The sequence below is a fragment of the Erpetoichthys calabaricus genome, chromosome 1 (assembly GCF_900747795.2).
Source record: "Erpetoichthys calabaricus chromosome 1, fErpCal1.3, whole genome shotgun sequence".
Lineage (NCBI taxonomy): Eukaryota > Metazoa > Chordata > Cladistia > Polypteriformes > Polypteridae > Erpetoichthys > Erpetoichthys calabaricus.
The window spans coordinates 41853110-41997288 of NC_041394.2; the positions used below are offsets into that span (position 1 = coordinate 41853110).

Sequence of the window (144179 nt, forward strand, 5' to 3'; positions counted from 1 at the left end):
AAAGGCTTTATTTTTTCTCTTATTTCTTATTATCCCAAGGTATCCTGTATTTACCCAACCCGAGGAGTTTCTACTACAGTATATACCCATGAGTAACAGGAAAGGGGGTCCAAAAGAAACAGAAAAGAAACCTAAAGCTACATCCAAGTCTAGACAGGCATCAAGTCCAAGTGCAAGGTATGGCCTTTCAGAGACTGACCTGGAACAGGCAGGCAAAAGCACAGACTTCCCAGGACCCCGCTCCACTGCATTATCTCCAGTCGAGAGCGAAAATGGGAGCGAAGGTTCAAGTGATCACGATAGCTCGCCGATTCCAGAAGATCACTTGAAACTGGAGATGGCCTTGCAGTCCGCACTTTCATCTACTCCTTGCGAGCTGGAAGCACCGGCAGTAGCAGGAATTGCCACTTCACCTGCGGAGCACAAAAGCCGAAACGATCTGTCTGAACTAAAGGTAATGATCGCTACGGCCATAAATGAGCTCAAGAAAGACATTCAGAAAAATATAAAGAAAGAAAGCGAGAAGATAAATGAGAAGCTGCAACTGGAGCTGCAAGAGCAACGGCAGGATAATAAAGACTTGGAAAAACGTATATATAATCGCTTTGGTGCAGCCGTTAAAGGTATGCTGGGAAAAATTGAGGAACACATTCAGCAAAATGCACCCAAACTGAGAGCACTTGCTGATCAGCTGGAAGACGTTAAGCAGACATTCAATCTCAATAGCAGGAAGACACACCATTAAGGAAAAGTGTGCGCCAGTAGGAGACTGCAGACCAAATCTGTTCATCCTGTTCCTTGAAAGGAGATTTAAAGAAGTCTGTCTGAAGAGATGCATGGCTGCAGCAGGATGACTGGGGTTCTGTCTCCAGAATAAAAGACACGTGGTGGATTGTCTTTAAAGGGGTTGTAGCGGCGCTACTGGGGAGTGAAAAATCCCAGCATTCCCTGTAGTGGCTCTGATTGGTCGTCTGCTGAGGGCTCAGGGACTGCTGGGGACAATGAGACCAGTGTGAGATTTAAAAGGAGGCCCATTATACAGAGAAGAGTAGTTTTTTTTTTGTTTGAGTTACCTGTCTGTTTGCCTTCCCGTTAACAGCTTTCTGATTATTGTTTTTGTCCTGGATCATCTCCTGTTCGGTGTATGGACTGTCTGGTGTCATCCTGCTGGACGAAGACTGTATTAGGATTGGCTGTCAACCTTCAAAGAAAGAAGCGCTCCTGATCCCATCACATGTCATCATCTGGAAATACCGATAGGACTGATCTTTACATTGACATACAGCGAGCTGATCTCTGGACTATCTATCTCCATCATCTTGTTACATCAGTTGCCGTTTTTTATGGACTTCATCATGTGTGGTTTTTGTTAGTTGTTTGTTATTGTTGAATTTGTGTTTATGGTATAATCGGCGGAATGGAACTGGGTTGGAATCGTTGTAGTTTGCATAGGTTATATTTCATTGACTATTGTTTAACACATTCTTCAATTTCTGTGTTATTACCGTTTGCTTTTTGTCTCTGTGAGGGAGTGTGTGTGAGTCGAGCCAAGGCTGGGTGCATTCCTGGGATCCCCACTGAAAAAATTAATAAATCACCATCAAAGGTGGTGTGAATCTTAGCTGGGTTTTTTAGACTGCTACAGGGTCTTGTGGCCATACCTGGCATCTGTTAAAGTTTCCAATCAGATTCAAAATATTGTACCTTGTGAAGCAGTTCACAGCAATATAATAAAAGTATTACTTTTATTAAGTGGTTCAACAGTATGTCTCATAAAACAGGACTCTTACTGCTCCTGCCTCCTCACCTGTACTACAGGGATTCCTGTAGAAATGGATGAAATGGACTCTGCCAGATTCATATTAACTCTACCACTAGTACTGCTGCTAAAACGTGAAGGTCCTGGGTGATTTTGTTTGAGCGATTGCAAAGGCATTTGTGCTGAAAAAGAGACATGAGAGAGTGAGTGGCCGAGTGTGCTTGGATGCTGAAGCAAATAGCATCTGGAGCCATTTTAAACAGAGCACATTTTTAGGATGCTAGTCACAAATTTCTTGCCACGGAAACAGAAGGGCCAAGACAGCAGGTATTCTGGCCCTTTGACTTTCTCCATGCTTTATTGTCTCGTAGATGTATTTTTAAATGGATAATTTTGCTATTTATTCCAATCAATGTACACTCAATAACCCATAAGAGACAAATGCATTTAATTCAGAGAGGTTTTCAGATTTATTAAAAATTAAAAACTGAAATCTCTCATTGGGCGGCACAGTGGGTAGCGCTGCTGCCTCGCAGTCGGGAGACCTGGGGACCTGGGTTCGCTTCTCGGGTCCTCCCTACGTGGAGTTTGCATGTTCTCCACGTGTCTGCGTGGGTTTCCTCCGGGCGCTCCGGTTTCCTCCCACAGACATGCAGGTTGGGTGGATTGGCGATTCTAAATTGGCCCTAGTGTGTGCTTGGTGTTTGTGTGGGTTGGCACCCTACCCGGGATTGGTTCCTGCCTTGTGCCCTGTGTTGGCTGGGATTGGCTCCAGCAGACCCCCGTGACCCTGTGTTCGGATTCAGCGGGTTGGATAATGGATGGATGGAATCTCTCATTTATATATGAATTCAGACCCTTTATTTCGGTCAGGTCCATCTTGTTTGCTTTAATTCTTCTTGAGATGTATCCACAATGACCTTTGGCAAACTGAACTGATTGGACGTAATTTAGAAACGCACACAATTGTGTTTTTAAGATTCCATAATTCACACTGCACATCAGGTCAAAAACCAAGCCATGAAGTCCAAAGAACACAAAACTGTGGTGAGGCATAGATCAGGGCAAGGGTACAAAACCTTTTCTAAAACGTTGAGTGTTCCCAGGAGCACAGTGGCCTCAGTAATTGTGAAATGAAAGAAATTTGGAATACCAGGACTCTTACTAGAGCAGACCATCTGGCCAAACTGAGTAATCGGACAAGAAGGGCCTTGGTCAGGGAGGTGACCAACAACCTAGTGGTCACTCTAACAGAGCTTTAGAGGTTCTTCACTGAGACAGAAGAACTTGTTGGAAAGATGACCATCTCAACAGCTCTTCATCAAGGAGGCATTTATGGTAGAGTGGTTAGACAGAAACCATTCTTAACTAAAAGTCGTATGAGAGTTGGCTTGGAGTTTCTCAAATGACATTTAAAGGACTCTGGTCTGATGAGACAAAAATTACACTCTTTAGGCAGAATTTCAAACACTATGTCTGGTGAAGACATAGTGAAGTGAAGTCATTACCTGCCTCATACCATCCCTACAGTGAAGCACGTAGGTAGCAGCATCATGCTACGAGGGATTTTCTCACAGCAGGGACAGGGTGACTGATCAGAACTGAGTGAAGGTTGCAAGAAGCCAAATACAGAGAGATCCATGAAGAAATCCTGCTCCAGAGTGCACATGACCTCAGACTGGAGCGATGGTTCACCTATCGGCACAACAATGACCTGAACTGTACAGCCAAGACCATGCTGGAATGGCTTCAGGACAAGTCTCTGACTGTCCTTGAGTGGCCCAGCCAAAGCTCATACTTAAACCTCATAGAACATCTGTGAAGAAACCTGAAGATGACAGTTCACAGATGTTTCTCATTCAATCCAATGGAGCATTAGTGGATCTGTCAGGAAGAAGAGGAAAGGGACTTCTACAAAGTACTGAATGAAGGGCCTAAATGCTTACATGAATAAGAGATTTCAGTTTTTTATTTTGAATACATCTGCAAACCATTCTAAAAATGAGTTCAATTTGTCAGTATGTATAAAGGGAAATTACACAGCATCTCTTACTTGGAATCTTTTTTGTTTTTTAGGACTTCATTCAAGTTACATAAACAGACATTCAAATGCAAAAGATAAAATGCATGAGGGACTGTGGATGGTAGTTGGCATCACCTTTTCTTTTCCCATTTTGTACACAACCAAACATAAGCTGCACTCCCTGCTGTGGGGAGAGGTATGATGGCAACAAAATTATCCAACAAATTTTATTATGTCACCATGTCTTAGTTGCTTCCTATAACTGGATCTTTTGGAAGAGGTGTAAAGGGATCAAGTAACTGAAAAAAAAGGCAAGAAGCCATTGACTTTAAGGTGGCAGTGAAGCCCAGTGGCTAAGGTGTCAAGTTATAAACTGCAATGTTTTCTTTCACGTGTTCAGTCTCCCCTGCTGCCTTGCTGTTTGACTCTGCCAACTATGGGAATATGGAAACAGTTGTAGCACATCTTTGTACATTTTAAGCCACTTCGCATTGTGGCAGAAGGCTGGGGGCCAGATCCAGCCAGGATGCCTGAATAGACTGGGAGGCAGCTTATACGGTCCCTGGGCCATGAGGGGGCAACCGCCCTGGATAAGGAAGGGACCACGGGCACCAAGCCTGGAGGCTCAAACCTATAGGGGCCTGTGGCCAGCGCCAAGGGCGCCCCAAGCATCGTGGAGCCCAGGAAACCTGCACTTCCGCCACACCTGGGTAGGTGGAGGAAGAACCTTCCAAGGACACCCAGAGTGCTTCCAGGAAGATCAGCAGCAAGCACCTGGAGCACATCCGAGTGAAGATAAAAGGGGCCGCCTTCCTACAGTCGGGGAGCTAGAGTCGGGAGCTGTAGCAAGACGAAGCTCCAGTGATAGGAGGAAGAAAGGCGGCCCACAGACATTGGGAGAGGCCTGTGCTGGGAGTGTTTGGTGCTGGAAGCACTGTGTGTTGTGTGGGGTTTTGAGAAGAATAAAACTTGTTTTATAAAGTGCTGGTATTTGTCTGATGGTGTTCGGACCAGCTCTCACAGCATAAAGACATCCGATAAATTAAAAAAGTGTGAAGAGGAGTGCTCACAAAGGAAAAGGAAAAGATTTGCTTACCGGCTTACAAAGCGGGTTAAAACCTCTTCAGTTGCATGTCGGTTTAATTTACAAAGGGGGGTCTACAGGCTTTAATATTATGAGTGTTTAAAAATCTGTGTGGGCTACAGAAGGGTCATAATAATTCATGTGAAATGAGCCAGAGCTGAATGTCTGCTATTGTTTATCATCAGCCCCTATAAGGCATGTCATGGCATCAGGGAGAGGGTTTTCTTTTACCTGAAATACCCGGTTGACTCCAATGCCCCACCACCCTACACTGGTAAAAATGCATTGAGAAAAACAAACAAAGGAGTAGGCTAAAAACATGAATAAACAAATGAATGAAACTATATCTGAATGTACAAAAGAAGTATTTTGTTATCGATCAAACACGTGTATTAGAAAAGAGTCTCAAATAATCTGGAGAAGATGAAAGACAAGCAGTCATGTGACCTGGAGCATAATTTTTTGTTTGTTTGTTTGTTTTGATATGAATGAGAGGAAAGAAAAAAAATGAAAGTTATGCAGAATAGAGCATACTATTGCATCCCTGGAGTAAAGGGAATGACCTGCTCTGCCACGCTAAGGGAAACAAACCTCTTCAGTCTCAAACAGTAAAACCTACACAAGTACTTAATTGAATTCTTTAGAATTCTTAATTCCAGAACCAGGAAGAAATCGACTAGGCATGGTTCTGTTTTTTTATTTGTTTCACACCTTTTTCCAGAGGGTTCTGAAACCTCTCATGAAATTTCACTTTTGTCATGCATGATCACACTGGGGACACCTTAAGGGCTCTGGTGATGGTAATTTCCCATCGCTCCAATGGTTGGCGCTGTTTACTAACATCTTTTTTTACTAACACCTTTTCTCTTCCTCCTTCACTAGACCAGAAGATTGATGATTTTAACATACAGAATACAGAAGATGAAAATGGAAAAGAAAATCAAAGGTTCTTATTAAACTAGCAGACATAGAAATAATTTACTGTAAAATGAAACCAAATCTTAATGCATAAGAAATGGATAGAAGTTAAGAGTAAACAGTGTGAATATGTTACATTCTTTATTAGAATGTAGGACATTTGTTACTGTAGGATATAATTTTATAGCAATAAACAAATTCTGATTTTAAATGTCACTTTTGTATTGTTGGTTATTATTCTTCTGCATGTATTTATGTCTAAGAAACAAATATATGATCCATGACAAGAGGATTCAGAAAGGACTCAAACCATATTACTGACTTCCACAATGCCACTCACTACCATCTACACTCTTCTGCAACCATTAGAGACATGCACTAAGATCACCCTTTCTGAATATTCAATGTGAAACATTGCAGGCTTCTCCTATTTTTTCACAATTAAATTAACATTTTGCTGAGATCGGATTTTTGTGGGCCTCAGGGCCTTGAGATAGACCCATTAGTGAAAAACAATCAACCTTAACTTGTCTGCAAGTGGCCAAGATTTTCTTATTAGTCAGTCAGTGAGTCAATCAGGGATATGAAGCTTTAAACATATAGGCATAATTATAAGAAGTAATGAACTGTAATTTACTCATAGTAATGCAATACTTAAAACCAACAAAATATATAAATAAAGAGAATAATAATAATAAGTCGAGTCAGGAATGGTATTGCATGGTCATGTTGTATTTGGAGAGATGCATTACTACTGTAATGAGTTTTCTTCACTTTTTATTTTCACAAAAAAAAGAGCAATTAAATTACTTTTTTATAGGAATTGAGCAAGAAATCAACAGCTAACCAACTCGAGCAGCAAACCACCCTGAAATGAACGTAAACACCACAAATTGAGAAGGTGTGATCTCACAAATGGTAACTCGGAAAACTCCCAGCGCATGTGAACACAGTATTAATGCAGCAGAATTCTTTTATTTAAATAATCTATTCAAAGAACACCTTGTGAAAATTAATGAGAAGTACATCAAGGTGGAAACCAGGAAGCACATTTTCACACAAATGGTTATGGGAATCTGAAACAATTTACCAAGTCATCTACCCTTTTTCAGATGTTGCCCAGATGGAATACAGGAACATGTTTAGAAATAGCCCACTATGTGCACTCAATGAAATGAATGATTTCTGGTAAAATTTCTTGTTATGGAAGAACAATAAAAATGAAGCAGCAACCAAAATATAGTTGTAAGAAAAAGTATGGGCATGCATTGGAATTACCTGGTTTTCCACATTAACTGCTCATGAATTGCGATCTGATCTTCATCTAAGTCCTAGGTATTGTCAAACACAATATGCTTATGCTAATAACAAACAGTTCTAACCTTTCATGTCTTTAATGAATAAACCAATCACACATTCACAGTCTGCTGTTTAAAAAGTATGTGAAGCCTTGGATATGCCAACTGTTTGAACTTCCTTTGGCAACAATAACCTCTAACAAATAGCTGGAGATCAAACCAACACAATCTTCAGGTGAGATTTTGGACCAGTCTTCATTGCAGAGCTGCTTGAGCTCAGCCATATTCTTTAGATGTCTGCTGTGAATGGCTCTCTTAAGGTCATTACAGAGCATCTCTGTTGGGTTATGGTCTGGCCTCTGACTGGACTACTCCAAAAGGTGGATTTTCTGTATTTCTGTACAAGACTTACTTTAATGTTCAGGCTCATTGCCTGCTACATCATCCAACTTTTACTGACCTTCAGCTGGTCCTGACTTTATACCATAGGAGACCTTAATAAACATGGGAATTAATTTTCCCCATGATGATGACAGGCTGTCCAGGATCCGAGTCAGTAAAGCAGTCCCAAATCATGATGCTCCCCCTACCATACTTCACCACTGGGATGAGGTTTTAATGCTGGTATGCAGCACCCTTTATATGCCATACATACTACCTTGTATTCTTCCAGAACAATTCAACCTTAGTTTCATTAGTCAACAAAACATCTTCCCGATGGCATTGTGAAGTGTCAAGATGGTTTCTGGAAAACTTCAGGTATGCAGCAATGTTTTTTGGAGATCAGTTGCTTCTTCTTTGATGTCCTGTCATGGACTCCATTTCTGTTCAATGATTTCTCTATGGTAGGTGCATGAACAGAAATGTTAATCAGTTTCAATGACTTCTTCAAGCCTTTAGCTGTTATTGTACAGTTCTTTTTAAACATTTTGCATTGTGCCTTTCAAGTCATCTTGACATCGTACTAAATGGTTTCCATTTATACACAGTTTGTCTAACTGTGAACTGATGACTATCTATTTTAATTAACTTTATAACCCTTTCCAGCTTTATATAAATCAACAATTCCTGATTGCATTTCTTATGAGATATTTTTTTTTGAAACATACATTAACAGCTGGTGCTTTTTCTATTGGTCAAAGTATTTCGAAACCACACCCCCAGTCCTGTTTCATTGGCTGGACTTCAGGTTTGCCAGCTCCTGACTCCAGTTAGCTTTTGTTGAAATCATCAGCCTAGAAGTTCACATACTTTTTCCAGCCTACACCTGTGAATGTTTGCATGATGTATTCAAGAACAATTCAATGATTTGTATGTTATTAGTTAAAATGTATTCTGCTTGTTTGTTTTCTAATTTAAATGAAGATCAGAATACATTTTAAGACACATGTATACATAAATGCAGTTATTTCCAAAGTGTTCACTTTTTCTTGTCACTGTACCTGGAAATTACATTTCTCTCTGTCTGATTTTGACTATTATTTTACAACCTATTGGACAGCAAATTCTGCGTCATTTTTTATTAATGAACAAGCTTTGAGTGGTTAATATATTTTTGAAAAATAATCATTTTCCTTTCAGTTTAAAAAAAAACCCAAATGCATTTGAAATAATAGCTTATAGCAGAGGTCAATAGTCCAGCTTTGAGTGGCTTATCACACAAAAGATATCATTTTTGAATCAAAAAAAAATTTCATCTGAAACAAAAGTATTATGAAAATCTAATAGATGGTAACCAAGAGAGAAACAAATAATATATCTATTATAAGATGGTGCTCACTTGCCTATCCATGACAGTTACAATAGCTACAACTCACTTGAAACAAAGCACATGTATTTCCATTTATTTATCCACCACTTGTAGGTGGCATGGACATCCAGTCTTTATGTCTTTTTAATAAAAAATTAGGTTCAAATCCTCCATTAAATAATAATGGGAGGATTGCAGAAAAAAAATAAAATTCCACATACTGCAGAACATTCATGTATATTTTTATGAAAAATCACAAAAAGATGTGCTTGAGTGGGACACTTGGCATGTTATTTTTTATTGATGAAATCAAATTGTCTGCAAAATGATCCTTTAGGGAAGTGAGGCATCTCACATGACCCCCATCTATCTTCATCCCCAGAGAAATATCAGTCAGATACATCCAAGATTTGGTATCAAAATGGAAAATGGAAAATCAATCAGGGCCTAAAAGAAGAATTTTGTTGGAGTCACCATTTTATAGTGATGGTTTCCCAAACTAATGCCATGAATGTTGGACACAATTGAGAAGAGAAAGGACCCATGGCTGATTTCTAGCATAAATGAGGAACTGCAGGATTATTTTTTGGCTATAATGTACATCATACAGTGAGCCTTCTTACTTCTCTCTGTTCTTCTTAATGCAGTAACTAAAGGATCAAAATGAACCAGTCTTCTGATCCAGGGCAAACGTGTAAGGTTTGGAGACTCAGTCTGCACTATTATATTTTGTATGGAAAATTGTAAACTTGTTTACACAACAGTCAGAGTGATACTAAAAGAATACTGCCTCATGATATGCAGAAGACTCCTCCATCTTACTGCTATTCCTTCAGAGATTCATCCTCCAGTTGGCTTTTGTTGAAGTCATCGTTCCTCACCATATTTCTTATTTTTCACAATTTAGGCTTTGAGTGGATCAGCTTCATGTCATTCTTGTCAGGCCGATTCCCTTTGCCTTGACTGTCTGATCACCAGGCAAATTTTCCATCCTCACCTAAATAATCAAGTGCTCATGGTACTGGTTGTTGAACACAGATGGAGTACCCAGATCCATAGCTGAGCTCTTTGTCTTAAAAACTGGACTGAGCCATGGACTGAGAAATTCAAAGAAAGAGGCACACATTTCCAAAAGTACAGAGCTGCATGAGCTGCAGACCAAAGAATTGCCCTTGTTGCTCTGTGTAATGACAACACGCACAATACCAATAGACAATGACTGGCAGCAATTTAATGATGAATGCTGATCTGGCTCGTGTTGTGCTCATCTCCTCTCTCTGCTGCCTCTCTTAGGACATATTGGTGTTGGAGTAGAAGCTAGACGTCTCTGACATTGTTTTGGATGCACTTCTGGAAGAGCCGTTGGATGTGAGATCAAGGGAGAGACGTTTGGTTCTCAGACTATCCTCAACTTCATCATCGATGGCATTAATAACGGTTGACACTGTTGTCTCCATGCGGCTTACTTTGTACATGCTGTTCTGGGTTTGCAAGTATTTCGTGGACTTAAGTTCGAGGCCCTCGTAATCCCCAGGTTTGATGAAGGGGCACCAGCGGAAAGCTTGCTTAAATCCTGCCCGGAACCTAAAAGATATAGGAGGGTACTTGTAAAAAGTCGAGTAGGCAAGACAGTGATGCATCAAATTCAGGGTCTAATTTCTTAAATAAACAGGACAGCTCAACTTGCATGCTGGTTCAATTGCATGCCACCACAATGGTCGTCACTAGTGGCAAAAATTAATAAATTGCTAGCTAGTCTTACTGTTTGTGATTTAGACTTTCAATCAAACAACTTCCAGTTTAAATATGATAGACATCAAAAGTTAGCCAGTCACTACTTCCTTTTATTTGCTTTTGATGATTGTGTAAAATGAAATGAAATGATGACTTTGTAATCAGAAATTTGGCATCCAGTTGCAAAGCTTCCTGGCACTATAGAGTTGCTTGAGGTGGTTAGTTGTCTGAGGTGTTACAAGTCTGTTTCATCATGAAGGGGTTTTGGGGTGACTCTATCCTACAACATAGATTCCTTTTGTGTCACATCCAGAGTCACTGGTAAATAGACCTACACATTTGCCCTCCACCCTAACTCTTGTTCTCTTATCCTTGCACTCACCTGGCCTTGAAGGAGACACAGTCCGTAGACACAGTGCACTTGCCCCTGGGACTACAGACTGATTCCACACTAAACTGAATGCTACTGGGCTACAGCTCTCCAGTTAGAGGATGTCTCTTCTTTTCTCTTTACCCCAGATGGCAAGATGAAGCAACAAGACAAGCGACGGGAGCAGGCAATACATTTTTTTCAGTCATTATAGTCTCTAACTTTCTTAAATATTCTTAATGCACCAAAATGTGAAAGCAAATAAAAGTAATTGGGTGTAACAAAATTAATGAAACCTGGATATTTCAGGAGCTGCCATAGATGATGTGTGTGGCTTTCAGGCCATCAACACTTTGAACGCAAGACATGAGTTAAGTCATATCTCTTTGAGCCTGTTAAAAAATGACATACGAGAGAAGTCGTATCTTAGTATACAACCACTACTGAGGCAGCCAGCTTGTTGGTGAGCTTTGCTGCCACAATTCAGTTACCTGCTATGAACTGCCATTTGGTGGATAAACATATAATTTTTTTTTTGACCGCAACAACTTGTGGAAAATAGTGCCATGAATAGACAGTTAGTAGTTATGTTGCTGTGAAAACAGATATAAAGTTGCAGATGTTTAGATTTATTGCAAGATGAATATTGCGATGATAACGGTAGTGATTGAGATAGTGACAATCAATTGGCTGATGAGAAACCTCTAGGCTCTGGCACTGATGATGATAGTTCCCCTGAAGCTGTTTCTACATCACAAGGCATCTGACTTGTCCCTACTACCAGGACAGTACTGCATGGACATTCTGCTGCCCATTAAGTGTAAGCAGTCACCAGCTCCAAATATATGGTGTGCAACAAGCGCGGACAGTGCAAAGAAACATTTTAAAGTTGGTGCAAATGTGCTTCTAAGCCTGCACTTTGCGTGATGCAATGTTTCAAGTTTTCTCATTCAAATTCAGACTTTTAGTCATGTTGCTGGTGGAAATAAAGGCAACAGTTTCCATTTTTGACAGACTTACTGTTGATAATAAAATTCTTGCTTTCTAATAAATTTCTTTACATTTTTAATGAGTTTTGATAGAGTTTGTTCTTTATCATGTATGCATAGACCAATACTACAGCGTCCTGGTAATAAATGGTCCAGTAGTCAATATGTTAAGCTTATATTGCTCTGTCTTACTGCATGGTGGCTGTGTTCTTCCTGGTTCTCCCTTTCTTCAATTCATACTTACACTTTAAGATGATGACTTTTTCAGGCTTATCAGGTGAAAACCTCTAGCTCACCAATATCACTTCAATAAATCATATTAGCACAAGGTGTGCATGCATGAAGCTAACCAAAGGTTCGAGAGTTTCACTTTTTATGCATTTGAAAAGTCCAAAAATGATCATTAGAACTTTCTTAAAATATAGTTTTACTAATTAAAGTTTTGGCCATTCTCTAAATCCAGTTTGTCTGCAAAACCTGTTTGCCCTTCTGACTGAAGAAAGATCACCTCTCTCTAAAACTGCTTTCTGTCTCTACTATCATTTCCTCTTTCTGTGGTTAGACAAGCTAGTTTTACAGAGATTAGAAGTTCAAGTAATAAAATAATAATATCAAACATCAAAATTCTATGCTGCAGTTATTGTCCAGAAAATGCTTTTAACAATTAATTTAGAACGAAAGAAAGAAGACTAAAACAAAGTGTAGCATTCTTGGTTACTTCTACTTAATAAAATCATATTCTTAAACAAGGTCATACAGGCAATCCCTTAAAACAAAAGGACTTTTAGAGAAGAATGCTCTTGTGTATTATTTCATCTAACAAAAACAGGAACAAAATTGTTACACACAAAAATCTGTAAGCATTAAGAGACCCAGATGTGTTCTTCTATCCTTTCTTCAATTTCCATTTCTTTTTCTTATTTTTATATTTCTGGTTTCATAGGTTTGACAGGTACAATCCCTGCTGAACCTCTCAAAATTCTTTTCTTTCTACCAAATCACAGATTGTCCAACAAAGACCTACGCCGAATATTGACTTTTATTTAATTTCCCAATTTTCCATCACTCCCTTCAGCAGTAGGATCTAACATTTCTTCTACAGTCTGGCTCTACCTGATAATTTTGTTTAGTTTCTATTCCTTTTATCCCTGAATGGATTTTCTGCCCAGATCTGCAGGAAAGTTCTTTCACTTTCTTTATTCTCTTTTAAAACCCATCCCCTTCTTTCCCAGATCCCTGACCTGTCATTCAGGCAGCAGTAGATTATGGGATTGTACATCGTTGAGCTCATCGCCAGCCACATGACTGCCAGGTACACCTGCTGGATGTATTGCTCCAGGTAAATTTTGGGGAAGAACTCGCTGAGCAGGAAATAGACGTGATAAGGAAGCCAGCAGACAGCAAAGGTGCACACCACTGTGATCATCATCTTTACAACCTGCAAGACAGTTGAGGATTACTCTTAAAGTCAAGTCCTTTTCAGGCCCACATAAAGCAAACATTTTTAATTTAGTGATTCACATAAATGGCACATACAGAGTTTGAAATGACAAGAGACAACACAGTCTACTCTATTGCATAACTGTCCTATGTGGAATGAGCTTTTTCAATTAAGATTCTGAAAAGGAGTAGCTATTGATAAATCGCCTCATTAAACAGTAGTTAGCCAACACAAAACTGAATGCTGAATATAACTCAGTGTAAGAATCACTTGCTAAACTCTTGGTGATGACTGAGATGGACCAGCAAGGCATCCAGAGCTGCTTACTTCACAGGTCCCTTTGTTACTCCAATAGCATCCATGTTCTTAAGGGTCTCACATGGATAAAGTGGAACTAGGAAATAGATTGATGTATTGTGTGCTTTTCCCAATGGCCTGCAATCTTCAACAGAGGCATCTAGGGTTAAGGTTTGCTTCAGGACATCTTTACTTAACTGTATGAATGAGGTCCCATGGTTATTGTGCTATTTAAACCTCAATGTAGGTGATTTTGCAGACAGTAGGTGCTGGCTAACTTTTCACATGGAATCAATTGAGCACTGATTACAGTTCAGTTTAATGTTAAGGTGTAACTTTTTTAATGTTGCCTATGACATGTTACAAGGATTAGAAGCACTTACTCTGGGCTACATCTAGCCTTTCAGAGCAAAGAGCAAACCATTCTACAACTGAACTGAAGAGTACAGACCATGCCAGCTTGTGTCTGAGTTGAGATGTGCCAAATCCATCTCCTTACAAAGGAGTTCTGGGATTAATGTGCATATCACCTGTACTTTAGAACAGGCAATCCTTCAGAAGCTAAGCATGTTTGCTCCCATCACTACTTGGGTGAGAGACCATGTTGGAAAAGCCTGGTCCAGACTCTCTGTTGTCACAGAAGATCCCTGGGTATATTTTGAAAAAAGTAGGGTCTACTCCGATGTCCTGGGCTAAATTGACCATTACAGCTTGCTCCATTCAGGTCTCCTAATCAATCCATGTCTATTATTAGTTAACTCTCTCTCCTTTAGCCCTTCACCACCTAATAACTCAAGTGTGGAGAGCATTTTTGCTCAAAAATGGCTGCTGTCACTTCATCCAGGTGGGTGCTACACATTGATGGAGGTTGATGTGGCTCCCCTCTGTCTATGTAAAACACTTTGAGTAGCTAGAAAAGTACCATATAAATGTATTAATAATTATTATTATTAATATTATTATTATTATTACTTCAAAGTGCATGGCCAGGTATGTGGAAGGAAAGGATCGCCAACTGTACACTGGCAAATTAAAATGATGAGAGGCTCCGGACCACTGGAAGGCTAATGCCACATTCCACATGGATTTAACAGGACTCTTTAAATCTTTTTCATTCCAGTAGGGATCCTCACAGTAGACCAGACACATAGTAGAAGGGCCCCACCATGACTTCTACTTTTACTACATTTGACTTTGATTCATGCAATGTAATTAGTTAAATGTTTCAGCTTCCAAAAAGTAAGGGTGATTTTGGACAAAGTGCTTGTTTCAGGTTCTGCAAGGTGATACCCTGCAAACTATAAATGCCCCAAAAAACAGATGAACATCCCACCCAGGATGGCTGGGATGCCATAAAGGAAGGATGGGATAAAGGGGGGCAATACCTGGCTGGGATGCCTTATGATTCCATTTCCAATTGGGATGCCGTAAGGCAGACAGTTTTGTCATATAATTAAAAAGAAAAAAAAATGACAACGACATAAAAATGATGGCATGATTGGACTTCAGGCTACTGGAACCAGCAAGATAGGATGAAAGGGAGCAGTTCATCCCCCGTTATACTAGGTGGCAGTGTCCCTCATACAGAGTCCCATTCTGGACTCCCGCAGAGCTGCATGGGAGTTGGAGCTCAGAAGTGAAGCCCTGTAGGGATCCCTAGGGGATGATAGAGGGCACTGCAGGGGAGGACCTCCCTGTCTTCCTTATAACCTGGAAGTAATTCCAACTGGCCACACCATGTCCCCAAAGGTGCTCCCAAGTTAACCTTAAAGGGAGACTGCTGCCATAGCTCAAGGAGTCAGAGTCGGGAGGCAGCGGGTACAACTCATTGGAGAAGGAAAGAGAAAGAAAAGGAGAAAGGAAGAAATCAAGTACTTGAAGTCTGTGTATTGGCTGGATTTATTGTTATTTGGAGCTTTGTGGATTAAAGAATTATTTACTTAAACTCAGAGTTGTGTTTGGTTGTCTGTGTTTTGGGGTTTGAGGGCTCACTATGCACCCCAACTGGTCATAATACTAATAAACATAATCTCTGAGTTTTCAACTCTTTCACTGAAACTTTTCATTTACAATTTTCTTTAGTGATTAGTGTGTCAACATTCATTACAATAACAGCTCAATGTAGAATGCTGCTTATACAGCTGTAATGGATAAGTAACCTTTTTAGGATCATACAGAGGAGCAGCATCTGGTTTTCAAAGTGTGACCTGGTGAGAAGTCTTAGACACATCACCATAGTGTCTGCTTGCCATGAAAATATGAGGACCTCTAATCTCTCTGGAGCCAGTTGGCTTCATTTTGGGTTGGCATGGATTTCACAAAACAGACACCTTTGGTACCTTGCGTTTGGCCGTCAGCTGTTCCCGGTAGCGATCAGAGGAGTCTCCAGGGATTTCACTTGCCCAGAGCGTGATGCCAACTACCAGATAAGCACAGCCCATTACCAGGAGTGGCAGGAAGTAAATGAGAATGGCAACACACACATAGTACCTGAAAGAAGAGCAAGGTAAAAACATAGTGAGTTTAATTCTATCTAAAATACATTTAAAAAAGTCACTGGGGAAATAAAGTGATGAAGAAACAATCATATACTTTCATGTTCTAGTAATGACTTACTTCTCAGTGTTACATCAAGTCCAATTTGTTTGGGGCAGGCACAATGCCAATATCTCTTGATTAAAATATCAATTATTTATAAACTTACACAGCATAGTCACCAATGTTAACCTTATCACTATTAGAGTAATTTAACTTTTAAAACATTTGGAAGGCATATATATAGACAGGAATTTTATGACATACATTGATATAACAAAAGATAAGAAGATGAACTTTAAATTTTATCAAAACATGTGACATTAACAGGAGGCTATCAACTAGCAACTTACTGAATTTATTAGTTGGGGTAGGTCTCATTGTAAGGGAAAGAAAAGTGTGAATGATGTCTCAGGAAAAAAACTCATTCATTTCATTAGTGAAGTGAAACAACCAGAACTGCACAATGTACCAAAGTCTGATGTTGGCCCTGAACATTCTGGTGATGCCGCAATGATGAATTAAAACCCCACTGTTAGCTGTGAGTGAGTGATGGGTTTGCTAGCAACACAACTAACAAGTGTGCTGGAAAACCTACAACCATCAGGCTGCCAAACATTGAAGGATTGGCACAGGATATAAATTTGGACGATTAATAATGAGCCACCAATTCAACTGAACTTTCTGGTTTCTGTTACAATTGGTAAGGCAGACAGTTTTGCGGCTTATTGAAAAGAAAAAATAATTATAACAACATGTATTTTGACATGACCGGACTTCTAAAATGATTTTTGAAATTAACTTTTATTGAACAGTGATAAAAATTGCATTAAGCTCACCACCATTTTTGTACATTCTTTGACATGACTGTGAACGTCTTGTTACTAATAATTATCACTCACACGATTGCTAGCACCACAACACATGATGTCAGCAACATGATCCACACTGCTTACTGTATGCGAGCTTTGAGTAATATTCATGAAAGAGTTAAAACTATATTTTTTGCAAATATAGTTAGGGATTTTTGCTTTAATTAGTGCTAAGTGTGATAACTTTGGGGTCCAAAAATTCAATTTAATGCATTTTTGGCTTTGTTTTTTTTTTGTGGTTTTAAATTGTCATATGAGTGACGTCATTGTGGCAAAATTTTGTGCAGCAGTCTATGCTATTTTGGGACTCACTTATCATGGTAGCAGCTATTTTGGGAGTCATATGATGTGCGACTTCATTGTGTCCCACCCTTCAGATGGCAAAGCATCTCAGCATTTCGATTCTCAATGAAACAAACACCAAAGGTTATTGTTAGTTACATGTGTTTAACTCGTGTAAGAACCTTTTTGTAAGGCCATTTTCAGCTACGACTTTGGATTAATGTTTCTGGCTTTGGCAGTCGATTCAGTATTCTGATCTGTGCCACTTTAATACCAAGATACTAGTCTGGTACTAAATCTTTCCCTATAAAATCTGGGTTATATAGTGCTTCATACATCTATCTATCTATCTATCTATCTATCTATCTATCTATCTATCTATCTATCTATCTATCTATCTATCTATCTATCTATCTATCTATCTATCTATCTATCTATCTATCTATCTATCTATCTATCTATCTATCTATCTATCTATCTATCTTGTGTTTCATCTCATTCTAGCAGCATCTATATAAAAGGTGATGGTGCACTACAGTATGTATCCTGGCTATGAAACTGTACAATAAAAGGAATAAATTCATGAATAAAATTAGTTTAGTTAGTTAAAAGAAATTTTATTGATCATTAGGACCTTCTGCTTTTTTTGACCGCAGTGTTTTCTCTTGTTCAAAACTCTGGTGCTTGCTACTTAAAAGACTTGTGTATTCTGACAACAGGCTCCTCCTTTGTGTGCTCTCAGTACAAAGCCTGTCATCTCTTGGTATTTGTTCACTAAAAACAATAAACTTTGTCTTGAATATTTGCCATTTTCAGTCTCTGGCTGGTTGTTTTGTTGTGCAACATATTCTATGACAGTATTGGGGTGCATCTTGAGTGATATAACCTGGGGTCATCGGGTGTTTCAAGTTGTTCAGCATCAGAACCCCCTTACCCAAGTGACCCAGGTAGGATTGCTCAAGCCTTGACTTGTGGCCCATCAGCAGCTGCCCACAGATCTGCCCTCTTAATCCAGAGCCTCCTGGTGGATCTCTCTGCGGCTCCAGTGGCTAACCTGATGGTGTTTCTCCTTTCCTATGATATGGCACCCGGCAGAGTTAAAGCCATAATACTGTCCTGCTGTAGAGCCATTCGAGGACTCTTTTAGTTTTGTCAGATGGATCATTTTTCTGATCAAAAACAAACAAACAGTTTACATGGTTGCTATAAAGAATTCATCAAATATTCTCTGAAGTGCTGCAATTACCTCTGACTGTTTTCAGCCCACTGGATTAGGCAAGGACTGAAAATGGAGAGATTGATGCCTCGAAGTCTTACACTCAGATTGACAAATTGAAATTACAGAATTGATTTAAGGAATCGGAGAATGGCCTGCCTAGAAACTGAATCAGCATACACATGAGGGACATTCCTTGTTAATGACAATGGTGGGGTAACTCTAGACTTTAACCTGTTCACTTTTGTCAGAGGTCACCACTGAAGTCTTGGACACCTGCCTGGGTGGTCTTGTCTGTGTATAGTTAGTCTGCCCAGCAATGGCAGGTTGACAACTGGCCTGTATCTGTCAGGCATTCTGTGTATGCAAAGAATTGTGGACCGGACAGGGCAGTGTATTTTCACCAGTATTCCCATCGTGTCTGTGAAATGGTTTACTGGCCATTATCCCTTTGGCAATGCTGACTGTTAGTCCAATGTATGCAAGGCCTACATTTCTAATGAATATTTAACTTTTGTATTGTACACATTCATTGCCAGTTGTTTTTGTTTCTTGGTCAGATTAGCACTCTGAAAGCATAGAGTGTTATATCAAAGTAAAATTGTTATAAACTTCAACGGCAGCTCTATTCCCTTCTTAATGCTAATCATAACCTACAATATGTGTGTGCTATGAAAACAAATAGCTGGGATCTAAGCATTAGTGAATGATAAATAGAGTTTCCTGACACTACATTTTTTATTGTTTGTACTTTTTACAGACTTTCTCAGTCCTTCTATCCATTATATATTGAATTTAATAATAATAATAAAAAAAAACAAACCTCTGCTACAATTTAACATGGTGAAGCACAGCAATATTAAAAATGTCTGTTATATAGCTGAGAACTAAATTATTCCTACATCAAAGTCACTTAAAATAGAAATAATAAAGCATAAGTTACCATGAAATCAGCCTATTTGTATCATGAACTATTTGCATATTTTTTAATCGGCATGAAGGAATAAAACAGTAGTGCTAGATAATAATGAATTTCCCATATGTTTCAGAGCTGTTGTGTTTCTGCATGGATTTGTAAAATTGGAATTGCCACATCTGATGTGATCTCTTTATCACAACTGAGTCACGGTATGAAGGAGACTCAGAGATAAAGCAGAGCCATGGCTGGAACCTCCTGTGTGTCGTGCACAACAGGCCGTATCAACAAGGGGGACAAACTGGGAAACAATTGAGAAACTGAAGCTGATATACACAATGAAATCATCAGTGATGGCTCTGTACTTCATGATCAGAACTGAGAATATTAGCAACATGCAGATTGTCCTCAAGTTGTGGCTGCAAACCAAGACTACAGTAAAAGTTCCAGTAGATTACTTTGGATTGGCAGAGTGCATTCTGCAATGGACTGGTGAACTATGCAGAGTTTCTTCCAGCCTTGTGCCCAGTGCTACTGGAATACACTCAGCCCACCATGACCCTAAATTAGAATGGCTTTAGCGTGGGTGTTTGGGTGAGGGGGCTGTGTGATGGACTGCTCAAAGCTGGCTTCTGCTCTATGTCTAACTAGCTGTCCCACACGGCTGCACCCACATAGTAGTGAAATAGAGAGAAACTTTAAAAATCAGTAGATGTTGGCACTGTATCTGATCGTGTTCAGGTATGATGGGAGAGAGTCCCCTGCATGGGGAGAAAAGCACGTGGCTGTGATATCTTTGGCAATCAGCAGCTACCCTCTAAAACACAATAGCTCTGGTCTCTCTCTCAAAAATGTCAAACGTTACTCCTTACAATCTCTAGAATGATCATGTCTGCTGAACAAATGGGTATTGCTAGCTAAGCGCTGGCAAGGTACGCTACAACACGTGGAGAGAGGTAGACCGACTCGAATGAAGGCTAGCGTGTGAGTGAGGAGGTCCCCTCCACCCTGCCACTCCTTGGCCTGCACTCTCTCTTGGATTTGCGCAAATAAATCGGTACCTCAAGCAAACTATGATACTTAGCACGATGAGAAAACTTTCAAAATCTACTGGACTATTCAAGCAAATTATAGAAAAAAAACAATCTAAAACCATTAAGTAGCTCTCTCGTGAAAACCAGGCAGACATATAGACAGACAGATAGACGCTGGATTTTATAAATATACTAGCCATCTCTGCCCACATAGTAGTGAAACAGGACAGTGAGGAGGGCCCTGCCTGGCTGCCTACTCCTGACGTCATACTTCCCTTCCCCTTGGCCCGAAACCTCTGCCTCAGATTAGCGTGAATGAGAGCAGTCGCAAAATCAATCGGAATGTTCAAGCAAATTATAGAAAAAAACTCAATCTAAATCTGTTAAGTAGTTCTCTCGTTCGTTGGCTTACTGGAGGTAAGGAACTCCCTGGGGTGGGTGTGTGAGTGAGGAGGGCCCCGCTCCCCTCCCCTCGGCCTGCTGCGTGTTTCTCTGATTCGTGCAAGCAATCTATGATACATAGCGCAATGAGAGAAGTCACAAAATCAACTGGAATGTCCAAGCAAATTATAGAAAAAATGATCTAAATCCGTTAAGTAGTTCTATTATGAAAAGCGGACAGACAGACAGACAGACAGACAGACAGACAGACAGACAGACAGACAGACAGACAGACAGACAGAGAGACTTTGGACTTTATATATATAGAGATACAGATGATGCTGGGATAGGCGTCGGCTCTTTGTCAATGGATGGATGGATGGAAAGATTCAGATAATTAGTGAATAGCATTACAGAGGGACTGAGACAACTCAAGGCTTAAGCAAATTTATGGTAGATGAAAATTAATGTAAGTAAAGTATTACACATAAGAATCTAAATATTAGTATTGAATACACAATGGGAGATCAGAAAATTGAAAGTACACCTTATGAGAAGGATTTAGGAGTCATAGTGGACTCGACACTATCAACTGGCAGACAGTGTTCAGAAGCCATTAAGAAGTGTTGTGTAGCGGGTCCACAGCTCACGTCAAAAAGGCCACTTTTTAAATAAATAATCACCACACTTGCAGCTTAGTGATGGGGCGTGGTATGTGTGGCTGGAGCGGTTCCCGGGAGATGCGTGATGCGGACGGTCCTCACTAAAGTGCACAGGTGAGGAGTCATCTGCATCCGTAATTGGTGCCGGGAGCTGCTAATTGACACATTTGATCCACGTCCCCGTAATAAGTGGAAGCGTGAGGCGGCTAGGGGAGAAAAAAAAAAAGAAAAAAGTGAACAGAGGTTAAGAGAAGAGAAGAAGGCGGCAGGAAGAAGGCAGAAGAAAGCCGGTGTGTGAGTGAGCGAAGAAGGCAGCTGAGCAGTGAGCCCTAGCGGGGTGTTTGGCTGACACCTAGAGCAGTCGGTAGTGGTTGCTCCTACTGAGCATGTAGTTAAGGAGCGGGAGTGACCAGGATCATGGACGGCTCACCTCGTAAGGCCAAGAAGGCAACGGCAGTCGTGGAGGCTTTGGGCGTGTTGAGCCCCACGTGAGCCACTGGGGGAAGAAACCCAAGTCTCGGTCCAGCTGGAGCCCGACGTTGCCAGAGATTGGAGGGCTACCAGACCAGTATTGAAGGAGCTACATTTTGTTGGTAGGGCGACTCCCCTGTTGCGGAGTCCAGAATGGAGAAGCAGGGGAGTACCCGGGTTAAGGAAGTATGCACCGGATTTTTTTAAAGAAAGACTGCTTCCAGACGTTATTTTAACCTCGTTTTAAAAAGGATTTTTTTCTATTTATTGGATTTTAACCTTCACCAGTTCACTTGTTTTATTGGATTATTTATTTAAAGATTTTTGAGATGCACTGCACTATTTATTTGAACACTTTGATTGTTGTTGCTTTAATAGAAGCACTTTTGCACTTTTTGCACCATCCCCTTGCTGTGTTGTGCCTCACTGTCTAGCTCATCGGAGACATTACCGACAGTGTCGGGTTCAAGAGCTCCCAGAAGTCAGATGGGAACGTGGAGCAAACCTGCATCGTCACAAGAAGGCTAACAGAATGTCAGGTTATACAGCGCCCTGATGTGTGGAGTACAAGTCCAAGAATGTCATACTCAAGCTTTATCACACACTGGTGAGGCCTCATTTGGAGTACTGTGTGTAGTTTTGGTCTCCAGGCTACAAAAAAGACATAGCAGTGCTAGAAAATGTCCAGAGATGATCAACGAGACTGATTCCAGGGGTACAAGGGATGAATTATGAGGAAAGATTAAAAGTGCTGAGTCTTTTCAGTTTAAGCAAAAACAGATTAAGATAAGACATGATTGAAGTGATGAAAATTATGAGGGGAATAAAACACTTGGAATCAAGATTGTCATTTTAAAACAAGTTCATCATGAAAACAGGGACACATCAAGGAACTTGTTAAGGGTAATTTTCGCACAAACATTACAAACTTTTTTCTTCATGCAGAGAACCATAGACACATGAAGTAAGCTACCTAATAGTGTGGCAAACAGTAAAACTTTAGAGACTTTCAAAACTCGACTTGATGTTATTTTTAAAGAATTAAGTGGATTGGACTGTTGAGCTTTGTTGGACACCATGACCTGTTCTCATCTAAATCTATCTAAAGTTCCAGAATATGAACAGTGCTTGACAAAGTTCTTTAACAAAAAAGCACACTTGAGTCCCTGTCTCATCACAAGCCAGCATGCAATTCCATAGAAACTTGTCTTAATCTGCTGCACAGACACATCATGTGTAACATCGACTGCTTTCCATATGGGAAGTCAGAAAATGTTCACAGCCTGCAATAATTAATGCATTAATTCAAGTGAAGTGCTACTTAAAAGAGTTCAATTAACCTTCCATTTTGTAATCTGCATTTAAACAACAAAACCCAAAGTAAAATAAAAAGTATACACTAAATAATGCTAACATCCCATGTTTAAAAGAGCACGAACACTTGGAAACATGCTCACTCCACCAACAAAGTGACCATTAAACACAATTTCTTAAAGCTGTGAGGCAACAATGCTAACAATGTCTACACCATACTACTCACAAAGTGATGCTTTAATTCAAGCTGAATTACAAGTAAGAATGTCTCAAACTCTTCCTATATTCTCACAGCTGCGGAAAGAAGCAACCTCAGACTGGGGCAAGAGATCACCTTTCCGCATGACAATGACCTGAAACATACAGCCAACACAACACTGGACTGTCTTCAGGACAAGTCTCTGAGTGTCATTAATCGACTCAGCCCAAAACCAAGACCCCATAGAACATCTGTGAAGAGGCCGGAAGATGGCAGTTTACAGACGTTTCCTATCCAATCTAATGGAGCTTGAGAGGATCTGTCAAGAAGAATGGGATAAACTGCCCAAATCCAAAGCTTGTTGTCACACGCATGCGCATGGAAGGCAGCTAAAGAGTCTAAATGAGAGTAATTCCACGGCAGACCAGGGGATGGTGGAGTGCGCTGACCTTTTTTCTCGCTTTCTTGCAGACTGTTCACGGGAAATTCCGCCTGGCTCTGATGACATCACCTTCAGTTCCTGGCCCTCCTGCTTATGTCACTTCCGGGCCTGCTGATGACGTCACTTCCGGGGGAAGAACCTATAAACAAAGAACCTTTCGGTTTGCATCTGGGTCAGAGCCTATGGAAGAGGACCCTTCCGATTCCGCCTTGGATGACCTCACTTCCCTTGTTGGCCTTCAAAGCCACCATATTCACCCTAACTCATCAGTTCTTTTCTGGACGCTGTTCTGAGCACATCAGTGTGAACAATTTATCCTTTTGCAGCCAGGAAATATTATATGGGTGGTTGCCCCAAACCTTTTTATGACTCTTGCATCTGTATTTAATGGCATTGTAAAGACGTACCCCAAGAAGACACAAAGCTGGAATTTCTGCCAAAGGGGCTTCTACAAGGTACTGAATTAAGGGTTTGAATACTTAATGGAATGAGAGATTTTTAATAAATGTGCAAACCTTTCTGAAAGCATGTTTTCACCTAACTACCGTATTTCCCGAAAATAAGACCTACTCCGAAAATAAGCCCCAGCATGATTTTTCAAGCTGCTCTGTAATATAAGCCCTACCCCAAAAATAAGCCCTAGTCAAGATCGTCAGCTGAAAAGTAAGGCGCCTAAGACCAGGTTTATACTTCACGCAATGTGACGCGTGTGCCCAAAACATCCATTAAATTCAGAGGACACCTTGCCACAATATCTCTGAAAAGGATGTTTAATGATTACATCCATGATTCGGGATGCGCCCATTCCAGGAGCATCGGCGCAAGACAGAAACAAAATCTCTGGACGGAGCATCAGCTCATCGCAAGGTGAACACAAGCACACACATATACTAATGTCATTGTAGCTTCACCAAATCTCCAGACCTTCATGTATTTGAATGGAAAACTGAGCCCACTGTGGAAACCCACCAGGAATACATGCAAACTCCAGGCAGGGATCACAAGGGACGTGACTCCCTGTGAGACAACAGCGCTACCACTCTGCCTCCATGCCCCCTCTATATGTGTAACTATTAACAGTATTCATTATTTAAACAAAGTTAACTATTTATCTGTAAAATGTAAAATACATATTTTATTGCATTTCATCATGAAAGTGATATCAAGTATACTGTAAATCTAAGAATTCTAAATGTGCAGAGAGCTGGAATATCATAAATGTAATTAATGTGTTCTGTGGGGCGATTGCTGCTGTCAGTTCAGGAGGAAGCTCCAGAAGCGCGTAGTGATTTAACAACTGGGTTGGTGTTAAGATGACGTTTACGACGGTCTGCTTTAATGATAAAGTAAACTACAAGGTTAATGTGAACATTTCGAGGTTAAAGCCGAAATTTTTACTTTAATCACAAAAAAGACATTTTCATTATGTCTTTGTTTTTTTTCTCTGTGGCTCAAATACGCCGCCGTACATTCTGATGTTATTGTGAAGGTGGAAAAAAAAAAAAAAGAGGGCAAAGAAGATGGTATGTGAGACTTTTAAAATGTATCGTGTCATTACTTTGGGGAGTATGTGACGCTTGAATATAAAAGCACCACAAATGCATTTGTATGTCGGCATTTTGCTTCACCACATCGAACCATTCATCCAACGCAAAACGATCCTGGAGGATCCTAAAAGCGGCTGGAGTAGCAAGAAATTCAGGCTGGAATTCAGGGTTTGAATGTGGAGAGTTATGACGATATTCCAGAAGAAGATGACATGACTGTATTTGGATAAATGTATATTGTTGTACATGAATAAATATAAGACATCCCCTGAAGATAAGCCCTAGTGCATCTTTAGGAGCAAAAATTAATAGAAGGGGAAACACGGTATATCATTAATGGTTATGGATGGCACAGTGGTAGCACTGCTGCTTTGCAGTAGGGAGATCAGGGTTTGTATCTCAGGGCCTTCCAGTGAGTTTGCATGTTCTCCATGTGTCTATGTGGGTGTCCTCCTTCTGCTCCAGTTTTCTCCCACAGTCCAAACACATTCAGGTAAGGTTAATTGGTGTTGTTAAATTGGCCATTGTGTATGTTTGGTGTGTGTATATTAGCCCTGTGATGGACTGGTGACCTGTACAGGGTTTGTTCCTGCCTTGTACCCTTCATTAGCTGGGATAGGCTCCACGAGAGACCCTGGTCTGAATTAAGCAGTTTAGAAAATGATATGACATTTTGGGTTTTTGAGCACAGATTGATGGGCAAAATGGGAAATGTATCCATTTAAAATTAAATCTACAACACAATAAAGTGTGCAGAAAGTAAAGGGGTTTAAGAATTTAGTGAATCCATTATACACTGTCATACACATGCGATAGGGAGGCAGGTAGAGGGCCTGAATAATAGTAGTGCCACACCAGACCAGGGGGTGGTGAGCTGTACTAACTCTCTCTCAGTCCTCAGCAGACCATCCACGGAAATTCCCACTAGGTACCGGCGCCATTGATGACATCACTTCCGGGAACCGGCGCTATTAAAGACGTCACTCCCGGTCCCGAAGACATCACTTCCGGGTCTGGCGCTATTGAGAACACCACGTCCGGTCCTGATGACATCACTTCTGGTCCCGGTCCTGAAAATGTCACTTCCTGCACTGACCTTTAAAGTCGCCGTGTTCTCACTATCAAATCAGTTCTCTTTTGGACGTTTGTACCATTCACTACTCATGAAAAAATATCCATTTCGCAGCCATGGATATTATACGGATGGCTGCCCCAAACCTTTGATGTTTTCCTGTGTCTTATTGTGACAACACTTAAAGTATTAATCTAATGTAAGTATTAATGACGTATACCTGAAGTCTGCTTAATGCCCATATAAACATAAACTCTTTATTTTGTTTCTTTTTACTTTTGTGATGGACAGAAACTGATGGAAATAAGAAAATGACTAATGACAGGTGAAAAGATTTGCAGTTCTCTAAACTGCTGACAGTTGAACAGAAAGTAGGTAACATTTGGGCATTGTGGTGAAATATTAAAAAAGTGTCCGAATATAACATCAGTGCACGTTTGCTCAGTGGTTCTGGTGCACCGTGGGGATGACACCCTATCTTTTCTATCTGGTGTACTGTTGTTTATGTGTCTTGTGGGCAAACAACAACAGATGTAAGCGAGAAAAAATAAATATTCTCAGCTTCTGCTTCTCCACTGCTCCTCTCTGTGCAACCAGCTGGCATGACTTACTCCCTAATGCTTATAGAGAAAAGTCAAACAAAATGACACCTTTTATTGGCTAACTAAAAAGATTACAATATGCAAGCTTTCGAGGCAATTCAGGCCCTTTCTTCCCTAATGCTTATTAAATATCAAGTATTCCAAACCTATCAGCAGACTCCAGCTGTTGTAAAAAAGAAAACTCTTTGGCCAATGGATTTAAGGCAATTGTCATTTTTATTTATTTAGCACCTTTCATTTCAACCATCTTCTGTCATTCATTCTCATGGAGTGCATGGCATATTTATCAGAGATGTATATTTTTAAAAGCAGCCTGTAGCTAGAGATGGGGGCCTGTGTTAGGGGCACGCAGCAGTGGAAGTGTAACCTGAAGCTTTTGGAGTTTTCAGTTGTGCTCCTAAGCTTCCAGATTAGACCGCGCCGCCTGCACACTTCACACCCCGCAGTGAGATCTACGTGCATTAGGATCTCACGTACTCTGAATGGATCACGCAAGGTCATAGCTGCCAAGGTGGGCTCTTCTAAATTTAGAGAACACATGAAGAGAACTGGAAGAATGAGGAATGGGCTATCTTGAAAGAAGTGTTTGTGAAGGTTTGTCAATTCAATGATAAATCTTCTGATCTCCTTTTCTGAAACAGACTTAAATATATCAGTAAAAGTATAATATGCCCTGACTGGGCACACAAAGAACTGTAGGGCGGCATGTTACTGCAGTGGGGACTGGGAAACTTATTCAGGCCGGGAATCCCAAGTCTAACCCCGGCCAGGCCACACAAGATACATCAGTTTTCTTGTACAGGCACAGAATTAAAAAAAAACAACAAACACCATTGTGTCTTGTAATTTTTTATGAATGAGGAGACAGTAGATTCAGCTTTTACACATACTGTCCATTTCACTGTTAAATATCAGTCTCAAGACAACCTCTGATAAAGTGTGGAACAACACTTCATAAATGTAAACACTTCATAAATAAATAAACCATGTAGTTCTATAATATTTATATCAAAACAAATGTGCAAAAAGCACTGAACCACAAAAAGTATGTGTCAGTGGAATCCACAGTGCATACATTATGTTTGTAATTTCAACTGCGAGTCTGGAATCTGCACAGCCGCTGTCAGTGTCTGGATGGTAATGCTGAATACTCTTCCACAAAGTTTGAAGTGTTGGTCAAAAAAAGACCACTTTGAATTTCTCCAATGGACAAAACACTCAAAAAACGTCTCAGTGTCACAGGATTCTGTCAAGCATTTTTAAAGAACGCACTTAGTAAACAAAAAACTATGAAATATTTCATGTAACCTATTCAGTCACTCTGAGGGAAAAGGGGAAAAAAAAGTGTGACCATACACTACACTTCATTAAAATTTGAAACAAAAATAAAACATAATAATACACAGTAACAAATACCAAAACCAATATAACATCCAAATATAATTCAAAGTCTATTATAAACTTTTAAAAGATCTTCATATACACTACTCAAAAAAATTAAAGGAACACTTTGAAAACACATCAGATCTCAATGGGAAAAAAATCCTGCTGGATATCTCTACTGATATGGACTGGCTGATGTGTTAGGAACGAAAAGATGCCACATTGATTGATGGAAATGAAAATTATCAATGTGCAGAGGGCTGAATTCAAATACACCCCGAAAATCAAAGTGAAAAAATGATGCAGCAGGCTAGTTTATTTTGCTGAAATTTCATTATGCCTGACAATGTCAGTTTTATATGCTCCTAATGAGATGACAGATGGTGACCTGGGGGATCACCTCCCAGATCTAGACCAGGGCATCACTGAACTCCTGGACAGTCTGAGGTGCAACCTGGCAGCGTCGGATGGACCGAAATATAATGTCCTAGAGGTGTTCTATTGGATTTAGGTGAGGTGAGTGTGGGGGCCAGTCAATGGTATCAATTCCTTCATCCTCCACAAAACTGCCTGCATACTCTTGGCACATGAGGCCAGGCATTGTTGTGGACCAGGAAGAACCCAGAACGCACTGCACCAGCATAGGGTCTGACAATGAGTCCAAGGATTTCATCCCAATACCTAATGGCAGTCAAGGAGCCGTTGTCTAGCATGTAGAGGTCTGTGCGTCCCTCCATGGATATGCCTACCCAGACCATCACTGACCCACCACCAAACCGGTCATGCTGAACAATATAACAGGCAGCATAACGTTCTCCACGGCTTCTCAAGACCCTTTCACGTCAGTCACATGTGCTTAGGGTGAACCCGTTCTCATCTGTTAAAAGCACAGGGCACCAGTGGTGGACCTGCCAATTCTGGTATTCTATGGCCACCCTCATGAAGTCTGTTTCCGATTGTTTGGTCAGAGACATTCACACCAGCGGCCTGCTGGAGGCAGGGGCAGCCTTAGGCATGTGCAAACTGTGTACCTGCACAGGGCCACCAAATCCCAGGAGACGCCACGCCAATATATATTGAATATAAAACAGAAAGAGAAAATAACAACACAGCTGACGGCAATGTGGCCGAAAAACATTGTGTTTCTTGTTAATTAGTACGCTGTATTTACTAATGTCACTAGAGTCGGAACAGTAAGCTATATGTAGTATTATAATGTTCTGCCGTAATGAGAATATCATGGGCTGCCACTTGGTTTTCAAGTTACGGACACGCGCATATAGAAGCGAAGCTATAGTGCAAGTGGGTGAGTCGTCTTACAAGTTAATGTTTCACCTAGTTTTAATAAAGTATTAGTGTTAGCACAATAGTCATAGTGAATATCTGGTTGGATAGGGGACACAAGACATTCGCATACCCATTCTAAGCAAAATGAAGAGATTTTGAGTACACGAATCTGGTTATTCAAAACGAAAGAGAAAGGCGGCTCAGGAGGCTTTCATTGCGTCACAGGAAGGAGCAATCCTGAACTTTATCACCCAAGGGAAACCTAAAGATGGAGAATCCTCCGGCCAGAGTATTGCTGGTGCCCGGTGGAAACAGCAAAAGCTGGCAAAACGCAGCGGCAAATTTCGGCAAAAGTTAAACGCTTGTGTCATGACCATGAGGTGTCTATGCAGTGTCCACAACGGACATGGCCATCCGCTGTGCATAAGATACCATATTGACATTGGCGGGTGAAGGGGCCACCGATTCTTTCTCTGCCCAGGGCCGCCACAAACCTAGTGCCACCCCTGCTGGAGGTCATTTTGTAGGGCTCTGGCAGTGCTCATCCTGTTCCTCCTTGCCCAAAGGAGCAGATATCGGTCCTGCTGATGGGTTAAGGACCTTCTACGGCCCTGTCCAGCTCTCCTAGAGTAACTGCCTGTCTCCTGGAATCTCCTCCATGCCCTTGAGACTTTGCTGGGAGGCACAGCAAACCTTCGGGCAATGGCACATATTGATGTGCCATCCTGGAGAAGTTGGACTATACCTGTGCAGCCTCTGTAGGGTCCAAATATTGCCTCATGCTATCAGTAGTGACATTGACCGTAGTCAAATGCAAAACTAGTGAAAAATCATAAAAAATGAGGAGGGGAAAATGTCAGTGGCCTCCATGTGTTAAACCATTCCTGTTTTGGGAGTTGTCTCATTGTTGCCCCTCTAGTGCACCTGCTGTTAATTTCATTAACACCAAAGCAGCTGAAACCGATTAACAAGCCCCTCTGCTACTTAACTGACCAGATCAATAGCCCAGAAGTTTCATTGACTTGATGCTATACAAATGTATATAAAGTGTTCATTTAATTTTTCTGAGCAGTATATAACTTTAATCACAAAAGCACCAGACATACGCACCTCTCATCTTAGGTTCCTGTTTAACTGTCTGAGCACGAGACGCAGGCGAAGTCAAAACTTGATCAAAAACAAGAAACCATCCAACATTAAACCGAAATGATTTGTGCCCACTACAGAGCAATATTGCCTGCTCGTTTTCTAGTATAATAACATTATATACTTTCACCATTAGTTTATTTCACTGGTTGCTCTGAATGCCAGGCCATGCCAGGCAGCAGGCCACCGCTAAAGTTCCCACTGATTGTAAACGTCAGTCCAGCTTTCTGGGTAGCGCTTCAGCTTCACTGATCGGCAGTAAGCTGAGCTTGAATCTCGCACCCGGAGTTATTCGTCGTATACATACGCCTGTCTGGCTTCATCTCTGGGTCCTCTGGTTTTCTTTCCACATTCCCTGAAGGAAGATCTGGCAACTTTAACTGCTGTCAGAACAACAGAATGCTGCCAGTGTGCTCTCACCAAACAGCGACACTACAAATGAATTAAAAGGATTTGGGGTTGTTATGTTATTCATGTCATTTTTTTTCCCGACATTTTTGTTATAGTTTACATTGTCACCTCAGTTACGATCAGTTACGATCTGTACGCTTCGCGGGGCAAGCTGTTACCTTGTTATAAACTGGTCGGCACGCCTTATAGGATGTAGGTGAACAATTCAAAAATGGCAAGTGTTTTAGGTCCAAAAAGTCATCCGTGACATTAATTATTGTCTTTCTCTATGTCTTTCAATCAACTATTTGATTTAATAAATAAACAAATAAATAAATAAACCGTCAGCTGGCGGCACGGTGGCGCAGTGGGTAGCGCTGCTGCCTCGCAGTTAGGAGACCCGTGTTCGCTTCCCGGGTCCTCCTTGCGTGGAGTTTGCATGTTCTCCCAGTGTCTGCGTGGGTTTCCTGCGGGTGCTCCGGTTTCCTCCCACAGTCCAAAGACATGCAGGTTAGGTGCATTGGCGATTCTAAATTGTGCTTGGTGTGTTTGTGCGCACCCTGTGGTGGGCTGGCGCCATGCCCAGGGTTTGTTTCCTGCCTTGCGCCCTGTGTTGGCTGGGATTGGCTCCAGCAGACCCCCGTGACCCTGTAGTTAGGATATAGCGGGTTGGATGATGGATGGATAAACCATCAGCCCGATTGCTTCGGTAACTTTAGTTTCCGTTAACGTCACACCAGCGAATGGCGCTCTCACAAGCTCTCTCGATCGGGTTTTAGAAAGAAAGGGTTGGCCTTCCCGGGTGAATCTTTCGTATATGACTATGTTAATTCCACAAACATGGATAATCACTGGGACTCGGGACATCAACCGTCACCGGTAACCCCTGGTATAAAGAAGAAAGAAGCGAAACCAATTGCGGTTTGTTTTAAATGTGGACCCATCTACTAAAACCGGCGCATATTCAGCTGAGGGAGCAGCCGAAAGAAGAAGAAGAGGAAGAGGAATGGGGGTTAATTGACCTCGTACCGAAAATATTGCAGATTCAGTCTGTGAGAACCGCAACTTTATATCACGTAAGAAGATAAGAGATCATGCTGTTCCTGTCTTGCGCTCTGTGTCTGCTGGGTTAGGCTCCGGTTGCCTGCGGCCATGCTCAGAAGAACGCAAGCTTAGAAAATGGCATGGTGTGGTAAAGATTGGAATTTATCTTAGAGAAAGAGCTCAAAATTTATGTCAGCTTTTTTCAAGATTTGCCCAAAAATCTACTTTTTTTATTACCCCTCGCAACCTCTAAACAAGAAAACGCTTTGAGAATGATCTTGATCGCAATCTACTAAATGCCACGGTGTACCTCATACAACGGTGACTCAACATATTTGTATTTTAGACACTAATGTCTCAAGTTGCATATTTCCTTTAAACGAAGTAAGAAACTGAAGCATCAGAGTTTTCCATTTACTGTTGAACTGTTTAAGCCATTAATTTCGAAATCCAAATTAAAATAAAAATTCGAATCAGTGGCAAACCCCTTATGTGCAGTGCGAAGCTCTAGGCAGCCTCTGCCACTGTGCCGCCGCTGCTTCCAGATTTTGACGGATGCCAATTAGCAGATGGTGGGTAAATGAAAAGTACAAACCAAGCGTAAGGTCTGCATGCTCTCGGAATATGATCTGCCTTCGGTGTGTCATTGTCTGGTAAATCCGAGTTGGCGTTAACGTGAAACCTGACAATGGTGAAGCGAGGGCTTGATTAAAGAACACAGGTGTCTCGCCGCTTGGGTATAAAGGGTAGGAATCCGCCAGCCGCGTGCCTCCGCCTTTCTATTTTTAAATGGTGCTGGGTGGCAGGCTTAATGCTTTCCAAATCTCTGACGGCCAGTTGCGATTACAAAAGAGGCACCGAAGAACATGGTGTTCTACTAGATGCTGTGTCACTTCAATCTATAAGCTGCCTTGATGCCTTGACCTATCAGCTTGTTCTCTCGGTCTGCTTGGAACTGCAGATCCCTATGGCACTTGTTGTCTTGGTTCAGTTAGCTGGCACCACTTACTACGAGGCACTTTAATTAGACTCGCTGTAGTGCTGCTGCAACTGAAAGATAAAGGTGTTAGAAGAGAAGCCACTGGGAAAGCTCATACTTAAAGCTGTCCTTCCATTATCTGGGTGGTGGGAAACTGGAATTGATATTAGCAGTGTAGGCTAAGCCTGGGAGACAAATCATCCACATAATGACCCAGCAAACAAACTTAAACATCTAGCCCTGCCCAGCCTGCTGCTACCTTACCATATAGCTCCATCAAGTCTGCTGCCACTCAAACATCTAGCCCCACCCAGCCTGTCCCAAACACTTATCTCACCCTACAGCACTCGCAGACCCTCGTCCTGCCTGGAAAGAGCTCTCTGCACTCCATTAACAATATTTTTCTCTCTGCCTCAGTAATAGGCACTGAGTAATTTACAATGTCACGTGACTCACCATAACCAGATTCACATTGTTTTCTTTAGCCTGAAAATGCACAAAATATTTATTTATGATTTCAAAAATGTATTTACATATGTGATACAGTATCTACCAAATAATACAAAGAGCACATGACACATCTTTTGCCCTTATTGGGGATTGTCAGGAGTACCACTTACGGGGAACAAACCTCAGACGTCAGCACTTGAGGCAAAGCATCTGACGTTGCACCACAGCATCTGGTTCATTTATTTGACAGGGTAAAGATCAGAGTGCACTATTACATTTGGTATTTGTGTACTAAACGGACAGCAGTGACGAGTGAAATGCACTTGCTGTTGCTAATAGGACTGCAGGAAGATTTAACCCACCCCACCCAAGTTGTATGATTCTATGTACTAGATGTTATTGGTTTTGATGCAAGTCAAAGCTTGAAGCCAGTCTCTCTGTTTCTCTACTAGCAGGACAGGAGGTCACATTTTTCCTTCCTTGTCTAATTGTGGTCTCTCAAAGGTGCGATAGCACACGTCCTCCACTGATAGCAAACTGTGTTGAAGTAAAGGTTTGAAAGTTGTTGTTAAACTGCCTGTATAGACGTCTCAAGGGTGAAACATGCGGGCTGTAGCATGAACAGTGAGACAGGTTAGAGGTTGCCAGGGACAGTACACAGATGATTTTGATATTTCTTCCTATCCTCCATCTAGAGAATAAAAACCTAAGAGGTTTGTTGGTACCTTCCATGTTAGATGCAAGTCAAAGGTGATCTTTAGACATTTTTTTTAATTAGAGATTAACAGGTGTGTAAGAGATTGGTTTAGGCTGCAGGGTGCTTTCCACCAAAGTGTTTGCATGTTCTCCCTGTGTAGAAGTCCATCTCCTTCCATATTCTAAAGAATTATCCTAAATGCGATTGTCAGCTCTAAGACAGTAAATGTGTTGGAGGTGGTGGAACATTAGTAGTGGATTCAAATTTTGTACCCATGAGAGGTGCCAAGAGTGATGCTCCCATCTCTAAGAATCTAACCAAGACAAAGTGGGCACAGTAAATTGAAGGAATTAAAAGTAGCTAAAGATCATGAAAAAAATGTTAAGTAAAACAAATCACCATGCCTAAAGTTGGACAGAAGTACACGCTGGAAACATGGCACAATGTGCTGCCATGCTGCAAACTGATCTGCTTGATCCTCATTGGGATAAATGTGCCTTTTACTAAACTCAGTGCCGTTCAGATGATCAGCAGACGGAAAGCTACACCTGGTAGGGATGTGTTGTCGCAAAGCCAGGTGGCTTTCAGAATAAGGTATGCTTCCATAGTAATTAGGCTTTGTCAACTGCTGGACTCGATGAAGGGAGCATACATTTGTACTAATTACAGTATAAACCATGCATAATTGATTCACACATTTACTTTCAAAGTAAACTGCAATTAAACTGCCAAAGTTTTAAAAGATGTTCCATCAAATTTCCTTCTTTGTAGCATCTTTCTTGACAAGCTTTGATTGAGAGCTCCTACAGAATAAACAATACGCATGTAAATTCAAGGGCAGTCAGGCAATGGTTGCATTCTCCTTATTGATTCAATGATTCTAGAAATGTTACACAATTCCATATTGCAATCTAGGTACTGAATGCAATTGGTGGAGGCTTTGCTGTGGGGGTGGTTAGCCACGCCCCTCTCCTCATGTCACTAGCCTATCAAATACTTGGATTTTGAGAAATGGACCTGTGGAAGCCTTGGCAGGCAGCACTCTGTGCTACACTTAAATGAGCGTTGTTGATCAAATCAAGCTCTGTCACGCTGCTGGTCAGTTTTTATCTATCTTCTCCATCCCTAATTCACTACATAAATTAAATCCGATTTTGTGATGGCCTCATAAGGCAGAAGAGCCATATTTGGACACTTCTATCCCAAGAGCCTCTGGTCTCCATCCATCTGTGCTTCTCACATTAATGCAGCACGATATTACCAGATGAGTCCGCACGGAGATTACTTTTTACTGTCAGTCCTCAAAATGCCATAATCTGCTTTCTCCAAAACCCCCCAGGATTAAACTCTTTATAAGAGGAAAAACAGACTGTAATGCCTTTCAAATTTAACTAGTAACTGCTGCGTTTTTTTCGTTGTCCCATTCTATCCTGTCTGGACCTGGTCAGGTAGACTTCTTACTTACATTACCAGAGGCTTATTTCCACGACCGAGTTCAAGTCTGTGCCATGGCTTTTGATTTAGTTTTGAGTACGGTACACAGTGCTTGTTGGCACCGAGACACAATGACTTGAGATCACATAATATGAAAGTGACACCATCATCATTTGTGAATTTCCCCTTTTTGGATTAATAAAGTATCTATCTATCTATCTATCTATCTATCTATCTATCTATCTATCTATCTATCTATCTATCTATCTATCTATCTATCTATCTATCTCTCATATAGTGCCTTTCTTATCTATCTATCTATCTATCTATCTATCTATCTATCTATCTATCTATCTATCTATCTATCTATCTATCTATCTATCTATCTATCTATCTATCTATCTCTCATATAGTGCCTTTCTTATCTATCTATCTATCTATCTATCTATCTATCTATCTATCTATCTATCTATCTATCTATCTATCTATCTATCTATCTATCAAGTATGTTTTTTTTTCCTCTTATTTCAAAGGCATAAAAACATAGCAAGAAAACTTAGTGCTCCATGCTGAGCTTCTGTATTGTGGTGCAGTCTAAATTTCCTTAAAGTTGCCTTTCAGTTGCCCTGTTTAAAGTATCTGTACATCTCTGTAACAAAATGAAGATCCTTTCTGTGTTTTACAGCCTAAAAGATGTGAATTACTACACCTGTGCAAAGAAAGGGCATCGTAAGTGTCCCTCTTTCAAAATTCCAGCCATCCATCAATTTCTTGATGCCAGTTAGTCATGGAGCACACTAACTATGGTCAGATTTTGGGTTCAGGGGACTTCAGGACTCATACCCAACTCCTGCTGCCAACCAGAACCATCCTACAGTCAGTCAGTCATTGTCTAACCCGCGAAGACACCTCAAATAAAAGTATGTGTTTCAATCAAATATGGGGTTTTACATGTGTTAAAGAACAACAGACACAAATAACATTGTTATGTTAGCCGAGTGGAGAGCATATATTGTACTGCGCAATTTACATGATAATAATATGCAATGGAATTAGTGTGCTTTACATGAAGAGCTAGCTGTTGGGGGGAACATACAATATCATGTAGATACTTTGAATCTTATAATAAAACATAAATACAATAAAACTGCAATAACATACTCTATGTTAACACAAACTGAGAAATAACAGAGACATCGTTTGGCCACCTTCCTTGCCTGTCAGCATTCACAAAAATCAGTCACTAGTTTGTTCAAAAAGAGAGTGTCCTCATTAAAGCAAAGTGAACGGTGCGGCACTGGGGATCTGCCCTCTGAACACATAGTGCTGTGCCGGCAGTGTGGTGTACCTGAATGATTCTGCAGAGCTGCAAATAATAATTTTATAGCCATTAACATAATCTCTGTTTAATATCATAACTCAATGAACCAATGTTAATTAGATAGGTTAAAACACAATGGAAAGCACAACTAGAGAAGAAATCAGTCAGTCAGTCACATGATAACCACTTAGTCCCGAGCAGGGTCGCAAGGGTTCTGCTGGAGCCTATCCTAGCTAGCATAGGGCACAAGGCAAGAACAAACCCTGGACACTGCGTCAGTCCGTTGCAGGGTGAACATACACACACACACACACACCAGCCACACAACAGGGCCAATATGGATCACCAATTCACCTAAACTCCATGTCTGTGGACTGTGGGAAGAAACCGGACCTCCTGGAGGCAACCCACACAAATATGGGGAGAACATGCAAACTCCATGCAGGAAGGACCCAGGACAATAACCCTGGTCTCCTTATTGTGAGGAAGCAGCACTACTGCTGTGCCACCCTTAGAGAAGAAATGTACAATTAAAATTAATAATTCAGTCCAAAAGCTAAAGAGGCATCTGTCTTTCTTTTCTCCTTGCAGTTCATTAACAATATCATCAAACAATCTAAGAAAATTGACCAACAAGTGGGCACCAACAAGTGGGAACCTGATTCAGCCCATCAGGTTCATTTGTTTAGCTAGTAGCTAAGCTGACCCAATATGCCATCCAGATACTTCTTAAAGGTTGTCAAGGTTTCCAATTCAACTTCATGTTTCTGAAGTTTGATCCAGATTCCCACAACTCTCTAAATAAAGAAGTGCTCTCCCTTAATTTTCACTGGTGTCCTCGGGTGCATGATTCACCTTTAAGTTGAAAGAATTCTGCTGGATCAACTTTATTAACGAGAATTTTGAATAACTGGATTGGGTTTCCTCTGCTCAAAACTAAACAGGTTTAATTCTATAAGTCTGACAGAGTACAACATGTCCTTAAGTCTTAGGACACACTTGATTGCTTTCCTCTGCACAGCGGCAAGTGTTACTATGTCTTTCTTGTAGTATGAGGACCAGAACTGCAGACAATACTCCAGATGTGGCCTCACTAGTTCAGTATATTTTGTCACACGTGCATGTGTGGGGGCCACCATCCAGGCTCTTTAAAGGTAAGCAGTACCACCTTGGGATGCTCTGCCACTAACCACTTCTGACTCCCTCTACCACAGCTGCAGGAGAACAGCTCTAGCTCTACCCACAACCCCCAGAGAAAGCTCCGCCCTTTCTGCCCTGGGTACTATTAAAACGAGCGATTCCCAGAAGGAGCTGTTCATTTTGTACTAGGACCTCATATGAAGACAGAGCTCCCACTGAAGTACCGTAACATGGGCTGGAAAGCCTCATTAGTCCAGTGCCAAGGGTACTTTTTTATTTACTTCAATGTTCATTAAACAGGGTTGCCCAGGCACCCCAACCTTTCTGTGGCATTCTTGGTCTGTTCATTCAGTCACAATAGTTTGAACATACAGTATTGTCTCTTGATTATATTTAGCAGTTTTTACAACATTACTTAGGATTTGTCTTTTTAAAGGCTCCTTTTGCACATTGTATAGATATGAAAATGCATCCCTAAATCCAAGTAAAGTCCAAGTTATTAGACAGTTTACCCTTTATGACTTCAAATGTCTAACTGGTTTAATTTTCATGAGGTCCCCCATGATCTTTGGGCCCCAGGCGTAAGTCCAATAGGCGTTCATGTATGCACGTAATGGGGCATTTTTGAAGCCATAATCAATTTAACATTGGGGTACGCTGGGAAACCCATGTGAGTGAAGAAGTATTCTATACTGGTAGGAGAGCCTTGTCAACAGGGTCATGTTTCAATAATAAAAAATAAAATCAAACAAATTTTCCCATTGTAAACTTTTCAACAAACCTTTAGGGCTAGCCATAGTGCATCTATTAATTATTTGTAGTGACACAAACATCATAACTGATCAACTGGTATGAAAACGTAAGTAAGTAAGAATTACTTCGGGAAAGGTGATTTGTGTTTTACATTTATTCATTTGGCTGATACTTTTATCCAAAGCAACTTACAATATTCGAGATACATCTGGTTAATTGGAGTACAGGTAGGTGAAGTGACTTGCTCGTGGTCACACAGTGTTAGTGGCAGGATCTGAACCCACAACCTCAGGGTTTGAAGTCCAAACTGTGCCACTGTGCCACACTGCCTGTCTTCTATCTGCAAATCATGGAGTCAGTGAGTGATGATATGCTGCATGTTGGTCGAACATGCAAATAAGGAATTCACTTTATTCTGGATATGTGGCAATACTACTACTACATTTACTTTCACAATGCCGCTGTTAAGTTCTTCTTTCATATTTTAGCAATAAGTGACTAGTAGCTGTATCATAGGTAGCTCCATTTTAAAGTGTTGTCCTTTGTTCTTTTTAAGTCATGTAAAATCAAACAAAGCCTTGCTTAGGGTCTTGTTAGAAAGCAATACTGATGTGTAAAATGATTTGGATGGAATTGATTTAGCAGCAAAACACAGTGTTTTGATTTGAAAAATAAATCTGAAATAAATTTCTGCCAATTAAATTTGTGTCATTCACAGAAGAAGAAAGACATTTAAGTTCCTGAAGTCTAGAAGTGATTTGATGTCGTAATTCAGCATGTATCTCCTTGTCATTTAGTATTTAAATGAACATTTTTGGTGAGAAAAAATAAATCACGTGAAGTGTGCATATTCTCAACTAGGATTAGGTGGGTGGGTAAGTAAGTGGGGAGAGATGGGGGCAGCAACTTTCCAATGGAGATAACCCAACTGTTCATTTTAGTGTGTCTTTGTGTGGAAAATATGCAGCATGTCACATTTTATTTTTTAAAAATTGTACTGTGCTCCTCCAGGGTGATGTGAATGACAAGCAGAATATAATTTATTTTACCAGTATAGTATAGATTATATGCTTCAAATATCTGCAGAAAACAACACAGGTAAACATGGTAGTTTGAATGCGGATATTCGCTGTAGTATTCCTTGCTTTCCACCCTGTGACAGTGAAAGTTGGCTACATGCTCCCTGGTTGCTTCCAGGAGTCTCTTAAACCCGGAACCATTGATAGTCTTAAATCGAGATAAAAACTCCACTGCAGGTTATATCTAATCTATTCTTGTAATTCTTATAATTATAAATATCAATGCAACAATAGGCTAAAATGCAATAACTCATGGGGAATCTTGAAACTAAGATTAAAACTGCCATATTACCAATTAAAACTATAAATGACATTAAAAACTCAGAATCAATGTCTCCACGATGGGACAGTTAACTTTGTGAGCTGGAATGTTAAAGGCCTGAATCACGAATTAAAGAGAAAGAAAGTATGCTCTCACCTAACAGGCTTGAACGCTAAAATAGTATTTCTACAGGAGACTCACTTACTAACCAAGGATCAGTTCAGATTACAAAAAGACTGGACTGGCCAAATGTTCCATTCTAGCTTTATAAAGAAAACTAGACGGGTGGGAATTCTCATACATAGAACAGTTCCATTTGTAGCATCAGATGTAGTGTCAGACCCTGAAGGGAGATATGTGATGGTCATGGGCAACTTATATAACAGTAAAATGATTTTGATAAATGTTTATTCACCCAATGTTGATGATAAGGAATTCATGCAAAATCTATTTGCATCCATTCCCAATGTGAACACTCATAAAATTATAATGGCTGGGGACTTTAATTGTGTTTTAAATCCACTCTTAGATAGGACTCCTGTGACAGGGGGGACGACATCTAATACTGCAAAGATAATTACAAAGTTTTTGAATGATCACAACTTATCAGACCCCTGGAGGTTTCTTAACCCAAACTCAAGAACATATTCGTTCTACTCACCAGTGCATTATAGCTACTCAAGAATTGATTATTATTTTATAGATAATAATTTCCTGCCTACAATTAAATCATGCAAATATGACACAATTGTTATCTCTGACCATGCCCCTCTAGTCTTGGAGCTAAAATCAAAAACTCCACTGTATGTCACTGACCTGAATGATGGTCAGCAGCAAAAAAAAATATGCAGAGGAGTACAAGTCCAATGGTTTCATTTCATTTCTGAATGAGTTTTTAAGTATATTATTTATTTTTAACCGGCTTCCTCTTTGACATGAGACATTGTACCCAAGATCCTCCAACATTCCTAATGGTTCTCATTTGCCATTTTCTCATTTAAATAAAAATTTAGTTTCTCGTTTCATCAAAAATTCTAATTTTTCTCATTTTCTCAAAAGTTTCTCATTTGTGTTTGTAAATATGTTTAATACGTAAAACCCAAGTAGTGAAGTTGTGAAGTGGCTGTCTTAACGACTGATGTCAGAACAGATGCCCCAAATCAGTTCTAACCAATCTCAAATATTATCATTACTGTTATTATTATTATATTTATTTGCATATTTGACAGGCTGGTGCCTTTACCCAAAGGAAGTTACAAGATCAAGATACAGTACACTGGGGCAAGGGCAAGTTGAGCAACCTAAGTGAGAGAACAAAAATTGACTTATAGAGAAATCTACACTGAAAAAGAAGTCTACATTAAAAAGAAGTCTACATTGGTGTGCACTGTTTTGTTTCATGTACTCAAAGCTGGTCCCAATCCGTCTGGGTCTAGTCCATCTAAGTCTTTCTCACCTATACCAGCCACTAAACTGGTGTTGCACCCAAGCATCACCCTTCGTCTTATAGGTGGTGAGTCCACAAGATGGCACCACATCGCCACTTCAGGCTGAACCCATGTATGTATGTATGTTGCCTGAACACGTGGCTCCAGGCGTGGGCCCCAGTGACCCTATGCCGGGAGTTAAAATATCTTGAGATCTTGTTCATCAGTTATGGAAAAAGAAAATGTGAAATAAATAAGGGGACTGGAGCAATTGCAGCTGTTCTGCCGGTGCTGTACTAGTTCATGGCGGTGAAGTGGGAGCTGAGTCTAAAGTCAAAACTCTTGGTTGATCTACATCAGAAATGAGGTTTCTCCACAGGGTGGCTGGGCTGTTACTCCATGATGGGGTGAGAAACTCAGTCATTCAGGAGAGCCTCCAAGTACTGTTGCTATTTCATCGGATTGAGAGGATCCAGCTGTAGTGGTTTGGGTATGTTGTAAGGATGCCCCCAAGGTGGTTCCCCCAGAGCTCCTCCAGTGATGTCCCACTGGGCAGAGACCCTGCAGAACACTCAGGACATGCTGGAAGCATCATATTTTTCAGCTGGCTTGGGAACATCTGGGAATCTTAAGCTGGAGACAAGGACATCTGAGCTGACCTACTTGGCCTGCTGCCACCATGACCCTCACTGGGAAAGGAGATTTTAGAAAATGAGATGAGATGAGATGGTGTGCTCTGTTGAAGACTCTATATAAAATACAGATTGATAAATCTCAGCCTCCATTCTTTTGTTACCATTGTACATCTATGTACAGCATGAGCTGTTCTTATTTTTTTTTTCTTCATTTTAATCTTACAGAGCTTTCTAAATCATCTGCAACACTGCAGGCTACAAGATAAATTATGAAAATCATTATACGGTGTAAATAACTGTAATTAATGTAGAATTTTGCAAATAGAATGTGAATGTTTAAAAGCCCAAGCCTTGGTTACATAATGAGTTTCTGACATCTGTGACTGATTAAATGTGGCTGTTAATATTTTAGCTGTTTGAACTCTTTTTATGTGTTGTATGAAGCTTGAAAAAGCAGTAAGGTGACTCTGACGTCCCCACTGTGTCAAGATGGCTATTTTGCAGTGACTATACTGTAGGGGATTGAAGTCATTAAAACCAAAGATTGCAGAGAACCTAATACCTCTAGGAAAGTCAAAGCTGCCTGACATGGCTGTGCACACCACTCCTGATTTATGACTCAGTACTGCCGATTAAAAACCCAGCCCCCCGTTTCCAGCTGTTCTTTGGTCACTGAAGCTCTCATCCCATTTGGCACCAAGAAAAGTAGGAAACTGAGCCTTCGTGTCTACAGTCCGACAGGCCTGTCACATTACGGTTTACAATGAGGACAAGCTTCTTTTCAGGAATGGCATCCAGCATTCTGTCATCCACATGTCTTTTGAAAACATACAAATTCTTGGAGATTTTAGAACCATGGCCCAAGCACAAAGTAAGATCTGGTTCATAGGGGCAAGTCTGTGATGGGTGGGAACAAATCTGCCACACTGTGCCACTTCCTCCTGCACTTACCTTTATCACTGAAATTTTACATAATAATATTGTACATTATAATTATGAATAACAGAAGGGGCTGGGGACACTGGGCACAAGTCAGGGTACCAGTTGATCACAGAACCCACTCAGGTATATGCCTACACCAACCAGTATGGAATCACCAGTTGTTCTTGCAGTGATACGCTGAGTGGCACAGTGCTGCTCCTTTACAATTCCAGGTGTTATAATTCTCCTCCTTATTCATTGGTCAAGAGTTCCGTGTTCAGTTTAGAAATGTCAGTGCCACAAGCACTGAGCATAAACAGAAAACTATTGTTATGATTTTTTAACAATATTTTAACAAAGAAACATGCGTTTTACAAGTTTTGAGTACACATCAACAATTAACTTCAGTACGGATTACACAACACAAGTAACGTGAGATTTGGTTCATCTTTTTTCACATGGACATTTTTCACGTCATTTGCTGTTGTACAGATTTTGGTCACTATTTCTTTCTATTATATCATAAACTTTTTGTTCTGTCCATTCTGCATGATTAGATTACAGAGATTAGAAATCTTTATTGTGATACACACTGCAAGAGTATAATGAAATTTTTGTGTCACAGTTGCAGTGATTTATAAATAAATACAATAAATAAATAAGAGTAACAAAATATTTATAAATTAATAAATAAACAGCCTAAAAATACAGTAAGTAAGATAAGAGTTTTAAAAAGTAACATACAGTACACTAGCATATAATCCAGCAGGTGGGTACAGTACAGAGTGCAGAGCAGGTAGGATCGGCTTACTGGAAGTTCAGTGACCTTATGGCCTGGAGGATGAAGCTGTTCCTGAAGTGGGCCGAGTGAGTGGTGAGGCTCAAGTAGTGTTTCCCAGAAGGCAGAAGTGGAAACAGGGAATGAGCTGGATGGTTATCATCAGAGATGATGGGTTCAGATCCCCTCAGACATCTGATTAAGTTGATGGTACGAAGCTGGGGAAGGTCAGCCTGAATGATTTTAGAAGCTGGATGGACAGTCCGTTGAAAGACTTTGTGATCCTGGCAAGTTAGGTTACCAAACCATACTATGATGCATTTGGTCAGGATACTTTCATTATTGCAGCGAGCCTTTGCTGAGCCTTTTGACTATGCAAATGGTATTGACTAACCATGAAAGGTAGTCTGTGATCTAGACACCCAGGAACCTTAAGCTGCTAACTCTCTGGACAGGGGAGCCAATTATGTGGAGTGGAGTGTGACCACCTTTGTTATTTCTGAAGTCAATAATGATCTCCTTTGTTTTCTTCAACATTCAGGTTGTTGTTATGGCACCATACAGTCAGGTCCTTTACTTCCCTCCTCTAGGCTGCCTCATCATTGTCACAAATGAGGACTATTACAGTGGTGCTGTCCGCAAAAACATATCCATATGCCCTCATGCTATGCTACACAGTCATAGGAGAATACAGAGATGATACGAGATTAAAAATTTTTCTAAGCCATCACTACAAACTATATGGGATAAGGAACATAAACAAAAATATTATTTTTGGGTGGAGTATTCCTTTAAGATGCCCTTTAGGTTTTTTTTAGGGGTATAATGATGTTTATTTCATAATTAATTTTAAGAAAGTTGATTTGCATCCCTATCTTTCTGACTTAGCTTCGGTAAAAAACTTTCAGTTCTTCATTCTACTTTGACCTTCATGCCTTACCAGTTTTGACCTAGTGTCTATCTGACTTTGTTTTTGCTCTGTTCCTACTAAAACATCTCCTGGTCTTCTTTCTTATTTTCTTTTCACTCACAATAGTCCTTGGATGACTTCAAGTACCCATAACACTAGGGACCTAGGTTTAAATCCTGCTCTCTTCACCATCTGTATAAAAGGTATATATTCTGTCAACATCACTATAAGTTACCTGGTCTTCTTTCAGATCTTAAAAATTTACAAAGATGTCCTTCTTCCAATATAACAAAGGTAATGAGTGAGAGTTAGAGTGACTCTGTGTGGTGTGCCTGACAGTGGACACAATTGTGTCCCACCTTGTGTTTAAGCTTCAGTTTCTTGTGATATCAGAATGGAAGTAGCACTGATGGTGAGTGAAACAGCAGAATTTTTACACAAAAGGTTTTGTGAAATGAACAGTAAAATTTGTTTTGCATGTGATTTCACAATAAAAAGCATTTCATTTTTTTGGGCTGGAAAACAAATAATATTGCTCCTTAAAGCCTTGTTAGAGCTTTAGAACACTAGAAACAATAGAATTTGCTAATAATGGGCCCTTCATTCTAACAAAGCTTGCTAATTTTATCCATTAATTCTAATTCCTCCAAAATAACATAAAATTGTGTTCAGAATTCTGTGTTTGCCTGCTTATATTTGGCAGCTGTGTTGTGCAGGTAATCTGCTTCATGTCTATAACATTAATTTTATTTTTTGGCTCTTGTTAACATCACTGAGGAAGAACGCAGTGTGTTTCTAAAAAATGTGAAATGCTGCAAATCATCACATGGAAACAGACTACGAAGGAACTCTGCCACCTATCAAACATCCTTTCATGATTCCCGCAGATGAGAATATGCACACTCCAGGTATAGTGGATGAACACACTGAGCAATTTTTCTGTCTCAGGTGCATCTTTAGGATTGCAATGTCTATACTTGTCATCATAATTGGCAAAGTGGCCATTGGGCTACTAGAAAAACTACTTTACTACACACATCTCATGGTTCAACAAACTTTTTTTCATTAGAAACATTACGTGACAGACAGACACAAACAGAATTAGCACAAAAAATGCTTTTAGACAGGAACTAAGACCTTTCTCCATGTGTCAATGGTGCAAATTTCACTGGTCACAAAATAAATTTAATTGGAAGTGAAACATGAAATTTCAGTGTGAACTCAATGTGATGTTAACCATTGGCTCATCACTAAGTAGCAGGTTCAAAAATAGATAGACATATCAGAAGAATATAGGATATTGAGATGTTAGCGGCAAAATCTTGTAGCTACATGCTGTTTATGTGGAGAATGGTGGCTCACCCATTGCTCATGAAGTTTTTTTCCTTGGTATTTTAGTTTCCTTCTACATCTTTAAAAAGTTCATTTTGGGTTCACTCATGGGTGTCTCTAATTGTTTGTGCATAGTGTTTGGCTCTCTGTAATCTTTTAACAGAAAATATGAGGTTACGGATATCATGATGGTCTCACAGTAAAAGGGACATGGGTTCAATCACAATCTTTGTTAGTTTTCTCTTGGTATTCTGGTTTCCTTTCACATCTCCGAGATGTCCATGATGGGTTGACTGGTAACCCTGTTTATAATGTTGGGGAAGGTAGTGGGTGGGCATATTACAAGAATGGGATGGAATGATAGCACAGAAGTGTGTCCTGTGGCCTCACCGCACCAGGCCTTGAGGTTCATTTTCTCCCAGTATGCATTTTCAATGCTAAAGTTAATCATTGACTGTGAATTGGCTTGTTGAGTGGGTGTGTTGCTTCTAGGACTAACCCCCTCCTTGTGCCAGCTGCTGAGTGGTTCATCAAGCACCAGTACCCCATAACCCTATAAAAACCAGGTCCAAAAAATCAGTTAATGGGAGGATGGCTACTTCCCATAAAGGTTCATCTTTTGTGCTTCTTTTTACTCCATAGTTAAAGGGATGCACAAGAAGCCACCTGAAGGGACCTGGCAACACAATAAACTACATTTATCTTAAGATGGACAACATCAAAGAAAAATCGAATATCTTAGAGATAAACTGTTTCTTTACAGCATTGCTACCAATGCCTTGCATTCATTTTATAAACTGTTTTTTTTAAGCAGTTCTGCACATATTCCATATAATGTTCGTGTGCCCACTCTTACTCACACACAGACAACAAATTCTCTTATCTTGATTTGCAGACTCACATTTTTCTGAAGTCACAGGCCTTGTACTCGGGCCAGTCAATGTAGCAGACCACGCGGTCTGGCAGGTCAGCTGTGACAGAGTAGTAGTACTGAGGAAACGCCAGGCACATGGCCAAGAACCAGATGACAGAGATGATTATCTTGGTCTCTGTGGATGACAGCCTTTGCTGCAGAGGGTGGATGATGGCAACATACCTGCAGGGTTAAAAAAGGAAGAAGTTATGAAAATGTGTTGAATCTTTCCTGCAAGTGCCAATGACTCTCATTACATTTGTGAGCTTTTCAGCAGTGTGTTCTTCACACAGGTACAACACAGGCTGCCGTCCAGTGACTGGAGTAGCATGTCCCACAGAAAGCACTGCTTTGACTAATCCTTTATTACTCAAATTCATTATGTGTAATTTTATATATAGTGCCTTTCTTGATGAATATTTTTTAAAATGTTGAGAATATTCATTAAAACTTCCTTATATACTCAGATGATTGTGTGACTGATACTCTGCTGGCTACAAAATGTTATTTCACTGCCCACTATCAGATGATCGTCACTCTTCTGTTCTCATTCATCTATTGTGAATGCTAGGGGTCGCGGCTGCTCCTTTTACCCCAAAGGACAGATGCTCAGGACACAAAGTAAAAGCACCCAGACGACCTTTAATAGTTTTCTTCTTTAAATAGTGCCTTTCGAGCACCACAGCCACCATAAACACATTAAATAAATAATAAATTAACACAATTCTCTCCTCCACACCTCCAAACAAGTTCTGTCTTCTACCTCCTAACTCCAGCTCGCTTTCTGGGTCTCCAGCAGTCCTTTATGTGGTCCTTGACCCGGAACTGCTTCTGCCCATCCATCCACATGACTTGCTAGCACTTCTGGGTTAGGTGAAGAACTGCCTTTTCTTCAGCCCAGAAATACTTCGAAGCTTCCGTCCTCATGACTCGTGAGTACTTCTGTTCAATGAATGAGGCATGGCTCCTTTGGTCCTGTTACAGCTCCTCCTGGCGGCACCCACGGTACCCAACAGGGCTAAGAAAACACACTCCAAGTCCCAGGATGCCCTGCGGGAATCCGGGGCACCGTTACATTCCAGGGGAGCTATAATCTAGAGTTTTGGGGGAGACAGTGTTCAAAAGCCGCTGCCTCTCCCCATCCTTCCATCCTCAGGGTGTCCCGGCTGGGTTGAGCTGCCGGACATCTATCACACTATCAATATTTACTGTTAACCATCAGGTGATGGATGCTGGACTGGCCAATATGATAGGCACTGCTGTCAATTTATTAATGTTTCCTCTGTTATTGTATATGATCAGATGATTGTCCTTCTTCTAGTAAGTCAGTATATTGCTGCCTAGTATCCTATTCTATCCTATAAAGTGTCATGCTCTGTTCTTTATGTTGAGGTGACTGGCACACTACCTGGTCACTCACTGTTATATCACTGCCCACTAACTTATGGTTGGTCATGTTCTGCAATCTACATAACCTCCTATGATGAATAAAAAATTTGGATGGCGTTTTCCCTCACCCGGAGGCAGGCCTGGAGGTGGGGCTCGATGGCAAGCGCCTGGTGGCCGGGCTTGCACCCATGGGGCTTGGTCGGGCACAGCCCGAAAAGGCAACGTGGGTCACCCTTCCCATGGGCTCACCACCTTTGGGTATGGGCCAAGGAGGTCAGGTGCAGTGTGAGTTGGTTGGTGGCCGAAGGCAGGGACCTTGGCAGTCCAATCCTCGGCTACAGAAGCTGGCTCTTGGGACGTGGAATGTCACCTCTCTAAAGGGGAAGGAGCCTGAGCTAGTGCGCGAGGTCGAGAGGTTCCAGCTAGATATAGCCAGGCTCACCTCAACGCACAGCTTGGACTCTGGAACCAATCTCCTTGAGAGGGGCTAGACTCTGTACCACTCTGGAGTTGCCCCCAGTCAGAGGTGCAGAGCAGGTGTGGCCATACTTATTGCCCCCCGACTTGGAGCCTGTACATTGGGGTTTACCCCGGTAGACGAGAGGGTAGCCTCCCAGTTTGGAGTACCCACCCTTTTTGGAGTCCCTGGAGGGGGTGCTAGAGGGCATACCTTCTGGGGACTCCCTCGTACTGCTAGGAGACTTCAATGCTCACGTGGGCAATGACAGTGAGACCTGGAAGGGCGTGATTGGGAGGAATGGCCCCCCCGATCTGAACCCGAGTGGTGTTTTGTTATTGGACTTCTGTGCTCGTCACGGATTGTCCATAACAAACACCATGTTCAAGCATAGGGATGTTCATATGTGCACTTGGCACCAGGACACCCTAGGCCTCAGTTCGATGATCGACTTAGTGGTCGTGTCGTCGGACTTGCGGCCACATGTCTTGGACACTCGGGTGAAGAGAGGGGCGGAGCTGTCAACTGATCACCACCTGGTGGTGAGTTGGCTTCGATGGTGGGGGAGGTTGCCGGTCAGGCCTGGTAGGCCCAAACATGAGCCCCCTGCCAGAAGTAGCTTCAACTCCCACCTCCGGCAGAACTTTGACCACGTCCCGAGGGAGGTGGGGGACATTGAGTCCGAATGGGCCATGTTCCGTGCCTCTATTGTTGAGGCGGCTGACCGGAGCTGTGGCCATAAGGTGGTCGGTGCCTGTCGTGGTGGCAATCCCCGAACACGTTGGTGGACACCGGCGGTGAGGGATGCCGTCAAGCTGAAGAAGGAGTCCTTTTGTCCTGTGGGACTCTGGAGGCAGCTAATAGGTACCGGCAGGCCAAGCGGATTGCGGCTTCGGTGGTTGCTGAGGCAAAAACTCGGGCATGGGAGGAGTTTGGGAAGGCCATGGAGAACGACTTTCGGACGGTTTCGAGGTGATTCTGGTCCACCGTCCGGCGTCTCAGGAGGGGGAAGCAGTGAAGTGTCAACACTGTATATGGTGGGAATGGTGCGCTGCTGACCTCGACTCGGGACGTTGTGGGTCGGTGGGGGGGAGTACTTCAAAGACCTCCTCAATCCCACTAACATGCCTTCCAATGAGGAAGCAGAGCCTGGGGACTCGGAGGTGGGCTCCCCCATCTCTGGGACTGAGGTCACCGAAGTGGTCAAAAAACTCCTTGGTGGCAGGGCCCTGGGGGTGGATGAGATACGCCCGGAGTTCCTCAAGGCTCTGGATGTTGTAGGACTGTCTTGGTTGACACGTCTCTGCAACATCACATGGACATCAGGGACAGTGCCTCTGGATTGGCAGACCGGGGTGGTGGTCCCCCTCTTTAAGAAGGGGGACCGAAGGGTGTGTTCCAACTACAGAGGGATCACACTCCTCAGCCTCCCTGGAAATGTCTATTCAGGGGTTCTGGAGAGGAGGGTCCGTCGGACAGTCAAACCTCGGATTCAGGAGGAACAGTGTGGTTTTCATCCTGGTCGTGGAACATTGGACCAGCTCTACACCCTTAGCAGAGTCCTGGAGGGTGCATGGGAGTTCGCCCAACCAGTCTACATGTGTTTTGTGGACTTGGAAAAGGCGTTCGACCGTGTCCCTCGGGGAATCCTGTGGGGGGTGCTCCGGGAGTATGGGGTACCGGACCCCCTGATAAGAGCTGTTTGGTCCCTGTACAACCGTTGTCAGAGCTTGGTCCGTATTGCCAGCAGTAAGTCGAACCCGTTTCCAGTAAGAGTTGGACTCCGCCAGGGCTGCCCTTTGTCACCGATTCTGTTCATAACTTTTATGGACAGAATTTCTAGGTGCAGCCAGGGCATTGAGGGGGTCCGGTTTGGTGGACTCAGGATTGGGTCACTGCTTTTTGCAGATGATGCTGTCCTGTTTGCTTCATCAGGCTGTGATCTTCAGCTCTATGTGGATCGGTTTGCAGCCGAGTGTGAAGCGGCTGGGATGGGAATCAGCACCTCCAAATCCGAGACCATGGTCCTCAGCCGGAAAAGGGTGGAGTGCCCACTCAGGGTTGGGAACGAGATCCTGCCTCAAGTGGAGGAGTTCAAGTATCTCGGGGTCTTGTTCACGAGTGAGGGAAGAATGGAGCGTGAGATCAACAGGCGAATCGGTGCGGCGTCAGCAGTGATGCGGGCTCTGCATCGGTCTGTCGTGGTGAAAAAGGAGCTGAGCCGCAAGGCGAAGCTCTCAATTTACCAGTCGATCTATGTTCCTACCCTCACCTATGGTCATGAGCTATGGGTAGTGACCGAAAGAACGAGATCGCGAATACAAGTGGCTGAAATGAGTTTCCTCCGCAGGGTGTCTGGGCTTTCCCTTAAAGATAGGATGAGAAGCTCAGTCATCCGGGAGGGGCTCATAGTAGAGCCGCTGCTCCTCCGCATCGAGAGGAGTCAGATGAGGTGGCTCGAGCATCTGATCAGGATGCCTCCTGGATGCCTCCCTGGTGAGGTGTTCCAGGCACGTCTAACCGGGAGGAGGCCCCGGGGAAGACCCAGGACACTCTGGAGGGACTATGTCTCCCGGCTGGCCTGGGAACGCCTCAGGATTCTCCCGGAAAAGCTAGAAGAAGTGGCCAGGGAGAGGGAAGTCTGGGTATCTCTGCTCAAGCTGCTGCCCCCGCGATTCGACCTCGGATAAGCGGAAGAGGATGGATGGATGGATGGATGAATGTTCTGCAATCTTTGCTGTTACTGATCAGGCGAAGGGAACTCTGCTGGCCAATATCTTCATTAAGGTATTATCCTCTTATGTTTATTACCCGATGAATGACACCCTACTAGCCAGTCTGGTGTATCACTGCCTAGTAGGCTATCCACTTATTGGCACTCTTCATTGGTCTTTGCTGTTTGTGATCAGCTTCTTGATACTCTGCTAGGCCACACTGGCATATTATCACCCATTTTCATGTGATTGACACTGTTTAAAACTTTTTAATGTATCATACTATCCTGATTTTAATCAACTGACTCGCAGATGCAATAAGGGGACTGGGGTGTCCCATGTAGTTTTCTGTTCTCCCTGTGTGTATATGGATTTCCTTTGGCTGCTCCAGTTTCCTCCCATAATCCAAAAGCTTGCAGGGTAGGTGAATTGGCACTGTTAACTTCATCCACTTGTGTGTGTGTGTGTGTGGGTGTGTGTTTGTGCCAGAATGTTCGCCCTGCAATTGAGTGGTTCCCTGTCCAGGGATTGTTCTTGCCTTCTACCCACTGCTTGCTGGAATAGGCTCCAGCTTGGAATGAGTGAGTTTGGAAAATGAGTGGGTGGATGGATGGATGACTGGCAGTCTAGTGTATGGTTTCTTGCTATTATCAGATTGACATTGTTCAGCCCTCTTTAAAGTTTCTCTTTTGTATCTTATGATCCACTTATTGGTACTCTGCTGGCTGCTCTGGTATGCTTCTGCCCACTGTCATGATACTGGCAGTGGTCACACCATTATCTTCTGCTGCTCATGATCAAATCCCTGGTTGCATGCAGCCCATACTGGCATTACACCATCTGCTGCTTATCATTGATGCTTATGCCCCTGATGTTTATGATTGAATCAAACACATCCACCACACCTGCTACTCATTGTGCCAAGGATGTCAGAATTTCTTATGCGCCCTGCATTTCTCTCCATTTGTCTCTCTTTCCCTTTCAGATGGCTAACTCAGGACTGGCTACAAACAGACCAATGAGCCCTGAAAGAGACGAAGTGCTTCAGCGTGGATTATTGTCATCTTTGTCACTGCTGGTCTGACAATCTTAATCAGCCGCCTTTCCGGATTACCCAGGAGATCAGAGGCAAAAAGCGATAGCTGTGAGTAGTGATGCATGCAGCTTTCATTTCACTAGTCCCACATCGTAGAGCTTGTCGCATGGAGGCTTATGATAGAAAAAATAAAATCATTTTCATCATGGTGACTAAGAGCTACTGAGAATGCAATTAATAAATCCCCCAAAAGTAACCCAAGAGGGCCATCAATAGGAACACAGAAGAATGGTCTGATTGCATTGGGATCACGTTTAGATAAACGATGACCTGCAGATCAAATATCAGCAGTGTGGCACTAAAGTGACATGGGAGTCCGAGTAGATCTGGGCTGTCATACGTTTGCTGGTTGTTGGGCTGGTGGAGTAAAGGCAGCAATTTCAGATGTCACCCAATTCCCCTCACAGAAGTTACAATACTTATGCAGGGACTAAGTGGGTCTAAAACAGATCCACTTTGAATTGTTTGCATTTTCTCATTGAGAAATTATAAAAAAAGAGAATGCCCTTTCTAATATTTGACCAGGCAAAGTGGCCAGTTTTAATTTCTAAATGGCATATAGACTCTATGCAATGCAAAAGTAATTTCTCTTTCAGAGTTTACACTTATGCAAAATAGACTGAAAAAGAAAATATCAATACACCAAATAAAAAAAGGATTTAAGACCTTTTAAAAAATTCTAGCCAAAGAGACTGGCCAGACACAATATAATATACAGTAGGAGAACATCAGACATACAGGAGCAGACTGGATAACAGAGCACTAGTGATGAAAGAACATTCTGGAAAGCAAATGAAAGATCGATTCAGGCAAGATGCAATACAGGAATATTGATAAGTGTTTGATTAAGTAATATATTACAGTATGTGCAATAATAAATTGAAAAAAACAATGTTCCAAGAAGGAGAGCCTAAATTATGGTCCCAGAAAATAAAGTTATTACTACATATTAAAGTAAACTCCGAACAAAATTATGTCCTAGACAACAGGAGATATTGACTATGTTAATTGTAAAGTGAAAAACAAAAAGCTTAATAATAATAACAATAATAATAATAATAGAATCTTACAGGCACACCTGACTTTGAACCATATTGCTTTGGAAACAATGAAATAATTTCTTAGTTCAGTACAGATTACAAATTTCACAAAAGAACAGAGAAAAAAATCTGTTACTTCACCATTGCAACAGTACTCTCTACAATTTTAGTTGTATGCTGTACATCGATACGACGCTGGCTTACAGTATATAACATATTGTGTCGAGTGAAAACCAAGGCAGATTGTGACATATTACACATTTGTGAGGCCTCATCTGAATGTCATGTGCAGTTTTGGTTTTCATATTTAAAAAGCACTTAATAGAAAACTCAGGGAAGAGTAGCTCAGCTAATTCCAGGCTTGTAGAGTAAGAATGAAGAATTAAAACTAAAAGTGATTTCACAAATGAAACCTGAGCTTAGATAAATTTCACAAGAACATTTGCACAGAAAGAAGGGTAGGACAACATAGGTTAGCACTTCCGTTGCATGGGTCTCATGTTATATATGTTATATGTGCGTCTGCCAATGTGGAGTTTGTCTTAGTGGGTTTTTCATTCATTTTTTGTGAGTTTTCTTAATGCATTCAGAGAATTATAGATCTGTTTTGGTGTTTTTAGGATCAAGAACAGCAAAAATAACATTAGTTTCCCATTTTAGGGGGATTGAAGAAGGTGAAAATTATTACCATTATGCCCTGCTATTATCTTTAATTTGCTATGGGCAGCGCCTCTTTGGAGCTTTAGTGTTGAGTGTTTCCTTGACTATTTCTTCCAAGAATCTCTCTAGAAGGGGTGATTCAGGCGACATTATCAGCATGACAGTAAAATGCATGCATTAGAAACCTTTACTTATTGTCTTCCTGATGTTTAGAAACTAAGCTTCTGTTTTGGGCGTTTGAGTTCGGGTTTGTGAATTTAGTTTTGACTTCTGGCTTTGACCTTGGCTTGTTCTGGATGCATTTGATTAAAAATATATCTTTCTCACCCTGAGTCAGTAAAGCACCATCAATTTTTTGGCACTGAGAAGCTGAATGTACAGGTTGCAGAACTTTAGAAAATCTTTGATGGGAACTGGCCATTCAGCCTAACAAACTCGCCAACCCTATTTATGGAATTCCTCCAAAATACCATGAAGTTGAGATTTGAGTGACCCTAGAGTCCTACTTTCTGCCAAAATACATGGTAGGTTATTTCATATGTCTATGGTTCTCTGTGAAGAAAAACATTCTAATGTTTGTTTGAAATTTACCCTTAACAAGTTTCCGAATGTGTCCCCAAGTTCTTGATGAACTCATTTTAAAATAACAGTCTTGATCCAGTGGACTAATTCCCTCCATTAAACACTTCAATCATGTCACCTCTTAATCTTCTTTTGCTTAAACTGAAAAGGCTTAGCTTTTTTAAACTTTCCTCATAATTCATCCCCTGTAGCCCTGGAATCAGCTTAGTCTCTCTTCTCTGGACCTTTTCTAGTGCTGCTATGTCCTTTTTGTAGCCTGGTGACCAAAACTGGCCACAGTACTCCAGATGAGGCCTCACCAGTGTGTTATAAAGATTGAGCATAACCTCCTTGGACTTGTACTCCACACATCAGGGTGCTAAATAACTGAACATTCTGTTAGTCTTCTTAATGACTTCTGAGCACTGTCTGGAAGTTGACAGCGATGAGTTCACTGTGACTCCTAGTTTCCAAGGGTGTTCCTATGTTTTTTGTTTATTATTTTAATCAAAATTTTTTTTAGCCAATAGATCACATTTTAAAGATTGTATAATAACAGACGAAGAAAATTAATTAAAAATAGTACAAAAGGATAAGAGGACACACACTATTGCCCTGTGATGGACTGATCCTCTATCCAGGGCTTTTTCCTGTATTTGTTTCCAGTGTTGTTTGCTTGATGCCAACCAAATTGGTTTCCTTCTCTCTGTGATCACTGGATTGAGTGAATAACAAAATGGATGGATGCGGGGATAGATTAAAAAAAGGATGTTAAATAAGTGTTACTAACAAAGAGTCCCAGGCAATAAAGAGTTCCAAAGCACATAGTCTGAAAAACTTCCAATAATGCCTACTACAGAGGGATATCATCAACAAATCCCAACTAGGAGTAAGGGCGAAGCACCAAATCGTTATAAATAAAAGATTTATTTTGCACAAAAATGCATTCCAGTGACAATTAAGCTTTGTGGAGCACAAAGGCAAAATGTAATTGTGCGTAACAACAAAGCAATCTAAGGTAAATAGAGTTGCAATATAGAATCCGAAAGCAAGGTCAAATCACGGAGCAGACGACTGAAAAAAAATTACCAAGAATTTAGGAAAGTACAAGAAGCCACAATTCTAGAGTGCATTCACAATAAACTGCCACTGTGGATAGATACTCTGGATTTATGGGGCAGCGATGAGTATCTGGTGGTGATTGGCAGGCAGCCCCACCTTTTGGGGAACCACCCAGAAAACACAAGGAACATAACAAAGACAGCTTGTATACAAAACCCAACATAAACAAAGATGCACCTAATCATTATAAAAAGAATAAAAAATGAATAAAAGATTTATCAAACATGAATCTGAACCCCAGCCAGGGAAGGAACCCTGGCTGAGACATGATAATTAATCAGCTCAGTTAAAATAAAATAATGAATAAAGCACTTTAAAAATTAGAACACAAATATTGTTGACCATCCATTTAGTGGTTACCCATAAATTGCCTCTATCTAGAGCAAAAAAATGATAGCTCAGAAAGAGAAATACTGCTGTTCTGGCAGCAATTTCTTCATGTTTATGCATCGTTGAACTAGAGTTGATGTGAAATTTCAAAGTTCTAGTATTATGGTAAAATGCTTTGATCGGATTGGGAAGAAAGTAAGGATACACAAATTTGAAAGACAAAGCTATTGTTCATAATTTTATTAAATGATAAAACTGATGTGCCCATTACTTTTGTTGCAACCCTTGCAGATTGAAATGGATTTTAAATAAGACATATTCCACATATGTGGGGTGTACAGAAAGTTTCAGATTAGGAATTTCACAAACTGTATTAGTTAAGAGTAACTAAATAAAGTACTAAAAAAATGTTAAGAGAATAGTTTTCAAAGCAACAGTCCAAATAAGGTAGAGAGTAAAGGAGCTCTTGAGATAAACGAGCACACAAGATAACAATAAAAGTCAAACGAATCCCCTGAACAGTGGCGTATGGAAAGTCAGTTGAAACAACTATAGGGAGCGTCTGTCTTTTATACACATGTGAACCTATCTCATACCAATTAAAATTGACCGAAAAATGTCAAAACGGGAATACAAATGTCAAAAGGGGAATAAAAATTATCAGGGAAACCTTGACCACATCAACAAATCCTTTAATTATTTACTTCAATCAATTAAGTTACATTATACGTTAACAAAAAAAAATGAAGGTAGCAAAAATGCCAAATGAAAAATGAAAAATAAGAAATAAAATATAAATATAATGCAGCAACAAAAACCAAAAATACATCAACACAAAGAAATAGAACAAGAGCTTAAAGAAACGCAGATCTGAAAAATAAAGTCAAATCCACAATCCTGTAAACTAAATCATTGAAAAGTTAAAATTTCAAAGAGTAACAGTCCGAATTGAAAAGCTGAAAAGACTTTAAAACCATATCCAAAAAAGCACATGAAAAGGAGCAGAACACAGTTAACGCTAACTAATGGCAATGCCACTGCATCTGGGCAGTGGCAGCAGGTGCTTAATATACAGTAGCCGTCAGACTCTGCTGTAAAGCGTAAGGGCAGCACTTGAGGGCAGTTACATAAGCGCAACACACAACTTAACAATTAGTAACATAAACTATTGAGAAGAATTAAGTAAACTAACAATTAAATAAAACTTCATGACTGACTAATATAAAACCATCAGCAAGTCAGGAGTAGTTGCATTGTGCTCCTGTGTCAGTCAGATATTCCCAGTGACTCAGTCGAATTACTTCTTAACTGATCCTGTTTGATTTTGTCTTAATTCATGGGGTTACTCTTTGTGTGTGAGTGTTGACAACCAATGACATACCATGACAAAAACTGAAAAAAAGAAAAGAAAAAGTGGGCCGAGATTGCAATAAAACTTGCTGTACCTGGAAACCCTTCTTACAGCACCAGCTCTATTAGGTAGACATGTTAGCATGTTTTGCCTGCCAGAAAATAGAGCGAACATGCAGTTCTTTGGAAGTTTGAAATTGTGCTGGAAAGTTGTTACGCAGTTAGGTACTTTGATTAGTCGTATAATGGCGACTCATACAACAAGATCAGCGACTGCAGTTGCCAAATCTGAGGTCCCCTCCAAATACAAGTCATGTAATGTATGGTCATCCATCCATCCATTTTCCAACCCGCTGAATCCGAACACAGGGTCACGGGGGTCTGCTGGAGCCAATCCCAGCCAACACAGGGCACAAGGCAGGAACCAATCCCGGGCAGGGTGCCAACCCACATCAGAAAGTACGGTCAGCTTTGTTTAAATAGGTGTCTGAATAAAGTAGTGCTCATTTTTACAGGTGCAGATGACCCAAAAGAAATATGATGAATGTGGGGAGGAGTTGCTGATGCTGAAATTCTCTTCTGAAAGGATGATAGTCTGTAGTACTGAGTGAGGACAAATGGATGCAGAACAGTAGAGTGTAAAAACTCTACAGGGGCATGACAGCCACCCAACCCGACACAGACAGATACTAGAGGCACACTTATAGAAACAAAAGATGCTTTTATTTTTCTTCACCACATGGGAAATGCCTTCCCCATTTCCCACAAGCACAACTCAGTCCCAAAAACACAAAAGCACACAATACAAAAATACTTTCTCTTCCCTTTACTCCTCCACTCCTCCTCGGCAAGTTTTGTTCACCTTCCACCCTACTATGGCTCACCAAGTACTGTCCACTGGTCCCTTATATAAGGCACCCGGAAGTACTTCAAGTGCTTGTTGCCCTACTTCCGGCAGCACTTCCGGGTGTGGCAGAAGAATTGCCCACATGGGCTCAGGAACAGCTGCAGCGCCCCCTGGTGGCACCCCCGGATCCCAACATGGCTGTATGGGACTCCATCTCCCATGAAGCCCTGCAGGAGTCCAATGTATGGCTGCCACCCACGGGGGCTGCCTTCTAGTGTTTCAAGGGAGGTAGTGTTCTGTCCACACTGGCTCCCCCGGAGCTTGCATAGCAGAGGTGTCCCGGCCGGGCAACGGCCCTGGCCATCTATGAAAAGAAAGATAAGAAATGTACAGACCTGAGACAGGTGCCATGGGTTAAATTGTAAAAGAGTGCCCACTGATACTCTACAGGAGTGCACAGATAATCAAGAGTTACTAATAAATGCTTGCTTTGATTCAGAAAGCCTGTACTCAGAATACCATACACGTTAAAGAAGCAGTCATCCAAAAAAAATAAATAATAGCACAATGCATACAATTCACATCAGAGAGCACCCAGAGGAGAGCCACACTGTTGATCATAGAGGTTTATAAACAGCAAGAGGTTAATTATGAAAAATAAGATTAGAATCTGGAATAGAAACACATGTCAACTGGCACCAGGTCCATTTTCTGTGATACTTGTGTTATGAGATTACAGGGTTAAGGAAAAAAGATAAGATGTACACCTCACAGTTTGTTGCAAATTATAACTGGAAGGCATTTTGGGAGCCTGGGCTGATAAAGGTGCTACATGGAGTAGATCAGTGATCAGATCCATGTGCTCATCATTTGTCAGCATGAAGCTGCTGACTTGGCTGGATGTTAAATAGGAAATGAACTGTTCATCTTTTAAGTTCTTTGCAATACGTTGTTCACAGCTCTCAACAGACGTACCATAAAGCAAGAAGGATATAAAAATGACCTTCCAGCTACCAAAGAGTTGAAAAAAATGGGACGTTTATTAAAACAGGAATGAACATTTGCCAGTACGTAATCTTCAGTAAAACTCCTTGTCAGAGCAGTAGAGTCGATGCAGAGCCACACAGGGAATAAAGGCTCCTCAACATGCGGACATCAGCCATTTCCTCTGAGACTCAGGATGGAGATTTTAACATAGTGGGTTTAATTAAAGGGAGTGCAATTAACATATAAATGAAAAGAGCTGCTCAATACAAGGCTTTCTTTCTGTTTTTTTTTTTGGTGTAAGGTTTGGAAGTCTTGTTTTATCAACATCTGGTGGTAATTGTTTCACAAATGAACTAAAATCAAGACTGAAAGATGGGAAGATGGCAGAGCCCTTCTTCCGTCAATGATTCTCATTTCCTGCCATTACAGTATCTCCTGCTTTCAAGAGTCACTGCAGCGGGCCTTTCATTAGACAGCTCACTTGTTCGTCATATGTTTTAATCACTCACGTTCTTTTAGCAGGGCTATTCAAACTTCTGCAGAGAAGAGTCTCATTTTCCTTGAGCCAGGCTTGAGGCCGATGCCAAATGAGACATTTCCACCTGCTGCATTTTCACGGGGTTGTCTGCTGCCTTCTTGTAAAATCTCAAAAATGGGTACACATTTTCTTTTCTTTTTACTTGCAACTTAGATCTGTTTATAAAGAGTGTGGAGGTCTGATTTCTTCTGTCCTTGCTTATGATCTTTTGTATAATTTCTTAATTACTCTGTCTCTTGGTTTCAAACCAGTGTCAAAATTCTACACAGTGCTTTGTAAGGTGTCATATTGCCCACTCTCTATTAGGTCAGTATGGCTATTTTATGAAGCTTGCTCTTTAGAAATGGCTCATTTGTATCAAGCAATCCTAAGTAACAATAAAGTTAATTTAAATATTTCATCCCATAACAATATGCATGGGGATTGTACTCTGAACACCAGAGCTACACTTATATGTATGTTTTTGGATAGCCCTTCTATATCCAGGTTTTGGTCTGGGGTGTCTGAGTTTCTTAATTCCATTCTCTCCATTAACATCCCCTTGATTTTCCACATTTTTCTGCTTCTAGACCTGTCCTCATTTCATTTATCTATAATCCAGAGTGGCCATTGAATTAAGGACCCTCACTGCTAAGGATGCCATTGCCTCTTGTATGGAAATCTCCTGATTCCTTTATGCTTTCCACCTGCAGTCCTCCTTTTTCAACTTGACACTTCTGGAATTGTTGGCGGCATGTATCCTTGGATTGTCTGGAAACTATATTGATAAAAGGACTGGTCCAAGCACTGATGCCCTCTGGTCCTGGTCACAATCCAAATCCTTAGGTTTTCTGTGATGTGCAGTCTCTTCACTTGCTGGTATCCATGGGCTCCTTTATTCTTTTTGTTGCTGTTCTCAATTTGAATGCGGCAAGGTTGGATTGTGTTGTCTTTTGGGTTAGTAGAGGGTGGGCGTCAAGAATTGGGTTTTATCCATCCATCCATCCATTATCCAACCCGCTGAATCCGAACACAGGGTCACGGGGGTCTGCTGGAGCCAATCCCAGCCAACACAGGGCACAAGGCAGGAACCAATCCCGGGCAGAGTGCCAACCCACCGCAGGACACACACAAACACACCCACACACCAAGCACACGCTAGGGCCAATTTAGAATCACCAATCCACCTAACCTGCATGTCTTTGGACTGTGGGAGGAAACCGGAGTGCATGGAGGAAACCCATGCAGACATGGGGAGAACATGCAGACTCCACGCAGGGAGGACCCGGGAAGCGAACCCAGGTCCCCAGGTCTCCCAACTGTGAGGCAGCAGCGCTACCCACTATGCCACCGTGCCGCAAATTGGGTTTTATTTTATTTTAATTCTTGTCAAAATAGCTTTTGTTTTCCTTTAAAGTACTGGCTTTAATATTTCATTAAATATTTGATCACAAAAAAGGCTTTTACATTTTAATAAAGTCATTGGAAATCCCATTGGAGTGCTGCATGGGGGTTTAGTGATCAGCCATTCTGACTTACAGCTCTGGGGATCTGGGATCAATCCCCATTAACTTTTATTTGGCGTTTGCCACATCCAGATACTCTACTTACTTTTTCTCATCTTTAAAATATGCATGCCAAATTCACTGGAAGGCCTAAATTCGTCTGATATGAGCATACAGTACGTAGGACTGTTCTGTGATAAACTGGCATTCTACCAAGGGTTTGAGTCCATTCATGCCCGGGTTACCTGGGATAGTCCATGTGTTGGGTGATCTGATTTTATTCTTGTGCTTTAAAATGTTAAGAAGGATTATAGACACCTTTGCTGTTATTATATCTGTATGTTTAAACTGCACGTTCCTTTATTTCAGTTTGCCCTTGAACTTTTGATCTCAGTAAAGTAGCATGTCTAACCACATAATGAGGAAGTGTTAGCAGAGACAGAAGACATAAAGCTAAACTAGTAAAATGAAACTTGCCAGTGTAAAAACAGCAGTCTAGAAAGAAAATGGCAGAAGTTTAAATTTTAAAATGGTCATTCCACATGTGTAAAGACAAAGTTCTCACACCATCTGTGCATGCACACCTCATGAACATGTGCGGGTATGGTCTGTCCAAATGAGATTGGACAGAGATGGGCTAGGGATGCTCACCTTGACCCTGACAAGCTTTTAAAAGCTTAAAGTAAAACTAAACTGAAGAGAGACAAACCAGGAAAGAGGAGAAACAGAAAGAACCGAGCCGTGAAACAATATAACTTTAAAAGACTGAATGGAGCGTGAGATCGACAGGCAGATCGGTGCGGCATCCGCAGTAATGCGGGCGTTGCATCGGTCTGTCGTGTTGAATAAGGAGCTGAGCCGCAAGGCGAAGCTCTCAATTTACCAGTCGATCTATGTTCCTACCCTCACCTATGGTCATGAGCTATGGGTAGTGACCGAAAGAACGAGATCGCGAATACAAGCGGCTGAAATGAGTTTCCTCCTCAGGGTGTCTGGGCTCTCCCTTAAAGATAGGGTGAGAAGCTCAGTCATCCGGGAGGGGCTCAGAGTAGAGCCGCTGCTCCTCCGCATCGAGAGGAGTCAGATGAGGTGGCTCGGGCATCTGATCAGGATGCCTCCTGGACGCCTCCCTGGTGAGGTGTTCCGGGCACGTCTAACCGGGAGGAGGCCCCAGGGAAGACCCAGGACACGCTGGAGGGACTATGTCTCTTGACTGGCCTGGGAACGCCTTGGGATTCCCCGGAAGAGCTAGAAGAAGTGGCCGGGGAGAGGGAAGTCTGGGCATCTCTGCTCAAGCTGCTGCCCCCGCAACCCGACCTCGGATAAGCGGAAGACAATGGATGGATGGATGGAAGACTGAACATCACGCAACATTATTTATGACAGCTCCTGAAATAGCCAGGATGTTTTACTGATTTGCCAGATCCATTTACTTTAAATTGCTTTCACATTTTGGCACATTAATAATATTTAAGAATGTTAAAATCTATACTGACTGAATAAAACTTTATTACCTGCTCCCCTTAATGCATTTAATATCTGTTCCACCTGGGGTATGAATGAATAAAGAGAAGATTTCTCCTAAAGTGAAGTACAGTAGCATGACGTTCTTAGTACAAAATGGATCCATTAGTCCCAGGTGCTGTGTCAACTTCCAGGCCAAGTTAGTGCAAGTATAAGAGAACAAGAGTTGAGGTGGAGGACATATCTATGGGTGTACATAACAAACTTAGCATAGGGTCACCCCAAAACCCTTCCACAATAAAAGTCATGCACCAGACAAATCTTTTATTAAAAAGTGTAGCAAAATGTATGAGCAGTGTAAATAACATAGTGAAATGAAATGCAATAATATGAAGGAAGTTAAATGAAAGGATGAAGAACTGAATGTACTGTACAAATCCTGCAGCATGAAACAGAAGCATTAAGTGCAGCCATCCCAGGAGACACCTTGGCAGGAGTATTTATCATTAAATTGCAGGCTGTCCTTCACATTACCCAAGCCATTAAAACTGGTCATCTGCAATGGATCACCATGTGCACCCCAGGATATTGATCTTTTTCTTATTTATTTATTTGATTTGGCAAAGATCTTTACTCGAGGCAAATTACTGTACAAGATGAGGACACATTACAAATGGATCACAGGTGGTTAATGGCTTCTTCAGGGTCACTCAGTAATTCAGAGGAAGGGGCTGAACTGGGGACCTTGTTGTTTGAAAATACAATGTTTTTTTGAGATGTTTACAAAAATGTTGTATATCTTAATTATTATAAACCACTAACAGCGGACTGCACGATAACATACAATGAATACACCTGACTTACAGTTTTCATCCTCTTTCTCTGTACGTTTAGTATTCGTTTGCTCAGAGTTTCGATGCGCTTGCTGCTTCCTGAGCAGCTCTTCTTTTCTCCACCCTAGAGGCCCACTTCTTCTGTTCTTTCGTCGGCATCTTTTCGCATTAAAACTGATTAAGTCAGTGTTTGTGTTGCAATTACTTAGTATGTTTTCCTTAATTTTTCGCTTAAGATAGCACTTAAAGTCTTCAATCTGCCTCAAGAATGATTTAAGATATGAAGAGGTAGGGGAAGTGACAGCGAAGGTGGTAGGGATGAGAACGACGCCGGTATGCATGCACCGCACGGCCGCCCTGCTGGCCACTGCCTAGAGTTGATTCTACAATGGAATAAAATAAAAATAAAAAGAGGAATAACCTTGGAGGTCAATCATCACCCCGAAAGCGAATAGTAGACATCACATAGTATATGTGTATCAAATTTCAGGTTACAGGTGATTTAAAATCCTGGACAGACAAACGGACAGCAATGGTAGCGTATTATATAAGAAGACTGTAAGTCGGAGACACTCTCATACCATTTCTCCAAACTATGATATTGTTTCCTTAAGAGGCATTAGCTCTCTGGAAATGTGTTCTTTTCAATTGTGGCGTTTTAATTAACCTGAATTTAAATAATTATAAATAAAAAAGGTATTATCCCCCCACCCCCCCGGCATGCAATATAACGGTTACAAGATTACACGAGAAGTAAAAAGGATAATTTAGCTCTTTACTGACGGGTTCACATGGTATTACAGACGGGAAGCCTATGACAGACTGTCAAGCAATGTGGGTGTCTTGACCTACGCAGTCCGACATCTTTTGTCGCCACGCTGAAAGGATTTTCACCGGACGGAAGACATAATCTTCCGCCCGGCAGGCTTCAAAATGTGTTGGCCGTAGGTCCATCCTTATATCCTGGTTGCTCCATGTGCAGGCTCCTCCTATGGATCCAAACAAGGACAGGAAAGGACTCAAACCCCACCTTCAAAAATACAGGAATAGCACAATACCTACATACAGTTCTCATTCTCCCAACAAGGAAAAAGGATGGTGTGCTGACAGAAGACAGAAATATACTAGTCTGTCTTTAGGCTGACTATTCAATTCTCCAGTTGTCTTTGGCTCTCGAGTCCTGTGCTTGGCTCGGCAATTCTAAATGCTGATGCTGTGCCCCTGTGTACCATACTTGGTCTGCCTGTATGAATGAGTCCATAACAGTGGGCACAGAGAACAGTGACATTAAACTTAATAACAAAACATATTATAACAGATAGAATATAATACAACTTATTTTTTTATAGCACTCCTCACCAAGTGCAGGTGCAGAGTAAAATACAAATATAGATTATACTAACTACTAAGTACAGAATTAATACCTATAAAAATACAGAGTTGTTAAGACGCACAGAATACACAGTATAAATTGATTAACATTAAAAGAAACTAACAATGTCTGTCCAATAATTAATTGGTGAATTATGATCTTTTGACACAAGAGGAGATGAAAATTATAAAGGAGAAAGTCAAAGACAAAGTCAGACACAATCACAGTCCTGAAGACCTCAGCCAACTCCCTGCCTACTCCATGCTGGCCATTCTATAGTGGAGTCCATCCAGACTAGAACACCATAGAGGAAAACATTCATGTTGGAAAAGTCTTGTGGTTATTAAAACATAAACATGGGAGGGATAAACAAAGGGGAGCAGGTAAAAATACAAAGCCCTACAGACCCTCTGGACCAATAATAATGGAAGCTAAACCCCTGTCAGCCTGGTAAGTGGTTCACTCTGATTCCAAATGCAAAGTCACTCCACTCTTCTCTTCACCTCTCTTTCTTTCTCACCACCCTAGTGTTCCTGTTCATTGTGAGACATGAGTGCTTGGCTTAACTCACCTGAAAACTCCATTAGATTATTCTCTGGCATCAACGGAGCTTTAAACTCCATTATAGGAACACTTTTTTCTATATGTCAGCTTCTCTTTTCGATTTAGGCACAGCTTCACGTTTGTTAACAGTGACACCAGGATAGAAGACCTTCTGGTGGCCCCTGATACCTATTCACCTGTGAGTTTTCAGTTGTCTTCAACAGGACATGTCTACCAGACATTCAAACTAAAATAAGTGGGAATACAAGGCACGTTGGGTAGGTGGATACAATATTGGCTCATACAGAAGAAGCAAAGGGTTTTTGTGAGGAGAACTTTTTCACAATTAGGTGATGTTAAAAGTAGTATTGCCTAGGGGTCAGTGCTTGACAGCTGCTCCTTTTACTATACATAAATGATCGGAACAAAAATGTTCATCATGATGTCACTGCTTTGTATTAAAGCAAAAATCTGCAGCCACTTTATATTTCTGTTTTCATGGACACTAATGGCAGTTGTTCTGCCACAGCTGAAAAATACGTCAAACTCTATGGCAGGAGTACTCAGTTAAGGTCCTCGAGGTCCCCAGTGGCTGCAGGTTTTCACTTTAGCCAGTTTCTTAATTGATTCTTAATTAGAAACCATCCATCCATCCATCCATCCATTTTCTAACCCGCTGAATCCGAACACAGGGTCACGGGGGTCTGCTGGAGCCAATCCCAGCCAACACAGGGCACAAGGCAGGAAACAATCCCGGGCAGGGTGCCAACCCACCGCAGTCAGAAACCATGTATTTACTAATAAAGCACTATTTATTGGGACATAGTTTTTACAATTCAGAACCCATAATTGTCTATTTTAGTTTTGAGCAGCTGCATTAAGGTTTTAATTGTTGCCTGTTTTTCTAACCAGCCATTCGTTAATAATGAGGTGCAAATGACAAAGAAACCAGCAGCTCTCCAGCTAACGTGCTTCCATTTACAACTGTGGTCATGCATCATGAAGTATTTGTGCTAATAAAATGTGCTGAAATAAATGAGAGAGAAGGGAAGGATCACAAAACATATGGATAAAGTTCTCAGAAGAACAAAGGTGTTGTACCGTTATAGCCATTATGGATGTGGTGAGAAATTAATCAAAATGACACCTTTTATTGGCTAACTAAAAAGATTACAATATGCAAGTGCAATAGGCAGCTCAGGCCCCTTCTTCAGGCAAGGTGTCATTTTGCTTAACTTCTCACCACATCAGAAAAACAAAAAAAAATTATTAATTTTTTTTTTCTTGGAAGAATGAGCACTATAAAGCCATATAATTAAACACCAAGTTTCATTATCTGTGAGACCTTTCTTCTAATTATGCAACTGGTTGGAAAGAAAACCTGCAGCTGGTGCAGACCTCCAGGACCAAAATGGAGTACCCCTCCTTTATGGTCACAGAAGATGGTAAGGACTAGGAGAAGAACATGGTCAAAATGAATGTAATAGTCAACCAAACTCTCATTAACTCTCACTAAAAGAAAATCACAAATCTAAAGGTGACATCAAACATGAAGCAGAATGTCAAAAACCAAGAATTCAGTAACAAGAGCTTTTGCTAGGTTTGATTTACAATATCCAAATCTAAGATTAAGGTACAGTACAGAACAGTAACTTTTATACCACCACATGTATCGTAAATCATCATGCCAATAAAATTCTATTGTTGTGTCCTAACAATGTTACTACAGAATGGTGACACCCAAGGTAAACATCAAAATTTAACAATTATTTAGAGATGCACTCCAGGAAGGAGATGGTTATACATTCTGATTCCTCATGTTCAAAAACTTCTAAAACTTTACCGGTTGAGAGCTACATGTTGAAATTTCCACATATCATAAAAGCAGTGTCTATACAAATATTACAAAATGGGTCCATACATAAAATGGCAACACCCATGAACAATAAATCTTATAACATAGTGGCAATAGTGTCATTACCATCATAATGAGAAAATGATAAACAAATGTTACAGACAAAAAATGAAAAATGAGTTTTGCATCCCTGCCATTTTTGTCTGCTTTAGGTGGTCTTGTTTTCATCACACATTCCCAAAGACACATGCGTAAGGTTTATTCCCCGTTTTAGCTCGGTGTTGTGTAAGTAGGCCCAGACTGGTGCTATATATTTAGCACTGCTTGCTGCCTTGTGCCTGACACAGCCTAAACAGTCAGTCAGTCATTGTCCAACCCGCAAAATCCTAACACAGGGTCACGGGGGTCTGCTGGAGCCAATCCCAGCCAACACAGGGCGCAAGGCAGGAAACAAACCCTGGGTAGGGTGCCAGCCCACCACAGGGCACACACACACCCACACACCAAGCACACACTAGGGACAATTTAGGATCACCAATGCACCTAACCTGCATGTCTTTGGACTGTGGGAGGAAACCGGACAACCCAGAGGAAACCCACACACATACGGGGAGAACATGCAAACTCCACGCAGGGAGGACCCGGGAAGCGAACACAGGTCTCCTTACTGCGAGGCAGCAGCGCTACTACTGCGCCCTTCAGCCTAAACAGGGTCCTGTAAATTGAAACAGTAAATTACATAATTTTTCTTTTTCTTTTGGCTGCTCTCGTTAGGGGTCGCCACAGCAGATCATCTTCTTCCATATCTTTCTGTCCTCTGCATCTTGCTCTGTTACACCCATCACCTGCATATCCTCTCTCACCACATCCATAAACCTTCGCTTAGGCCTTCCTCTTTTCCTCTTCCCTGGCAGCTCTATCCTTAGCATCCTTCTCCCAATATACCAAGCATCTGTCCAAACCAACGCAATCTTGCCTCTCTGACTTTGTCTCCCAACCGTCCAATTTGAGCTGACCCTCTAATGTACTCATTTCTAATCCTATCCATCCTAGTCACACTCAGTGCAAATCTTAGCATCTTTAACTCTGCCACCTCTAGCTCTGTCTCCTGCTTTCTGGTCAGTGCCACCGTCTCCAACCCATATAACACAGCTGGTCTCACTACCATCCTGTAGACCTTCCCTTTCACTCTTGCTGATACCCGTCTCTCACAAATTACTCCTGACACTCTTCTCCACCCATTCCACCCTGCCTGCACTCTTTTTCACCACTATTCCACAATCCCCATTACTCTGTACTGTTGATCCCAAGTATTTAAACTCATCCACCTTCGCCAACTCTACTCCCTGCATCCTCACCATTCCACTGACCTCCCTCTCATTTACACACATGTATTCTGTCTTGTTCCTACTGACCTTCATTCCTCTCCTCTCTAGAGCATATCTCCACCTCTCCAGGGTCTCCTCAACCCCCTCCCTACTATCGCTACAGATCACAATGTCATCAGCAAATATCATAGTCCACGGGGACTCCTGTCTAATCTCGTCTGTCAACCTGTCCATCACCATTGCAAATAAGAAAGGGCTCAGAGCTGATCCCTGATGTAATCCCACCTCCACCTTGAATGCATCCATCACTCCTATCGCAGACCTCACCACTGTCACACTTCCCTTGTACATATCCTGTACCACTCTTACGTACTTCTCTGCCACTCCTGACTTCCTCATACAATACCACAGCTCCTTTCGAGGCACCCTGTTATATGCTTTCTCCAGGTCCACAAAGACGCAATGCAACTCCTTCTGGCCTTCTCTAAACTTCTCCATCAACATCCTCAGAGCAAACATTGCATCTGTGGTGCTCTTTCTTGGCATGAAACCATACTGCTGTTCACTAATCATCACCTCACTTCTTAACCTAGCTTCCACTACTCTTTCCCATAACTTCATGCTGTGGCTCATCAATTTTATTCCCCTGTAGTTACTGCAGTCCTGCATATCCCCCTTATTCTTAAATATCGGCACCAGTACACTTCTTCTCCACTCCTCAGGCATCCTCTCACTTTCCAAGATTCCATTAAACAATCTGGTTAAAAACTCCACTGCCATCTCTCCTAAACACCTCCATGCTTCCACAGGTATGTCATCTGGACCAACGGCCTTTCCATTTTTCATCCTCTTCATTGCTGTCCTTACTTCCTCCTTGCTAATCCATTGCATTTCCTGATTCACTATCTCCACATCATCCAACCTCTTCTCTCTCTCGTTCTCTTTATTCATCAGCCTCTCAAAATACTCTTTCCATCTGCTCAATACACTTTCCTCGCTTGTGAGTACGCTTCCATCTTTATCCTTTATCACCCTAACCTGCTGCACATCTTTCCCAGCTCGGTCCCTCTGTCTATCCAATCAGTACATGTCCTTTTCTCCCTCCTTAGTGTCCAACCTCTCATACAACTCATCATACGTCTTTTCTTCATAATTAATAACAAAAACACTAAGAAAAAAAGAGTAGAAACAATAACTTAAAAATAACATCACAGATTGGCACCCAGCTCAATCCTGTCAGTCTGAAGATTGCTTTTTTAGGGTTAGGGTTGGAAAGGGTTAGGGTTAGGTTAGAAATCTAAAACAGCGCATCAACATCTTAAATTGTCACAAAACAGCCACATTGGCAGCAATATTAAGGAAAAGTATCAAATGGCCACTTACACTATGAGTGAAATTACGATAAAATTTAATAACAAGGTCAAAAACAAAATCAAAACTCAAAACACCACATGGAAGACACCCAGAGGCTCCACTACTGAGACTGTAACACACTCAGTCCATTAAACTCATTTATCTACTTAGCAGCTGAGTTGTCGCAGTATTTAATTCAGACTCTTTTTAAAAGCTACAGGGTATCTGCTTCATCCACATGATTGGATCATTTGTTGTTGATTCTCGTGAAAGAATCTTTCCAAATCTCTGTCTACAAAACACCACATTAAACAGAACCTAAAATATTTACCAGGAAAAATCTGATTGTATCAATACCTTATAAGAATTATGAAGGCTTGATTTCGTCCCCACATAAACATCTCTGATAAGACTACTCAGTTATTTATAGTAAGAATGCCTTTTAGTTCAGGGATGCTGCTAGCTGTTCTTCTCTGCAAATTCTAGTGTTTTTTTTATGATGTCATTCTAAATATTGCTCCACAGGAGTTGTGTCATGTCACCTGTTAAAGGAATACTTCTAGCAAGAATTAATTTTTTTTATATGTTAACTACACCAAGTAGGCTGTAGTGATGACTTAAAAAAATATTAACTACAGTTACAATTCATTTTTGTATAGCCCAAAATCACACAAGGAGTGCCATAATGGGCTTTAACAGGCCCTGACTTTGACAGCTCCCCAGCCCTGACTCTCTAAAAAGACAAGAAAAAATTCCCAAAAACCCCATTAAGGGAAAAAAGAAGGAAGAAAACTTGATAAAGGTAATTCAGAGAGAACCCCTTTTCCAGGAAAGTTGGGCATGCAGTGGGTGTCAAGAAAGGGTTTGAATACAATACACAGAACAGAACACAGTAATCCTCAATACAATACAATAACACAATAGTAATAGTACAAGTACAGAGAAAAATGCAATTTAATCTCATGTTCTGATGCAGAATGGAGTTTCTGATAGAATAGCTGTCTAAGGTGACTAATGTTGGATGACTGCAAATCATATCAAAAACATCCATGGGAAAAGGCTTATGTTACTCGGATCACATTATCCACATGTCAAGTCATGCAGTCGTACACTCACAATGCTCATAGCATGTGCACTTTTAATAAAATATTATTAAATAAACCTCTTCTAAAAACACTCTCGTGAATGAAAATGGAAATTGCTCAGGAGCAAACAAGCATTTGAACAATAGATCTCTCTCCCGCCATTACGTTTATATACTTTTATCCACAACTGCAGTATGTCTGGATTATTTAGTGGGGCCTGGGAAACTGCATGCGTAAATTGACCATCAGCTTGTTGAAGCATCTTAGATGCATATTTTCTTCCTTGTCTTTAACATTTAATCTTTAGTTTCACATGTCTCTAAGTGACCTTTGCACTGTAGACATCTTGTGAAGTGCAATGTTAGCCAATGAATAAGCTGTTACGGGGCTGAACTCATGACCAATGAATGAGGCCAGGAACCGGGTGTTCAATTCAAATGCTGAGTGCATTCCCTTTTTGGTCATGAGATTGTTTTTCGGAAGTGTTTTATTTTACAGTATTTTAATAAAAATATCTGTGTTTTGGACTTTGTGGGCATACAACTGGATGACTTCATAGTGGATTATATGACATGAAAAATAGACATTTTGTATGAATTTTGTTTGCTGTTTTCCAATGTTGGTCACTGCAGGTGCCTTTTCTGTCAGGAAATTTGTTACTTTATTTATGCACAAAAAAATTTTTCTCAGCCATCATTACAAACTGCAAGGGGTAAGTAACATATAACAAAATATCCTTTTTCAGTGGAGTGTACCATTAACCAAAGCTATCCACTTTTTTGAAGTCTGGACTTGTTGTTTATCTGAAACATGTTTAGCTCTGGTGATATTAGGAGGAATTTTACATAAACAGTAATAATAAAAATGGTCTGCTTATAATAAAGTTAAATTAATAAGAAACAATACAAGTAGGAATCTATATATATAAAAATGGAATGGGTGGGTCGTCGGGTGGGCCTTTTTTTCATTCCGTCGTTTTTTCGACGTTTTGAAAATGTAGAATGATTATTTGATTTTTTTGTTTTTATTTGATCGTGTCTATGTAGCCGCCGTCGTAATAAAGTATCGCTAAAATCGTCATTTATCGTAATTTATTTTTGACATATAACGTCGCCGTCGTCGAGGTCAGTGATACCAGTGCAAAAAATCTGCTTACGGTTGAAAGACACGCCCTACTCACTGGACAGTTAAAAACACCAATCAAACTAACGATGACATCAAGTATTACCCAATCAAAAGTAGGAAAGGAGGCATCTTCATAAAATGCGTGTGGGATGATTTGCATGAGACGCTGCTTTAAAAAAAAAAATTATAAAAAAAATACGGGATAAATCCCGTCCAGTATTGATTCAAAACGGGACGCGCAATTTCATTCTCAAACGCGGCACGATTCCGTATTTTAAAGGACGGGTGGCAACCCTACAGTGCCAGGTAACCACCCATACAATCACATTGTGATTCAGACTAGGAATGCAATGAATGTAATTACCCCGATCTACATACAAGGCGAAAGTCTTGCAACATTCAAAGATGATGGTTTGGGATAAGTACACCATACAACATAAAAGAGCTTATGAAGCCTTGAACCGAAAAAAGCAAGATCTCAGAGATCGTAAAAAAAAAAATAGGAGCTAATGTCGTTTTACTCGCTGTAGATTTTAGTCAAACATTACCAGTTATTTCACGAGGGAGACCAGCACATCAACTCAACGCGTGTTTAAAATCCATGCTTCTCCCACGCTCGGTTATATGTCGCGTGTTCTCGGGTAGGTGCACCAAAAAATGTATACATTTAAGCATGTAATGGGCAAACAAAAAATGAGGTATACCTGAAGGCACTGCAGTAGTACTTAATGTAACTTTACTTCTTAAATGTTAATGTTTTACTGTTTAATAATTTATACGCTTCTTATATGTTGTTCAAATTCTTTTATCAAAATACCACTGACAGCGCAATGCACGATAACATGGAGTGAATACACCATACGCATCCGCCCACGGCTGCCCTGCTGTGCGCAGATAGGACTTGATTGTACAATAAAATAAAATAAAGATAAAAAGACTAAAACAATCATCACCCATAAAGCGGATAGTAGACGTGACGTACTATATGTGTACCACATTTCAAGTGTATAGGTGCAACGGTTTGCGAGCTACAGGTCATTTAAATCCTGGACAGACACACAAATTGCCACGGTAGCAAATTACAGAAGAAGTTTTTACTGTTTAATAATTTATATTTATATGAAATGTGCTTCTTATATATTACTTCATATTCTCATATGATAATGATGTTAATGTTTATATTGATTTCTGTGTTATTAAAACTGCATGTATGTGTGTATATGTATATATATATATATATACAGTGGTGTGAAAAACTATTTGCCCCCTTCCTGATTTCTTATTCTTTTGCATGTTTGTCACACAAAATGTTTCTGATCTAAAAACACATTTAACCATTAGTCAAATATAACACAAGTAAACACAAAATGCAGTTTTTAAATGATGGTTTTTATTATTTAGGGAGAAAAAAAATCCAAACCTACATGGCCCTGTGTGAAAAAGTAATTGCCCCCTTGTTAAAAAATAACCTAACTGTGGTGTATCACACCTGAGTTCAATTTCCGTAGCCACCCCCAGGCCTGATTACTGCCACACCTGTTTCAATCAAGAAATCACTTAAATAGGAGCTGCCTGACACAGAGAAGTAGACCAAAAGCACCTCAAAAGCTAGACATCATGCCAAGATCCAAAGAAATTCAGGAACAAATGAGAACAGAAGTAATTGAGATCTATCAGTCTGGAAAAGGTTATAAAGCCATTTCTAAAGCTTTGGGATCCAGTGAACCACAGTGAGAGCCATTATCCACAAATGGCAAAAACATGGAACAGTGGTGAACCTTCCCAGGAGTGGCCGGCCGACCAAAATTACCCCAAGAGCGCAGAGACGACTCATCCGAGAGGTCACAAAAGACCCCAGGACAACGTCTAAAGAACTGCAGGCCTCACTTGCCTCAATTAAGGTCAGTGTTCACGACTCCACCATAAGAAAGAGACTGGGCAAAAAACGGCCTGCATGGCAGATGTCCAAGATGCAAACCACTGTTAAGCAAAAAGAACATTAGGGCTCGTCTCAATTTTGCTAAGAAACATCTCAATGATTGCCAAGACTTTTGGGAAAATACCTTGTGGACTGATGAGACAAAAGTTGAACTTTTTGGAAGGCAAATGTCCCGTTACATCTGGCGTAAAAGGAACACAGCATTTCAGAAAAAGAACATCATACCAACAGTAAAATATGGTGGTGGTAGTGTGATGGTCTGAGGTTGTTTTGCTGCTTCAGGACCTGGAAGGCTTGCTGTGATAGATGGAACCATGAATTCTACTGTCTACCAAAAAATCCTGAAGGAGAATGTCCGGCCATCTGTTCGTCAACTCAAGCTGAAGCGATCTTGGGTGCTGCAACAGGACAATGACCCAAAACACACCAGCAAATCCACCTCTGAATGGCTGAAGAAAAACAAAATGAAGACTTTGGAGTGGCCTAGTCAAAGTCCTGACCTGAATCCAATTGAGATGCTATGGCATGACCTTAAAAAGGCGGTTCATGCTAGAAAACCCTCAAATAAAGCTGAATTACAACAATTTTGCAAAGATGAGTGGGCCAAAATTCCTCCAGAGCGCTGTAAAAGACTCATTGCAAGTTATCGCAAACGCTTGATTGCAGTTATTGCTGCTAAGGGTGGCCCAACCAGTTATTAGGTTCAGGGGGCAATTACTTTTTCACACAGGGCCATGTAGGTTTGGATTTTTTTTTCTCCCTAAATAATAAAAACCACCATTTACAAACTGCATTTTGTGTTTACTTATGTTATATTTGACTAATGGTTAAATGTGTTTGATGATCAGAAACATTTTGTGTGACAAACATGCAAAAGAATAAGAAATCAGGAAGGGGGCAAATAGTTTTTCACACCACTGTATATATACTAGCAAAATACCCGCGCTTCGCAGCGGAGAAGTAGTGTGTTAAAGAGGTTATGAAAAAAAAAGGAAACATTTTAAAAATAACGTAACATGATTGTCAATGAAAGCCCGTTTCACTCAGTAAGTCTTATGTGTGTGTTTATGTATGTGTGTGTATATATGTACATGTGTATATGTAGATATGTATATATATGTATATGTATATAAATGTTTATGTGTGTGTGTATATTATATATATATATATATATATATATATATATATATATATATATATATATATATATATATAAAAGACAGCAACAGTTATAACAATGACAACACAATTACATTGACAATCATGTTACGTTATTTTTAAAATGTTTCCTTTTTTTTTCATAACCTCTTTAACACACTACTTCTCCGCTGCGAAGCGCGGGTATTTTGCTATATATATATACGAGCTGTATATACCCGGCGTTGCCCGGGGCAGAAGTAACCTAATCGGTCAAACACTTACATATACTGTATACCAAAGTAAACCTAATCGGTCAAACAGTTACATATATAAAAAAAGCGAACCTAATCGGTTAAACAGCTTCATATATACAGAAGCGAACCTAATCGGACAAACAGCTAATCTATATACATAAGCAAACCTAATTGGTCAAACAGTTACATAAATACAAAAGCAAACCTAATCGATGAAACAGCTTCATATATACAGAAGCGAACCTAATTGGTCAAACAGTTATGCATGTGCAGAATAATTTTACAAAGATTATGCGTGTTAACAATCATTAAAAAGAAAAGATTGAGGAACTCTTCTTCTATATGTGATGAAGCTGGATGAAGCTGACTTGACGAAGACGTAGGTGGCATAGATTGGTTTTTCTAAAACAGAAGAAAAAAATGAATATCTATTATTATTTTAAATTAGAATGAAAATGAGAACCTTGATTAGAGATAGATTATCCGTATTAAAATATGTGCATGAATAAACTTTTGCTAACTCTCTAGCAAAAGTTTATTCATACAAATTGGCATGGGATGGCTTTGTGAAAAAGTAAAAATTAGATAAAAATAAATTGAGAATGCGTACTTCGATTTGACTGAGATTATCTGTAATGATGAAAAAAAAGTTTAGTATGTTTTTTTTTCCATACGGGAAGGATGTAAAACCTTATATAGGCACCCTTCAGCCCGTACTGAAGGGTACTGTCAGATTGTTACTGACTAAAAAACACCCTTTTTATTCCACAGCTACCCCAAAAACCACTATTAGGCATTACTTTGGGGTGGCAGTAGTTTAGTTATGAAACAGCTGGGTCCTGAAAAAAATCTGTCTTATTAGTGGCTTCATCACATATAGAAGAACAGTTCCTCAATCTTTTCTTTTTAATGATTGTTAACACGCATAATGTTTGTAAAATCATTCTGCACATTGATAACTGTTTGACCAATTAGGTTCGCTTCTGTATATATGAAGCTGTTTGAACGATTAGGTTTACTTTGGTATATATGTAAGTGTTTGACCGATTAGGTTACTTCTGCCCCGGGCAACGCCGGGTATATACAGCTCGTTTAACATAATAATAATAAAGTCAATGTTTAAAGTACTAATTAAATCAGAAAACATCAAGAGGACAATGTATTCACATAAATGTACAAGAATTAAGTCCAATAATCAAAATCAAATGTGAACATTGCAGATGGAGAAAAAGAGAGCAATAGTGTACAAATGGAAACCAGTAAAAGATATCCACTATATGATAAAACACTAAGGTCTGAGTGTTCAGTCCATCTGAGCAATCTGATTGGTCAGTTTGGCTTTGGTGTGATTGGCCACTTTGGCTTTGGTGACACAAAGAAAGAGGAAGTGTGAGATGCAGAAGGAGGAGTAAAGGATCATGGGGCATGCTGAGAGAGTCGCCATCAGAGTCTGAAAAGACAGACTTTACTTGAGGGTGTGAGTGCTGGTTAAGAGACGTTCAGACACAAGCGAAAGGCACTGAAGGCATACATAGGGCAAGAGATTAATCATTATTCTATTGCCTGTCTTCAACAGGTACTGCAGAAAGTAATATATAAAAATATTTGATATGTAGGTAATAAAAAATGAATTGTATTATTTAGGGATATTTTTCCTTTTTTTTTTGTTTTGTTTTCATATGACCTTTTTTGCTGTATATATGTGTTAAATACCTGTATTCATTGATCTACTCGTTTAATTACTACATTTTAACATCCCACCACTCCTTTGTTGTAAATACTGTGTGTTTATTTTCATTATGTCCTTTGCGGTTTCCAGTATTTCTGCACCGCTACTTCTCTTTATTTTTTTTTTCTGTATTTTCTACTTTTATTTTTCTCCATCTACCATGTTCATATTTTTGCACTTCATTGCATTTTCATTACTGAACTTGATTCTTTTACTTTATTTTGAAAATTTTGTTTACCACTTTAAATATATGACTTTATTATTACTGTTAATGTTAAACCCCTGTCTCTATTCCTCATTATTAATTAGACTTGGTTATAAGCAGACATTTATTATTTTTTGGTTTATTATTTTGGTTAACTTATAAAGAAGTGCTTTGTCACCGATTGATGCTTCATCTTGAGCCTTAGTTTACTGCTTAATAGCGTGACCTTTTTGCAGATTATATCAACAATGGCTTAGGTCCTTCCTTTGTTCATGTTTGCTTTTCTTGTGAATGACTTCATTTTGAGTTAGATTTTAGGTACTTGACTTCTCCTTACAATCTCCTGTGGTGGTGAATAAGTCCAGGGCTTGGTTTTAGGCATAGGACTCAACCAGAAGCAAAGCATTGCCGGTATTGGTGAAACTGGTCGCCCATGGCACAAAGACTGACAGCAATATAAAGATTGATATCTCTACTTATACACTACAGATAACACTGTTAGTCAGGCTATAACAATTGTTTTCTTCCTTCTTCTCTACTTACTACTCTATGTTTGGTGCTGTGGTGTCTCTGTACCAATTCTGGTCACCATGCACACACTCACATTGGGGAAAATGTACTGGAACTAATAATTCTAACAGTAAGTCTTTCAGCTGTGGAAAGCAGCCAATGTTTCCAGAAGAATCCGACATGAAGACTTGGGGAACATGCGAAATCTACATAGAAAGGCATTTCATCCGTGAAATCAAAATCAGCAACATTTTCTGCCACATGACAGTCTATGACAATATATTCAAAAGTAAATAAATTGATGCATAAAAAAGAAAGTAATTTATGAGTTCACCAGCCAGTAGAAGTATTCAGTTTTAAGAACCTGGCACTGAACTGAACCAGATGTCTGAGGATGGTAAGCAGCACAGCTTCCTGCACATTCTCCACCACATTTCCTCAGTTTTAAGAAGCTGCCAAGACAAAGCTGAAAGAGTTTATGAGATGTGCACCAGGTAGGCGACTCTCTCAAGAGACGTTCGCAATGTGGCAGATGCTCTTATCATTTCCGGTGTTGCCGCCTCTGCAGCAGCAGAGGGCATGGTATGTATTGAATGATGCTGGTGCTAATGACTGCCTAAATTGGGAAGGCTTTTTTTGTTGTTTGTTTTTATTTTCTGTTTATTTGAGCAGTCCTGACAAACTGTCTGTAGCCAATTATATGATGGGGCCACCTTCATGGCAAGAAATGCTCACAATGGATGATAGCTCAGTCTTCATTAGACTGCGCACCTCTGCTCTCTCCTTCTCTTTGACTAATGGCTGGTTAGAATGGAGTGTGGGCTTCAGATGCTTACAGACTGTCTTAACACTCCATTCCTTCCAACTTTTCTTGTCTCGCTTGCATTTCCAACTTGCTGCAAAATGTGTTTGTAGCCGTTTGGCAGAGCAGACACTATCATTACCTTCATTACTTTGCTTTGTCCCTATTTTGAGGCTCTCCCTCCCCATCTGTTAATGCCCAGTCAGGTCAGTAGCTCTCAGGGTGGGTGAGCACTCCTGGCATTATTTCAGAATCTGCTGTGTGGATTAGCCCTGACTGAGTGAGTCACCGGGGAGGCCTGTGCCTGCAGACTTTTCCCTTCTGCTTTATTAAATTGCTTTAGTATTATTCTGAGTACATTTCAGCCTTCTGTTTACATAAGAGGCAGAGAGAAAGAAAAAAGCTACAGTATTTTTGTGTTTCAGGTCTTCAGCTCAGAGCTTGAATTTAAGAACAGAAAAAAATCACAGATGGCACAGTTCAACATAGAGTAGTATGTCAGCCTCTGGTTATGATGCCATTTGTTTCTGGAGGGCACTACATGCCCCAGTACTTGCCACTTACATGGAGACACTTTTTGTCCATTTTATACAGGACATCTAGTCAGTCTATGAGAACATGATAAGCACTCTACGCTTATTTATTGGACTAATGATGAATAGAAAGAAAGAAAGAAAGAAAGAAAGAAAGAAAGAAAGAAAGAAAGAAAGAAAGAAAGAAAGAAAGAAAGAAAGAAAGAAAGAAAGAAAGAAAGATGATCTCATGTGAGTGGTTCCTGCTCCCCATGACCTGCAATGGATTAAGCAAGTACAGAAGACAGATAGATGGATAAGCATAAGAAAATGTGAACTGTATGCTAAGGGTTGACATTTCTCCCTAGCTACTCGGGGACTCCCTATTATGGCTGTGATATTCGAAAGCTCAAAATTGTCCCATTGTGTGTGTGTTAGAAGTGCTGATTAGACACATGGCTTTATGACTCAGCCACTGAGTTAGGGTTATATGTTTATTTAAACTTTCAAATAATGAAAATATTTATCGTAAATAAACCAACACAACTCTAAGGTACTGGAGTTTCAAAGGTTTACTTTGAGTCTTAGTTCCGTAACAAATGGTGCTCTCTCCTCTGCTCCGTTAGGTTAGGGAGCAAAATTCTAAAATAAAAATAAAAAATCTCTTCTAATACTGGGTTCATGTGCTACCATAGTATCCATAAATCCAAGTTGTTACATTTCACTATTCCCATTTCAATGAGTTCACGTGAATTTCCATTTGAACTATTCAGAGATTTTCAGGGTTGTTAATTTGGTTTACAAAGAAAAAAATGAAAATAAAGACCAACATAATGAATTAAATGTGAATCATTTTGCTCCAAGCGCAAGTCAACCACAAAAATGGCATTTCTAGCTGACCAGGTCATATTTTTTATTTGTACAATTGTTTAGACATGTGCAGAGGAAAGATGCTGGGTATATTGGGAGAAGGATGCAAAGGATAGAGCTGCAAGGGAAGAGGAAAAGAGGAAGGTCTAAGAGGAGGTCTATGGATGTGGTGAGAGAGGACATGCAGGTGATGGGTGTAACAGAGCAAGATGCAGAGGACAGAAAGATATGGAAGAAGATGATCTGCTGTGGCAACCCCTAACGGGAGCAGCTGAAAGAAGATGATATGTACAATTGACTAAGGTAAAAGGTCAGCTTTAGGTCACAACTCAAATAATTTGTGATGCTTTGTTTTCTCTGAATTTTGTGACTTGTGGCTCTGAGTTTGCTGGGTACTCACATGGAATTTCTGAATTTGAAACTCATATTTATCATGTGTCCGATAGAATGTGAACGCAGCATTATGTATCAGTGTCAAGCCCCTCACACTCTCTCTTTCTCCAACTTGTTGTTGTCTCCTGACTCCCTACCATGCCTTTCCTTCTTTTTTTCTTCTGTCTCTCATCTCCTAAGAGGTGAGTTAACCCCTTATATGACAAAGTCCCTTCTTCCCAGTGCCCCAGGCTTCCTGTTCCTTTATAATCCATCAGCAGCACCCCAAACATCACAATATATTCTTATGTACTCTCCATTTTGAAACAGAGTGCTGCTTGCTGCCTTTCATTGCACTACCTCAGATTACTATGGTAGTAGTAGGTGACAACATAAATCAACACAGTGAATGCAAGTAATGAGAAAACAGATGTAATCAGTATTATTGGGAAATATGTGTGATGGTAAGACAGATGGAAAAATTTGGGCAACATAGTTTCTGCAAAGTTAAGAGTGAGAGGGATGATTTACTGAAGGTGCAGCAGCATTCACCGCCCCTTGGTTTGGAGTTTTACAGGTTGTGTCAGATGTTCTCTCATAGCCTTTAGGCAACTTGCATATATTTACATTTATATTTATTTGCTTAGCAGACGCTTTCATCCAAAATGACTTATAAAAGAGGTCAACATAATTGAGCAAATATTAGTCTGAGGACTATTTGGGAACAAATTTTACAGAACAATTTTGCAAAACTAATTATCACAAGTGAAGTGCTCAGAACAAAATACAAGTGAGTTAAAATTCCTTGGTTACAAAAAACTTACAGCTAAAATCAGTTAGTCAGAAATTCACCAAACAAGAGAGTTTTCAAATGTTTCTTAAACACATTGAAGGAGTCAGAAATTTGAATGGAGTTGAGCAACTTGTTTCATCAGCCAGGAGCTACACATGAAAAAAGTCTGAACTGAGACTTGACACCACTGAGTGATTGAGAAGGTTACATAAACTGTTCAAAAAAATTAAAGGAACACTTTGAAAACACATCAGATCTCAATGGGAAATACTGATACTGATACTGATACTGATATATACTGATATGGACTGGGTAATGTGTTAGGAACGAAAAGATCCCACATCATTTGATGGAAATAAAAATTATCAGCATACAGAGGGATGAATTCAAAGACACCCCGAAAATCAAAGTGAAAAAATGATGTGGCAGGCTAGTCCATTTTGCTGAAATTTCATTGCAGGAACTCCAAATCGTACTCAGTAGTTTGTACGGCCCCCACGTGCTTGTATGCATGCCTGACAACGTTGGGGCATGCTCATAATGAGATGACTGATGGTGTCCTGGGGGGATCTCCTCCCAGATTTGGACCAGGGCATCACTGAGCTCCTGGACAGTCTGAGGTGCAACCTGGCGGCATCAGTTGGACCGAAACATAATGTCCCAGAGGTGTTCTATTGGATTTAGGTCAGAAGAGTTTGGGGACCAGTCAATGGTATCAATTCCTTCATCCTCCAGAAACTGCCTGCATACTCTTACCACCAGGAGGAACCCAGGACCCACTGCACCAGCATAGGGTCTGACAATGCGTTCAAGGATTTCATCTTGATACCTAATGGTAGTCATCAGCCTGTAGAGGTCTATGCGTCTTTCCATGGATATGCCTCCCCTGACTATCACTGATGTTACAGGCAGCATAATGCTCTCCACAGCTTCTCCTGACCCTTTCACGTCTGTCACATGTGTTCAGGGTGAACCTGCTCTCATCTGTGAAAAACACAGGGCGCCAGTGGTGGACCTGCCAGTTCTAATAGTCTATGCCAAATGCCAGTCGAGCTCCACTGTGCTGGGCAGCACAGGGCCCACTAGAGGACGTCGGGCCCTCAGGTCACCCTCATGAAGTATGTTTCTGTTTGTTTGGTCAGAGAAATTCACACTAGTGGCCTGCTGGAGGTCATTTTGTAGGGCTCTGGCAGTGCTCATCCTATTCCTCCTTGCCCAAAGGAGCAGATACCGGTCCTGCTGATGAGTTAAGGACCTTCTAAGGCCCTGTCCAGCTTTCCTGAGGTAACTGCCTGTCTCCTGGAATCTCCTCCATGCTCTTGAGACTGTGCTACGAGACACAGGAATCCTTCTGGCAATGGCACGTATTGATGTGCCATCCTGGAGAAGTTGGACTACCTGTGCAACCTCTGTAGGGACCGGGTATCGCCTCATGCTACCAGTAGTGACACTGACCATAGCTAAATATAAAACTAGTGGAAAAACAGTCAGAAAAGATGAAGAGGGAAAAATGTCAGTGGCCTCCACCTGTTAAACCTTTCTGTTTTGGGGGTCGTCTCATTGTTGCCCCTCTAGTGCACTTGTTGTTAGTTTCATTAACACCAAAGCATCTGAAACTGATTAACAACCCCCTCTGCTACTTAACTGACCAGATCAATAGCCCAGAAGTTTCATTGACTTGATGCTATACTATGATTCAAAAGTGTTCCTTTAATTTTTTGAGCAGTATATATTGGTCCACTCTGTAGCCAAGCGTCAAGGATTTGAAATTAATATGTACCGCTACAGGAAGCCAGTGTAGTGATCTGAAGAGAGAATTGACATGTGCCCACCTCAGCTTATAGAACATCACATGTATAGTTGCAGAGTGGCTGTATTCCAGACGTGACAAGACCAAAGTCTGGACCAGGAAATGTGCTGCATATTCTGTCAGTTACAGTGTGATCTTGATGATATTGTATACAGTGAATCTGCAAGACTGAGAGGCCACAGAGACATGGTCCCTGAAGGACAGCTGGTTATTGATCACCACCACAAGTGTGCATACTGACTTGGCAAGTGTTAGCGATAGTGAGCCGGAGCCGAACAGAGATGGGGTGCTGAATAGATGGATGAGCTGGGATAACAAGAAGGTCCGTCTCTATATGAAGTAAGGAGGCTGAAAAAAGGGAAAGTTACAGTTGCCAACCCATAGAAAAATACAAATATGAAGTCCTGAGAATACAAACACACTCAAAGCTCCACAAACAAATTGCACACCTTGAAATGTTATATGTGGTACTTCATTAAAGCCATGTATCTACACTCTTACATATACAGTATCATCATAAACACACACATGGAGGCACACAAACACACAAAATTAACGGTGCACACACAGACGCACTCGCAGAGACACTGGACATCAGTCATGTACCTAATGGAGAAATAAACACTCAAACGCAGAAATGCAGTAAAATACATCAACCCTACACCCACACTTTCCTGCACTCACATATCAAACAGAGACGCAGAGGCTAAATCACTGTGTCATAAATACACATAAACTGAGTCATAAAATGTCCACTCTCACACAGCTCTATTAATAAGTGCAGGTATACTTTATGCAGGCCAATTACAGAAGTGTATAAATAAACTGCAGCAGGAGTGTGACCCCCCCGCCATCACTTCACTGCTCAGACTCAGAAGGAGCAGACTGGGTCCAGTTCCAAAACTGCTTAGTAAATAAAACCCAGCATGGATTTATGAGATGAGGGTCCTGCCAAGCCAAATCTATTATTTTTTGAACAGGCTGCTGGAATAGTTTTAGTTTAATAATTTATTTAGACTTTCAAAAAGCCTTTGACTCAGTTAAATTCTAAAGATTAAATCTAAAACTAGAACCTGTGGGCATCAAGGGAACCTACACAACTGCATCTCACGTTGGTTAACTGGTAGGAGGCAAATAGTACAACAGAAGAGGAGAATGGGGTCATCAGTGGAGTCTCTCAGGGGTCTGTCCTTGTTTACTGTGAGTATTATTCTGTGATTTTCTGTTGTTTTGAGAATTATTTGCTCCATTTCTTGGATTTTTGCTTTTGGATATTCTATTGAGACTAGTTCTCCTTCAGATTCCCCTTTAGCCAGTGAATCCCTTTTTGCTCTTTTAAGCATTTTTTTGTCTTTTTCTATTTTCACTGATAATAATTGCCCTTTAGTTTACAAGTCAAAAGTTTATTGTCATCCTCTCCCATGTAGGGCATTTTGATATATTTCCGGGTCTTCTTTTGTATTTTCAATTTCTAAAGCCAGGTCCTCATTTTTAGGCCCTGGTAGTAATTCATGACTTCTTCCTCTATCTGTCTGTCCCTTAATAGGAGGCCACACAAAGACAGCTGTCAGCACACAAATCATAAAGGTGATAAAATGTATAGACAGATAGCTGCAGCGACTCACAAAGTTGAATACACACAGAAATTCACAGGAATATACAACATTAAAGCCACATATTAACATATGCACACAAACACACAAAATCTCACAAGCACACTTATGTACAAAGTTCTGCAGATATTTACAAAATGAAACAAAATTACCAATCATCAACAACTGACATGCACATGGAAACAAAGGTAAATAAATGATTATGTCCTCTAGTAGTTCATAGCCAGACGATGTTCAAGGTACCCCAAAACCCAGATAAAGTACAAAGTCTCTTGAAATCAAAGTCACCAATTTTTAATGTGGAAAAAATGATAAACCAGTATTTGTGGGTGAGATAAAGGATAAAATCCACAACAAAATTTAACAATCCAGCAGAACAAAATAGTCGCATCCAACAAACAGGATGAATTCAATACTGAAAACATTCATGCATAGTAATTATAGACAAGGGCTGCCAAAAAAAATAAAATGGTAAAAAGAAAAAGGTTGAATAACTGGTCCAATGGCTCTCTCTCCAAGTGCTGAAGCTCTCCCCAAAATCTTGGAGACTTACTGGCTTAAAACGGTTGGAAAAATACCTTTAAGACAACCTTGAACATGGGGAAAAAATAAACCTTTGCAATACGCACAATAGCGACATAAAGGGAGTACGCAGCCACGTGCGCGTAGAATAAAAACTGCCAGTCACCTGACCACTAACGCAGCTAGTCCACTTAAGAAGAGGACTCCACGAAGCCGGTAAGTGAAGGCATTATCTAAAATTTTTTAAATTAATATTTACCGGAATGATGTGCTAACATTAGGTGTCTTATACTTAATCTTCACTTTATGATCTTTCAGCACTGCACCTGTCAACTCTTTACTGTACTTTATTTAGCTAAATAGCGACTGCTGCTGATTCTTCTGGCTCCCCGCACCGACCAAAGACCCGGTGACGGTTCTACTACTGTCACAGATTGTACATCTTACAAGACATTGGCCCCTGGACCAATCCCAATTGCCAGCCAGAACTAACCTGCCAACAAGACAAATCAAAATGCATTATTTATTCAAATGCCATCGCTTATTTATACAGTATTTACAGGATGTTGAACACAATGTAACAACTTTGTTATACTAGCTGAGTAGATGACACATTCTACATAATTTCCCGAACAGTATTACAGTATGAGTTGGATTAGCATGCTTTATATTGTGAAGGCTAGGGGGAGTCACAGGGCCCCAAACACAGTCCTGAATTCAAGTGAAGTGGTTTTATTACAAAGTACCTGGTACCAAACAATAACAGGGTTTCTTCTTTCTCATTCTCCTCTCTCCCTACACCACACTGCTACTCCTCCAGGTGAGCGGTGCCTGTCTCTGCTCCCAACTCTGACTCGTCTGGATAAGGTAGTGCAGTCTCTTTTATTAAGGACCTGGGTATACATCTTGTGATGTGCCATAGCCCGTTGGAAGCACTTCCTAGATATGAGAAGGCCAGGGAGAGCCTCCCTCGGCAGTGCTCGCTGTCATCCACCACAGGGCTGCTCCTCCAGTCTCCAATTCCCATGCAGCACTGCAGGTGTCCAAACTGGGACTCTGTATGAGGGACACTGCCACGTGTTAAAGTGGGGGATAAACTGCTTCCTGCCATGCTCTTCTGCCGGTTCTTGTACTCTTTGGACATTCCACCCAGGACGGGGATCAAACGCCACTCCAATTAGATATTGCCCCCATTTAGTCCATCCTTCCATTATGGCATCCAGGTCGGGTAAGGATTCCACCTCCATCCTTGGCGAGACGCCCAACCGTCCTCTGGGGCATCTAGAATATGAAGAGCTGGTAACCGGAGGAAAAAATCAATAAGCTATACATGGATTGCATTCCATTGTAAAACACAAACATCCTGCAATAGCTCGAATTGGGCTGCTTGATCACAAAAACCAGAGCCACTAGGTTCTTTGAACTTAGGCTGTCCAAACGAACGCTAGGGCGCTAAACTTGGTTGACAAACAATATTTGCTGCAGCTGCTGACACTCAAAAGCTGTGGTCTAAACATCCAGTGCTGAGCCCTCCAGTGAGGAATACCAGAGCAACTTTGTGGGGCTGTAAATAAGGTTCTGGATGCGGTGGAAATTAAAAAAACAGAAATGTAATAATAATATTTCTAAAATCCATTTTATCCTTCCTTGAAAATTTTCTTGCAATGCAGCATTTGATAATATAAACTGCAAAGTAGTTTGGACAATTCTTGATACAGAAGCTTAAAGAGATAATTAAACTGTTTGCTGGGTTTTATTGAGTTAAATTAGTACCTTCTAAGAACACTCCCTCTTTTGGCATCTCTGAGATGGATTTCAAATATTATTTAAAGTCTAAAAGGTTTTAAAAAAGCAGAAATATTATGCAAAATAAATAATTTGATTACATAAATATTCAATGTGTAAATAATGTATGTTCTTGATTTTTGTCAGATTTCCATTTGTTTTGGTTCTCTTTTTCTTGCATGTTTATGTAAAACTTTGTAAAATTCGTTATAATGAATAAAAACATTATAGCCATCAACATTATCCTAAAGCTGATGTCACATTATGAGACTTTTAGTCACTGAGTACATCAGACTTGCTGGCTGCAGTTACTGATCTCTTCACCACACCATGTCACTTTACACAATGCCAAAGTCACTGCCCATGTCACATTTAGCAAATACAGGCCGACCTTCCAGTACATTAATGCTTGCCTCTTTTTGTGACAAAACATACTGCTTGACAGAGCCGATGTTGTAGGAAAAGTTCACAGCTACGGGGATTTGAGCCGAAATCTCTGCCCTTTGCTTTTCTTTTTTCCATTCTTTCATGGTACATAAACACGAGACATCAGACAGACTGGGTCCTCCCTCCGTGGAGTTTGCATGTTCTCCCCGTGTCTGCGTGGGTTTCCTCCGGGCACTCCGGTTTCCTCCCACAGTCCAAAGACATGCAGGTTAGGTGGATTGGCGATTCTAAATTGGCCCTAGTGTGTGCTTGGTGTGTGGGTGTGTTTGTGTGTGTCCTGCGGTGGGTTGGCACTCTGCCCGGGATTGGTTCCTGCCTTGTGCCCTGTGTTGGCTGGGATTGGCTCCAGCAGACCCCCATGACCCTGTGTTCGGATTCAGCGGGTTGGAAAATGGATGGATGGATGGATGTTTCTCTTCTGTTTGTGAGGTCCAAAACAGTCTGAACGTGTTCCTTATTTCTCATCATTGCATTAATAAATTACACTTATGGATAAAAATTGATTTATTGTCAGCTCTCATGCACACAAAGCTCATCCTTAAGTCTAAAAAAGTCAGACCTTTTTGATTTTATTAGAGTGAGTCACTAGGCATGTCAAATTACAAGATTGGCTTCACATTGCCGATCGTCTCTGACTGGCTATGATTATGTATACGAGGGCCATGACTGAAAATTGCTGGAAAAGTCATGTAATGTGACATAGGCTAAACTCAACCACCCAATAGATTGTAGGCCACCAGTACTTAATGCTAAATGTACTTAATGTTAAACACAACTACATAAAAAAAATATTATAATAGTAATCAATAAATCAGTTCTCCTTCCTTACAGAGGATTTTGTCTTATTAAAAAAGAACCTTTCATGGGGCTCAGAATTCTTACCAGTGTACCTGGGTTCAGCTTCCAAAACTCAACTGTTTTCATTTTCAGTTTTTTCCCTGACCTTTGGATTCCCGGGCCTATAGGCTTATTTAGGGATCCTTCTATGCCTGCTGTGACAAGTGCTGATTTCTACCTTAATAAACAGATGCCAGTATCACAGTCTGGTGTAAAAAGAATGAATCCATAGATCCAGTCTGCCTTGTGTCAGTTGTATAGACTGTTGGTGGTATGGTGATGGTGCTGTTATCACTTGAATGCTACTGCATACCTAAGCATTGTTGCTGACCATGTACAGTATATCTATTTATGACCTCTGTTTATACTTGTTCAAATGTATACTTTCAGCCGGACCAACTACCATATCACAAAACACATATCATTTCAAACTAGCTCCAAGAGAATGATGGTGACTTCGCTGTTTGCACAGTCCACACATCTCATTTCACTAGCGTGCTCTTGTTTTGTCACACAGAGGGTGCACAGCTTGATAATTAATAAATAAAAATCTACCTTCATTGTCTTGACTCCAACAGATACACTGGCAAATGCTACAGTTCTCAGAAACCGATATGGGAACCTTATCTCTTGTCCTAACTCTTCTGTCCTTCCTGGCCATCAGACCTTACTTTTATTCTATGTTAATTATCCATCCATCCATCCATCCATTTTCCAACCCGCTGAATCCAAACACAGGGTCATGGGGGTCTGCTGGAGCCAATCAAAGCCAACACTGGGCACAAGGCAGGAACCAATCCCGGGCAGGGTGCCAACCCACCGCAGTATGTTAATTAGCTTTGCCTAATTTTACTTTTAGATTTTTTTCTTTTTTTCTTTCTTCATCCTGTAAAGCACTTTGAGCTATATCATTTGTATGAAAACATGCTATATAAATAAATCTTCTTGATGTTGTTGTAGCAGAATAATAATACTGCCCACTTACAGGCTTGGGAAATTATTGCTCTCACAGACAGGAATCTGTTGGCAAGGCATCCTGGCTGGGTAATGGACTCCTGACAAGGATGTTTTCTGCTTCACTGTTCACTTTGTCCTCTTGTTCCACCTTACAATGCACACATATATATGTCAGTTGATGAATATCCAGACAAAGCTCCCTCCCCCAACTCACACCATTAGCATCATCCTCCTTTTGCATGAGTTATTACAACAATAATGTTACAAAGAAAATTAGAAACCATTTGCTGGCTCCTACGCATTCATGGAAAACGACAATTCAGTCACTCAGAAATGAGCAAGGCATTGACTTTTGAAGGAAGCCAGGCTCAATACAGATTTCTAGTCCGAGAGCAGAGTAATTAAATTTGCATGTCACATTTTTTTCAAGGAGGAGAGTGGAGGGATCAATGTAATGCAAAAATTGATGAAAAAAGCCAACTTGACACCAGGGGGAAAATCAGACATGTCCAGCACATGACATTCCCTACATAATGCTGTGATTTTAATAGTTAAAAATATTCCGTGTCAATATTTTATGATGTTGAATTACATGGAAAAGCAGATCTTATTGAAAAATGTGAATTCTCCCCAACCAACTGTGTGACAGTTGTGGCACAAATGTATGCAAAACCCACAAAATCATTATCTCTTTGTACAAAATCTATTCGTAATCGATAGGTGTCTAGCATTTTACATTGCTGAAATCTAAGCCAAGTTTCATTCTGAATGAGTGGTTCACTAGGTGAGTTCGCTTATAATGCCTGTTTGTCTATTTACATGAAACAACTCATCCTCCCCTGAGGAATTTTGTTAAAAGATGGCACACTTATTCTTTAAGGAAATTTGTTAAGGCAGTTCAATTTTCATTGAGATATCTTGAACAGATCCTGTTTCAAAATTTCAAAATCTCCCATCGAAAAGCATTGGTGAATTTGCCAAGTAGTCTACCTTAAAACAGCCCACCATTCTGTGTGGCGACAACAACAAATTACTTTACTGTTTCAGTTTTACCAACTTGTAATTTTTAATTTAATCTTTTCACATCCAATAGCCACTACTGGCAGCAAATAGATCCCCAATGTAAGTTAATGAAATGCTGGCAGACTTTGTGAGCAGCAATCTTCCATTGGCAAGTCAATCTTGACATGTGCAGAAACTTCTGTGTCAGTAAACTGTTTCTGCTTTATGATGTCTTCCCAGTGGCTGAACTGCAAGCTAAGGGGAATGAGATGGATAAGTTCCTCAGTCCTCCTGATGATTTATGTTGTAACAGGTAAGTTAAATGGTCTTTCTAACCTTAAAAACATAAAATGCAAGTAAGGAAAACAAAACTTATTCTAGCAGTGAATTATTTACCCTTGTGACATCATGTGTAAGAGTAAATAAACATCACCTTAGTATTAACTTTACACTAAGCCAACTTCACAGCTCTTTTATCTATATTTTTAACACAGTACAGTATGTTAAAGCACCAATGTGGGATGACACTTGTCTGGATTTAGTATTTTGTAATAATCAGGATAGTATTGAGGTTATAGAGGTGATTGAACCACTAGGGTCAAGTGACCATAATATAAAACAGTAATCAGTGTTTTGTAAGAGTGTGGATGCAGAGACTAAAACTGTTAAGTTTCACTTTGATAAGGCAAATTTTGAGCAGGACAGACTGGGATAAGCTTTTAAGTGTGGAGACAGTCGAGGAGCAGTGGAACAGGTCTAAAAATGTTTTACATGTAATTCAGGACAGGTACATACCTAAATTTGGAATTAATATTAAATTTAAAAATAAAACTACACAGTGTGTTAATAAAGAGTTAAAAAAAGAAGCTGCAAAGGTAAAAACAGCTTTATAAGGCAAATAAGATTAATAACTCCAAAGTGAATCATAGGGTGTATGAGAACATGAGGGCAACCATTAGGAACGATATCAGGGAGGCTAAAAGACAGACAGGAATGTAGCAGATAAGGTGTGAGACAACCCTAAGAGATTCTTTCAGTATTTTAGCAGTAAAAGAACAGTCAAGGAGGAGGTGAAGCGCATCAGGAATAGTAAAGAGGAATTAAAAGATACAGGCAGTGAAATAGCGGACACTCTAAATTTGCATTTTTCTGAGGTCATCACAAGTGAGGAAGTGGATAACCTCTTAATGGTAAATGGGACTACTAAGGAGGTTATGAGTTATTTAGAAATTGTAGAAGGAGAAGTGCTGCTCAGATGAAATAGGCTGAAAACAAACAAATCAACAGGACCAGATAATATGAAGGCTAACAAGCACATATATAAACCCTTGACACATGTTTTTGGAAGTCACTGGGCACTGAGGAGATTCCGAAGGACTGGAAAATGGCAAATATTAACCCATTATATAAAAAGGGTGACCGGGCAGATCCAGGCAACTAAAGGCCAGTAAGCTTAACATGCATCACAGGAAAATTAATGGAAGGAATTATTAAGGATAAGATTGAGCAGCACAGGGCAAGTACAGGGGATTTTCTGAAGGGTTCAGAAGAGGGAGGTCATGTTTTCCTAATAAGCTGGAATTCTATGAGGGTTAGGGTTAGTCCCATTTCATAAAAATTACAATGGCCAGACGTGTTCAAGCAAAGAAAGAATTAATTACAAAAGGTTATTTTTTTTTAGGTTAGTAATTGCAAATAGTAATTGCAAATTGTCACTATGTGTGAATATAGTGTGTGTGTGTGTGTGTGTGCGTGTGTGTGTGTGTGTGTGATCACTTCGATGGACTGTTTACAGGCTTTTTTTCCAATCCTGGAATTGATTTAGATCAGCGTTTCTCAACCTTTAAGTATTTGCAACCCAAGTTTTCATAACAGTTTTAATCTCGCCCCCTAACGTTTTTTTTGAAACCCTAATAAAATTTATTCCTATATTTTTTGCTACCGATAACTTTAAAATTTCCCTACGAATAGCGAAATTACGCCACATATGGCAACATTCGATACCCCCTTTTTTGTTACTTAGGTGACGCGCCCCACAGGTTGAGAACCGCTGATTTAGATGATTCTAGAACCTACCCACTGAACTTAGTCCAGAGAGTGGGGCACTTGCATGGCCCTCAAACACACCTGAATGTTTAGCCATGTGTACATTTTTTAACTTGTTTTTGAGTTACCATATCCACAGGCTCAAATCCTGACACACAGACATCTCTCTGAAAGTGGTGACAATGATGTCTGAACCATGAGATCTTGTTGTTGCAGCTTGAACATCTGGTAGGACTCAAAGGGGCTTCTCTAAACTGGTTCAGATCATATCTTACTGGTAGACACTTTTGAGTGACTTTCAATGCTTCTTTTTCGTCTACAGCTCCTGTTAAAAGTGGTGTTCCTCAGAGATCCATTTTGGGTCCTGTTTTATTTTCTATATATCTTCATCTTATAGGAGCTATTTTTAGGAAGTTTAAGATTTCTTTTCACTGTTATGCTGATGACATGGAGGTTTATATTCCTGTGTGCACCTCTGCAATGAATCGGCTGCACAATTGTCTTGTAGAACAAAGATCCTGAAGATTTTTGTGATCTTCATCAAAATAAAAAGAAAGTACTTATAGCTGGTCCTCCTGTCAAAGCCCAAATTGGTTTTGAACTTCTTTGTTCTTTTGTGGATTTTAGCAAACCTCAAGTTTGTAATCTTGGGGTTATTTTTGACAGTAACAGAAACAGATTAATTTGGTGGTTAAGAGCTTCTTTTTCCAGCTTCATCTTTTAGCCAAGGTTAAGTCTTTTTTTATCTCCTAGGTATCTGGAGAAAGTTACTCATGTTTTTATCTTTTCTCGGCTTGATTATTGTAACTTGTTGTATTCCGGGATCGGCAAACTCCTGATACGCAGGTTGCAGTTGGTCCAGAATGCTGCTATCTGATTTTAAGTTGGGTCAAGAAAGTCTGATTCTGTATCTCCAATTTTAGATGCTTTACACTGGCTCCCTGTTAGTTTCAAAATTGATTTTAAAATTTTGCTGTAGGTTTGTAAATAATATGGGTATGCTCCTGTCTGTTTATCTGAATTGTGTATTTTACACCAGCTGTCTAGAGAGCTTAGATCTGCCAGTCAGTTGTCTCTTGTTGTCCCTCGTACTAAGTGTAAAACTAAGGGGGACAGGGCTTTTGCATCTGCTACTCTATGTCTGTGGAACTCTTCACCTTATTACATTATGGAGTCACCTTCAGCTGAACTGTTTAAAACGAGACTGAAGACGCATTTCTATTCTCTAGCTTTCTGTGACCTTCAGTAATACTGAGGGTTCCTTCCTCTTAGTCATTTGTTTGTTTCAATTTGCTGCTGTTTTGCATTGTGTTTTATTGTATTTTATTCTATTTATGTTAATTGTACGTTATATTGTAAAGCACTTTGGCTACAGCATTACTGATGTTGTTTTAAATGTGCTCTATAAATAAATTGACATTGACATTGACATGTAAATCCATTGAAGCCTCAAAGTGAAATTTTCACCTTCACACATTCCGTTCTCCATATGCAATGTACACTACACAGAAATCAAAAATGGCAAAAGCATCTGTCTCATCTCATTCTTGAGAACACATGCTACATGAATAAGGTCAGAACTTTTCTGTAGTTTGACAGGATACTCTTTAGATGGTGTCTTTGACAGAACAATGATGCAGAAAACATAGAAACAGGTAGTTGGCAGATGCTGAGTAATGTTTATACAACTATAGTCACCTTTGGGGTTTGAGAAGCAGGGTCCAAAAGCTTCTAGGGTGTCATATGTGATGGTCATTGAAGAGGTTAGAGCCACAAACTCTGTACAGGGAAATGTGACTTACCAACCTACTGACCATTCATCCCGTAACATAATAAGGTAAGTCATTTTGTTTGGGTTGGCTAGGCAGCTTTCTCTACACACATGAGGAAAAATAGCATGTCTGTGGCCATATTGCTAAAGTTTCACGGTTCTGCTCACCATTTACACCAAAGAAGAGCAGTGACCTACACTTTTAGTGACAACATTGCATAAGAGCAGATATAATAATATCTTTGTGTATGATATCATTGCGTAACAGCAGATATCTTTGTAATTTTACTAGACACATCTCATTCCTTGCGAATCCATGGTAAAAGTTACCAACATTGTGCAGTAACAGTGACTTTACAGACATATGTCCTGAAAGTTTGTCCCATCTGAATAGAGCTTAAGATGAATTGGCAGAGTGTGTGTGGATTATAGAAATCAGATATTGTAAGAAGCGGATAAAAGTAAAGTTTCTGGATAAAAAGTCAGTAAAACCGTTACTGTCACATGATGCCTTCCCACACTTTATTGATGATCATCAGAAGAGTTTAATCACAAAATGCAATACATGCCATATTTTAATTTTTAGAAGTATTAGCATATAGTGATCACTGAATGAAAGTCGTAAGTCATAATGAAATCATATTTTATTAAACACAACACATCCTATTGCCTTTTTGTGCAGTTTTCCATCCATCCATTATCCAACCCGCTATATCCTAACTACAGGGTCTCGGGGGTCTGCTGAAGCCAATCCCAGCCAACACGGGGCATAAGGCAGGAAACAAAGCCCAGGCAGGGCACCAGCCCACCACAGGGCACACACACACACCCACACCAAGCACACACTAGGGACAATTTAGAATCGCCAATGCACCTAACCTGCATGTCTTTGGACTGTGGGAGGAAACCGGAGCGCCCAGAGGAAACCCACGCAGACACGGGGAGAACATGCAAACTCTACGCAGGGAAGACCCGGGAAGCGAACCCAGGTCATTGTGTAGTTTTAAGATGCTATATGTTCATGTTTATTAGAATGCTATAAACATTACTTTCCTACTAGTATAAACAGCTATGAATATTTCAGATTAGATTAGATTCGATTCAACTTTATTGTCATTGCACACAATACAAGCACCATGACAACAAAGCAAAATTTTACATCTAACCCATAATGCAATAACAGTGCAAGATGAATGCAAAAAAATAAAAACAAAAAATAGATACATATAAATACATATAAATGTGAATACATAACAACAATGGAATGATATGCAATAAAAATATGCAACATAAGTACTAATAAAGTATAGTTATACGAAATAAATATGAGCAATATAATGCCAGAGACAGTAAAAAGAGCATCAAAAAGCGTAAATGGAGCTAGTTCTGAAAAAGCAATACACACAGGAGAATGAATAAGGAAAGAAGAGATATGGGTGGAGGGATGAGTATTTCTAATGCTGGAGTGCAGAGTTCAACAGAGAAACAACTGCAGGGAAGAAGCTATTCCTGAACCTCCTAGTGCTAGTATGGGGGCTCCTGTGTTTCCTTCTTGAAGGTACCAGAGTTAACCATCCATGCATGATGATGCCTTCCATAGACACCACTTGCATTGAAGGTTCTAAATGGCAATGAGTGGGATCCCACAAATGTACTGGGTAGTTCCCAGAAACCTTTGAAGGGCCTTCCAGTCAGAAAAGGTGTAGCTGTCATACTACACCATGATACAGTTAGTTAATGGTACATTAATAAAAGTTGAGCAGAATCTAAAAAGAGAGATAGACTTCTTATTAGAAAACAGAGATGCCATTGTGCTGCTGTGGCTTCCTAACTATTATTGAGGTGTTGAGAGTCCAAGTGAGATCTTCAGAGGGGTGGACACTCAGGATCTTAACATTCAGCCTGCGGCTTTTGGATCTCCTGTAATCTCCAATGAGCTCCTTGGCATTTGTAATATTGAGGATTAGGTTGTAGGAGCATCACATTACCAAATGCTGAACCTGTTCTCTGTAAGAGGACTCATCATTGTTTCTAATAAGGACTGCTACTGTGGTGTCTTTTAAACATAAGTATTGGAACCATATATGGATACACAATCATAAGTAAAAAATGGAGTAAAGTTAGGAATTCAGCATGCAACACTGAGGGACATAAACGGTCAAGATCAGAGTGGAGGAAATGTAGTTGTCTAACCCAACAGATCTGATGGTTGAGAAATCTAAAATCCAGTTACAAATGGAGGTACTAAAGCCATGCTTACTGAGTTCAATTGGCAATTTAGAGTTGATAATTGTATTAAACACCAAACTAACATCAATAAATAGTATCTTCATATGTGTACAGTACAGTACAGCTGTTGTTCAGTTGGGGCAGATATCATTCCCGTTGACCTATTTGAATAGTTTAGCAAAATGATGTGAATCCAACGTAGGTGAGTCAGAACTATCTTCTCAAATACTTCATATTGATGAGGCTGAACACAACAGGCCAGAAATCATTGCACCCCACTGAAACAAATTATTTTATTCACACAAGATAGATGTTCCCTTAAAGCATGTGGGGACAACTGCCCTGGCCCAGAGACATATTGAAAATGTCAGTGAAGATCTCAGCCAGCTGTCCAGCACAACAATCTGAAAATATGACCAGGAATGCCATTAGGGCTAATAGACTATCATACAGCAGAATATCCATCATTGATAGAGAGAGGGAGAGGCTGACAATCATGGGGTAGCTTTTATTGGTGAAACATTGTTGTCCTGCTTGAATTAGGCATAGAAAGTATTGAGGTCATCAGGAAGAGAAGCACGGCCAGTCAGGGGAACTATATTATTAGACAGACCAAGGATAAAAGAATGATAGAAAGATTTCAGAACTGGCCTGTCACCAAATAATAATGAATAGTCAATTGTTTTCCATTAAGTCTGATAACCTGACGCATCCTGCAAGTACAGTGGGATTTTGTGTATTTCAGACAACTAGCTTAGACTTCTTATTCCAGATGCTCATTTTAATGCTGGATGGATTTCAACTTAAATGATAAATTGGAGTAGAAAAAGGCAGAGGAGGATTGAGCATCTATGTGAATGAGCAATAGTATGAAAGTGACCACATTACAATTAAACCTAAACCTGTAATCTGGACATTGATATACAGACTGTCAGAAATCATCCACATTACTGCCTAGATACATAGAACTTTATTTGAACCCAGAGGGAAATATGGCTTTTTACAGAAGCTCTTTAAATAAATAATTACATAGATAGATAAATAAATATACAGTAAACACAGACAAACACAAACACTAGTCTGAACACACGCCACAATGACTAACCAGGAAGAAAATTAAAAAAAAAAGAAAATATCTGAGTAGACAGTCCCAGTCCCAGAGACACACTATACACACTATACGTTCTTTATTTATTCTGTAAGTGCCTTGAGCATGGGAAAGGCGCTATATAAATAAAATGTATTATTATTATTATTATTAAGTGTATTGCTGTTGGTATAAAGGAGCCCCAGTTGTGTTCTTAACACACTTCTGTTGGCTGAAAGTCCTCAGTGGTAATGTGTCAGAGAGACTGTGCAGCATTGTTCATAATGACATTCAGTTTTGTATTAATTCTCTCCTTTGCTACGACCTACAGGGTGTCCAGAGTGTTTCCCATAATTGAACCTGTTCTTTTAATTAGCTTGTTCATTCGGTGGTTCTCTCTTAAAGTAATGTTGCCAGCTCAGCACACCACAGTATAGAAAATTGCAACGGTCATCACAGAGTTGTAGAAGATGTCACGGATGTTACTACCCACATTAAAGGAACACAGTCTCCTAAGGAAGAAGAGCCTGCTCTGCCCTTTCTTATATTGTTCCTCTTTGTTACGAGACCAGTCCAACCTGTCATTAATGTGGACCCCTAGTACAACTTCTACATACACTCCCTGAATTGTGACTGGACAAAGAGAATCTTTGATGTGAAAATTCATAACCAGTTCTTTGGTGTCGCTGATGTTTAGTTGCAGACAATTCTTTCTGCACCAAGAAGCAAAGTTCTGCACCTGACTCCTATACTCCATCTCATCTCTGTTATGAACAATTTACACCATCCTGATTAATGTTAAATTTCCTCCATCTGCAAACAGGAACACAGAAAAAGAAAGGATTCACTCTGCCATCAACATTTTAATGATGAATTGTTCTGACACTGAAATGGCGGTGACTTTAACCAGGGGAACTCTGGAAGGAACAATGAAAAGCTTCTCTCAGTAGGCCTGTATGTTTTTTTCCATTTCTAGACATGACAATGTATACCTGCTTTATTTAAATGTGAAATACCTTTAAATGTAAACCTGTGGCACAACTGGGCAGACCTGATACGATCTGATCTATCTTAGTCCCACCTACAACAGCTATCTATCTATCTTTATTGTTCGTAATGGCCTTGGGGCCGTATCACATGTGGTGATGGTCAGAACAGTTGTATAAGTGCTCCTCTTTGCACAATTTGTGGTTGTATTTGGCTTTCCTAATACCTGGATGAACTATAGTCCTTTGCATGACCAGACCTAAAAGCAGTACTGTGTTCCTCCAACAACAGGTGGACTTCATTGTTTTTCCAAAGCTTTTGATTTGGAAATATTCTTATATTTTTCAGGGTAGTGATACCATCAATGCAAGTATTTATTCAATCCAGAACAGAATAAGCATGTGCATCAAGCTCTAAGTGGGAATCCTGGATGGCTTAAATAGTCAATGTACTCCAGTCTGTATACTGAAAACAGTACTGCAGTGTCGAGACTAATTTCTCAGGACACGCCTCACTGATGATTTCATTCGTATGATGAGTGGTGACTACATAGAGATTAGGAACAGTGAGAGATAACCAAACTCCCAAATGAGGAAAGGGTGGCCTTATAAGCCCTTAGCAATGTGTGTGAAGACATGGTCCAAACTTCAGCCTCCTCTATTAAGGTAAGAGGCATTTTGGTGATAATACAGTTTCCTTGTTGAAATAGTGAGAAAGCTATGCAACAATAAAAGGTCCCACTGGGTGTGTAGCCATTTGCTTGCCAATGGTGACATGCAGATTTGTTATTGTTTTCATGATATTAACATTTGGAGGAATATAAATTGCAATTGCATTTATTCATCAGTTATTCCAGATTAATAAACCAGCGATTCTCAGTTATAGCAGTGTCCAAAAAAACAAGTTTCATTTACTAGATGCACAAACCCCCCACCCCCCACCTGCAAATCAGCACCTACTAAATTTTAAATATGGCAAAAACAATATTACTGTGAAGTGAAGGAATATGATGAAGGTAAATCATGAATCTTTCTAAATTTTTCAACGGTTTTAATAGTCTAGAGTAGTCTTTTGGTGGACACCAGGAGAACACTGCCTTCTGAACTTCATAGTGCTTATTATAAAAATTAATGGTCTGGTCAGCCCTGACCTGAACCCAATTTGAGTGAATTTGGAATAAAAAGGAATACCAAATGTAAGCCAGGTCTTCTCATTCAACATCAGGTATCTAATCTCACAAATGCCCATTCAGCTGAATGAGCACAAATTCCTATAGTTTGTCCTGGTGTTTAATGTCAGTTGTTGACACAGCATGCTTAACATTAGAATGTTAGAAGCATTGTCATAAGAACAGACCATTCTGCCCATCCTATTCACCGAGATTCTCCAAAATAACATCGTGTTGAGATGTGAAAGGCACTAAAGTCCTACTCTCTACCACATTACTTAGTCATTTGTTCCCTGCGTATATGGCTCTTAGGAAAACTTTCTAACTTTTTTAAGAAATCTGCCCTTAAGCTTCCAACCGTGTCCCCATGTTTTTGTTGCAGAATTTATTTTAAAGTAACAACTGGGATCTACTGTACTAATTTCTTTCATAATTTTAAACATTTCCATCATGTCGCTTCTTAGTCTCCATTTACTTAAATTAAAAGGATCCATTCTTCTAATCTCCTCTCATAGCTCATACATCTCAGTCCATGAATCAGGCTAGTTGTTGTTCTCTGGACGTTCTCTAGCACTGCTATGTCTTTTGTTGTAGCCCGGAAATCAAAACTGAACGCAGTATTCAGGGTGAGGTTTCACCAGCATGTTATACATTATAACTTGAGTATAACATCCTTTGACTTGTACTCCACACATTGCACTGTATAACCTAACACTCTATTAGCCTTCTCAATTGCTCCTGTACGCTGTTTTGCTGTAGACAAGTTCACAGTGACTCCTACGGGCCAAGATATACACGACACTATGCAACTTGTGTGCTTGCGGATGCTGGTGCTATGCAAGTAGTGTATTGATTATACTTGTTCTCATACAGTATGTAAATCTGGAGGATTCCACCAGATGGCAGCACGAGAAAGCATCACAGTGAGAAAACAATGACCGGTTTTGCTGTGTTTTGAGCTGACAGAAGAAGATTAAAATTTCTTGCATTCTGATGCTGTTGCGAAGGTGCAAAAAAACATAGCAATGCAGAAGATGGTACTTGAGACATTTAAATGAATTGCCTCATAACAATGGGGAATATATGAAACTTGTATTTCCTCTGTGAGAAATGGATGAAGAAAAGCATCATGAATACTTTCGTATGTCAGCATTTAAGTTTGGTGATTTGCTTCACCGCATCGACCTTTCATTAAACATCGAAGCTGCGTTATCTTACAACAGGCATCAGTCTCCAAGCATTAGCAGCCAGCTACAAGCCATGCTGATAGTAAACAAGCAACGATGCTGACATCACGTACTAAAACCTGAACACACTGGCCACCCAACTTTTTGCTGGTAGAGCAACTCACACACGCGTCGTATTCATTTCTGATGACATGCTCAGGGAACACGTGGCAGCCATGATGCATGAAGCATTCTGAGCATCAAGTATACCCCAGCCGTAGTCTTTCTCATAAGCAGTCCTTTCAAGATGCAGACCTCCCATTGTGTACTCAAAGATAACATTTCTAATTACTTAAAACCTTACATTAAATTTAATCTGTCACAAATTTGCACAAGCTTGTATGCTGTCTAAAACCCTCTGCAACAATTTAACTGATTCTGCATTAGCTGCCCTTCCACCTAATTTTGCATGATCTGCAAACGAAACCAGCTTAATGATCATATTCTTGTTCAGATCATTTATGTTTATTAAAAATACCAGCGGCCCCAGCCCTGACCCCTGAGGGACACCACTTTTAACATCACATAATTATGAAAAATGTCTCTCACTATCACCCTTTGCTTCTTGTGTTTAAACCAATTTTGAACCCATCTACAGACTGTGTCTTGAATTCCCACTTCTTTTGTTTTTATTGAAAACTATTTGTATTGAAATTACAGGAAAAAACATATTGAAAAGCTGTCTGGCTTTGTGCCTCCTAGATTATTGTTTGCAGACACAGAAACTGCCATGAGAATTTCTACAACCTAAGACTAAAGCTTCTGAACCGTCGTTACCATTAGGAGTATTCCTTGATTTACAAACATTTCTTTTGTGATTTTTCCATTGTTGCCCTTGTCACGTTTCGTTTTATAAAGTCTTTTCCCCTAGAACGCACTTGAGCTCTGCTTTGCATTAACTGTCAGTGAGCCTTGAAATCCCACTGCCGCCTTCTGTAAGGTCTCATCTATTCCCAGAATCCACATACGCCTTGTTGTCTTGTCTAAGATTGTTAAAATGCACTGGCATACCCTTTCAAAAATGTGTTGTAGTCAAATAATTTCAAGTTCTTCAGACCGGTTGACTTTGTGTGTCAAACATTATCTTGGTTACGTGACTAGAAATGACTTTGACTCTTTTTGTGTGGGCATCAGGCTCATAATCTGTTTATGTGATTTATTGGTTGGACTGTATGCTCAAACAACACATGGCTTGTGAGGCAGTCATCTACATACAAAGGACTTAAATCTGAAACCTTCCATTTTTGGGTTAAAAAATGATCTCATACCACTTACGATGATCCCACTCTAGCATGTGATGCAGGCCATCTTCTTGCCACTTAGAGTCAAGAAATAATAATAAAACAAAAACCCAGGTGCCCCACTGGCCCGGTTGGACAGGTTCAATTCCCTGTCTAAAAGTGAGGTGTCTTAGTCATTCGGCCAGTGGTCAAACCCCACTGCACCTCAAGAAGCGCTACCTTCTTCTTCTTGCCTGCTTCACTTTCTATACTCTCTGGCCACATAACCTTCCTGCAAGTTGAGCCTCACCTCATCCCTGACTCCATCTTCAAGAGATCAATGTCAAGGAGCAACCAATAAACACTTTTGTAATACAGTACGTGGATAGTCTTCTAGGTATCCCTACATCTTTGAGGTCTAATTCCACATTAAACATTCACATATCTCAAGTTTCTCCCATACTGCCTGTCCCTGTTGAAATGGGACACCTTTGGGGGAACCTCTTACACTTTAGGGTTCACTGAGTAAGTTCCGCTACAAGACCACCCACGCACCCCCTGGAATCGGTTCACTTACAGTGGCACTTGGGGAGATTTCCAGTTACCAGTGTGATTCACGTCTGCTTCCTGTTGTGTGGCTGCCCTTTGCCCCTTCTGCCTTTCAAAAGCCCCTTCTAGCAGGACACACCATCACAAATTAAGGAGCCCTATGCATATTTAAAGTATAACTGTCTCTACACTGGACTTAGCTGGGTTTGTAACCAAGTTCATCAGGTGTCTGTAACACATCTGCTCCAAGTCATTGTATGCCATCTAAACCAATGCCATTCAGTTTGAAAGAATTTCCAAGGGTAAGTGTTTCCAGCTTTTTCTTTGAATCTAATTCAGAATGAACAAGTTTGATAACAACTGCGAATAAGTTGAGGGGTTCATCTTATCTCTTGAGAATTAGTTACATATACTTAGGTTGATTTGTTATGCACGGGGCTTTTCATCAATGAAAGGACTAATGCTATAGGGCACTTTCCCACCACAAGGACTTTTTTCAGGAACCAGAGACTTTTTAGAAACTCAGGAAATTTTGTACCATTCCCACTGCAGGAACTCCAGCCATTTGTAATTCCTGGTAGGTAGTTCCCAGTACTTTTTGTAGCTCATACTCCAGCATATATACTTTTTATTCAACTTAGCATTATTATGGTTGGGGCGCGGGTGAGGAATTGTGCTGATTGGTTGACCACGAGCACTGGCACCATCTTACGAATCTGTTAATAGTTAAGCCTTAGGAGAGTTATCAGTAAAAATGGAGCGCTACACTTCACACTGCATCCATCTTCATTACTGCCTCCCTAGTGCGCCTTGCAGTGCTGCACATCAAAGCAATAATCTCCCTGGTGAACTTGCTATCACTTCAAAGTAATAAGGCATCAAAGCAATCATCTCCCCCATGAAGTCCAGAATGCGTCAAAGCAATAAGGTACAGGATCAACCATAGGGACCAACCTTATCGTGCCACACTTCTCACAGCATCACTCTTCCTTACACAACACATATTTTGCATAAAGGTTACAGTTCCTGTCATGCCGTGGGAACACAACACACCAAAGAGGCCAAGGAGCACAGGTGACCCAGGGTCTACATTGTACAGGAACTCATTAGTTCCTGAAAAAAGTTCCTGCAGTGGGAAAACACGTACTGTGTAGTGGAGCTCCTAAACCAAATCTCAGTCAAGGATTGATGACCCATAGTGATGAATCATAAAAATTCATGTGACGTTGAATTCGTAGCAAGACTCACTATTTTGCTCTGCAAACAAATTAATGAAATAAGTTACATTTCATCTCATTCGCACAAGAAGAAATGCATTTAGTACCTGTCTGGAAATGTTTTCATGCATTAATTCTTCATGCGTCTATGTGTCATTTAATATTAAATATAGATTTCAAGTAGAGAAGTAGAAAAATCACCATAAATGTGCATATCCTTAACTAGGAAAAGGCGGTTACTTGGGAAAGGGAAGGGGGCGTTTAGCAGAGAGAACATTCTGTGTACCGAGTTTTCCTGTAGAGAAAGCACAATAAAGTACATGATGATGCATTTTAGGGTGTCCTTTTGTGGATAAATGTACTGCACTGCTCCACATTTTTAGAATTAAGAGGCATAAATAGACTTGATTTTAATGCGTGGTACAGTTTACATGCTTTGAGCAGCTGCAGAAAAGAAGAGAACGTCAAACACGCGAGTAAACGGAGCATAAATTAGGTTAATAAAAGTGCAATGCCACTGGTGAGCAGAGGAGGGAGCATTTGGCAGCTCACTCTTCTCTTTCATCCAGAACTGAACCCTGAGGTCACTTCCTACAGCTGTTCACTGAAAGTCCCACTTCTACCTCCCAGAACTCAATTTAAATAGCAATTGCTGCATTCAGTATTGGAGTGTGCTGCAGCAGACGCGACTTATTGAGCATCACAAGTGACCTTAATGGTCCATTGTATTATTTCTGTCCAAATATGAACCATCTGCTCATTTGTTGTGGATCGAGACTGTTATTTTAAAATGAGTTCATCAAGAACACGGGGACACAGTTGGAAAATTCCATCCATCCATTATCCAACCCGCTATATCCTAACTACAAGGTCACGGGGGTCTGCTGGAGCCAATTCCAGCCAACACAGGGTGCAAGGCAGGAAACAAACCCTGTGCAGGGCGCCAGCCCACCACAGGGCACACACACTCACACAAACACACCAAGCACACACTAGGGACAATTTACAATCGCCAATGCACCTAACCTGCATGTCTTTGGACTGTGGGAGGAAACCAGAGCACCCGGAGGAAACCCACGCAGACACAGAGAGAACATGCACAGAAGCGAACCCGGGTCTCCTAACTGCGAGGCACCAGTGCTACCCATTGCGCCACCATGCCCCCCCAGTTGGAAACTTATTGAGGGTAAATTTCTCACAAACATTAGGAGGTTTTTCTTTACACAAAGAACGATAGACACTTGGAATAAGCTACCAAGTAGTGTGGTAGACAGTAAGACGTTGGGGACTTTTAAAACTCGACTTGATGTTTTTTTGGAAGAATTAAGTGGATAGGACTGGCGAGCTTTGTTGGGCTGAGTGGCCTGTTCTCGTCTAGCTTGTTCTATTGTTCTAATCTCTTTGTTTTCATTATATGGGGTACCCCAACCTTTCTTCTGGTATTTTTGACATTTTATGACAGTAGGTAAACATGAAAGACTGAACACGGCTTTAAAAAGTAGTTACATTTGTTTTCCACCTAAATGAAAAATTTAAATGCCCCTCACACCAAACTCTTTGAAAGTGAAAATTAACAATGTCTACTGTCAGTTTGTCAAAATTGTATGTTAATTGAAATTTACCCCTCACTAATGGCCACCTTACAGACCAGGGGTCCTCAAGTTGAACTCTGGAGGGCCATGGTGGTTACAAATGAGTTTCTTAGTTAGAAGCCAAGTATTGTTTATTATAGCAAACCCTGCATGTTGAGATTCTGAATCTCAAATTTCGTCATTTAGTCATTAACAGCTGCTTTTAATAGCTTTTTTGTTTTCTGAACTAGCAATAATGTTATGCAAATGATAAAGGAGTCAGCAGCTTATCCATCTAACTTGGTCCCATTTATATCATGAAGAATATGTGTTAATAAAATATTCAGAAAGAAATGGAAGAAAAGAAAGTAAAGGGCCAAGCATTACTTATCTTTAAAGGGCAAGAGATCTTTCACTAAATTTTACTGAGATTGCTCAACTCTACATTACTGTAGTTCACAGATCATTTCAGTGATATTCCCTAAAAACTTTCTACAAATGACATGGCAGAATACAAACTATAGAATTAAAGCACAATATCTGTTACTGGCAAGGATTGGCTGCTAATTAGGAAATTGGGTTGGAACAAAGACCTGCAGCCACTTCAGTCTTTCAAGATGGAACTTGAAGGTTCCCAGTGTACATACTGCCTCCTAAGTGCTTAATATCAATAATATTTACAGAGGCAGTGTGTCCTGTTTTGGCTACGGAATTGGAATTTAACCCTCAAGGCAGCCAACTGCTGACTCACTGTGTTACTCTGAGCAAGTCCATAATGATTTGGCCAGTTTAGCACTTCTCCTTCCTGTCTTATTCTATTTTGGTTAAAGCAACAACAAAACATTCCATGGACCTTCTAGAAGGTTTGCTGCACTCTTCACAGACAAGCCAATCCAGTTATCTAACAGTCCATCTTTGGTAGCTGACCATATCGATCCATCTATTATTTAGCCCAATTAGAACATTAGAATATAACAAACCTGTGATAAGAGCAGGCTATCTAACCCAATAGGTTCATCCAGTTACCCAGTTTATGGTCAGAGAATGCCAAATCTGTACACAGCACAAGAACCAAGGACCAGACCAATGCTCACTATTCCCTGCCAAATTAGAGTTACCAACCAACTTATCCTGCAAATCTCCAGGATGAAGAAAGAAAATGGAATGCAGAGACTCAGGGCTGGTGCAAATTTCACTGAGACGGCCCAGGCCCAGGCTGGATTTGAAGCTGAACCTTAAGCAGGACATTGGAAGTGTGAGGCCACAGCATCACAATGACATTAATTTTGTGAAATTTCTTCTTCTTTCGGCTGCTTCCGTTAGGGGTTGCCACAGCGGATCATCTTCTTCCATATCTTCCTGTCCTCTACATCTTGCTCTGTTACACCCATCACCTGCATGTCCTCTCTCACCACATCCATAAACCTTCGCTTAGGCCTTCCTCTTTTCCTATTCCGTGGCAGCTCTATCCTTAGCAAACTTCTCCCAATATACCCAGCATCTCTCCTCTGCACATGTCCAAACCAACGCAATCTCACCTCTCTGACTTTGTCTCCCAACCATCCAACTTGAGCTGACCCTCTAATGTACTCATTTCTAATCCTATCCATCCTCATGACACCCAGTGCAAATCATCTTTAACTCTGCTACCTCCAGCTCTGTCTCCTGCTTTCTGGTCAGTGCCACCGTCTCCAACCCATATAACATAGCTGGTCTCACTACCGTCCTGTAGACCTTCCCTTTCACTCTTGCTGATACCTGTCTGTCACAAATTTCTCCTGACACTCTTCTCCACCCATTCCACCCTGTCTGCACTCTTTTTCACCTCTCTTCCACAATCTCCATTACTCTGTACTGTTGATCCCAAGTATTTAAACTCATCCACCTTCGCCAACTCTACTCCCTGCATCCTCGCCATTCCACTGACTTCCCTCTCATTCACACACATGTATTCTGTCTTGTTCATACTGACCTTCATTCCCCTCCTCTCTAGAGCATATCTCCACCTCTCCAGGGTCTCCTCAACCTGCTCCCTTCTCTCACTACAGATCACAATGTCATCAGCAAACATCATAGTCCACGGGGACTCCTGACTAATCTCTTCTGTCAACCTGTCCATCACCATTACAAATAAGAAAGGGCTCAGAGCCGATCCCTGATGTAAACCCACCTCCAACTTGAAGGCATCCATCACTCCTACTGCAGACCTCACCACGGTCACACTTCCCTCGTACATATCCTGTACAATTCTTTTTTTTTTATTAATTTAATTGTAATCATTCCGTACATATAGATCAATTTTTACAAAAAATAGGATTGAAAGCAAATCAAACCCCACCCCTGAGAAGGAGAGCATGGCCAAAGGAGTAATACTTAAGGCTTGTAAACGTGCCTAAATTATTGAGTTTAACAGGGCAAAAAAAGATAAATGGAGAAGGAAAAGAAATGCAGAAATAATTATTTCTTCTTATTCTAAAATATTATTGATTAAATCCTGCAAGGTTTTGCAAAAATTCTGTACAGATCCCCTAACTGAGAATTAGATTTTTTCCAATTTCAAATAATATAAAACATCGGTTTCCCACTGACTTATTAGAGGAGAGTTAGGATTCTTCCAGTTTAACAAAATCAGTCTCTGTGTCAAAAGTGTAGTGAATGTAATCTCCGTTTGCTTGTCCTTCTCCATTTCAAATCCATCTGGAAGAACACCGAACAGAGCTGTTAGTGGGTTAGGAGGGATTGTGACCCCAAGGCTGTCTGAAAGGCACTTAAAAATTTTGTTCCAAAATGATGTTAGTTTGGTGCAGGCCCAAAACATGTGACCCAGTGAGGCAGGAGCTTGGTTGCAGCGTTCGCAGGTTGGATCTTGCCCTGGAAACATTTTGGACAGTTTTAAGCGAGACAGATGAGTTTGATATAAATTTTCAGTTGAATAATTCTATGCGGGCGGCACGGTGGCACAGTGGGTAGCGCTGCTGCCTCGCAGTTGGGAGACCTGGGGACCCGGGTTCGCTTCCCGGGTCCTCCCTGCGTGGAGTTTGCATGTTCTCCCCGTGTCTGCGTGGGTTTCCTCCGGGCGCTTCGGTTTCCTCCCACAGTCCAAAGACATGCAGGTTAGGTGGATTGACGATTCTAAATTGGCCCTAGTGTGTGCTTGGTGTGTGGGTGTGTTTGTGTGTGTCCTGCGGTGGGTTGGCACCCTGCCCGGGATTGGTTCCTGCCTTGTGCCCTGTGTTGGCTGGGATTGACTCCAGCAGACCCCTGTGACCCTGTGTTCGGATTCAGCGGGTTGGAAAATGGATGGATGGATGGATAATTCTATGCTTTGCACATATGAAGCTCGAGTGAATTCTCTGCATTGCTACCTTCCACTCCTTTTCTGATATATTAATTAAGAGATCTTTTTCCCATTGTCCTCTTGGTTCTTTAAAAGGAAGGGACTCTAATAAAAGTTTATATACTGCAGAAATGGTGTCTAAGTCCTCGAAGTTGAGCAGTATTTTTTCCAGCATGGTGGAGGGTACGAGATGAGGAAAATTGGGCAGGTTCTGTTTGACAAAGTTTCTAATTTGAAGATAGTGAAAGAAATGTGTAGCTGGAAGGTTAAATTTGGAATGTAATTGTTCAAAGGATGCAAAGATATGGTCTATATAAAGATCTCTGAGCAATTTAATCCCAAATCTTTTCCAGATATTAAAAACTGGATATGTTTGCGAGGGTTGAAAGAGGTGGTTCTCTTGCAGGGGTGCCACAGATAGAAGATTTTCCATCTTAAATTGCTTTCTAATTTGGTTCCATGTTCTGAGTGAGTGAAGCACAATTGGGTTATTAGTATATTTGCGATAACTTGCATTTATTGGAGCACAGAGCATAAAGAAGTACTACAGGATTTTACTTCTATTGCGGACCAGGCCTGTGTATGTTCATTTATTTGTGTCCAGGCTTTTATGCCTTGTATGTTTGCTGCCCAGTAATAAAACTGAAAATTAGGTAGAGCCATGCCACCTTCTGCCTGAGGTCTTTGTAGGGTCGCTCTTCGGATACGTGAATGTTTTGAGTTCCAAATAAATGAGGTTATGGTTGAATCTAATTGCTTAAAAAATGATATCCTGTACAATTCTTACGTACTTCTCTGCCTCTCCCGACTTCCTCGTACAATACTTATGCCTTCAAATTCGTACTCCCTTGCACCTCCTCAAGCTTTAAAGAATGGCTTAATCAAAAGCATTGATGTTACCCTCATGTTTTCAGTGATAAGGCCTCTGACTGTTTTAACTTTTCTTTGACTAGAAGCTCTTTTCTGTATTTAACAATAATACAGTGCCTGAAGTGAAAACAAATAAGTACCAGTGCTCTCTTGTTTCTCCTCCACACTTTACCTAATTTCTTAATCCAGCAGAGTGGGGCCTTTCAGTTTCAATCGGAATGACATTCACACATTAGAAAGGAGAGCAGGGAGGGTTCCCCCTCTGAGCTTCGATCACAACGAAATATTTACATTTTATGTCAGAGCTCAGAGCAGGAGGTGTTGGGACACAACAATTTACTGACAGCAAAATTGGGAAACCCTCAATCCTTCCTTTAATCTAACTTTTAACGTCATCAGATTGCATCCTTTTCATTCTGCGTATTTGTTTTTAAGCACGACATACATATTTTTCAAAACATTATTAATGCAGTATTAATCAGGAATGCTTTGCATACTTTATTAACAACACTGATCAACAGACAAAATGTTTCCTGGACCTAAATAGCTAATTTCCACAAATTTTGACCATGAATATGACTGTGGAAATCGAATTTTAGGTTTAGTTTGTAGATACAGAGAACATCGTCTGAGAGGGAACAAGGCTTCTGCTTCTCAGTTTCTAAGGCTGAGTGAGGCAAAAATAAAGGAAGTGGAACCACAAATGCAAGAACTTCTCAAGGAAGATCTTTTTGATGAAATTCTCCATAGTTAAGAACAGTGTATGTGGGGCTGTTTTAAACATCCATCCATCCATCCATTTTCCAACCCGCTGAATCCGAACACAGGGTCATGGGGGTCTGCTGGAGCCAATCTCAGCCAACACAGGGCACAAGGCAGGAATCAATCACGGGCAGGGCACCAACCCACCGCAGGACACACACACACCAAGCCTAACCTGCATGTCTTTGGACTGTGGGAGGAAACCAGAGCACCCGGAGGAGACCCACACAGACATGGGGAGAACATTCAAACTCCACGCAGGGAGGACCCTGGAAGTGAACCCGGATCTCCTAACTGCAAGGCAACAGCGCTACCACTGTGCCACTGCGCCACTGCACCACAGTGCCACCCTGTTTTAAACAACTTTGTGCAAATTTTCTAGGAAACAAGAGAGTTAAAAACTGCAAGGACATTGATGAGAAGCTGCTTTCATCCTATCACAAGCTGGGCTCACTACATATCTGGGATTGCTACACGTGATATGATATGAGCGTCAATAACAGCATGTGAAGGAGGGCTGGAGGGTCGAAGCAGAGCCACTGTGCTGCTGGTCAAATATTCTAAGCCATTGGTTATCGTATGACAATTGCACTCCTCATCATTTGCTTAACCAACTCAAAATCACAAAAGCTTCTGCTTTCACCTTCAGAGGTGAAGTTAATCTGGGTAGCATTACCCTTACTGACCAGCAGAGGATGCTATACCCTCACAGCAAAAGGTCCTTCAAGACCCCCGCGTTCATAATTTAAGGCCCATTGCAGGGTTTGAGGTCCCCCACACCACTAAGAAGGCAATGTGTTGTGGCATAATGGGCATACAATTTATCCATGATAAATTGGACTGTAGTGCCAATACTGATGCTCTGTGCAAGAGAGGACAGAGCCGACTATACTTCCTTAGAAGGCTGGCGTCCTTTAACATCTGCAATAAGATGCTGCAGATGTTCTATCAGAATGTTGTGGCAAGTGCCCTCTTCTATGCGGTGGTGTGCTAAGGAGGCAGCATAAAGAAGAAGGATGCCTCACGTCTGGACAAACTGGTGATGAAAGCAGGCTCTGTTGTAGGCATGGAGCTGGACAGTTTGACATCTGTAGCAGAGTGAAGGGCACTGAGCAGGCTCCTGACAATCATACAGAATCCACTGCATCCACTGAACAGGATCATCTCCAGACAGAGGAGCAGCTTCAGCGACAGACTGCTGTCACTGTCCTGCTCCACTGACAGACTGAGAAGATCATTCCACTCTCACACTATGTGACTCTTAAATTCCACCCGAGGGGGTAAACGTTAACATTATTCAAAGTTATTGTCTGTCTGTATACCTGCATTGTTATCACTCTTTAATTTAATATCTTCTTTATCAGTATGCTGCTGATGGAGTATGTGAATTTCCCCTTGGGATTAATAAAGTATCTATCTATCTATCTATCTATCTATCTATCTATCTATCTATCTATCTATCTATCTATCTATCTATCTATCTATCTATCTATCTATCTATCTATCTATCTATCTATCTATCTATCTAAGCGAGATTAGAGGTTGGAGACAGCCAATGACAAGAGCTTAGCTGGTCAGTGACAGGAAGAAGACCCAAGCAGTGGAAGGTGAGCTTGGGAAATGTGTTAACAGAGTAGCCAGAGGTCACTAGTGTTTAGTTAGGCCCTGGGGGGCAGAGGTGTTTAATATTTTTTGTTTTGGCTGTATATTATTGTTCCCCTGTACCACTAACTGAGACTTTGTTATTAAAGCCTTGGTTTTGTTTGTGTTTCCTGGGTTTGTGTTTAGGGTTGTGAGATGCCCCCTACAGGTCATAAGGGGCATCGGTCTAAGAGGTCACATATATGGGATATATATTGGCAACTGGCATTATTATTACACTAGCTGTGTTACCCATCTATGATGGGCTGAAATCTAAGTAAGCAATGTAGACCTCAGCAATAACATTTGCAGTGCATTGTACAATAAAGGTGTCTCTGTTACTGTATATGCCATTTGGTATGGGATTCATCAAACAGTGTTAATGTTTGTGATGCAAAATTTATTGGAATGACAAATGCAATGCATTTTATTGCTAAAAATGTAGGTGATGCGCCATCTTTAGGAATGACAGTGACATAGCAATTAGGTGGACACACAGACAGACATGAAGACAAAGACACAGGGGGATAGCACACTGCAAAGTAGGCCTTTCAGGAGTACTGGACATATAATCAAAATAGAGAACAGCACAAAACTAGAAATCACATGCAGAAATACTAGGGATCAAAACAAACTGTAAGAGCCAATCTTACAAAGGTAATGGAAATGTTAAATTCACTCAAGTGTTTACTTAATTTCAGAGTTACTTAGATTATGGTATAGTCTTTTACGTAACGTAAGTTAACATGAAAAAGAACTTTATCAGCTCTATCTGTAAACCTGAGTGTTAATTAGTTAAGTTTCTGGAAATAATCTCACTGCTAGCGTGGACTGTTAGATAAATTTTCAAATAAGAAATTAGCAAACAGTTTTCTGACCGTTCTACACCAAATCTAGAGAGAAATGACACAAGATAAATAAGCCTTAAGCAGGACTTTCTTTAAACAAGAAGTTTTCTTTTCTTTGTAATATCAATTTTTCTCTATTTTTGTGTGAACAGTTTTGCTTTTAATTTTTATATTTATGAAAATATAAAAAATATTCTTAAATGTTTATATTTAGATATATTTGGATGGTGGATTTCTTTGAAAACATGTCATACTATTGCCTGAACTGTCCTATGAAGCAAGCTGAAAGCTGCAGAACTTTGGGAATAACGCAGCTACACAAATGATTTAAATTCTGCAATAGGATAAATCACCAGGCAGGCGACAAATGAACAAAAGACAGCAAGAAATATTTTACATGCATTGGACATAGTGATATACATTCCCTGGGTGACAGCTTTATAATAAATAATGGCAGATCACACCACAATGGGTCAGGCTTGGTGGTGAGGGAATGTAATCAAATCAAGGAATAATGTATTATTCAATCAATCTAGAACAACTCATTAAAACCTGTATTAATCAAGATTTGTAATCTGCCTGAGATAATGAAAAGAATGCTAACATCAGATGGTGATGAGGTGAAATACATTTCATTTTCCACATAACTTATTTTAATGTTTGATGATAGATAGATAGATAGATAGATAGATAGATAGATAGATAGATAGATAGATAGATAGATAGATAGATAGATAGATAGATAGATAGATAGATAGATAGATAGATAGATAGATACTACCTATACTTCAGAAGAGGTAATCCCACTGAAGATAACCAGTACTTGGTATGAGACCATCTCAAGATGCCAGAGAGGTTTCTCAGAACTATGCCATAGGTGAACCATTTTTGCTTCCCAAAAGAACCATCCAGATTCCAGAAAGAACCTTCAATTATTTAGATACCTAACAGGCTCCATAAAAAACATTGAATTTATGGTAACTGATTGGTGAAATACCAATGGCTTCATTATTTTAAAAGGACTTTTGCTGTATACAGTAAGTAAGTTCAGGTTCTCTTGGTATCCTGGTCGGTAGCCTACTATAAACTAAAGATTTCTGTTTTGTCCATATATCAAGAACCTTTCCAAATAAAAAAAAAAACAGTTTCATATCCAAAGAATCCTTCCCCGCATTAAATGATTGTTTGTCATGCAAAGGTTCTGTGAGGAACCAGCCAACCCAGTAAAGTACCATTAAAAGAGTGTTATTTTAAGAGTGTAGAAAAGGCTTGGGAAGTGGTGTTGGTGAGGCCATCAGTGGGCGCTTACCCTGTGGTCTGTGATTGTGGATTCCAATGCCCTAAAGGAGGACACTGTGCTATAAAAAACAGTGCTGTCCTTCAAATGAGACCTAAATTTGAGGTACTAACTCTTTGTGGTCATAAAAGATCCTTAGACATTTTTTAAAAAAGAGTAGTGTGTGCCCCAATGTCCTGGTTATATCGTCCATCACAGCCTGGTCATTCTGGCCCACTAATCACCCCCTGTCTCTAACAGGCTAACGAGCTCTCTCACCCCTTCAATACCTAATAGAACACACTGGAGCAAGAACGGCTGTGGTGTCTTCCAGGTGAATGCTACACATCGATGGTGCTTGAAGTTGAAGGTTAGAAAAGTGCAATATAAATTACATTAATTAATTATCATTATTCAGATAGATAGATAGATAGATAGATAGATAGATAGATAGATAGATAGATAGATAGATAGATAGATAGATAGATAGATAGATAGATAGATAGAACTTGATCGGCATTAGAATATATGTAAAGCTAAGGTATCTACAAAACATTTCCACACATGTTTCCTGACCACCAGCTCTGCTCCTGACCGCCATCATGGACAGTATCTTGGATATTCCGTTCACTTTTTTATGCCAACTTTGTCGTGCCCCGTTCTTTGATGGAATGTAAATACGTCGCACCTGTCCGTAACTTTCCTATTGTCAGGAGAGCATGAAGAGCCACACATATATAGCCTAGACCGGAATTTTTCATCAGTATTAGTATCATCGCCTACAACTACCATTATTTTGTTAAACAGTTGTACAATATTAATAACACATTTTTTATAACTGCATGGAGGTCTTTGGCGGATTAGTCGCTGTATAAATAGACTCCCTGCTGTTGATATTCGGATGAGACTGTGTTTATTGAGGATCGGCTTCGTGCGTTTTATTACAGCTTTTTGTTATTATCTTCAATCATTGATGTATGATAAAACGATGAAGTAGGCTGTAGTATTTGAAGTAAAAAGTCATTATCACCAACATGTCCACGCCTCATCTAACAGCTCAGTTAGCCGCATCCCTTGCGCTCGTACACAAGTCCCGCGAGCGCAGCTACAAATGGAGGTAAAGCGGGCGCGCGGTCATCGAGGATCGCTCAGGTTCACAACAGGCTAATCCTAAATGAACTCCACTCCCCCGCGCAGTTCACACGTCTGTAGCGATCTCTTCATGGTTCCTCATAGCTGATTAATGAAACTTTGTCAGGGCTCACCGGCTGCCGTTTTTCATTTGAAACAGAACAGCTCCCGAAGAAAATTGAAGTTGGTCCAAAAATCCACACGTCTAATAAATTGCAATTGAAAACTGTTAAATAGCTTCACCGACATCACATTTTCATTCGTACTATCGAGCCGAAGAGAATCAGCAATACCGGCACAACTTAATGTTTAACACTAGTCCCAGTGCTAATTTTCAGGTTTGGTTCTCCTGGTCATCAAGACATTTCGTCTCCAAGAGCGCTGGCTCTCCAACTCCTACATTTAAACAATGACCTGTTGTGCTTTACAGCCTTTCCATTTTTACGTATTGTCTCCCTTATATGACCAATGCGTGTTCTCCTTAAAATAAAGCATTTTCTAGTTGCTCACATATTTAATAAAAGCGCTACAGGAAATAACTAAATAAGCCGCCAACATATTTTTAACATTGATTTGTGTCATGTCATAATGAAACAATAAATAACACAACTTGCAACAATTAACGATTTATTTAAAAAACAAAGGAATGTTCGCAGGATTTTCATGCTTTGGCAGACAGACGCCTTTATCCAAGGCGACCTGCAACATTTGAGATGCAATTGGTTACGTCCACCTATTTGAGGGCTAAGCAGACCTGCATATGGTCACACAGTGTCAGTAGTGGGATTTGAACCCACACCCTCAGGGGGCTGAAGCCTTAACCACTGCGCCACACGAGCGACTTTTAGACGGGGTCGCTTCTTTCATCTCATTTTATTGTCCCTACTCTAAATTAAATTCTCTAGAAGCGCTCTTTGCCATAATACTGGAAAACATAAATTGTTACTCATTCCTGTATTTTCCGGTAGTTTTGTAATGAATGTTGTGTAAAAGAAAAGGCCTTGGGCGGATGTGTCAAAAGAGTAATTTTAAAAGAAAATGAATCTACCGATTATCACTAGCGACGACGCTTGCTTGGCTTAATGTTTGTTCATTTTCTAATTACATTATAGCAACTACTAAATATTTGTGATCTTTGCAATGATGACCTGTGTGTAGTAATATTATTGTTTTTATTATGGTTTTATGTAATTATGCAGTGATTAAAGGAGACTCGGAGAAAAGAAGTATTAACATTAAGTGATAAAACCAGACGCACTCACAACAAAAGCAAATGTGTGTAAATGTTCAACAGATAGATAAGTTGAATATTTGTCTTTCTCGTTTGAATTAATTTTCACCCACCGTACATTCTTAAAAATAAATATACCAGAATGGCTTTTCAGAGCGATGCCCTAGGGGGACAATTTTTGGTTCTCTGATGAGCTATGAAAGACCTATAAAGACCTTTTATGTATTTAGATCCGTAACAAGTATACCTTTATGATAACAAAATGCTCATTTTAAACTGACACCTGCTGCATGAACGCAGCTAACTTCAGGTTTTCTCTGCTCTCTTATTCTAGTTTTCAACATATTAGGAACTTTTTTAAAGCCTGACGCACCAACTTTATACGCAAAGGACCCTTCACATAACAACCCAGTAACGGTTATTTTTAAGAGTGATATGAACGCAGCACATTTCTAAAGTTCACCATTTTTACTAGATTCGGTATACATAGCCCCATTAATTTCCTCAATATGATTTTTAAAATTATGGAGTCACGGGTGAAGAAGGCGTTATCTCTTTAGCGGTACTCTTAAGGGAGGAACCCACCCAGACGGGACACCAGCGTATTATATGGCACACAGGACTAGAAGAAAGGCAGGACTCGACCCTGAGGGGGGATCGACGTGGATCACGTCCCTACGCACATATTCCCGTGTAATGGGACAATTTAGCGGGCAGCAGTGTATCAGCGAAATAGCAGGACCGGAAAAATACCATGCGCTCCACGGTAGACATCGCGAAGCATTTAATGTAAGAAGCGGTAATTATTGCTCCATCGTGCGATTGCTATACACAAAGATTTATAGCACGCAGTCTTATTTTCTTGAAACATTGCCTTAATAGCTTTTTAAACCAATTTCAGATTTTTGCAGATTTTGGCTGAAGTCTGACAGGCTATCATATAGTTCCGTATCCAAGTTCAGCATAGGTGTGTGTGTGTCAGCTTGATGACAGCGCTGTGACCGTGTCTTGCCATTTTCTGATTGCTTCTGCGTATTACTATTGCATTTCTTAAGTTCATTTTACCTTCATCAGACACCCCTTTCCTTGGACTAATCATCGCTACAGTGTTTGAGAGCGGATCTATAAAAGGGTGCACGGACTTGGACTCTGCGCCGATGTTCTTCTGTCCTCGTACGCTGAATTGACAGTTTCTGTCCATGCATGCTCTCTTGTCAGACCTTCTAAGTTTTAAATTCAGGACACTATATTACCTTGATTTCATACAAATCTTTACCCATTGTTACCATCTACTGTGTGAAAACAGATAAAATTCCCATCGTCCGGAGCAGAGAGAATGTCAAGTCTAATTTCAACATCCCAAGGCGGAGGTGAAACAAGCTCAGAATTTGCGCACGCGCAGCAGCCGCCCAACTCACCTGTCCAGTGCGATGGCAGTCATGGAGTAGATGCTGGCAAACACTGCTGCAATTGGGAAAAAGTTGTGAAACCTGCAGTAGCTCAGCCCGTAGTACCACTCGTTATGGATGGCATAGGTGAAGTTAATGACCGTGTTGAACGCCGACATAGACGCCTCGGCAAATGCAAGGTTCACTAAGAAGTAATTCGTGACTGTCCTCATCCGTTTATGGGCTAAAATGATCCATATCACGATAATGTTGCCGACCACAGATATAATGACTATAGCAGCGTAGGCAATTGCCCAAAGTACGATGCGCCATACCGGCTGGACAAACTGATTGTAGTAGCCTTCGGTAGCATTGCGGCTATTTGAAAAGTTCGCCTCGGTGCTCTCGTTGTAATCTGTTGACGTATACAGGACGTCCATCTCACCCTTGGCATAGAAACAACAATTTGAAAGATCTATTTCAAAAGAGGCATTGCGCTTTGGTGTGCAGTGCCTCAAAAAGACATGGAGTCGTTGCCGGATTAGAAAGAGATTGCTATAAAACTTCAGTTCTGAAGAAATGAGCTGTCACAACGGGCTGTCCTCTGACAGCACAATGTCCCCTGCATGCGACTCAAGGTGTTAACGAAGCCTGAAGCCCTCCTTCGATACACTCGGGTTAGAAATCCTGTGGGTAGTCTGGGCAATCGGGGAAGTGAAGAGAAAAAGAAAAGTTTCCGAATGAACTGCAGGCACGCTGAACAATTTTTGTTCCTCGCTTCGGTATTATTAAAGCTGAAATCGCAACGCTCTAAAAGCACCCCAGCGTGACACCACCCAAATCCAGCCTGGCCACCTTCCGAGCTCGACTCTAAAGCCACGTTTTGCCTGGCTCTCTCTGTGTCAGTCTCGCTCCCTTTCTCCCTCCGACTCTCCCAGCGTTCTAGCAGACGGTTCTGTCGCACAGCAAGCTCAGCTCTGATTGATATAGCCTACCAGAGCTAGGCAAAAGGAAGCGATATTTTTATGAAAACGCGTCACTGCTTGAGGGGGTGCGCATGTCTCCGGTACCAGAGGACACATGAAGCGCTCAGTCATCGAGAGTTGGTGTGCTAGTGGAGTATCGGACACCCCAGTCCTATAGTTTATAAGCTACTACGGCAGAGCCAAAAGACAGCATAGCAGGATTATCAATCACATCTATTAGAGGAAAAGCTTGTAATAATATGGATAGCTCGAGTGTCCGCAGTAACTATTACATATTACTAACATTAATAACAATAAGACATACTATTATTGTATTTAACGTCGTTGAAGCAATACACACAGGGGGATTTGCAACATTGTTTCATTCAAAAATCTGTATATATGTTTATTTTAATGCAATGCAATTCAGAAGAGTGGCAAGAATATCTAAAAGGCTGCAACTGAGAAGAATTTGTCTCATGTTGATTTATTTTTTTAACACACTATGAAAACGATCCGCTGCCTTGGGATAAAAAATTGTGTTCTGCGCTCCTTAATAAACACGAGTCCCAGAGGCACCACATTTCAGTTAAAGTTGAACTCCCCGCACGCGCGTGTACTTACGGTGCGCGCAGGCGTGAACATCTGCACCGGAGGGCGCGTGGTGCTTGGGGCACCGCCGGCCAATTGGGATGTCGACCGGAGTCATTGCACCCGTGAACAATTACGAAATCTAACAGCAAAGACTTGCGTCACTCAAGTAAGTGTGAAGCTGAAAGTCGGGGTGGCTTCCAGATCAGTCAGTGTAAATTAATGATCATAGCAGGCGGGTTAGGATCTACGTATCTGTGAAATACAGAAGGTTTGGAAGTTCGCGACTGTCACCATTTCTGCGTGCTACAACTACCCAGAAATTCAGCACAGAATGCTCATTCCTGTGTTATACACGTTTGATCTCGAAGGCAATCACGCTGGTCAAATTAATGCATCAGCTCTTTGAAAAATTCTATGGGCTATTTAAAGCTATCATTGGGAATCTAACAACGAAGTAATGCATTAATGTCGGGGCGTCTTCCAGACAAGTGCAAGTTAAAGATCGTAACACGCGGCTTAAAATCTGCTCGTCAGTAGAATGAGAAAGTCTGAAAGTTCTTGTCGATCACCACTTCTGCGTTTTACAGCTCCCTAGAAATTTAGCACAGAATACTCAGTCCTCAATTTCACACGTCTAACTCAGACAATCCGAGCCAACTAGATGAATGCACCAGTTCTTTGAAAAATCCGACAGGCTATTTAAAGTTTTAATTGGAATCTAACAATCAAATAATGCATTAATTAACTGATTTTTTAGTAGATAAAATGCCAAGTTTTCACCAAGAATATAGACCGAATTTGATAAAGCTTTGTGCTTTAAACCAATTTAAAGAAGTAGCACAGTTACTCCAAAATAAACGCATGAAGAGTTCTCGGGCACATCACAATCAAAGAGTTCTCATCTATCATTCATTCTAACCGAAGGTTCACCGTGTCTACCATGTCTTCATTTTGCTTTTAACGTGTCCGAGAAAGCCGTGTTTTAACTTTTATCCGACGTCACTTTCTCAAATGTTCACTCTATGTTTTATGAGTTCTTCCCCTGCTTCTGTGGATCAACACGCATCAGTATACTTTTTCCACCTAAAATAGTTTTCTTGTGCAATCTTAAAAAATTAGGACAAAGCATATAGATGTGGGGGAGTGGAGTAATGTCCGTTTTTTATCTTATTGCTTTGTTAATGCTACCAAGTTCAAAATGTGATCATCTTCTACCTATAAGAGGGTAATTTGTGTCGGTATTGAATGAAAGACAAAAGTACTCTCGTAGAAATAACGGTTCTTTAATGGTGGTAGAACCATTGCACGAAAATACCGTGAAGGGTTCTTTGAATATTAAATTGATTCTTTGGGTTTTGAAAAGCTTTCAAATATGTAGACAAAACAAAAATACTTAAAGTACAGTAAGCAAACAAGAAGGATAGTAACGCAGCAAGAAAACCTGAGCTTCGGTTACTGTATGGAACAAGAGCCCTTTTTAGAATCAGGAACCCACTGGTATTTCACAAATCTGTTATCACCTGTTCATTACTATTTACGGAACCTGTGACAGGTCTAAATAAATCAAGGTTCTCTCTGGAGCCTTCATATGGTATAGTTCTTTTGGAACCAAAAATCGTTCCCCTATGGCATCGCTACGAAAAACCACTTTGGCACCTTTATTTTTAAGAGTGAGGGATGATTGTCTCTTAAATAAAAAGCTACCGTCACACGATTACATACTTAAAGTGTTTTGTGATAATTTGTGTTTTTTCTACAGAACCTTATATAGTTTTGAATTACAGATCACCTGTTTGATATTCACGACCCTATGAACGAATTTATAAGCAGTTAGGAGCTCCGCCATAGAAGGGGACGTTTCTGATACTTTCACGGACGTCCATTATTAATTTCCCTTTAGCTATAGTGCACGATCACAATAACGTGAAAATATAGTCTATTTACAACCATATAATCTATCTATCTATCTATCTATCTATCTATCTATCTATCTATCTATCTATCTATCTATCTATCTATCTATCTATCATATAGTGCCTTTCTGATCTATCTATCTATCTATCTATCTATCTATCTATCTATCTATCTATCTATCTATCTATCTATCATATAGTGCCTTTCTGATTGATCTATCTATCTATCTATCTATCTATCTATCTATCTATCATATAGTGCCTTTCTGATTAATCTATCTATCTATCTATCTATCTATCTATCTATCTATCTATCTATCTATCTATCTATCTATCTATCTATCTATCTATCATATAGTGCCTTTCTGATCTATCTATCTATCTATCTATCTATCTATCTATCTATCTATCATATAGTGCCTTTCTGATTGATCTATCTATCTATCTATCTATCTATCTATCTATCTATCTATCTATCTATCTATCTATCTATCATATAGTGCCTTTCTGATTGATCTATCTATCTATCTATCTATCTATCTATCTATCTATCTATCTATCTATCTATCTATCTATCTATCATATAGTGCCTTTCTGATCTATCTATCTATCTATCTATCTATCTATCTATCTATCTATCTATCTATCTATCTATCATATAGTGCCTTTCTGATCTATCTATCTATCTATCTATCTATCTATCTATCTATCTATCTATCTATCTATCTATCTATCTATCTATCTATCTATCTATCATATAGTGCCTTTCTGATTGATCTATCTATCTATCTATCTATCTATCTATCTATCTATCTATCTATCTATCTATCTATCTATCTATCTATCATATAGTGCCTTTCTGATTGATCTATCTATCTATCTATCTATCTATCTATCTATCTATCTATCTATCTATCTATCTATCTATCTATCTATCTATCTATCATATAGTGCCTTTCTGATTGATCTATCTATCTATCTATCTATCTATCTATCTATCTATCTATCTATCTATCATATAGTGCCTTTCTGATCTATCTATCTATCTATCTATCTATCTATCTATCTATCTATCTATCTATCTATCTATCTATCATATAGTGCCTTTCTGATCTATCTATCTATCTATCTATCTATCTATCTATCTATCTATCTATCTATCTATCTATCTATCTATCTATCTATCTATCTATCTATCTCAGTTTCTTCTTGATTATCTGTATTGTGCGAATGTGCTAATCTAACTGGAGATCTTGTGTTTTTTTCACTGAATTTGAGGTCTAATTTTAAAGCAATAGCAACAGATTGTAAAATAAAATTTTGTTCCATTTTAAACATTTTAAAATGTATATGTGCCATCTTTTTTCTAAATGCTAGACTTGAGTCCTACGTCACATTAAAAATGTTCCTTACATAATTTATAAGGGCACATTTTGTTTTTTGGTTTCGACATTTGCGAAAGTTAAAGTCCTATTTTGGTTGTGATATAAAGTTATCAGTTAATTTAGGGACAGTTGTATTATACCAGCTACAGAATATTAAGATGAAATTTGGTTCCCTGTCGATTAAAAAAGTTACAGCTCTGCTGCCCCTCAGTAAGGAGACCGGGGTTCATGTCCTCCGTCCTCCCTTGGTGGAGTTTGCTTGTTCTCCCCGTGTCTTGGTGGGTGTGCTGCAGTTTCCTCCCACAGTCCAAAGGAAAGCAGGTTAGGAGGAATGAGGACGCTAAACTGACCGGTGTGTTGACCCTGTGATGGACTGACACTCAGCCCGGAGATTGCCTCCTCCATTGTGCCCTGTGCTTGCCAGGTTAGACTCCAGACCCAAGGCGACCTTTATGAGGATTAAGCGGATTTTGAAGATAGTATAAAACATCGGAACAATTAATATTTCTGTGTTGTGCCCTTTTGGACTTCATGAGACGTCGCACTGAAGACATCTGCTGGACTTCATATAGATGGACGTCAGAGTATTTGTAGGAAATTTGGGGATATTTTGCTCATCGTGTTCCTAATCCAATCGAACCGAAGCGGCTGTGGAGGTTCCTGCCCTGCTCGGTTCCGCAGCGTTGGAGCACGGCACCCCCACAGCACTCCCTCAGACAAAGTATGTGTAAATGTAAGATTTAGGAAAATGAGGACCAGAGTCGTCACCTCATTAGGGTAACACGAAATAGCTTTCTGGAATGAGAGTGAATGCGTGAGAAGATGATGTGCCTTGTGAAGGACCTATAGAATGTCCAGGGTTTATTCCTGTCTTGTAACAAGGCTTCCTGCCCTGCACCGGAAAAAGCGACGTCTAAGTTTTTAGATGTGGGCATGAAGATGTCACGTGGCTCTGTCACTCAAATAAGAATCAAGTGGTCGGACATTCGTGGCGTTCGCGTCGGGATGACTGCCTGCAGTCTAAGCCTCAGTTTAGCATTGCTTAAGAAGCGAGAATTAAGAAATTAATTTAATAATTTGGGAAACTAATTACGAAATGAATTCGTTTGATTTAATTCATTTCACGTTTAATTTATGCGCAAGGTTGCAACTTTTAAAATACTTCAAAGTTTTTTAATGACGTTTATGTATATTATATTCTCTATTTCTGTATGTAGCTATGTTTCTGAATATCTGGCTTTTATTCCCTTCTGCGCATTTCTCACTTGTCTGTTCTTTATTTTAAATACATTTATCACCACTCTCACTACCCACTAGTGTGATGGCTGCGTCACTATCATCTTCTCCGACCCTTCTGTTTTTTTCGATTTTTCTTTGCAATCTATAGATAACTTTTTTAAATTCGTTTTTCACGAAGATGTGCGATTTCTTCACGCTTTCCTCCAGTTGGGATTGAGGAGTCGTTTTAATGTGTCTTACAGGCTACCGCTTAGCTGCTGATTCCCATACAAAGACTGAAATCGTTTCGTTGCATAGGTTTTTTGAAATACAGCGAAGAAGCTTCAAGGTCTTTCACTGTGCGTACAAGCGCCCTCTGCCGGGCATAGATGTCAATCCCGTACTGAAAAATTCGAACAAATAACGTCTTTACTGTTTTATAATCTTTTTAGGCCTGTCATTGAAAACTTACAGAAAACAACAAGCGTAAAACGTAATTCTCATCTATCTATCTATCTATCTATCTATCTATCTATCTATCTATCTATCTATCTATCTATCTATCTATCTATCTATCTATCTAAGCAGTGCCGGAGCTAGGTTATTTTGCACCCTAGGCCATGCTTATTAGTGTACCAACCAACAGTTCGGTAGCTAACCCGTACCGCTGGGTACCACCCCCTACCCCTTATCATTTGCTCTCTAGACAAATGCCGTTCTTGCTCCAGTGTGTTCACCACACATTAGCTATTAGGTATTGAAGGAGAGAGAGAGCTTAGCCTGTTAGAGACAGGGGGTGATTAGTGGGCCAGAATGACCAGGCTGTGATGGACAATATAACCAGGACATTGGGGCACACACTACTCTTTTTGAAAAATGTCTAAGGATCTTTTATGACCACAAAGAGTTAGTACCTCAATTTTAGGTCTCATTTGAAGGACAGCACTGTTTTTTTAAAACACAGTGTCCTCCTTTAGGGCATTGGAATCCACACCCACAGACCACAGGGTAAGCGTCCACTGATGGCCTCACCAACACCTCTTCCCAAGCCTTTTGTACACTCTTAAAATTTGAATGGTACTTTACTGGGTTGGCTGGTTCCTCAGAAAACCTTTGCACGACAAACGATCATTTAATGCGGGGAAGGATTCTTTGGATATGAAACTGGTTTTTTTTGGGATTTGAAAAGGTTCTTGATATATGGACAAAACAGAAATCTTTACTTCATAATAGGCTTCCGACCAGGATACCAAGAGAACCTGAAATTGGCCTGTGTTACTTACTGTATACAGAATGAGTCCCTTAAAAATAATGAAGCTATTGGTATTTCACCAATCAGTTACCATAAATTCAATGTTATTTATGGAGTCTGTTAGGAATATAAATAATTAAAGGTTCTTTTTGGAATCTGTATGGTTCTTTTGGGAACCAAAAATGGTTCATCCATGGCATCTCTCTAAGGAACCGCTCTGGTATCTTGATTTGTAAGAGTGTACTGATTATCTTTATGCAAAATGTCTTGGTATGCTGAAGCATTAAGATTGCCCTTTACTGTAAGTAAGGGCCCTAGCCCAAACCCTGAAAACCAGCCCCACACCATTATCAACTCCTCCACCAAACTTCACAGTTGGCACAACAAAGTCAGGCAGACAACGTCCTACCAGCATCCACCATCCCGACTTGCTCATCTGACTGGGAAATAGAGAAGCATGATTCATCACTCCATAGAACATGTTTCCACTGCTCCATAGTCCAGTGGCGGTGTGTCTTACCCCATTCCATCCATGCTTGGCATTGGTCTTGGTGATGTGAGGCTTTCATGTAGCTGCTCAGCCACAGAAACCCATTCCATAAAGCTCCTGCTGCACAGTTAAAGCCAGTGGAAGTTTGGAAATCTTCAGCTCTGGAATCAAGAGAACTTTGATGAGTTTTATGCACCATGCAACTTAGCAGTTGTTGACCCCGCTCTGTGACTTTACATGGTCTTCGGCTTTGTGGCTGAGTTGCTGTTGTTCCTAAATGCTTCTAGTCTCCAATAATGCCACTTACAGTTGACTGTGGAATTTCCAGCAGGGATGAACTTTCACGATTCGTTTTATTGCAAAGCTGGCATCCCATCTATCTATCTATCTATCTATCTATCTATCTATCTATCTATCTATCTATCTATCTATCTATCTATCTATCTATCTATCTATCTATCTATCTATCTATCTATCTGTCTGTCTGTCTGTCTGTCTGTCTGTCTGTCTGTCTGTCTGTCTGTCTGACTGACTGACTGACTGACTGACTGACTGACTGACTGACTGACTGACTGACTGGTCTCCGCAATTAGCTAAAGAAAAACAATTGTTTAAACCTGCATGAAAGTGGACCACCAGAGTCAACTGAAGATGCCATTGTACACCCCTTGGAGGAGAAAGATTGCGGTTCCCAATGGAATAAAGGTAGCCTGGAGATTGCAGCCAGCATTAGTTAAGAGAGTGATGGATTTTCACAGGAGGTTTTTGTATGGCATAATAGCAGTGAACTCCTTTTTGCCATTTTTGTGATTGCTGTCTTTTTTGTGGGTTGAGATAAACTGTTCCCTGTTTTATGTTTTGTATGAAACTTCAACCTTTTTTTCTTATAATAATGAGGCAAATTGAGAGGATGGGGATTGAGTGTAGTGAGGTGGGCTTCTTGTTTGAATGGAAAATAGTAGAGAACAACAACAAACATGTTCTTTGTGAATTTTAGCATTGGTCAAGCCAAGTTGGCAATATGGAAAACCTGCAAAAGTAAGATTAGTGCATCTTTTTCTTTTTCATTAGTTTCTTTTTAAGTGATGTGTGAAAGCAGAATATTAGCAGATTTCAGTTTTTACAACTCTACAAAGAATATTGAAAAGTTAAGGATGGTATGGTGTGTTAATAACATGTTTTCTAAATATGCTGATTATGAGCTGAAAGTTCTGTTCTGAAAATTCCCACACCTCACATCTCCAAACTCTTGACTGTTATATAGTGCCTTTCATGTCTTTTAATCTTTATATTATATAGTGCCTTTCCTATCTATCTATCTATCTATCTATCTATCTATCTATCTATCTATCTATCTATCTATCTATCTATCTATCTATCTATCTATCTATCTATCAGCTTCTTCATTCTTAACTTTATTGTGAGGGTTTGACAGATGGGTGTTGCAGATTTAATTGGAGATCTTGTGGTATTTTCACTATATTTCTGATTTGTTTTTAAAGTAATAACAACAGATCATGAACACAATTTTATGTCCCATTGAAATTCATTTTGCATGTGCCTTTGTAATATTTTGCATTGAAATCGTTTAATTAAGACACAAAAATTTTTGTGATGTTGCGTCTTCTCAGGCTGGATTAATTTATAGTCTGTCTCGGTGTTCATCCGCTGTGATGTCGCCATCTTGTGACATTCTTTTTCTGTATACAGACAGAGAGGACTGTGTCTCAAGTGTGTTCCTGTTCTGTTTGTCTTGACTTCCTACTGCTTTTCAAAGGCATTTTTAATGGTTGCTCTGCTAAATGCTTTAAAGTGCGCACTTTGAAAGGAGTTATAAATAATAGTCATTCATTCATTGTGTTAATTCATTCATTCAATTCATTCATAAAAAATGTGCTTCAGTATGAATGCTTATATTTTAATTGTCTTTTAATGCTGTAGAACTCCTGCTGTCTACTTAGTTTCCAAGACAACTTGTGAAAGACGCCTGAATCTTAATGTAATATAGAATTAAATAAATACGTAAATAGAAAGATAGAGTTTCATTCATTTCTCGGCTTTCCGTGTTGCAGCTCTTCATCTAAAATCAGGAAATTATGAACAGAATGAGGTTACAGTAAAGGTCCAGTACCCAGTGGCCATTCATTATCACCATAGCCCAAACAGTGCCAGCCTTGACAGGGCCTGGGTCATGGCAGAGGGAGCCATGCAAGGAGGCATAATTGATTCATTAGAACGCGAACAGTCATCTAGAGGGATTGTGTGAAGAGTAATGACACTGCATCATCAGGCTAGCAAGTCAAGAGGAGATGGAAAGTAGAATTCCTGGAGTTAATGATATTTCTATTTTGAATAGCTGTAATGATGCATTTTTTAATGTATGCCAGAGGACTTGAACTGCACGTTTAATGGATTGTGAAGCCGTAGCATCACAAAAGGACTTGGATATGCAGTGATGCCTCACTGTACTCAGTTGTGGGAGTTTAACTTGCCACTCAAGATTCTGTGTGTGTTCTAAGTTGGGGGGGGGGGGGTGCACAATCAATATTTATCAATGCAAATTAGGGTTTGATTGTGTTAACAAAGTTCTGACATTAGACTTTTATTCCTCTTAGAAATCTGAGTTAGGCTAGTAAGGGATGTTTAGAGTGTGACAAGGTGTTCCCTCTGGGCCAGGGGTACTCATTAAGGGTAATATGTGAATTAGCCTTACTTCACCTCTTACATTTATCAACAAGAGCATGACATACTGTTAATGGAAGTGAGGACACAAGAATCATAAGAAATTTGACAAACAAAAGAAGCCAATTAGGCTCATTGGTTGAGTTAAAAGCTAAGCTGTCCCAATGTCTTATCCAGATACCTCTTAAAGGCTGTCAAGGTTTATACTTCAGTTACATGAATCCCTGGATTTGTGGTTATTTGCTCTTGCACCAGATGCAGTAAAGAGGATCGATCACTCCTGTGTTAAGAAGTGTTCAAAGGCAAGTGGACATTAAAGTCTTATTAGGGCTGTAATGAATTCCAGGGTTACTGAGAGAAGGCAGCCTACTGATAAAGTTTTTATGCTGACCATGATCTCAGTCTTCTTGTAGAACACTATCCAGATGTCCTGACGGTAAAGGACTCGAGGCTATCGAGTTTTAGTAGAGAGGTGTGCAACGGCAGCTGTTTACTGGTTAGGAGCGAAACATGTGCCAGAATAAATCTCACAGTGTTATATGAATGCCCCGGGGCCTTGGATTGTGTAAAGTGAGTCCAGGACATGACCAGACAAATGGGGGATGGAATTACTAATCTGGACATTTTGCTTACATTTTGTTTTTCGATTTAAGAAAGAAAAACCCTCTTATAATGATTTACTCACTACCATCCACAGGAGTTGATAGCACTGGACAATACTTTTTTTAAAAAGTTAAGCTTCAAGCAAAACACAAATATAATTTCAATTACGTGTATGACATGGGAATTTGGACATACACAAAATGAACTAAATTATTGAATTTTGTGTATTTAATCACTTAATGTTGCTGACACACTGCATTCCTTCAACTGAGTTATAATGTTTTGCTGCTGTTGTTCTCTTGGTACTGATGCTTCTCGTTTCAGCGTTCAACAACACTTGGCCAGCATTAATGCTGATTCCACTTTTCCATCCTGACTTTCTTACAGACTTTCCATGTCCTGGTGGAACCTTTCACCATGTTCACCTCTGGTTGTACCAAGATTAGCAGGGAAGAATTCCAAGGGTGAATGCATAAAAGAAATCTTTAGCGACGTGTTGCACTTCATGCTTTTGTATGCTTGAAGCATGTTGTCAAGGAGCTGGACGTAGTTTAGTACTCTGTAGTTGCCACAAAATTCCCAATGACATCCTTGAGTGCCTTTTTTACGATTTCCTCCATCCCACTATCAGATCTTCAAACCGCTTGTCATTCGTGACGTGTCTAATATGTGGACAAACAAAAAAGCCTTTCTTAATTTTGTTTTTTTTTTCATTTGTGGAAATGTCTATCTCAAGTATCGAAATTCTTCACCTTCTTTGTTTAATTGCTTTCATGAAATTTTTCTTTAGTCCAAATTTTATATAAAGAGTAGACAAAATGTGGTTTATGAGCCGCTCTTTTCTATCCTGAAGTACCAGTTCTTTTCATTATAGTGAGACTCTTCAGCAAGGCTGTCCCATTCTCAGTTCTTGGTATATCTGAGCTCCATTCCTAGTAGCAGTCCCACCAGAATTAGATCACCATAGACCATAGTTTCTTAACCTCATTCCTGATGACCCACTGTGGCTGCAGGTTTTTGTTCCAACAGGATTCCTAATCAGTGACAACACCTGATAGCACTGATCTTATTTAATTAGCTGGTATTATTTTTCTTTTATTCTACATTCAGAAAAGCACAGCAGCATGATTTTTACATTTATAAGACACGAGCTGTATATACCCGGCGTTGCCCGGGGCAGAAGTAACCTAATCGGTCAAACACTTACATATATACCAAAGTAAACCTAATCGGTTAAACAGCTTCATATATACAGAAGCGAACCTAATTGGTCAAACAGTTATGCATGTGCAGAATGATTTTACAAACATTATGCGTGTTAACAATCATTAAAAAGAAAAGATTGAGGAACTGTTCTTCTATATGTGATGAAGCCACTAATAAGACAGATTTTTTTCAGGACCCAGCTGTTTCATAACTAAACTACTGCCACCCCAAAGTAATGCCTAATAGTGGTTTTTGGGGTAGCTGTGGAATAAAAAGGGTGTTTTTTAGTCAGTAAGAATCTGACAGTACCCTTCAGTACGGGCTGAAGGGTGCCTATGTAAGGTTTTACATCCTTCCCGTATGGAAAAAAAAAACATACTAAACTTTTTTTTCATCATTACAGATAATCTCAGTCAAATCGAAGTACGCATTCTCAATTTATTTTTATCTAATTTTTACTTTTTCACAAAGCCATCCCATGCCAATTTGTATGAATAAACTTTTGCTAGAGAGTTAGCAAAAGTTTATTCATGCACATATTTTAATACGGATAATCTATCTCTAATGAAGGTTCTCATTTTCATTCTAATTTAAAATAATAATAGATACTCATTTTTTTCTTCTGTTTTAGAAAAACCAATCTATGCCACCTACGTCTTCGTCAAGTCAGCTTCATCCAGCTTCATCACATATAGAAGAAGAGTTCCTCAATCTTTTCTTTTTAATGATTGTTAACACGCATAATCTTTGTAAAATTATTCTGCACATGCATAACTGTTTGACCAATTAGGTTCGCTTCTGTATATATGAAGCTGTTTCATCGATTACGTTTGTTTTTGTATTTATGTAACTGTTTGACCAATTAGGTTTGCTTATGTATATAGATTATCTGTTTGTCCGATTAGGTTCGCTTCTGTATATATGAAGCTGTTTATCCGATTAGGTTCGCTTTTTTTATATATGTAACTGTTTGACCGATTAGGTTACTTCTGCCCTGGGCAACGCCGGGTATATACAGCTCGTATATATATATAGCAAAATACCCGCGCTTCGCAGCGGAGAAGTAGTGTGTTAAAGAGGTTATGAAAAAAAAAGGAAACATTTTAAAAATAACGTAACATGATTGTCAATGTAATTGTGTTGTCATTGTTATAACTGTTGCTGTCTTTTTATATATATATATATATATATATATATATATATATATATATATATATATATATATATATATATATATATTATATATATAATATACACACACACATAAACATTTATATACATATACATATATATACATATCTACATATACACATGTACATATATATACACACACATACATAAACACACACATAAGACTTACTGACTGAAACGGGCTTTCATTGACAATCATGTTACGTTATTTTTAAAATGTTTCCTTTTTTTTTTCATAACCTCTTTAACACAGTACTTCTCCGCTGCGAAGCGCGGGTATTTTGCTAGTATATATATATATATATATATATATACATATACACACATACATGCAGTTTTAATAACACAGAAATCAATATAAACATTAACATCATTATCATATGAGAATATGAAGTAATATATAAGAAGCACATTTCATATAAATATAAATTATTAAACAGTAAAATCTTCTTCTGTAATTTGCTACCGTGGCAATTTGTGTGTCTGTCCAGGATTTTAAATGACCTGTAGCTCGCAAACCGTTGCACCTATACACTTGAAATGTGGTACACATATAGTACGTCACGTCTACTATCCGCTTTATGGGTGATGATTGTTTTAGTCTTTTTATCTTTATTTTATTTTATTGTACAATCAAGTCCTATCTGCGCACAGCAGGGCAGCCGTGGGCGGATGCGTATGGTGTATTCACTCGATGTTATCGTGCATTGCGCTGTCAGTGGTATTTTGATAAAAGAATTTGAACAACATATAAGAAGCGTATAAATTATTAAACAGTAAAACATTAACATTTAAGAAGTAAAGTTACATTAAGTACTACTGCTGTGCCTTCGGGTATACCTCATTTTTTGTTTGCCCATTACATGCTTAAATGTATACATTTTTTGGTGCACCTACCCGAGAACACGCGACATATAACCGAGCGTGGGAGAAGCATGGATTTTAAACACGCGTTGAGTTGATGTGCTGGTCTCCCTCGTGGAATAACTGGTAATGTTTGACTAAAATCTACAGCGAGTAAAACGACATTAGCTCCTATTTTTTTTTTTACGATCTCTGAGATGTTGCTTTTTTCGGTTCAAGGCTTCATAAGCTCTTTTATGTTGTATGGTGTACTTATCCCAAACCATCATCTTTGAATGTTGCAAGACTTTCGCCTTGTATGTAGATCGGGGTAATTACATTCATTGCATTCCTAGTCTGAATCACAATGTGATTGTATGGGTGGTTACCTGGCACTGTAGGGTTGCCACCCGTCCTTTAAAATACGGAATCGTGCCGCGTTTGAGAATGAAATTGCGCGTCCCGTTTTGAATCAATACTGGACGGGATTTATCCCGTATTTTTTTTATAATTTTTTTTTTAAAGCAGCGTCTCATGCAAATCATCCCACACGCATTTTATGAAGATGCCTCCTTTCCTACTTTTGATTGGGTAATACTTGATGTCATCATTAGTTTGATTGGTGTTTTTAACTGTCCAGTGAGTAGGGCGTGTCTTTCAACCGTAAGCAGATTTTTTGCACTGGTATCACTGACCTCGACGACGGCGACGTTATACGTCAAAAATAAATTACGATAAATGACGATTTTAGCGATACTTTATTACGACGGCGGCTACATAGACACGATCAAATAAAAACAAAAAAATCAAATAATCATTCTACATTTTCAAAACGTCGAAAAAACGACGGAATGAAAAAAAGGCCCACCCGACGACCCACCCATTCCATTTTTATATATATAGATTTAGAAATATTTCTGCTTTTGCTATAGATTTAAATGTTTAATTCTCTTTTGTTGATTTCATCATATTTTGCTCTTTCTCTGTTTAGTTTTCACCCTTTGTTGTATCTTATTAATGAGAATTTAAAATGAGCAGAGCAGACACCCTGGCAAATAACACTTTATAAGCAAAGGCTGCAACTACTTTAGCATCAGATTCGCTAATTAGTAAATAATGGATTAATTAAACAATTAGAGCACCTAGAAAAGCAGAATGAAAATCAAGATGAAAATACTGTTAAAAAGAAAAAAATACATTATTCCCATATAACGTCTTGGTACATTTTAATATATATATATATATATATATATATATATATATATATATATATATATATATTTTTTTTTTTTTTTTTTTTTCTTTTTAACCAAACTTAGTTTTCTAATTTCTATATTGTTCCCAAAATACAGAACTTGGGAAATAACAGTTCACTTAATTAGCCCAGGAGTCCAATTAAAAACAGAAGCCAGTTGGAACAAAAACCTGCAGCCGCATTGGGCCCCCAGGTCCGAGGTTGAGAAACACTGCGAGATGTTCCATTTAATGTTGTTGTATTGTATATGTTTTGACCAGCAGGGGGTGCTGCAGCATCCCCAGACCTCAGACACAACCACCACAACACAAGTCTCTATACAATAAAAAAAGTTTATTTTCACAAGTACCTTACAAAAGGCTTTCAAAATCATAAATTCAACACAATTCTTCTTCTCGTTTGTTTCTCATTTCACTCCAGGTGAGTTTTGTTCTTCTTCCACCCAATTCTAACTTGCCTGGATGAGGTTGAGCAGCTTCTTTTATCTTGGTCCCATAAAGTGGGGATGATGGACCCCTGTAACACCCCTTGGCAGCACCAACGGAGCCCAACAAAGCTGCCCTATGGGACTACAGTCCTCTGCGTACCTTGCGGGTGTCCACATAGTTAGCATCATCCAGGAAGGGCTGCTACCTAGTGTGGTGGGGGGTGCGTGTGTTCTTGCTCCAACCCTGTCTGGAATGCCAGTGTACCAATTGACACATTGGCATCTTCTTACTGGCTGAAGCAGGGTGATTTTCACCATCTTTCTTGTGCCTTTGAAGGGTGGGGCTCACGTCCAGGTAAGGAACCTTGCTCCTTCCCATCTGGGCCACCCGCCCTTGCGCATCACAATGTAGACTTCTAATATGAGAGGAAATCACAAAAACGGGAGGTTGCAATAAAAGAGTACATGACAGAAAAAGGCAAAATCAATAAGATACCCCCAAAACTGTTCAAGAAGCAAAATCTTCATTGTCCAGTGTATCCTGAGCATTATTTCCTGTCATTCAAAAACATATTTTTCAGCCCTTTTGTAAACTAGATAATTGCTCTCATTTATGTGGGTGTTGTTATGTTAGCCTACCTCAATATTCATATGCAGCACTTGGAGGTGATTTTAGGGACAGTGGCGTTCTTTAGTCCCCCTGATTCTGCTTTTCCCTTTCCATTCAAAATCCAGCACCTTCCCAAAAGCTTAACAGCATTTCCTGACACTTTCACCTTCTTCCTGGTCTCTTTATCCTGTTTATTAAAAACTGTTCATATTTATGCGACCTTCTCAGTTAAACTGTAGACCTGGGTAGGTTCTGATGCCTTCAATCTGTGTTCTTTCATTCACCACAACTGGCATACAGAGTAGGTCGTCTGACATGGCTGGAATGAGGAGGACCTTAGAAGCCAAAGTGAAAAGACTATGCCATCAAGAACTGTAGGTGAAGAACCAACAAACCATGTTTGATGTACTCATGACATTACCACAAGTTAATTAAAAGCAAATCATTAGTCATCTCCTATTATGACTTCAAGACAACTACTGCACTGGAATGGCCCAGATTGAGCACCACCCTGCCACAATAGATCCCAGTGTGACGGTCCAGGTCAGCTCCACGTTTCCAGTTGCCTCCAGGAGTCTCTTGAACCCGGACCATCAATAGTCATAACTGAGATGAGCCAGGCAGATGAGGACACATGCATCCAGACAGCTGGTAGGTGCAAAAAGGTGCTATAGTGTTTTTATTAAAAACAGTAAAAAACAAAATTTTCCAATAGTGCAGTGCCTCAAAAGTTCAATAAATAATATTCCATAAAACGGTGATAGTGGAGGTTAAAATCCTATTAAAAAATGCATAAAAATGAGGTTAAAACCTGGCAAAAATCTTCTTATAAAAATCTCAGTCCCCAGTGTTTCCCTTAAAACAGATGTGTGTCTCTGGCTTATTCTATTCAGATTTGGCAGCACAGAGACATGTTATCCTTCAGTTCTGCTGTGTCCCTGCTACCCATTCCATGGAGGCCTTGCGGGGGAGTCCTCTTTGAGTAAATGTGTTGCTCTTACTCTCATGCTCAGCAGGAGCCACCCTGAGCTCCCTCAAGTACCGGCCACACGCTCCTTTCCCGGGGCTCACATTCCCGTCCTTTAACCTCCGTCCTCATTCTCGTTCTCCCAAACCTTTCCTCTCAGACCAGCTCGTTATCATTCTTGCCCTTCTCTTCTGTCCTTTAACTTCCACTCTCGCGCCTCTTTCTTTTCATCCATTTTTTTTCTCCCCTTTTCATCTTGTGCAGGCTTCTCATATACTCTGCTGCCTAACTGGGGCACAGGCACGAGGAGCCACCATCTCCGCAGCATCATTGATACACCTAACCGATCCGCCCATCTCCGCGTGTGTATGCAGTACGGCTAGCCGCAGAGCAAAACACACTCACGCACACCTGTGCCCAATTGGTGTTTACACCTTCTTGGGGTGCGATTATTTATTTAAAAAGGACCTCCTATAGCTGAGCTGCAGACCTGCTATACCACATGCAGCCCCCATGCAGACCCTGAATTGCATTAAGAGGGTTCAGAGGTGTAAAACTACTTTGTTAGTTTAGTTAGGTGAAATGTTCAGCCATGTGTGCCTTACTTGAGTAGACCTACTTTTACTTTTACCCCACAACATTTTTAGGTCAAATAGCATACTTTTTACTTCACTATATTTTCCAGTAAGTCCTCATTAGTCATTAAACAGACCAAACTATTATTAATTCAAAAATAAAAGTGCCATAACACACCTTCCAGTGCTCATTTGGTAGTTTATTCCCACTCTTCCCACTCACTGTTAAGATACAGAAATGGAATGTACATTTACACCATGGCCGCGTTTGAACACTATGTTCAAATTTGTAAAATTCAAAGGTGATTCATATATAATGCAGTGCTTTCTGTGCCTGCCAACATCTAAAGAAGTCTCTGCTTGCAAGAATTCACCTTCAAACTTAAAGAAGCATGATGAGGTAAGAGTCTTTTCCTTCTTCTTAAGCTATCTTATGTGAAGACCCAAAACGCAGTGTCTTTTTAATCTTGTGCAAACATTTTATGGACACAAGTAATATCTTGAGACCACAAGTTATAAATTGTACAAACAATGTCTGTATGCTGTGTGCACAAGATATTGTGGCAGATTCTTAGGAGCCCAATTACTGCAACATTAGAGTGAGCCCAGCCATAAAAGTGGCCTGCAAGGGGTGAATGGAGTGCCCCTGTGCCTGGACGTGTTGCTGTCCCTTGTTAAGTGGGTGTTAATTAAAGGCCTGTCAGCTTTCCATCAAGCAGAGATAAGTATTGTTGTTACCACCTTATGGACTGCGAGCTCAGGTAAAGCTAACGAAACACTGCCCTGCCAACCAGAATCTACTCTAGAGCTGCAAAGACTAACGAACATAACAGGAGACTTGCTGAGTGAATATTCTCATTTTGCACGCTTTGAGCAGCAATATATTTTGTCTTGGTAAATTATTGGGTAATTACTGCACGTGTGTTATTCTATCTTCAACTGAACTGCATAGTGTGTGACATATTTTCTCAGAGTTGTCCTTATTATTAGTCCTTTACACCATTTAAAAGAAAGCATTTAAATGTAACAGAATTAACTCGAGTCTAGAGCATTCTTCTGTAGAACACTGACTCTCAGATATGTAACTGCCATTTTATTATGTTGCATTGAAGTTGAATTATTGAACTGTATTATTAATGCAAGATGGTGGAATGCTCAAAATTGGGGAAATGTTGCTCTGCAGAATTTAATTGTGTATTGGACTGCATTAGAAATATGAATATTATATATATATTATAAGACATGCAACTCGTATACATCTCATGTTGGAGAGTTAATAATATATCTTGAGCTTAATTTTTTTTTTTTTGTTCTTTATTTCGCCTTATATAATTTCTTGTATTAGGAATTTGTTAGTTTTCGCATACCCCTTGGGGTCAGAGCACAGGGTCAGCCATTGTACAGCACCCTTGCAGCAACTGAAGGTTAAGGGTCTTGCTCAAGGGCCCAGCAGAGTAGGATCTCTTTTGACAGTGACAGGGATTCGAACCAGCAACCTTCGGGATACCAGCACAGATCCTAATTGTGGTTAAATCTATAGTTTACATGAGTGGTGGAGCTGGTCATTTAAAGATAATATTTGGGTACCAAACTGAACAAAGTTAACTACAACTTTCATAAGAAAATTCTTGTTAAAGGTAAATTACAATTCTAAAATTGTTACATTGCTATTTAATTTAGTAATTGTCCTTTTAAAATCATCATTTCAGTAAAGTATAATAAACCCAATCTGTGTTGATTTTCAGTCAGATATGTATATTGTGTATCTATTCAGATAATAAGGTTGTGAGCTATCAACTTAATTTTTTCATTCTTATTTTTGTATTTTATTTTACTGTTTTTCTTTCTGGGGTACAGTAGAGGCGCCTCTACTGCTTCCAGGTATCCCTGTAGGGGAGGCACAGTGTCATATCCACGCTCACTAGTACCGCACTTCAGATCACCACTGTAACACTGACTACAGTGATGTGATGATCAAAGGTCTGACTGCATTTGTAGAATTTGTTATTCTGTAATGAATTTCTGCATATTTCCATGCATGTATTTCTTCAATAATACAGTATTGTGTGAGCACTGTTTACAAATAAACTGCGTTGTATTATCTGGATAAAGCTTTGCACTTCTCATTCATATAAAATGTATTTTTGCTTTTTGTACTTGAATTCTGCACGTGGACACTTTTTTACTTTACACAGCTATTTTTCAACAGAAATAAATATTTGATGAACTATTTCTACTTTTACTCAAATATCGTTTCTGAGTAATTTGTCCAAGTCTGAGTAGATCTGAGAAAGTGTCATTATCTGGAACTTATCGTGCCCTTCCCCCCAAAGGAAAAAGAAATTGCAAAAGGGGTTTTGGGTTTGACAGTCCACACTGGAGTTCTTACAGATTTCAACCAGCCAGTGTTTCTATTTCTACGTTATTTAAAATTGCTCTGAAGTGCAGTGCCTTATAAAAGTATTCACCCCTTGGATGTTTTCACATTTATCATTTTACAATATTCAATCACAGAATCAGAAATAGAATCAGATTTATTGGCCAATCATGCACGCATACAAAGAATTTGACTCCAGTTTTGGTGTGTCTCCAATTTTAAGTTACATAATCGACATTCACACAATAGTTAATCACACACCTCAGATAAAAAAAGAAAAATCCCACAAGACAGAGAATTTAAATATGTATATTGTCACACACGTGTGCATGGGAGGCAGCTAAAGGGCTCATGCTGGACCGGGGGTGGCAGAGTGCACTAATCCTTTCCGCCTGGGCTCGTTGATGTCACTTCCGGTTCCAGGAACAATGACATCACTTCCAGGTCCGGGCCAGACGACATCACTTCCGGCTCCAGGAACAATGACATCACTTCCAGGTCCGGACCAGACGACATCGCTTCCGGTTCCTGCCCGGATGACGTCATTTTCCCTGCCCGGCTTTAAAACTGCCATGTTTTGTCTGTCTCTCGCCAGTTCTGTATTGGACTACTGAAATTTTAAGACCATTTTGAAACAATCTTTGAATTTTGACAGCCTGTTTCAAGTATACGGCTGGCTGATTCATTTCACAATATATATGTGTAAAAAGTGCAGAGTGCAACACGGTGCAAGAAATGCTGCAAGAAACACTGAGAAAATAAAAAAGCGAATTTAAATTAGTTTTCTTGACATTGATCAACAGAAAAAGACTTCATGTAAATGTGAAAACAGTTCTCTGCAAAGTGGTCTAAACCAATTACAGATATAAAATACCAAATAATTGATCACATAAGTATTTGCCCTTTGTCACTGTCCTGATGTACTTATCCATCCGTAATTGCAGGCAAAGCATCAAGACAAAGGGTTTGTGGGATCAAGGAGTCAGTGGGGCAAAGAGGGAGGCAGACAACAGAGGTGCAAAAGAAATGTTATTATTGTGCAAAATCCATTAGTAATAAATTAGTAAAACATCCAAGGGCACTTTAAAAATGATATTGAAGTTAGTGGAAAAGAAAATAAATAAATAACACTGTGCTGAGAAAAAAAAGTAATTCACAAAAGTGTACAATAAATGTACAAGTTCATAATAAGGATATATATATATAAGTATTACTTTAAATCATGGGTATGTCTCTTGGCACATACCTTTCCAAATTTCTTAATAATTCCCCCAAATAAAAACTTAAAAACTGCTTAAAAATGCTAACCCCAGAAACTTTTTTAGTCAATATCAACTGCCCAGTACATCCATATACTCAAAAGAGGGTGTAGGCTGGACCTGTACCACAAGAACCCAAAGCAAAGCTCCAAAGCTACCCAGAAATAATGTTAATGTCCTGGTGTGGCTGAGTCTGAGTCTGGGAATGTAATTTCATTCATTCTTTTGGAAAGTGCACACAATAAAAGACCCCTCCATTTAACTAACCTTCCATCCATCCATCCATTCAAGCCAGAGCCAGCCCTAGACAATTTCGGGCCCGAAGCAAACTGATGCCCCTGCAGCTAGGGGGTCCGGGGCAGAGCTCCGGCCGCCAAGCGATTTCCTGCATTCTGAGCTGCAGAAATGTGTTTTCCCGGCATCTACAACCATCACTTTTTGACGATTTCCGTTTGACATTGACAACCGTAACCGTAACACACTGACAAGAGCCAAATTAGCAGGCTGTCAGCGCAGACTGTCGTAGAAGGCCCTGAGTGAAGGGTATGAGTGATGGAGGTCGGAGTGGGCCCGCATAAATGTCTTTAGTGATGATACATTAACAGATAAAGCTACATTTTAGCCAGCTTTTGCTGTTTCCACCAGGCAGCACGTGGAGGTAAATAGCTAGGCCAAGCACTTTTTTTTTTTTGCTTTTTATATTTTTTATAAATTTTTTTTATTTTACGAAAATGAGATCCATATTATTTTGTTTTTACATTTTTATTCGGTTTTAAAGCTTGTTTTCATACTTTCGAGATATTCAGATTTCCGTATAAAATAACTTACCGCCGTGGAGGCGGCAACAGGAGCGCGGGCCTGAGTGAAGCGTAATGAAGATTGGAGTGCCGAGTGGAGATGTCCACGTGGAGTAATTAGGTGATGGAATATGTTGCCCGTGAATTATATATATAAAAAAATTAGTAATAGAGGTTGGAGTGAAGGAGTCTGTTGCTCCATTGGGCCCTCCGCAGCAGCGTCGCGCATCACAGTAAAAAAAAAAAACCTTGGGCACAGTGGGCCCCCTCCAGCTGTGGGCCCAAAGCGGTCGCTTCGTTCGCTTCACCCTAAAACCGGCTCTGTTCAAGCCAGTCCATCACAGGGTTCATTCACGAACAAACCACAAATGCGCACAAAGGACCAATTTAAATTTATTTATTGAATTAATATCATGTCATTGCACCATGGGAGGAATTCAGAGTTGATAACAAATTGGAACAGCATAGACTGTTTATAAAAAATTCTTTATACATTTCACTTTATCAGAAATATTAGAAACATTAGAAATATTTAAACCCTCCATACAATACTGTATATCTGAACTGCAATAGCTTCCAAACTGAGCCCGTAGGCGTCTGATGATATTGTGAATACAAATATTTATAAAGACTTCAAAACATAAAAATGAAGTTGATAATAGGGAGCACAGTTAGAAATGTCCATCTCAGAAATATTCCATGCCATCACTTACACATCACATCACTTCCATGCCATCACAATTTTGAAACATTTTCCTTCTTTAGGGCCTGATGGTCAAATCACCTTAAAAAAATGGACTGACATTATTAACACACCCATTCTAAATCTATTTTAAGGGAATACTCATCCAGGGTAACAAAACATCGAGTAAAGAAGATTTTTAAAGGGTTGGGCTTCTTAAGGTATATTATTTCAAAGATTTGATAGATATTGGTAGATGTACTTCCTAAGACCAATTAAAGTCACATACAATATATCTGATTTGAAATTCAGAGTTGCTCACAAGAACGAGGTGAGGAACAAAAATTTCTCCTGAACTTGAACTGCGGATCAAACAGCCACTTTGATTTTACTCAATGGCTATTTCTATGCAATTTGGTCTACCAGAAACTATATAGTGAATAATACTATATGAAGAGACCAGAAGTAATTGCACTTTCCAAAAACTTTAGAGGCTTGATGTCCACATAGCATGTAAACATGGAGGCAGCTAAGAGATTGTCTGAGAATAAAAGAAAGAGTTAAGGCCTCCCATTGAAATTAATTCTTAATTGGTGAATCTTTGATTAACTTGGTTCATTACTTTGGGTTTCGCTGGAATGATGCTAGGCCACAGCATTCAGAGAAGCTATCCTGGGTTCAAATCCAAAAATATGATTTCTATTTATAAATTCTTCTTTCTACCTTATTCTCTGGGTATTCTGGTTTTCTTCCTAATCCCCAAAGAAATGGTTGTCTAGTTGATTGAGTTAGCTAAATGAACCCTAAGGTGGCTGTAAGTGTGAATGGTCACCTGAGTCAGAATGTGATGCTTCCAGGATTGCATCCCTGTTACCCTGAGTGGGAATAAGCAGGTTTCAGAATGTGATGTTATGGTTTTCAGTGTTCACTTAGCTTTTAGATTCTGCACTACTTTGTAATCTGTCTCCTGCTTTTAGACTCACTGATATATGGTGCTTATTAAACACTCTCTGCCTAATTTGCTGTTCAAGGGGCATCCAATTTCAATAGACAGGCTCTGGTGCAAATAGCTATGCAGGGGAGCAGCTGATAGCTCATTCGTTGTTAATGTACTCCTTTTTCAGAACCTGTAGTGTTTAATTTAATGGCAAACACCAAACACATAATCCATCCATCCATTTTCCAACCCGCTGAATCCGAACACAGGGTCACGGGGGTCTGCTGGAGCCAATCCTAGCCAACACAGGGCACAAGGCAGGGTGCCAACCCACCGCAGGACACACACAAACACACCCACACACCAAGCACACACTAGGGCCAATTTAGAATCACCAATCCACCTAACCTGCATGTCTTTGGACTGTGGGAGGAAACCGGAGCACCCGGAGGAAACCCACGCAGACACGGGGAGAACATGCAAACTCAACACAGGGTGGACCCGGGAAGCGAACCCGGGTCTCCTAACTGCGAGGCAGCAGTGTTACCACTGCGCCACCGTGCTGTCCCCAAACACATAATGACATTAATTAATTGATTCATTCATTCATTAATCAACAAATTTATTTATTTTTTCATTCAATTATGCAAGTGTAGCATAAAGAGGTGTCTGGGAATCACAGTGGTTCAAAAACTGGAAACAAATGTCCTCAGACTTTGTATCAAATGTCACCACATTAATACACAGCTTATTGAATCAAATTTCACATTGTTGATAGCCCTAAATTTTAAAGCAGAAATATGAAAATGTTTTCAGTTATTTATGGATTAAAATCAATGGACTGTTGGCAAGTGGTTTGTCATGGTAGGATCCTAGGGTGACACTGTTCACCCCTTTATACTCTTTATTATGTAAACCTTAATGGACACACCCTAAATCATATACTCTTGCCCCATAGGTAAACACCTCTCCCTATCTTTTACTTCTATTTTTTTCACCTTTACTCTTTAGATCTATAATCCCAGGCAATTAGACAGAGTACCAAAAAAGGCGGAAGAGAAAGTTACATATTTTTCATGTATTGTAGATAGTAAGTTTTGATCTTTCGATATTATAGCTGGTGCCATAAACACAAGCAAAAAGAATGTGCTTTGCAAACCATACAACCTGATAATACTAGATGTGTAGTTTCAGGAGGCGCATCAACTTGTTATTAAACTTGAGTCTATCTGCTTAGCTCATCTTTGGTCAGCTCTCTTCATTATCTGGTCTGTT

At 40.2% G+C, this 144179-nt stretch overlaps 1 protein-coding gene across 1 annotated transcript; it reads right to left on the bottom strand.

The window, feature by feature from the left end:
- Positions 1-6483: 6483 nt before the first annotated feature.
- On the bottom strand, positions 6484-119698 carry LOC114649191 (substance-P receptor-like). Its single transcript, XM_028798660.2, has 5 exons — positions 118707-119698; positions 47478-47672; positions 16003-16153; positions 13167-13363; positions 6484-10416 (listed from the first exon to the last, which is right to left on the bottom strand). Exons 1-5 carry the CDS (start codon positions 119114-119116, stop codon positions 10122-10124), a joined length of 1248 nt encoding a protein of 415 aa, XP_028654493.1. The 5' UTR covers positions 119117-119698; the 3' UTR covers positions 6484-10121.
- Positions 119699-144179: the final 24481 nt, after the last annotated feature.

What these genes read in the sequence shown, in the direction of transcription:
- LOC114649191 (XM_028798660.2), bottom strand. Translation starts at nt 119,116, where the DNA reads ATGGACGTCCTGTATACGTCAACAGATTACAACGAGAGCACCGAGGCG. An exon ending in ACTGCCATCGCACTGGACAG is followed by an intron (nt 47,673 to 118,706) that starts GTGAGTTGGGCG and finishes TTAACCCTGCAG; the next exon opens with GTATGTTGCCATCATCCACC. An exon ending in GCCTGTGACTTCAGAAAAAT is followed by an intron (nt 16,154 to 47,477) that starts GTGAGTCTGCAA and finishes CTCTTCTTTCAG; the next exon opens with GTACTATGTGTGTGTTGCCA.